This window comes from Danio rerio, chromosome 6 (genome assembly GCF_052040795.2).
Source record: "Danio rerio strain M-AB ecotype USA chromosome 6, GRCz13ab, whole genome shotgun sequence".
In the NCBI taxonomy this organism is placed as follows: Eukaryota; Metazoa; Chordata; class Actinopteri; order Cypriniformes; family Danionidae; genus Danio; species Danio rerio.
The window spans coordinates 14,275,909-14,397,804 of record NC_141026.1 but is presented as its reverse complement, the minus strand read 5'-3'; the positions used below and the strand labels follow the sequence as shown (position 1 = coordinate 14,397,804).

The following is a 121,896-nucleotide window of genomic DNA, read 5'->3' as shown; positions in this document are numbered from 1 at the left end:
ATGACATCACATCCAATCTCATTATTATGATTATTCCTAAGACCTCTGTGATTGGATTTATACATAAAGTCAATGTAAGGATGCACATTTGGCTGTTTCAAAGTAGCAGCAATGGAAATTCCCCTCACAATTTCACCTCTTGTTGAAGCAAAACAGCACAGGAAGCTATTTTATCTAGAAGACATTCCCATGTTGTGTCCATCTTACACACACACACAAGACGAGTAGAAGAGTAACAGAGAGGTTCGTAGCCATATAAGGCTGCCCGTGTAACGTTATAATATAAACTGTTGGAGACATGCAACTCAACTCTGATTGGTGAAGTGCATCTTCACAATTGCCCAATGAAAAGCCCTCAGGGGTCAAAAAGTTACACACTCAAAGAAACACCCACACAATAAACCAGAATGCTTTATTTCTGCTTTCTTTCCAAAGACCAAAGCAACAGTGTCTTCTTTTATTGTTAAACATTCAATAAGAAAAGGTTCTTGCTGTTTTTCCAGTCAGGCTCAAGATCTTTATCTGTGTTTGTATCAAGAATGGATCAGATTCTGATGCTATCTGTTCATCTGTTTACCTCCGAGCTCTGCTCCCCTTTGTCAATGCCCATGCACTGGAAGTGCTGCCCTAATAAGGTAATGGGACCCCCCCCCACACACACACACACAACCACCCCTTTGTTGCCACACAGATATGAAATGTGTCCGTGTCTCCAATTAACCTATTATAGAATGGAGTCTAAGCTTTTAAACAATCCCATTCCACTCTCCCCACCCTCTCATATCTCTCTCTATCCTCTATTCTCTCCTCCCTTTTTCATTGTGGTCCAGAGGGGTTGTCCCAGGAGTGCTTTGAGTCCGGGGAGCAGAGAATTGCACAGTGACCGAAAGCCACAGAAAGAGCAGCACCTCCAGGATTCTACAGAAACGTTGCTTCATCTGGACGTCGATATTCATTTACAGCTTGTGGACTTCAAGAAATTCCTGCCAAAAGGAGTTCTTTTTTTTGTATGTTTGTTTTTATTTTCTAGAAGTTAGCAAAGGAAGACAGATGACAGACTTTAGGGCAGCTCTAAAACCCAGCTCTGGGCCTAAGCCGGGTTCTGAGATCAAAACTAGCACACCTGCAAAGGTTGACTTTAGATCATTGCTCAATAAAAAAGATGGTTCTTCCAAAGCACCCGTGGCCACAACACCCCCAAGCCGCGGACCTTCAGACTTCAGGTCTGTCCTGAGCAAGAAACAAGCAGCAGAATCCGTGAAGACGGAGGAAAAAGAACAGAACTCCACAAAACCAGCACCAAAGACACCTCAGAAGGAAAAGCAAAGTGGTGTCAATGGAGTCAATGGTGGTGCAGTTGATAAAAAGAGTACTCTAAAGGAAAACACAACAACAACAACAGAGAAAAAAGACAGCAAAACTGATGCAGGCACCATTGAAAAAAAGGAGAAATCCAGCCCGGAGAAGAAGACAAGTGATGGACAGATAACAGAGACTAATGACAAGAAAGTTGTGAATGGAGGAGAGAAGGATGCAGGAAAGCCACCGGTTTTCAAACAGCCTCTCAGTGACATCACTGTGGTGGATGGAGAGAGGCTGAGGTTAGAGTGTCAGGTGACCTCTGACCTCCAAGCTGCCATCACCTGGATACTAGATGGGAAAACGGTGAAGCCATCCAAGTTCATTGTCTTATCACATGAAGGTATGAGTGATACTTTTGACCTCAATTTTTAAAGTCGCAATTCAAAATACTATTAATCTAGCATTTATTTACAGATGTTTTGATTAAAAGAAATTATTTTTGCCTTATGGGTCTGATTTATTTATTGATTTGGGTAACACTTTAGAATAGGGTTGTATAAGTCAGTGGTTCTCAAAGTGGGGGTCAGGACCCCTCGAGGGGTCGCGGGACAATGAAGGGGGATTGCCTGGTGATTTCCGAAAATCTATTTATTTTTATTAAACCATAAGAATTACCATATTTTATCCATAACCTACTGAAGAGAAAATAGTCGTTTATAGTTACTATATACTATATAGTTATTATAGTAGCTTATAGTTACTTGTTCTATTGGACTGCGCCCCCTGGGGTAATTACATTATATTAAAGACACAGCAATAGCGTCAGACGCAGAAGATTGATTTTAAAACACCAGGTTAAACTTCTGGCCTGTTTACAGCGCTCACATACATAAAAAAAAAATTACGAAGAATATACGTGGGTGTGTTGGTGTGTGTGTGCCATTGCATGCAAGGTTTTCGAATTTATAACCACCTCAGAGGATATTGGGGGTTGCGAGTCACTGGCATTGTCATTTTTGCGGTCGCAGGCTGAAGAAAGTTTGGGATCCCCTGGTAAAAGTTAATGTTAGGTAATAGTATGAACAAACAATGAACACTAGATTTATTATTCATCTTTATTAACATTAGTTAATGGAATTAAAGTTGTTTATTGTCTCTTCATGTTAACTCTCTCAGTGCTAATGTTAACAAGCATGAATTTGTGTTGATTTATAAATGATGAACATTTATTGATTATTATTAATTCATGTTAGTCAATACATTAACTAATGAAACCTTATTGTAAAGTGTGACTGTGTTTTTGGAAACTTTTAAATGCTCGCTTCCTAAACTCCCGACTTTAGTTTTCCGAGTTGTGCTGTAAATCACAGGCTGAGAGGTAGGATCTGAAAGCTGAATCTTGGCCAACTGGTGCACTTTCTGAGCTCATTCTCATTGGGTTATTTGATCTGAGGGCTTAGAGTCTTTCTAACCCCTTCAAATGACACGAGAAGGAATGACGAGCTGAGTCACAATTAGAATGTTCTGAAATAGCAATAGAGGATTCCCTCCGAGTCTAAATCAAACAGGGATGTTATGGGTGTCCCCTATGCATAATCCAGCGCTTTAGGCTCTCTGTTGTTCAAATGATTTTTATATAAGGCCTGTATTCTTACAACTCTGTAGATGAAATATCTTATGAAAAGTACACAAAGCAAAATGACATTTGCTGGTTGTTCTAACTACTTCACTGAAAAAAGGGTTGCATGCAGAACTGTTGCAAACTATTTATTTGTGTTGAATTTAAACAATAAAATTAAATTAAATTGAACATTGTTCAACTTAATTTGTTTGTTTAAATTTAACACAATTAAATTGTTTACAACCACTTAACATAAAAAAATTTAGTAAATCCAAGGAATCATCTTTGAATATTTTTTAGTGTATTTAACAACTCCTAAGGATTTGTTTTGGAACAACTTAATTGTTTTATGTTCAATCCACTTTTATTTGTAAAAACTAATAAGGTAACTTAATTACTTCATGTTAATAAATAGATTATGTGGAACCCAGCATTTTTACAGTGTATAATAATGTATAAATGTATAAGAAATACATTATTATGAACAATTTAAGGATATACTTAATATTTACAACAATTAATCCATTAGAAATCTTACCTTTGGGGATTCATTGATTATTTCAGTTAAAATAAATCATCCCTTTACTGAGTTTTAAGAACATTGATTTTGTTTACTGTAAATCATAACTCTTCTTGTAAGGAAAGCTTGTGGTTTTAAATAGTTTCTCACACTCTCAGAAAAAAAGGTACAGGGAGGTACAAATAATCTTTCTTAAGGAACAGTTTTATCCTTTTGTAAAAGTTGTTCCTTATATGGCACAGAAAAGACCTCTTATGATACAGTTTTGTGCCTTTTACGGTACAATTGAAATGAAGTTACACAACTGTTCTCATAAAAAAGGTACATGTGCTGGAAAACTCCTTCTTTATTACAATATATATGAAAATATATATTCCTGGAAAGGCAAAGTGATTTTATGAATAATTTCCATATTAAAACATGAATCAATATTTAAAAGCATTTGTTTAAAGAAACTCATGAACATGAATTATTAAGTTCTAGAAAACAAAACAGCAAGACTATAGGTATTGTAAACTAAATATTTAAGGCATTATAATTATACATTTAGTATGCATTTTCTGATCAATACATTTTCATTATTGATATCTACACCTTTTGGCATTTGCTTTCCACTATTCATGTGAGCTAGCAAAAGTCCTGCATGTGCAAAGTGTTCATGCAGACATTTTACTATTGTAAAACCTATCAAACATTGTGCATACTGTATGTCATTACAATACCTTTGCATAATTATGTTTTTTTATTTTAAAATTAAGTCATTAAATGAACGTTTAAGCGATTTTAAAGCTTTTGTGTGAAAATTGGAGAAAAAAAATATTTTATATTGTGAATGTGTTTCTGTAGCATTTTTGTGAGAAGTTTAGCAAAAAAAATAGATCTTTTGATTTATGTTAAAGTATTTTTTGTTCTTTATTGTAAATGGAAAAGGTGCATTTACACAAAAATAAACTTTCGAGAAAAACACTGTTATTGTTATATTTACTGAAAATAAATGGGAATATTTTGGATAAAGCAAAATGCATTTAAATAGTTCTTGGAGGAACACATTTGACACTGTTAATGTACAAGATGTCTTGTCACTGTAGTGGTCCCTTCAGCAATCAGATTTGTACCTTTGATGAAGGAACAAAATTGTATCTGCAGGTTGTAAAAACCAAAGATACATTTGGGTTTCCTATGGTACAAATCATGTCCTTAAAGGTACAAGCTGCAATGATACAAATTATTTTTTTGTCTCAAGGTACAATTATGTTCCAATAAAAAGATACTGCCCCAGTGACAAGGTTTTGTATCTTCTTTGGTACAACATTAAACCATTTTTTCTGAGAGTGCAGATATAAGTGGTGACATATTTACAGTATATGAAAAGATATAGTCAAAATTATTGGCCTTTCAATGAAATTGTTATTCTTTTTCAAACATTACCAACAACATGTCTACTGTAGACATTTTTCAACACATTTCTTAACATAATAGGTTTTTAAAACTATTTGAAATAACTCATTTGTTTTGTCTTTGCTACTGTATAATGATAAAACATGATATTTGTATTAATCTTAAAGTGCAATTCAAAGGCTTAACTAGATTAATTTGGTTGATTAGCCAAGTTGGATTAATTAGGCAGTCATTGGACAACCCTGCAGAAAAAAATAAAGAATCCAAAAGGGGCTAATAATATTAACCATTAAAAGATTTTTTAGGTCACACTTTATTTTGATGGTCCATTTATTGAATTTAAGTTACATTACATCTACATGCCAACTAATTGTCATTAGATTTTAGGTAGACTGTTGGGTTGGGGTTGGGGTTGGGGTTAGGGTTAGTGTAAGTTGACATGTACTTGCAAAGTTTCTTATAGTCAGTTAAATGTCTTTTTAGCAGCAGTATTTTAGGCAGACAGTCTTCTAATACGCAAATGGACCATCAAAATAATGTGTTACTGTTTTTTTATAACATTTTTAGAAACATTTTAGGGTTTATTCCACCTAAACTGAAAGAAATATGACTAAATAAATAAAATTATTAGAAATACTGTGGAAATTTCCCTTCCATTTTAAACATCATTTGGAAAATGTTTTTGAAGGAATTAAACTTTTAAAAGAGGGCTATTTTTTTTTCTTCCTTAAAATGTGCTAGTCATCTGCATAAAATGTCATATTTATTTATGAGAACAACTTTGAGGCTTGTGAGTAATACATGCATTAGTCTATGCCACGCCATCATTCAGTTTCAGTTTTTACATTTACTCTGCACTGTAAAAAATCCTGGTTGCCTTAAATTTTTAAGCTGATTCAAATTAACCTTATGAGTCCATTGAGCTTAAAATATGTCAAACTGACTTAAAACAGCTTGCGTAACCTATAAAATTAGTTAAAAGTTAAAACTTGATTATCTTAGTTTAAGAAATTACAATTAAGTAAAAACATATGCTGTCATGACTAATTGATCATATAATATTTTATATGAGGAACATGATGAGGAACATGAGGAAACGTATGTATTTTACGTTTTGGCACTTTAGTGGCTATTTGTACGAATTCGAGTTCAGTCGTACGAAAATGTACGATTTTAAAAAAGGAGGCGTGGCACCAAACCTCACCCCTAACCCCAACCATCATTGGGTGATGGGCAAATCGTACTAAATAGTTTGAATTAGATCAAACGATATATGAATATGAATTAGTCACTAAATCAAAAAATTACAAATTACCGTGTAATTGCGTTGAATTTTCCCCAGTGTTGGAAATTAAATCAAGCATCAATAACCTTTTAGGTCATAATACCTAGCTTAATAGATTTAGCCTTTCCAATCTATAAGCCTACCATATAGTAAAATGCATTGTAGACTCAATTGTCTTTTAATGCTATACCTCTCGATTTACATCAGGTGAAAAATGCTCGCTTACAATCGACAAGGCGCTCCCTGAAGACGAAGGACGCTACACATGTAGAGCAGAGAATGCACACGGTAAAGCAGAGTGTTCCTGTGTGGTCACTGTAGATGGTAAGGGCTCCATCTCCCATAATCGTCTCTTTATCCAGAACTGATAATTAGGATTTATTTAATGTAAATATTGTTATATTGGTTTGTTTCCTGTTCCTTTAGATCCTTCAGACCCATCAGCAGATAAAAAGAACAGAAAGAGCTCTTCTGCAACTCCCACTACAGAAAGTGAGTAAGGACACCTGTTGTGGCCTGTTTACTTGAGCTGAAGTTTATTTTCAAATGAGTCAAGTTCTCCCAAAAAAAAGTTGTTTGTCTGTTACTCAAGCTCATGCTGTTTCGAAATTGTATTACTCCATTCTATCTACGAAACATAAAAAAAGAGATTTTTAAAGAATGTTTATAAAATAAACCCTTAAACTCAGAAAGGTTTTGCTAAACATTATTCTGTACAATGCAAAGCTATGAGTTGCTTTACTTTGAAAAGGGTCCGTAAACCTATTGACTTAACTTTCATAACTAAGCACATAGCTTGTTTACTTAATAACTATAAGACACCAATTTTACTCTCTTTTTTAAGTAAAGTCAACTAATCGTTTTTTTTACACTGTACTTTTACACGTTACATTTGTAATTGCTTGCAAAAGCATAAAGCCATCCAGATATTTTCATAAGAGCTACAAATGATACAAATAAAAAGGTTTTCATTTTTTAGCAAGGGATTTTATAATTGCTGTGTTAGTTATAGGGCACTTCCATATACAGCTTTCTGACTTGTATTTACAGTTTTTCTCAGTCGCTTTGGTGCGTTTCTCACAACACCTGTGCATTTCTGCACAACAGTTAACGCATTTCTCAAAACAATTAGTGCAAACTGCAAAACCTAGCTGATAACCTGCAAAAGCGCGTCACATGCTCAAAATGGATAGTTCATTCCTCAAAAGCAAGTATTCATGTCAATCAAAGTGTCAGTGACATCAAAATGAAAAGTTCTGACAGTCAAATGACTTTGTCATGTTTTCATTATAAGTTTACTCTGGACATTTTTTCAATGCAAAAAAATCAGATGTTGGTGACACTTCCTGAAAATGCTCAAGACAGCACTATTTGCACAGCCATTTAAAAACTACAGTAAAGTTGGACATCACTGCATTTAGTGAGGTATCTGAGTACAAGACACTGAATATGTATGTTTCACATTTTTACTCTGCATTTTCTCTTTACAATCCTAGTTTATTCACAGCATTGCAAAAGAATAAACACACCCTTATTTACAACAAACATAAACTCCCTTTGGGTTGAACTGTGCACAACTGTAAACAATATTGCAGTACATATCGGAACTGAACCTGCAACTTACACAGGTCTGTAAATCATTCATCAAATTGTTCAAATTTAAAGACATTTTCAGGAAAATAAAGTAAAAAAAAAATTAATAAAGTTTGTTTGACCGATTTTTACATCAAGTTCAACATTTTTGTATGTAATGATTCAAATAATAAAAATGAGGACTGTTAGTTTTATATGGAATGACTATTCAGCATTTACAAGTTTAGTTCATTTTGACTGACATGGCATAAGCAAATAATAATGTTAAAAATAGCAAAGAGTTGAATGAAAGCAATTGATGCATGTCCGAAAGCATTTGCAATTTGTTTAAAGGAATGAGAACTTGCTACTATGATGTGCACAAATGACTAAGTGTTTTGAGAAATGCATTAACTGTTGTGCAAATGTAAATAGTGTTGTAAGAAATGCACCAAAGCGACTGAGAAAAACTGTATTCGATCATTTTCTTGTAAATATCGTTTCCAAAATTTTCAATACCAATATTTTGATTGCTGACAGCTTACACATCAAAACCACAATCACATGACTGTGACTTATAGGTTTGATTGTATACAGTTTTGCTCTGCGGTATAGATATTGGTTTTGCTTATGTTTTTCATTTTTATTTCTGATATGAGGGCGAGTAACCAATGGCATCTGTGTAAACTATCCATTTTAATGGTAACCCAATAAGGAATATACTTTTATGTTTATGCATAATTTATGTTCATCTACTTGCTCTTAATTTTGATGTTTCGCCAACATTAGACTACTAAGTAAGTCTATAACTTTGCAAGTCATATACTAACCCTGTATTAATCAATAGGTTCATTCTGAAAACGTAGCCCTATAAAGATATTTGCATTTGAAATTTTATAGAAAGAGGTTTGTACGGCTGCATTTCATCTTTAAAATGAACGCTACGGGACTGTATGGCGCTGTTCCATTTCGAGATACCAGCTGACTGCTTACCTTCATATGGGCGATTTTTCCGCTGTTACTAGTTTGACCAGTAGCTTGCCATGTGCGTCGTCAGTTGATCAGTCAGTCAGTCATTCAGTTAGTCAGTCGGTCAGTCAGTCTACAGCAACCTCTGGTGGATTTACGTAAGAAGAGCAGACGCGAATGGCACTTGTGAGAAAAGTTTGAGATCTAAAAAAGCGTACACAGCGGCCTCTGGTGAATTTGCAAAAACAAAAACTGCAACAACAAAAAAACGTACCTCCCGCGACGTATTTGGTGCGCTCCAGAAAGGTTATTAATACTATTCTATCATTACAACGATAGTTGACACAATGTCGCATTAAAGAATTAATCGATCACTAAAAGTCTGTTATATTGAGGTTAGTAGAATACCACGGTGTACTTGAAAGGGTTAGGGTTCTGTCTTTTGTAATTGGTATATGATTGTTTTCGCATGATCTGAACAGTTTCAGAGGAATCTTTCTTTTTATATAAATCTTGTCTATTCTTCTTGGTGTTTAAAGGGATAGTTCACTCAAAACCTTTAATTCTGTCATCATTTACTCATCCTATTACTTGTTTCAAATCTTCATGAGTGTCTTTCTCCTTATGAACACAAATTATATTATTTTGAAAATGCTGAAAACCTGTAACCATTGACGATAAACAATGAATGTCAATGGTTACAGGTTTTCAGCTTTTTTCAAAATAATATAATTTGTGTATGATTTTGCTTTCATCTTTCTCCAAAATACACTTACATTATTAGCTATTCCTTACTAATACCGGGTTTTACCCCCTTTTGCCTTTAGAACTGCCTTTAATCCTTCGAGGCATAGATTCAACAAGGTACTAGAAATATTCCTCAAAGATTTTGGCCTATAATTGACATGACAGCATCATGCAGTTACTGCGGATTTGTCACTGCACATAAACACATTGACGTTAAATTCTGATCCTACCATCTGAATGGCGCAGCAGAAATCGAGACTCATCAGACCAGGCAACGTTTCTCCAATTTTCTATTGTCCAGTTTTGGTGAGCCTGTGCCAATTGTAGCCTCAGTTTCCTGTTATTAGCTCAAAGGAGTGGCACCTGGTGTTGTTTTCTGCTGCTGTAGCCCATTCGCCTCAAGGTTGGACGTGTTGTGCGTTCAGAGATGCTCTTCTGCATACCTCAGTTGTAACGAGTGGTTATTTGAGTTACTGTTGCCTTTCTATCAGCTCGAACCAGTCTGGTTATTCCCCTCTGACCTCTGACATCAACAAGGCATTTGTGTCCACAGATCTGCCGCTCACTGGATATTTTCTCTTTTTCAGACCATTCTCTGTAAACCCTAGAAATGAGTGTGCGTGAAATACTCAAACCAGCTCGTCTGGCACCAACAACCATGCCATGTTCAAAGTCAATTAAGTCCCCTTTCTTCCCCACTCTAATGCTCAGTTTGAACTGCAGCAGATCGTCTTAACCATGTCTACCGTTCTAAATGTGTTGAGTTACTGCTATGTGATTGGCTTATTAGAAATTTGTTAACAAGCAGTTTGACAGGTGTACCTAATAAAGTGGCCGATGATTGTATCTTCTTTAGTGTTCAACAGAATAAAGAAACTCAGAAAAGTATCCTTGAAAGTAAGTAAACAGTGAGTAAATTTTCATTTTTGTGTGAACTATCCCTTTAAGAGCTGAGTTATAGGCAAAATTTCTAGAAAGAAAAAAAAAAACATTTAAAACAAATGCTTCTTATGTTGTCCTTTGTTCTGTGGAATTGTTTTAAGAAGCATGTAACCATAAATTGTTCTACACATTCAAGTAACACTCAGTCACGATTTTACTTTGAAAAATATTTGTCATTTGAGAAGATGACAATGATCACCACGCACGCTCTATACAGGATCCCAAAGAGGATTTCAGTCACGCAGTATCTGATGGCAGATTGTATCTACAGTGCTCAAATGGACTGACTGTTTGTTTTGGTTCTAGCTTTTGGGTCACACTAGATCCTATGTTTTAATCCATGTGATCATAGCAGAGAGAAAATAACCTCAGCCGACAGTCTATTGCAACATCAGGCAACTACATTTGTTCTTCTAGTATTTCATGAGCATAGCAAGCTCTGAGACAGCTAGGTAGCTTGTATTTACATTACAGTTATGCTTGTAACAAACAATGTCAAAGTGATTTACAATTCGCAGCACAAAAAAGTATGTAACAAGCTTCAGAGAGTACATTGTATTCCCTCAGAAACTCAGGTGTGTGAAAATGAAAGATTGGAAAGCAGCAAAAGAAGGCCTAAAATGGTAGACTTCTGTGAGCTGCAACATGTAAAGATGTGCTCTCTGTCTTCTTTCTCCCCCTCTAACGCTCTGTTTGGACTTTGCTGGAGTATTAGTGGGGTTTACATGTTGCATTGTTTCTTGACGGTGATCAAACCTTAAATAAATAGTGGAGGGAGAGAGCCACTGCTTCCTGGATCTTGGAGAGCCTATATTTAGCATGCCCGTATAAGGGGAATTCCAGCAAGACACAGTGTCCATACAGACACTCGCTCCCTGGATGCTGATCAGGAGCGGCATGTTTCCTTAGAACGCCTGACAACTCTCAAACGCACACACAAATCAATACTGACCAGTCGCTTCATTTTACATGGTTTATGACATACAGTGAAAGTCAGAATTATTAGTCCTCCCGAATTATTAGCCCCCAGTTTTGTATTTCCCCCAATTTCTAATTTACAGACAGTTTTTTTCAACACATTTCTAAACATATTAGTTTTAATACCTAATTTCTAATAACTGATTTATTTTACCTTAGCCATGATGACAGAACATGATAGTATTTTTCAAGATTTTCAGTTTAAAGAGCAATTTAAAGGCTAAACTAGGCTAATTAGGCAAGTTAGGGTAGTTAGGCAGTAATTGTATAATGATGGTTTGTTCTGTAGACAATCTAGAAAAAAATTAAGAAAAAAATTAAATTAAATTAAATATTAGGTTAATCATTTTGATCTTAAAATGGTTTTTAAAAAAGTTTAAAATTGCTTTCATTCTAGCCGAAATAAAACAAATAAGACTTTCTGCAGAAGTTAAAATATTATAGGGTATATTGTGAAAATTTCCTTGCTCTGTTAAACATGATTAGGTAATATTTTGAAAAAAATGGCCAAAATGATTATAATGCCTGACAGATCTGAAAATAAATACTTTTAACAATATTTTAAAAATGTGTAATATTCATGAAACATACATTCTGTGAAAGAGCATAATCATGTCACATTGTTGGTGAAATAAGTGAATAGCTGTTTTTGGAATGATAATGACCTACTGTAAATTTCCTTATGATGGCTCCATACCATTGTTTATAAACGTTTCATTCAGTTTTGGGGAGTAGTGTAGGCCAACTTAACAAAAACATCTGAAATCTCTTAAATAGGCCAAGTGTTCGAATAATTTTGGCTACCACTGGTAGCCAAAATTAATCTACCATAAACAAAATAGGCTTCATTAGTGGATTGTTTGACACTGCTGAATTGGTTGTATGTCAGTATATCCATTTTAAGTACTGCTAGGGGATTGTGTTTCTTTACTATAACATGAAAGAAGTACTTTTTTAGTTGAAATCATTGTTTTGGTGGTTGTTAAAATGCAAGTCAATGACTGTCAGTACTTTTGAAAGTCAGAAAAATGCAGCCAAACTTGGTAATGACACTGGAGCATATTGATAAACATCAAATGTGTGGAAATCTTCTCAATGGAGAATATGTTATTTACAATCGGTTCCATATGTCATTTTCCATTGTCATTTGGCTGTCGTGAAACTTTAATATTTATTTATTCACCTTATTCTTTGCGTAGAAGTGGGCGCAGCCATTTGAAGCTCAAGACTTCCAGTCTCATTTACTTCTATTCATTTTTAGACAATAAAAACAGATCCTTATGCTGCTTGAAGTTGCAAACTGATATTTTCTTATTGTGTTATTCTACTTTGTCTGTATAGTCATTCAAACACTTGATTGTAGAACAAGTAGTTTGACCATTTTCTGCCATTTATTAGTTATCTGAATCGGAAGGTCTAAAACAATTGTGAAAAAGGCGCACTTCCGTATAGAATAAGGTCTATCTATCCATCCATCCATCCATCCATCCATCCATCCATCCATCCATCCATCCATCCATCCATCCATCCATCCATCCATCCATTTATTTATTTAGACCAATTGTTTTTTCTTCATAATGCATTGATATACTGTCAAGAGCTACAGGTTTATTTGTTATTTTGTTTTTGTTTTGTTTTTGCTTGTATATTATTTTCTGATTCGCATATAGTTTCAGGAGCACAGTTTTAGTTAAATAATCTTTATTGTTTTGCTGAAAAAACAAAAACGTCACCTAGACATCTTGGCTAGAATAATTTAAAGAATAGCACTTTTAGGTGCAATACCCCTTTATGGAAGCAACAGAAAATGTCATCTTACTGCACCCAGACAGAACAGCTATTGATTAATATGCATATTACGCTGCATTGTCATGAGAATATTTAAATGACAACCTACATCATATAACTATATTCTTAATAAAACACTTTGTGGGTCCATGAAATAATAAGATATATATCTAAGACCTCTAATATATCTAGACCATTAATACCACAAATTCAGTGTTACCTTAGTTTTAATTTCTTGTATGAAAGCTGCTTTTAAAAAGATGCTTTGCAAAGTTTGTAACAATATTATTTTGATATTTAGTTTTTATTTTAATGTTAGTGTTATTGTATTCAATTTCTAATTTGTATTAATACATGCTCTATATCTTTTTCAGATGAAGCCAGAATAAAGAAGAAACCAGCTCCCACCAAACAAGGTAAGGGGACACCTCATTAGCTATATGAGAGAGGCTTTCATTTCTTATAAGCTGTCTTGCAAAAGTCTAATTGTAAACATACTGGACAAATTCCAATATTCCAAATTCACAAGACAGAATTCAATATTCTATGAAAGTGAGTCTATGTTCATCTATGATCCATACAGGTTCTCCACCTCAGTTTCTACATTTCCCTGGAGATCAGAAGATCCGGGCGGGAGAAAAGGTGGAGCTGTTGGGCAACTTTGGAGGATCGCCACCAATAACTTGCACTTGGCTTAAATTCAAAAAGCCGGTAGGAAGAGTTGGAAAAAGAGGGAGAGTTTGAAAGATGACAGGTTTCCAAACCTTTTGAAACAAAATATCACTTTGTAGCATTAAATCATCTCATTCATTCATTCATTTTATTTTCGGCTTAGTCAGAATGAACCGCTAACTTATCCAGCATATGTTTTACGCAGTGCATACCCTTCCAACCGCAACCCAACAGTGGGAAATATCCATACACTCTCATTCACACACATACACAATGGACAATTTAGTTTGTTCAATTCACCTGTACCGCATGAAAACCGAAGCACCCAGAAGAAACCTCCGCAAACATGCATGGAAACATGCAAACTCCACACAGACATGCCAGCTGACCCAGCTGGGGCTTATACCAGAAACCTTCTTGCTGAGAGGCGATCGTTCTACCCATTGCACCACCATGATGCCCAATAAAGCATATATAATACAAAGTCATATGAAAAAAGAAACAGACGAGGGTGCAGTGGGTAGTGATGTCCCCTCACAACAAGAAGGGCAGTGGTTCAAGCCTCAACTGGGTCAGTTGGCATTTCTGTGCAAGGTTTGCATGTTCTCCCCATGTTCGCATGGGTTTCCACCGGGAGCTCCGGTTTCCCCCACAGTCCAAAGAAATGCGCTATAGGTTAATTGGAAAAAAAGAGAGTGTATGGGTTTCCCAGTGATGGGTTGCAGCTGGAAGCTGCACACTGCGCAAACCATATGTTGAAGTTGGCGGTTCGGTCCGCTGTGGAGACCCCTGATTAATATAGGGACTAAGCCGAAAAGAAAACGAATGAATGAATCAATAAAAAAATGAATCACAACACAAACTTTTTTATGGTGTCTTTGCTACACTCTGTCTGTGTAGGCTTCTTACTAGAGTAATAACAACTTATTCCTTATTACATGCAAGTCATAAACCTAACCCTTACTGTGTGCTCACACCGAAGGCGGTGAGAGTGTCAGAGGTGGCTCTGGCCGCCCTGGCGACAATGCTGTCTGCCTTCAGCTCCGGCGTCAAAATTCGCTACTTTGATCTTGTATTTAAAGGGGCCGCTGCAACTTATCATATCAGTTACATTCCAGCATAAAACATGCTTTCTAGCGTGAAAATGTTGTGCACTTTTTAATCAAATTCATCGAAAAAATCATTTAATTCATTATCGTCGATGTCTCCTATTGAAAATGAATGACTTCTGGCTACTTTGACACTCTCGCTGCTTTCAGTGTGATTGTACAGTAATCCTGACCGTAAACATATTGGAGGTGCATGTAGTTGATTAGTATTATGTGTAGTTGCACTGTATCAAGGACCCCATAAACTAAAGCGTAACCCAATAAGGATTTAACCCGCTCAAACCAATCACAATTTTTTTGTCTACTTGATCTGCTGATAAATTTTGGGATTTCATATTAGGAGATATTTGCCAAGGACTACATTGAAATATGTGTGGGGCTACATTTACTTTTTCATGTAAAACGAACGCCATGGGGCAGATTACGCTATTGACAACTTCTATTCATTTCAGGCATGGTCAGTTTGCTTGGTAGCTCGCCTTGTACAGAGTCAGAATTGGATGGGCAGGCTAGGGGAAAAAAAGCATTGTGAAATCATTGTAAAAGCATGCGGCCTGAAAACACTATCGGTTAAATATCAGATGGGTGGGTCAGTCGATAGCCAGCTTCTCACAGACACGCGCTAGAAGAATGTTGAGATTCACAGAAAATACACTGCAACCTCTGGTAGATTTATGAGAAAAATGTGCAAATGGCACGAATTAGAAAATGAGACAGTATTTGAGTGTCACAAATGTCCCACTAGTGGATTTGTAAAAACAAAAACTACAAGCAGACATAGCCCCAGGCACATATTTTGCGGTTCCCAAACATGTATAATGTATCTCCAATGAGCCTGTGTTGTTTAAATTAGGGACGTACACAGGGTTATAGGCTTCAATTGTATAGTTGCAATTGGTGTAAGTTGATGCTTATTTTAAAGAATGCAGATTTCCAAAAAATGAAACTGGAGACATTATTTTAAGGTCCTTACATTTTGTCTTTCTAGTAGTAGCAACAGTCATTGAAGCTTTAATAAACGGAAAAAGCTCTCATGCAAGAGAAGAGCAGAGAAGCATGAGAGAATTGAACAGCTGCTACTGTCTATGCAGGTTGGTCAAAAGTCGTCAAGACTAGACATTCGTATTATACCCCACCTGTTAAATGTAAGTCGCTTCTGATGGATCCTGAGGTGCCGCTGTGTTTACATGAGCTCATCCTATTCACCTCTCATATTGTGAGCAGATTCCACTTCCGTCATCAGCATGTGAGAGGTTTATGTCAGGGGTGCTCAGTCCTTTTTGCCTTTTTAATCAGCTCCAACACACTTTCCATTAGATTAGCTGGTTGAATTAGTGTTATTTGCACTAAACTTCGCAAAATAAGCTGGACACCTTGTATTTATACATCATGTCACTACTATAAGGTTTGGATTACAAACTTATTGCATTGAAGTGATTTGTTCTTAAAATAAAATAGCATCTCTTTGGTTAACTGGCTAACTCTTTTGGTTAGCATCCAAATAACATTCAATACACTAGATAGTCAAAATGTTTGTCAATCACATGCAATTTTTTTAACACAGTCAATCAAATTTTACCGGTTTTTTAACATAAATTGTGAAAATGCTTGTTTGTAAACATAAATATGCATTAACAATAAGACAAGGTGATTTCACTGTTGTGGAGAAAATTAACTGAGAGTAGCAGTCGCAGCATCAGTTGTGCTTTCCCTCTGTTAAGTTATAAGTTTGAAAGCCAAATTTCTGACTTGGAAACTTCTATATCTGATAATTCTGATGGTGGTTTGCATTTTATGAGTGCAGTAGGGTTCGTGGTAAACATATGTTTATACATTTTGCACTACAAGCCTTCTTAAATGAACAAGAGAATCCCTCAGAGAATTTTAAAGGTTATGATGGGAGTTATTTTGGTTTTACTCAATAATACAATAGTCCCTGCAGGTCTCTACTGGACATATCCCCAAAAAACACAGGAGACCAATAAAATGTACTGGAGTGCATTTCTGAAAGCCATTGTTAGGCAAGGTCACAAGTTTCGTCGTTACAAACCAAAGGCCAAGATTGCAGACAAGAAAGTGTTTTTTCTTTTATGAACCTTTAACACATTAATGTTTTGGATACCATGAGCAAACATGTTATTAAAGCTTAGCTTAAATGTGTGATGTTAATGAATAATTATTCAGAAGTGTTTAAGTAAAGCAAATAGAGGTTTGGGCCTAAAAACTATTTGATTGTAGTCTGACCTTTTTCTTCTATTTCAATTCTATTTTTTTTCCTGACTTATAAAAATAAAAAAACACGCCTGTAATTTAGTTACAATAAATCAGCTTGTAAAACTGTAACACAACACATCACATTTACCTCAAAAAGCCAGTATGCAAAATTCTTTAGTTAGAAGTTTTTACAAGCAAAAAGGAAAAAAAAAAAAAGTTTAAATATATAAAATAAAAAAACATAAATAACTTAAAAAAAGGAATAAGAATAAGTGTTATATACCATTTGAATTCATTATGAACTCTTCTCCTTTTTAGATCCAGCCAGGAAATGGAGGCATTTCCATAGAGACCACAGAGAACAGCAGTCAGCTGACCATCGCAGCGAGTGACCAGGATCACTGTGGCTGCTACACTCTTGAACTGCAGAATAAATTTGGCCTCAAGCAGGCCTCGCTGAACCTCACAATCGTAGGTATGGGATTTAACCTAGATAAAAAGTTACATACAATAAGAAGAGGCAATGAGGTAGATAGGATTGGAAGAAACAGTTTTAAATCAGTGTCTATATTTGCATTTTATTCTTTTAACATTGTTTATTAATGGCAAACAGAGTACTATATATAGTATAGTTATTTAAAGTGTTTTTGGGCCATACTATAGTAAAGTGTATTATACTGTGTATTTAAATGAATTTATAAACATTTGTTAATGAATGCTAAAGAATGCAACTAACTGATAAGCTGTAATAAATGCTGCAGTGTACTTTAGTTTTTACTACAGGAAACTGTGATGTAAAATACCCTACAAGGTAAGAAATATCTGTTAATTAACAGTTTTCGTATTTTGCGACTCGCAAGTGTTATTTTGTTTATTTATGGTTGTGAATTGAATTATGGGACCTTGATTTTGGCTCTGGTGACTTCTGATGTTTAAAACTCAAATCTACAGTTTAACAAAGTGACTTTCATTGACATTTTAGTGGTTTGAAGTAATAAGAAATAATATATTGAGAAATAAGTCTTTAAAATAACAGAAAATGTACTGACAGTTTTTACAAGGACACCGACCCAGGCAATATATCACTTTAAACTATTAAAAATATTAATAAAAGTCACTTTTTCTAACTTTTTGAGGTTAAAAGTAGTTGGAAAGAAATATGAAGGTCCCATAATGCAATTCAAAAGCATAAATAAAAGGGGAAAAATAAAAACACACAAAAAAACCCCACAAAATATGGAAAATTGATAATTTACAAGTATTTGTTACACTGCATTGTTGTAGAAAACTTAGTACAGTATTGGGTAATTCTTTTATATTACTGTAATTGTTGCATTACCACAGTAACTATAGAATTACAACAGACTAATTTGAGTACCTGACCTTAGTATTATTAAAAAACCCTATAGTACCATGATATGTTGGGCCACACTTTATTATAATGTATTCAAGCTATTTACCAAACCAATAACTAAGACTTTTAGTTCAATAAACTACTGATTAGCTGCTTATTAATTGTTAGTAAGGTAGTAGTTAGGTTTAAGTATTGGGTAACTTTGGAGATATAAAATAAGATTATACATTCTGGGCACAAATAAACAGTTAAAGTCTTAATAACAAGCACCTAATAAGACATTAGTAATTATCTGAATTGTTAGTTAAACTAGAGTATTAACAACTTTATTATTAAATTAGATTATTCTATTTAATTTTGGGTTTGATCCCTTATTTCTTTCTATACCATTTATTTTTATTTTTTTATTTTTTTTTGTCAGATAAGCCGGACCCTCCAGCTGGTATCCCCGCTGCCTCTGATATCCGCCGATCCTCGCTTACTCTTTCTTGGTATGGGCCCACTTATGATGGTGGCAGCATCGTCCAGTCGTACAACCTGGAGATCTGGAACTCGGTGGACAACACATGGAATGACCTCACATCCTGTAACAGCACATCTTTCCATGTCCAGAACCTCCTCAGTGACCGTCAGTACAAATTCCGGGTTCGAGCTGTGAATGTGTATGGGGTTGGAGAGCCCAGTGCAGAATCTGGACCCATTGAAGTGGGAGCGGAGGAGGTTACAGGTGAGAACGAACATCTGCTTATGAATACTTTTTGTCATTATTGATCGAGAAAGAATCAGTCTGGTCAAAATGTCATGGAAACACCTTCAAGGAAAATTGAAATTGTAGGCAAAATTATTGTCTCAGCAGAAACGTTCATTACTTTTCATGCTTTTCCCATTTAACAGAAAAGGGACTTGTTTTCTGTAGCTTTTCCACAATTCGCGAACTCAATGCTCAGCCTTTGATAATCTGCCTCCAAATTCTTTCATTCATTCATTCATTCATTCATTCATTCATTCATTCATTCATTTTCTTGTCGGCTTAGTCCCTTTATTAATCCGTGGTCGCCACAGCGGAATGAACCGCCAACTTATCCAGAACATTTTTACGCAGCGGATGCCCTTCCAGCCACAACCCATCTCTGGGAAACATCCACACACACTCATTCACACACACACTCATAGACGACGGACAATTTAGCCTACCCAATTCACTTGTACCGCATGTTTTTGGACTGTGGGGGAAACCGGTGCACACTGAGGAAGCCCACACGTGCAAACTCCACAGAGAAACGCCAACTAACCCAGTTGAGGCTCGAACCAGCCTCTAAATTCAGAAATTGCATTTTTAATCCTTCGAATAGCATTCAAGATGCCTTCGAATTAATATGTGAAAAAGTGTTTCAAATCTGTGAGAGCCTTCATCACCTCATTCTCTTCATTGTTCATTGCAGCTTCACCTGTTAACTTGGTGCTAGCTTCATTGACGTCAGGATTTTCCTCAGTTGTATTCAGATTCCTCTTTGTAATACCTTGATTTGGCATGGTGAAGCAATATTCTTTGTGACCATGGTTGAACTCGGGGACTATTTCGTCAGTCACAAATTGTCCTAAAATTTGAAAATTGGAGTATTTAGAATTATATCAAACTATGTATCAAAAAGTTACAAATTGGGGTGAGATAGCTTTGGAAATCTGTGTTGTCCAGTAACCTGCCTAATAAACTTAATTTGCCTTGTTAACCTAATGAACCTATTCATGCAGTGCCATCATGGAAAAGACAAAAGAAATGAGTTATTGCCATGATCACCAGCAGTGTTGCCCTTGCAGATCACTGGAGAACACTCCCTGTCAATCACCTGAACTACAAATCCCATCATGGCCTGCAGTCACACACCAGTTTCAGTTGTGAGTTTCAAAACATGATGGTGTAGTCCAGAGGAATGGCCAATGAGCTGTTCAATGCGTCACCCTAGAGAAAAATTTTGAAAAATAAATACATTTCACAAGAGAGCTTATAACTTTTCCTTCAACAGTATATAAGCATCATAACATGCAATTTTATGAAAAGTTGAGAAATTTTCATGGGAATTTCTGAATTTATTTTGCTTAAATGATGGCAGTTCTCAGCTTACATTATATAGTATGCTGTAAGAATGTGCTAGAAAAGTGTCTTGTCCGCTTCAAAGAAAACAAAACTTATTTAATGATGTATTATTATTTAAATAATATATAGGTCAAAGACAAAGAAGACAAAATGGTATTTGCAAGCATCAAAGAATAAAAGTGGGAAGCAGCTTTACATTTTTATTGTTATTGCTATTTTTTCTGGCGTTGCATCAAAATGTTTCCATTCACCTTGACTTGTTTTATAAAATGTTGGGGTTTTTTCTGTGCAAAAAAAAGGATTATAATATATTTAAATCATGACTTTATCATGCCAACTGACAAGTTAAGCAGTTTACAATAGACAATGGAACATTTCAATGATTTGACATTTTATTTCCAATTTAAAAGATTGACGTAGACATTTTGCTTGCATTTAATAGGTACTCGATATTAAATTCCTCTTGTAAATTTAATTTGATATGAACACCAAAATGGACCATCTCGTTTTTGACCCATAATATTTCATACCATACATTTAAGGTAATATTGACATCATTCACTATCATTAAGATTATTCTCAAATATAATGATTAACTAATACCAAATGAATAATATCAATTTTACATCAGCTGTACCAAATCTATCAATACTATGAAGCACTATAGAATACTTACATATTATACAGAACAATACCAAAATCTAGAAGAAGAAAAAAGAAAAAAACAAATGTAACATATTTTTCTTTGATGGCCCTGTTTCAAAAGCCTAAATGTCTGGTCTTATCTAAAAAAAAATCATATTCAGTCAGCGTGTTGTGGAGTAATGAACCCTGAAGTATGAGTGCGATGAGCTGATGCACTACTTAAAACTAAGCTTTTAAAACATTTATGTTCTTCTCCAGAGAAAAAGGAAGAGGAGGAGGTTGGAGCCGCTGTGTCTGATGATGGTACGAAGTTCAAAGCATTTAGCCCGCTGATCCATTCCTCACAAATCCAGAGTTTACTAACATGACTCCCACATGCTCTGTCTGATACATATCCTGTTAACTTCACAGATGAAGAGAAAGAGCCAGAATATAGAGATGTGGTCATTAAGAAAGACTGCAGCGTCAAGGACTTCTATGATATAGAGGACCGCTTAGGAACGTAAGAGTCTGCTATTTCCATCAATAGTCTGGCTGAATGGTATAAAATAGTACTCTTATAACCAATTTCTCTCTCTTTAGGGGTAAATTTGGTCAAGTCTTCAAACTAGTGGAGAAGTCCAGTAAAAAGGTATGGGCAGGGAAGTTCATCAAGGCATTCTCACAAAAGGAAAAGGAGAACGTGAGGCAGGAGATCGGCATCATGAACAGCCTCCACCACCCCAAACTGGTGCAGTGTATGGACGCCTTCGAGGGAAAATCGGACATGGTCATGGTCATGGAGATGTGAGTCTCTAACTTAATCAAAAATCCGAAAGGCTAATGTGAAGCAGATTGAAGGAATTCAGTTTAGCTCAGTTTATTAGCATAAAACTTTTCACAATACACTTTGTTTCTGCAAGAGATTCGTAATACTGACAAAAATATACAGTTTGAACCAACTTTTTGCCACTAGGGTGTTACCTTTTCAGTACAATTTTATATCCAAAGACTTCACAGTGGGAACTTAAAGGTACACATTAGTAACAGAATATTCAAAAGTTATGTTATTGCACTGTTTAGGTACCAGTGTCAGGGGCGGACTGGCCATCTGATAATTCTGGCAAATGCCAGAAGGGCTGGACCATTTTTAAATGTGGGCCGATTAGTTTTTTATTTTAGTTTATTTTTTTAAATATGTATTGTTTTTACATGCAGTGAGCTTTTATCTCTTGCTAGATGTGATATTATGATGATGATAATTATAGTAATAATAATAATAATAAATGTTAAGCATTTGGCCCAATCACCTATGGCTGCTTGGTTTCGGGCAGCCAGATATTTTACATTAGGTCGTAACTATTAATATTTATTCATTAGGTCACCTATAATTGTTTAATAAGCACATGTTTATTCAAAACAAGAATGAGGCAAAGCCTAGTATAAGCAGTGAAGGATGAGAAGATATAGAATCAGATAGACAATGTGTACAATGTCAACTTAGAAACAAGGAGAAGCCAACATATAGACAGTGGCAATAAAGAACACCACTGCATAAATGACATATATAGTTATTTGTGAATAAAATTATGCTAAAGTGTTGCATGTGCTGCATGTCCATTTGTGTGTAAAGGGGTGTTCACATTCACAGGTTACTCTTATCATAAGTAATTGCAGACAAACGGTTAAAACAGACAGCACATGGACTCTACTAGATTCACAGATTCACAGATGTTATGGGTTGTTTTTGTTTCAGTCACATACATTTAATGTTAAATATCTATTACGTATGGTACTGCTTATCTTATTTCACCATCTGTACACCATATAAGTAGTGAATGTGCAGGTCCATGGGTGGGGCTGTGTCGGTGTGGTAGTGGGCTGGTGTGGCTACATTGCCTGGGCTGAATTTTTGTCCCAGTCCGCCCCCGACCAGTGTAGTCCCTTTACAAAATCTTTTGAATAAATACTGCCTCAGGGACAGCTCTTATACCTTTATTTCTGAGAGTGAATGTTTGATTGTGCATATTATGCAGAAGATGATTTCTTGTCTTATTTTTCAACTTTGGATTTTGAAAAAGTAGTTTTGCTTTTAAAGGAAACAAGTTCTAGTGTTTAGCCACCTAAAATCCGCTTTAAGGGTTTCTAAGAGATCCATTTGTTGGGACAATGTGAACACTCCCTGCAGACACACAACATTATAAGATGTTAATATTAGGTTAGATTTAGGTCGCCAACATCTGAGGACATGTTATTTTGACATCCAATAACGACGTGAAATGACATTGATATTTCGTTGCTTTTAGGTTGTGGTGGAAAGTGACCAAAATCCCATGTTGATCCAACATTTTAAACCAACATCCTATTGACTTCAAATACTGACATTTATTCATCAACTCTGGCAACCAAAATGCAACACTGTTCACACACTGTTCACACTGTTCACTCACTGTTCACACTGGTAACGGCCACACATAGTCAAGCTATAAAATCATTATATGTTGATATTTAGTTGTTTTTAGGCTGCGTTGGAAAGTAACCAAAATGCAACATCTGTCCGACATTGAACATTGACGTCAGCCTGATGTTGGATTCTGATGTCAATCCAATTTTTAACAAAATGCAACGTCAAACAAAGTTGGGGTACAATGTCAATCTGACATCATGTTGATGTCCTGTGCCTGCTGGGCTGTTTTTTTTAATCAGATTCATGCCTGTAGTAAACGATATATAATTGCTTCTGATTTGAACCAATCAGAAGTTGACAAAATTAAAGATTTCTAGCAAAATCAAACAGTAATGTTACAAGACAAATTACCATAAGGACAATTTCGTTCTTCAAGGTGCGGCCTGTTGCAACATAGGCTTATTCTGAAAGCGTAGCCTTATACATTTCTGGAGATCATGAATTATGCAGCCAGAAATACGTACGGCTGCATTTCCTCTTTAAAACAAATGCTACGGGGCGGTATGATGCCGCCATATGGACTGACACAGGCTCATTCTGATCGTACCGATATATCAACACAATCTCACGCCAATTCATACCTTTTTGATTTAGTGGCTAATTTGTATGAATTCGTATGATCTAATTCATTCAATTTAGTTCGAAATGCTCATCCCCCAATGAAAGTTGGGGTTGGGGTGGGGTTAGGTGCCACGCCTTTTTTTTTTTTTTCAATTTTCCAATTTCCTACGACTATTCGGAAACTCGTACAAATTCACTATTATTTAAAATAGCATTTTAAAGAGCAACGATTGACCTGCCCACCCCCTTCCCTAAACCCAACCTCAGTATTTTAAAAAGCAATCCAGAAAAAGAAAAGCCCTTGCCTGACTTTTACCATGTTTTCAGATTCTACCACATTCTCACGCTGTTATTTACTTGATTATTTAATTTTTTTACTTTTGTTTTTGCCTTATCTGCATTCTTTACTTGGACTCAAACCCTGTTGTCACAGTCAACTCCTCTCTGCATCTCAAGTCCGCCGATGTACGTGTAAAGAAATCAACTGATTCCCCCTTTCTTTGGAACCTGTGCTTTACATTGATGACAAATAAATACATATGTTGTTTCTGCTGGTTAATGTGTTGGTGCTTTGGAAACAAAACTAAAAATACTAAATCCATGGAAAAAACAGAAACACGTCCATTCATTTTGCTGTTTGGCACCTGGAAACTGAACTAAACAGTGGGCACTCTGAGGAACTGATGAGCGATCTGTTGTTTGGAACCAAAACAATACTTTAAAAAAATCAATCAAACTAGTGTTCAGAGCAGGTAATTCACACTTGTGTACTAGCAACATTACGTTTGAGAAGCCAGACCTTTAGAATGAGAGCAGTAGAAAGAATTTATATTTATTAAGCAATTTACAATGTATTTGGCAAACACTTTTGTCCAAAGTGAACTACAACCAATCACATTTTAGATAGTGTTAACTCACAGTAGACACTGTAAAATGACAGACTGGTGATCCAGTTTTCATTTTAACAAAGAGCCTTAAGCAAATCTCATAGACATCTGTTAAAGATGATACACTTTTGATATCGTTAAGTTGATCCTGACAGGCTCGTAGCCAGTCTATCAAAAGGGATGGTTCTTTTTTCTCAAAAAGTGGACCTTTTTTGCAGTTATTCAACTCATTTTCTATTTAAATATGAAGTTTTAAATGCTGCATTTTAGTGACAATTTAAGCACATTTTTTGTTGAATTAGCTTGTCAAATGGTCACCCTTTTTGATGTACCAAAAACATATTCTAAAAATTGAGGATGAAGAAATATAAAGAGGCTACTTTATGATACATCACTAGGAGGAAATTAGCAATCTGTTAAAGTTTTTAATGTAAAACTGTGGCCTATTGTCATTTATTATGCAAAATATAAACTGGCCAGCACATTCAGCTCTCCTTAGTCTCAGAATTTGGCCATGTCAATTATAAATAAAATAAACATAATGATAATATAGTAGAGCTTCACAATTTTTCTAGTTTCTCTTGTAAAAAAAGAAAAATAAATAAATAAAAAGTACATTTGAAGATTCATTGATAACAACAATAGCCTAATAAATATTAATATGGGCCGCTTTTGGTGCTTCAAAACTTTTTACTGGTAATTTTTGTCTTTCAAGAATAAGGTCCAAGATTTAGAATAAAAGATACTAATAAAATGTTTTCTCAATAATAACAATACAGTGAAAATTGACTTTACTTGCATCAGATTCCGCTTGGTCTTAAAGTCTTTTTTCGATGGGTTATTTCGATTACTTACACTCTCAGAAATAAAGGTACATGAGCTGTCACTGAGGTGGTACCTTTTAAAAGGTACAAATTTGTACCTAAAAGGCTCATATTAATACCTCAAGGGTACATATTAGTACCTGAAAAGTACCAAAGTGTTCCTATCAATTTTTTTAGGTACTAATATATACTTTTGAGGTACCAATATGGACCTTTTAAGTACAAATGTGTACATTTTGAAAAGGTACCACCCCACTGACAGCTCGCTTACCTTTATTTCTAAGAGTGTATGATTGCATAATGGTCATAACAGGACCAATGACCTAATGTATGGGACAAATACTAGACCTTTTTCAGTGAGGGGTGAGTCTTTCGAACCACCAGAAGGCTACGGACCCCCCTGATAGGCTCTCAGTTTTAAACACCACAACTTTCTTCTTTCCATTTCAAAGCAAATCAGAAACTAGCATAGCTTGCTACAGGCAAAATATGATCATGTGATGATCATACTAACAGATCAAGTTTGTAATGGGCAGTATTATAGGAATCCTTGACTAAGGAAATGTGTTTTATAATCGAATAGAATGTATAGAAACAAAAAGAATCCCATTGGACATGTTCCACACTCAGAAATTTTGATACAAGAGCTGTCACTGGGGCAGTACCTTTTTAAAAGATACATATTTGTACCGAAATAGTCCACAGTGGTACCTAAAAGGTGCATATTAGTACCCAAATGTACCTTAAAAGTATATTAGAGGTACCATTATGGACCATTCCGGTATAAATATGTACCTTTTCAAAAGGTACTGTTCCAGAGACAGCTCCCATACTGTTATTTCTGAGAGTACAGGATGGGACATCAGGTCAATTTGATGAACCTACTCTGCAATTCTTGGTGTTTTTGAACAGGTCGTGATGTTTGTTAGTTGTCTTCCAACACCTTTAAATCATTCCACCAGTTTAGCTATGTATGGTGTGGGTGGAATGCGAAATCCAAGAGTGTGTGATTGGAGATGCGCGTGTCACAAGCCCTTATATAGCTAGATGGAGAAACAAAGAGGTGGGGAGGGAAAAGTATGAATGCTCTCTTTCTCTGTTTGGCAGCCATGACGGAAAATAGCCCAGATTTAAATCTCCCTGACTGTAAGAGAATTGTTTAGCGCTCCAGGCAGAGACACTGTTCGTATGCTTGTTAAATGGAATGTGCATAAACAAGTTTAAAATGTTTCAATTGCAGTCTGACAGTGATTGGTTAGCATCACCAAATGATGATGTCACTGTGATCCCTATTGGCTGCAGGATTTCTGGCGGCGAGCTGTTTGAGCGAATCGTGGATGAAGATTTCGAGCTGACCGAGCGAGAGGTGATTAAGTACATGCTGCAGATCATAGATGGAGTCCAGTTCATCCACAAGCAAGGCATCGTCCACTTAGATCTTAAACCAGAGAACATCATGTGCATAAACAAGACCGGAAGCAAGATCAAGCTCATTGACTTTGGGCTTGCTCGAAGACTAGGTAAAGAAACACGAAAACAAACGTGGTGTCTGGTTTTCTGGCACAGATTTATATGTTTTTATTTTCTGCTTACAGAGGATTCTGGCTCTCTGAAGGTTTTGTTTGGCACTCCTGAGTTTGTTGCTCCTGAGGTGATCAACTATGAGGCTATCAGCTACCCAACAGACATGTGGAGCATTGGCGTCATCTGTTACATTCTGTAAGTGACAAATCGGTACAACTCCTCCAACAGACCCTTAAGATCCGCGGCACGTAAAGACAAAGTAATCAATGCTGCAAACTGCAAACATTTCCTTTTATGGACTTTATAGAGTTTTTAGACAGCTTGCTTTTTCATTTTAGCATATAAACACTATTTTGATCTCTTGGAGGTAGAGCGTAAATATTTAAACTGACTTGCCTCGGCTACTTTTATCTCCAGGTTACATATGAGCTAATGGCCCCCAGCATGTTGTAAAAGCATGTTTTAGTTTTATTTTATTTCTTTTAGTAAACACTAAACAGCAATAAATACACCTTTCCAAACATCTATTTTTGCTGTGAACTTCAAAACTGTCCTGATTCATGAGGGTGCTGCATGTACTTGCAAAAGATTGAATTTTTAAAAATTTAAACAAACCTTTAATTTAGTTTTTCATATTATATGCCAAAAGATGTCAAATAATTCCTGAAGGTGATTAAATCAGTTATTATTCTGTAACTACAGAAAAAGTTGATAGAATACGGCCTTTATACTTTTATTTAAAATTTTATCTTTCAAACTCATTCATTCATTCATTCATTCATTTTCATTTTTCGGAATGAACCGCCAGCCTATCCAGCATATGTTTTATACAGCGGATGCCCTTCCAGCTGCAACCCAGTACTGGGAAACACCCATACACTCTCATTCACACACATACACTGCGGCCAATTAGGTTCAATTCAATTCACCTATAGTGCATGTCTTTGGACTGTGGGGGAAACCGGAGCACCCGGAGGAAGCCCACGCCAACAGGGGGAGTAGATGCAAACTCCACACAGAAATGCCAACTGACCCAGCTGGTAGTCGAATCAGCAACCTTCTTGCTGTGAGGGGACAGTGATCCTGAGTCCTAATGCCCCAGTATAGTGAAAGGGACTCTATACTGCTCAGTGAGCACCATCATTCGGATGGTCGTTAAAAACCCCAGGATGTCCTTTCAAATATCCCCACTGACCTCTGTCCATCATGGCCTTCTAACCATCCCCATATTATAAATGGCTTTATAACTCTGTCTCCTCTCCACCAATCAGCTGGTGTGTGGTGTGCGGTCTGGTGCAGTATGGCTGCTGTCGTATCATCCATGTGGATGCTGTACACTGGTGGTGGATGAGGGGATTCCCCTCAATATGTAGATCACTTTATGTGTCCAAAAAAACGCTTTATACATGTAAGGAATTATTATTATTACTACTATTTTTATAGTAATAAATTATTTATATATATTATATATTTTATAATATGTATAATATATATATATATATATATATATATATATATATATATATATATATATATATATATATATATATATATATATATATATATATATATATATATTATAAATTATCTGACACTTAGCCTGTTTTTTAAGACAGCACAGTCATAGAACACAATGCACAGTCAAATAACAGGAATATTAACATTTACGATCAAAGTCGTGATGTTGGGAAGATTATTTAAATGATATTCAAAGAATCCTCTTATGCTCACCTAGGCTGCTGTTATGTGATGAATCCACTTCGGACGTTTTGTTAACTATGAATATCAACACTATTAATGATTTTTGTAAATTGCACAGTATTCAACTGTAATATGTATTTTCCTGTAGAACAGTTATGCAGTATGTTACTATATCTTAAAGTTGCATTGTGAAAATGACTGTATATTTCACAGTGAAGATATACAATACTGTAAATACATATAGAGCTGAATAAATGGTGCTGTAAATGTAAATACAGTATTCTTGCTGTAATTGATTTACAGTTTGTTACTGTAGTTTGCCAGTAATTTACTGTAGAGTCTACAGACTATTGTTAACAGTGTACTATAATACTATAATAATTACATCACTAACTCTCATTGACAGTCATTTGTGTATACTGTCAATAGAATGTCAGTTGACAAACTATCAAAATAAAGTTTCAAATTTTCAGCTTTTGCCATAGAAAAGATGTTTTAGACAAACTCAAGTAATGAAAAATGTGTATCAAATGTCATTTGTGCCAACTGCCATTCGAATTTTAAATACTGGGATTTGAGTAAGAGTCTGGTTAATTGTGTAATGTTTTTAAAATGATACATATTTACGGGACATAAGTGATGATGTTGAATGTAATTATGTAGCGAAGCCAAAGACAAATTTCCTCTTGTGGATAATTTAAAAAAGGTCAAAGTGTTGGCAGATGTTAAGCAAAAAAACTATTAACAATCTAATGACTGCCATGTTAATTCCTTCAGAATGTCTAAATGTTTAGAATGTCTAAATGCGGCCAACACTAAAGTTGTAGCCACACATTTTGGTTGAATATGTAGTAACAGAATCAAAAATAACTGTCAAACACCCTTACTCTTGTTTACCTTCAGTGTCAGTGGTCTATCGCCATTCATGGGAGACAACGACAACGAAACCCTCGCCAACGTCACCTCAGCCACCTGGGATTTTGAGGATGAGGCATTTGATGAGATTTCAGATCAAGCCAAAGACTTCATCAGCAGGCTTCTGAAAAAAGACATGAGGTAAGATGAAAGCTCTTTTATAAAAACTTCTTCATCAATCAGAAATATGACCACACCAACATTATTCCAAGTACTTATTTGCTCATTTTGTTCCAGGTTAAAGTTTGTGTAAATTTAAAATGTACAATGTTTATTTTGCTAGCCCACATCCTTTATGTGAACAATTAATCCATGCAAGTAAATCCACTAAAAAAATGTGCTTTGGTAATCTTTAATCAAATTCTGACCGTTTTCTTCTGCGTTTGGGGTGGTGGTCATTCTTTGTTAATGACAGTTTGACTGCTTTAGGCACAATTAATCCTCTACTGCACTGTTTCACCATATTTCAACATGATGTTTATGTTTATTTCCCTGCCACTGTGTCTTAAAGACTAACATATTTTTTTGTTATTATTATAATACTTACTCTAAGACCTTAGAGTAGCCAATGATGTGCTTTGGTTAAACCACAAGACATGCAGTGTTTTTCTGTAGCGCGATTTCTGACAGACTGTCGTTTATTGTGAGTAGTTGCTAAATGCAAATGTAAATGTCAATAAAAACAAAGGATCAAATTATGTCAGATCCACAAAAAAATCTGAGACCTCCAGTAAGTTATGATGACATATTCACAATTTTTACATTTTTTTTAGCAAATTAGTTTTTTGTAAATCGATCAAATGTATGTGTTGCCAAATGGTGCAATAGTGGAACGTGCAAAATTTAAATGGGTTAGCTTGCTAGCAAGGTCAGCTGTGAACTTTTATGTTGTAACAATAACAACATGAAAGCTAGTAATATAATGTTGATTAGTTGTATGTTAATGACATTTGCATTATGGACAAAATCTAGTTTTTATGGCAATGCTACTTTTGAATAGATATTATTACAGGGAACAGTGTATTAGCGAGCACCACCATGTTCTATGGTAAGTGAAAGAAGAAAAGGACAGAACTGGCTCTTCCTGCAGATGAAAGTGAGGGTGGGATGGGTTTTAGTGACCATGAGAATAATGCAGACTGGACATTTGATAGAGACAGTTCAGGTAAGTTAGCTTAGAGGCAGATAAGACAGGCGTAGAATGGTATATTATATACATAAACATTGTTAGCTAGTAGCTACATTATTCTGATGCATCTGGATATACTAGACTTGTTATTTATTTGTTATAATATTTACTGGAGGAAATATTTATATTTACTGTATGTTGTATACATGATAATACAGTATTATGATTGTTTTTAATAACATTCAGCTAAAAAGAATGGAATAAATGAAAGCTGTTGAAATATGAGTTGTTGAAAAGTGTGTATAAGGTGTCATTTATAAGTTCTGTATTTAAGCTTATGATACTGCAACACCAATAAAAAATCATTTCAAACAACAAAATTATTAATTATAAGAAAAGTTTTAAATTTAAAATGTCTAAGTTAGATCTACTGTTGGACGTTGTTGCCATATTGCAACATTTCATAAAGTACCTTAAAAAATATTTTTTTCCAAATTTTTTTTACAGCACTTCAAGTTAAGCCATTTTAAGAAAAGAAAAACAGTCAAATATTTATTTTAATAGATTTATCATAATGCGTGCAGTAGAGGGTTAACCACACCCTTTTTATTGTTATTTTGCTATGAGGGAATGATGTGCAGCCCCGTCCCTACTCAGTGTCAACTTTCATAGACTTTATTCTTTTTAGAGACCCTATAGATACACATGAAGCATTTTTGTTGGATAGCACAGATTGAGCTCTAGGCAATTAAAGATATAATGTGGTAAAAAAAAAAAAATAGTTTTAGGGTTAGGGTTAGGCTTATTTATTGCAATATTTCAGTGATTTATCCATGCAGTCATCATTTTTTCTAAAATTCATAGAGTATATGCTTATTATCTTTAATAAAAATAACTTTACCTTACTTTAAAGTCAGTGTAAAATCAAAATGTATATTGTTTATTTTGCTAGCACAAATTATTATTCTTTAGGTGATCTGACCATTTCTTTCTGCTTTGGAGTGGTGGTCCTATTTTGACATCAGTTTGATGGCTTTAGCCACAATATACTTTAAAAGCGCCCTTCTTTCCATTAGTTTGCTATGAGGGAATGATGTGCAAATATAAAGCCCCGCCCCCCACTCAATATTCTGTTTCAGTTGAAAGTACATCAACGTACTAAAATAAATCTTTAGGTTCATGCAGACTTTAATGATGTGTTTCAAGAGTTCACACTAAGCTCATGATTGATTATAAAGCTGGTTTGGAATGCTGTCCTGGGAGAGAACCCTGAGCTCAAAAGATCCTTGAGCCCGGGGCTCCCTCCTGTTTGCAAGGCGAGAGGGGAGTTTGAGCTTAGGTAGATCTAGAGAATCCCGATTTGGATTATTCAACTAACTTAAGTTGCATGTTTTTGGACGGTGGGAGGGAACCAGGGAACCCGGGGGGAAACCCACGTGAGCACGGGGAGAGCGTGTACATTTACATTTACATTTAGTCATTTAGCAGACGCTTTTATCCAAAGCGACTTACAAATGAGGACAAGGAAGCAATTTACACAACTAAGAGCAACAATGAATAAGTACTAAAGGCAAGTTTCAGGTCTGTAAAGTCTAAGAAGGGAAGTGTTAGTAGTTTTTTTTTTTTTTTTTTTTTTTTGTACAATTAGTGTGATATTCAAAGAGGCAATTGCAGATTAGGAAGTGAAGTGGAGACTAAATAGTTGAGTTTTTAGTCGTTTCTTGAAAATAGCGAGTGACTCTGCTGTTCTGATGCAGTTAGGGAGTTCATTCCACCAACTGGGCAGATTGAGCGTGAGCGTTCGCGAAAGTGATTTTTTCCCTCTTTGGGATGGAACCACGAGGCGACGTTCATTCACAGAACGCAAGTTTCTGGAGGGCACATAGATCTGCAGAAGTGAGTGCAGATAAGAAGGTGCTAGGCCAGAAGTCACTTTGTAGGCAAACATCAGAGTTTTGAATTTGATGCGAGCAGCAACTGGCAGCCAGTGCAAACGTACTAGCAGCGGAGTGACATGTGCTCGTTTAGGTTCATTGAAGACAACCCGTGCTGCTGCATTCTGGAGCAGTTGAAGAGGCTTGATAGAGTTAGCTGGAAGCCCAGCTAGTAGAGAGTTGCAGTAATCCAGTTTGGAGAGAACAAGAGCTTGAACAAGGAGTTGAGCTGCATGTTCAGATAAGAAGGGTCGGATCTTTCTGATGTTATAGAGTGCAAATCTGCACGATCGAGCAGTTCTAGAAATGTGGTCAGAGAAGTTTAGTTGGTCATCAATCGTTACTCCAAGGCTTTTCACCATTTTGGATGCAGTAATGGTTGCCCCATCCATCTGGATTGAAAAGTTATGGTGTAGAGTCGGGTTGGCAGAAACTACAAGCATTTCCGTTTTTGCGAGGTTCAGCTGAAGATGATGATCTTTCATCCAGTGTGAAATATCCAACAGGAAGGCTGAGATACGAGCTGGAACGGAGGGATCATCAGGATGAAAAGAGAGGTATAGCTGGGTGTCATCAGCATAGCAATGGTAGGAGAATCCATGTCTCTGGATGACTGGTCCTAGAGATTATGTGTAGATGGAGAAGAGAAGTGGCCCAAGAACAGAGCCTTGAGGTACCCCAGTGTTTAGATGCTGTAGGTTGGACACCTCTCCCCTCCAAGACACCCTGAATGACCTGTCAGAGAGGTAAGATCTGAACCATTGTATAACAGTGCCCGCAACGCCCAGTGACTCGAGCGTAGATAGCAGGATCTGGTGGTTGACAGTGTCAAAAGCAGCTGACAAGTCCAGCAAAATAAGGACTGATGATTTAGAGTCTGCTTTAGCCAGTCTGAGATCCTCCACGACCGAGAGCAGGGCAGTCTCAGTTGAGTGGCCTTTCTTAAAGCCGGATTGCTTGTTGTCCATGAGATTGTTTTGAGTAAGAAAGTCCAGGACTTGATTGAACACTACTTTCTCCAGAATCTTGGCCATGAATGGAAGCAGGGATACTGGTCTGTAGTTTTCAAGTAGCGTATGGTCCAGGTTGGGTTTCTTTAGCAGTGGGGTTACCCTAGCCTGCTTAAATGTAGTGGGGAATAAACCAGAGTCAAGAGATGTGTTAATTATGTGAGTCAGTGTTGGTATGACTGCAGGAGAGATGGCTTGCAAGAGATGAGAGGGAATGGGATCGAGTGGACAGGTGGTTGCATGGCTAGATAGCACAAGTTTGGACACCTCAGACTCAGAGAGCTGAGAAAAAGAGGTGAGTGTGTGTGGTGTTGGTGTTGTATCTTGCGTGTTTGTTGTAGGTGCAGCAAATTGAGCACTGATTTTTGCAGTTTTGGTGCAGAAGAATGTAGCAAAGTCATCAGTAGTAAGTGTGGAGGATGCGGGTGGAGGAGGAGGATAGAGGAGGGAGGAAAATGTTTTAAAAAGTAGGCGAGGATTAGTGACATTGTTGATTTTCAGACGGTAATACGTCTGCTTTGCAGAAGTAACCTCAGCTGAGAAAGAGAACAGAAGAGTTTGGTATGTTAAGAGATGTGCAGGATTTTTAGTTTTCCGCCAAATTCTCTCTGCAGCCCGAAGTTTTGAGCGATGCTCACGGAGAGCATCTGAGAGCCAGGGTGCAGGAGGACTGGCACGGGCTGGCCTGGATGCAAGAGGACATAATCGGTCTAGACATGATGCTAGTGTGGAGCAGAGTGTATTAGTGGCACTGTTCGAATCAAGTGCAGTGAGTTTGCGAGATGGAGGAAGAGAGTCTGAAACAATGGTGGATAGTCTGTTGGGTGAGAGAGATCGTAGGTTTCTGCGAAAGGTAACCAGTGTTGGAGTGTGTGGCGGCTCAGGAGTAATGTGGATGTTGAGAGACAGAAGGAAATGATCAGATATTTGTAGTGGAGTTACTATTGTTTGATCAGTGAAGCAGTGTCGTGTGTAAATAAGGTCTAGCTGATTACCTGATTTGTGGGTAGCAGAAGTAGGTGCTCTTTTTAGGTCAAAAGAGGCAAGCAAAGTCTGAAAGTCTGCAGCTTGCGGTTTGTCAACGTAAATGTTGAAGTCACCTAGCACCAATAAGGGAGTGGCAAAATTAGAAAAAGATGAGAGAAGAACATCCAGTTCATCTAGGAAGTGACCTAATTTACCTGGTGGGCGGTAGATGACAATCACATTTATGTAGAAGGGGTGGATAATGGTGACTGCATGGAATTCAAAGGAGCTGATTGTTGGCAGGGATGGTATCAGAGTAAATTTCCATTCTTTGGAAATTAGTAGTCCAGTCCCACCCCCTCTCCCTGTCTGACGAGGAGTGTGGGAAAAAGAGAAATTAGCAGAAAGAGTAGCATGTGTAGCAGTGTCCTCCGGCCTCAACCAGGTCTCAGTTAGAGCCATGAGATTATAGTCAGAATATGTAGCTATGGAGGTAATAAAATCTGCCTTGTTAACAGCTGATTGACAGTTCCAGAGGCCCACGGAGAGAGAGAGTTGTGAAATAGTAGATACATGTATTGAACGAAGGTTGTGAGGATTACGCCTGCAGCATACCTCCCGTGTTTTGCGAGTGTTAGTAACAACAGGAATTAGAAAACACATAATAAAAGTGCACTGACAACAAAAAATAAGTGTAAAGTAAAACAATACAGTAAAGTACTCAAGTGCTTTGTCGGTGTCTTTGCTCGGTGGAGTCGCGCAGGTAGAGTCGATGGTCTTCACACGAGGCGGTCTTCACACGAGGCGGTCTTCACACGAGGCGGTCTTCACACGAGGCGGTCTTCACACGAGGCTGCCACGACCGCTGCCGCGGTGAACTAGTTGTTTATATAACCCCCAAAGCACTAGCTGATTGAATTCAGCTGGACACGCCTCGAGAGTCAAAACAAGGGCCGAGACTGAGGCGGACGACGCGAAACCACGTCTGCGTTCGCTACACAAGCTCTTATAGTAACCAAGGAAACAGTGGCTAAACAACTTCTAGTAGTATACACAACTGAAAGCAAGTTTAAATGTCCTACAACTTTACACAAACAGCTGGAAACAAGTCCTCAAACCATACACAACAACTGAAACAAATCTTAAATGTACTTACAGGCTGCTGTTCTAGATGCTGCTAAAGTGCTTCTCCTGCCGACTAATGCTACCGTGCTCACTATATAGTGGTTACCTGGCGTTTGGACACGCCTCCCGAGTCAAAACAAGGGCCGAAACTGAGGCGGACGACGCGAAACCGCGTCTGCGTTCGCTACACAAGCTCTTATAGTAACCAAGGAAACAGTGGCTAAACAACTTCTAGTAGTATACACAACTGAAAGCAAGTTTAAATGTCCTACAACTTTACACAAACAGCTGGAAACAAGTCCTCAAACCATACACAACAACTGAAACAAATCTTAAATGTACTTACAGGCTGCTGTTCTAGATGCTGCTAAAGTGCTTCTCCTGCCGACTAATGCTACCGTGCTCACTATATAGTGGTTACCTGGCGTTTGGACACGCCTCCCGAGTCAAAACAAGGGCCGAAACTGAGGCGGACGACGCGAAACCGCGTCTGCGTTCGCTACACAAGCTCTTATAGTAACCAAGGAAACAGTGGCTAAACAACTTCTAGTAGTATACACAACTGAAAGCAAGTTTAAATGTCCTACAACTTTACACAAACAGCTGGAAACAAGTCCTCAAACCATACACAACAACTGAAACAAATCTTAAATGTACTTACAGGCTGCTGTTCTAGATGCTGCTAAAGTGCTAAACTCCACACAGAAACATTGGCTGGCTTTTTAAGGACTAGAACCAGTGACGTTCTTGCTGTGAGGCAACAGTACTAACTACTGGGCCACCGTGCCACCCATCTAGGAAAGGAGGAGGAGTAGGGGTGGAAAGAGGGAGTCTTCAAAATGAACATGGCTTTTAAAAGGAACTTAGGGTATTGAATATAATATAAATTGAAATCATCAAATCAGTTATTGATAAAAGAAATCAAGTCCCATCCTGCACTTTTCCTTGTTCGGGAAGCTTTTTAGCTTAGAAAAATTGCCTCTCTGGATATACCAAATTGCCAAAATTACCAAATTGCCTGTCTCTGGATATACCACTAACTGTACTTAAAATAAAAAAAAATTAAAATTAATTTAAAAAAACACATTACTAAAATTTCACAAAAAAAATTTTTTTTTAATTACTAAATTACTAAAAAATTACTAATACTTTCCTTCTTAGACTTTACAGACCTGAAACTTGCAGCACTTATTCATTGTTGCTCTTATAATTGTGAAAATTGCTTCCTTGTCCTCATTTGCAAGTCGCTTTGGATAAAAGTGTCTGCTAAATGACTAAATGTAAATGTAAATGTAGATATATGCTACAACAGGGGTAAAAAAAAAAAAAAACCACTAACTTCAAGTTTGTGCCAAATTTATCAAATAACTAGTATCCCAGTAAAATCTGTACATGAAGGATAGGCAAAGTAAATGATCAAACTCATCCTTATCAAATCTATTAAGACACTCTCAGAAATAAAGGTATACAGGAGCTGTCACTGGGGCAGTACCTTTTTAAAACATACATATTTGTACCCAAAGAGTCATATTAGTGCATATTAGTGTCCAAATGTACCTAAAAAGTATCTTTGAGGTACCATTATGGACCCTTCAGGTACAAATATACCTTTTAAAAAGGTACTGCCCCAGTGACAGCTCCTGTATACCTTTATTTCTGAGAGTGTAGTAAGCACTAAATATTGAGGTGAATATTTTATTTTCCTGACCCATATTTTAGGGCCAGACTGACCTGCGCTCAGTGTTTCGAGCACTCCTGGCTCAAACAGGACACCAAAAACATGGAAGCTAAACAGCTGTCCAAAGAAAGGATGAAAAAGTACATCCTGAGACGTCGCTGGCAGGTGAGAGCATTTTGATTTATTTGTTACACAGGGAATTACTTTGTAGGGGAAACTGTCTCTTGGTGAAGGGACAGAGCTTAGTCTTCATGTTTGTGAGCGTCTCTGCAGAAAACTGGGAATGCAGTGAGAGCCATTTCCAGATTCAGCTCTATGGGAATGTTAGGAGGCATCGGCCCAAAGAAAAGCTCTCCAACTGAAGGTAATGACCTATAGCAAACTATTTTTACATTGTTGCCACACTGTAAATTACAGGGTTTTTAAAAATCAGTTTGGTATTATTTTCATAACTAATTGAATACATTTCAAATCTCTTAGAACAAAACTTTCAACTACTTACACTTGTAGTTCCATTAGTATTCTTTCAATACCTGATGTCATGGTTAGACATATTTTCATTCTACATAATCATTGTTGCAACAAAATATCTTTGTGATATGTGAAAACATTTGGTTGGGACTGTTTTCAAATTAGTACATTACTTAACTAGTTAATCAGTAGCAGATAATACTAGGTACAGGTTTGTAAAACTATAAACACAGCCATCTGACAAATTGACAATTTAAAAACAAAGTATTTATTGTAGTATTGTTGGATTGTAATGTTGCAACCATTTCTTGACTGAAATCTCTTGCTGCAATTTGTAACTAACAAACTATTAGACAATGAACAGGAAACTTAAAAATCTATGGACATAATAAAATTATTCAGTGATTAAGATCAGTTGAATGAAATGATAGACAGATGTTCTGTATTTGACTGGATGTAAAGAGATGCAAATCAAAAGTTTAATAGTAATAGCTTTATGAAAGGCAGTTGTGAATGAAACATTTATATAGATGAAACTTATTTTGTGTATGAAAAAGGATATTTTGTAATTGTGTATTGAACACAATTGAAAATATGCTGAAATATTTGAAAAGTTTAAAAAAGTGTGCCAAACTAATCTTATAAAACTGTAAATCTCATATTTGTACAAATATTATTTGCATCAACTGTAAACAAAATCCTTAAATTAGCAGTTTCCCAAATTTGTGATTCATATTTTTATTCTTATAATTAGGTTATTGATCTTTCTTCTAACAACTTTTAACAACTGGAAAAAGTGACTTTTATTAACATTTTTATAGTTTAAAGTGATATTTTGTCTAGGCTGGTGTTGTATATTACGCTACATTGTAATAAACAGACACTATTTCAGTTTTTTTTTTTTTGACTTAATTTTCTATAGTTTATTTCTTATGCATTATATAATTAAAATGTTAATAAAATTCTTTGTTAAACTGTAAAGTAGAATTTTCAACATCAAAAGTTGACAAAGCTGAGATAAAACTCCCATAATGCTATATTCAAGCATAAATAAACACAAGCATAAATAAACAGAAAACACTTGTAAATCACAAAATACAAAAACTGTTAATTAACATTTTTTGCAGTATAACGTAAAATATAATATACATGTGTGCGTTTAGAAGAGCCTCCAGCACCATTTCTTGAGAGCGTGGAGGATGAAAACCACACTCCAGCAGCGCCCAGCTTCGCCTCTGTCATTCAGGATGTGGAAGTGGTGGAAGGCAGCGCTGCCCGCTTTGACTGCAAGATTGAAGGTAATGAGCTTCATTTTTAACAGCTTCTACATTTGAATTACTGAGTCATTACTCTGTCGTTAACCCTTAAATATATAGCTGAATTTTTAAAGATTTTCATGTTCACCATTCCTGGTTTAGTTAAAAATGCAGTAAAAAAATCATTGTACAATACTAAAATGTGATATAGTTAACCTAATTAACCCAGTTAAGCCTTTAAATGTCACTTTAAACTGTATAAAAGTGTCATGAAAGTGTCATTAAAAAACTTTTCTGGAGCCATTAGTGTAGTCTGCAGTGTCACATGATCCTTCAGACATCACTCTAAGGTTGGTTTGTTGTAGATAGATTGATTAAGAATTAAACATGTTAAGACTGAAGCATGTTTTTTTATTAAAAGAAAAGAAAAAAAAAACAATCCTAAGTTGAATCAAATTCCAGCAGTGTTGTTGTTTTTAATATTGTAAATCTTCTGAAGACATTAAGAACAACAACATTCATTCATTCATTTTCTTGTCAGCTTAGTCATTTTATTAATCTGTGGTTGCCACAGTGGAATGAACCACCAACTTATCCAGCATATTTTTTACACAGCGGATGCCCTTCCATCCGCAACCCAACAATGGGAAACACACCCTTTCACACACATACTCTATGGCCAGTTTAGCTGATTCAATTCACCTATAGCGCATGTCTTTGGACTGTGGGGGAAACTGGAGCACCCGGAGAAACCCCACACTAACATGAGGAGAACATGCAAACTCCACACATAAATGCTAACTGAGCCAGCCGGGGCTCAAACCAACAACATTCTTGCTGTGAGGCGATCATGCTACCCACCGTGACACCCAGAACAACATTGCTGGAACTTGATTTAATGTAGGATTGTTCTTTTTTTATTATTAAAAAAATGCTGCAGTCATCTATTGTTTCTCTATTTTTAACTCTAGAAAAGCAGAATTCGATAACTACTAAAATGGCCATAGGAGTCATTCTAACATACAGTTGAAGTCAGAATTATTAGACCCCCTTTGATTTTTTTTCTTTTTTAAATATTTCCCAAATGATCTTTAACAGAGCAATGACATTTTTACAGTATGTCTGATAATATTTTTTCTTCTGGAGAAAGTCTTATTTGTTTTATTTTGGCTAGAATAAAAGCAGTTTTTAATTTTTCAAACACCATTTTCCAAATTAATAGCCCCTTTAAGCTGATCTTTTTTTTCTCGATAGTCTCAACAGATGCTAGAGGCCATGGTCTTTAGCCTCCTTGTTAGAGCAACTGACTACCATGCGGAAAGTTGCCAGTTCGATACCAGCTTGGAGCGGGTTGGGAAGTGTAGGACCGGCGGGGTTACATACAGAACAAACCATCGTTATACAATAACTTGCCTAGTTAACCTAATTAACCCAGTTAAGCCTTTAAATGTCACTTTCAACTGTATAAAAGTGTCATGAAAAATATCTAGTAAAACATTATGTAGTGTCATAATGGCAAAGATAAAATAATTCATTAGAAATCAGTTATTAAAACTATTTTGTTTAAAAATGTGTTGAAAAAAAATCTCTCCGTTAAACAGAAATTAAGAAAATAAAATAAACAAGGGGCTAATAATTCTGACCTCAACTGTAAAACTGTGCTGAACTGAATTTTTGTCACATAATATTAACATTTAAAGCTTATATTGAGATTACATTTTAGAATAAATTATTGACTGTCCGCCATCACATATATGAAATCACTACCCAAAAAATATGACTTCTATAGCTTATAACTGTGTACAAGTTATTAGACCTTCCTTGAAGGTGTGTACCTCTCTGTTACGACGGGGAGTGACACCAACAACAGAAGTTAGGATCCAAATGCAGGTTTAATCATAGTCAGGCAAGCAATGGTCAACACAGGTGCAAACAGATCTATACAGGCAGTCCAGAATCGTAGTCAAACAAAGGCGAGAGGTCAGAAGGCAGGCGGCTAAACAGGAGAACTGGATAAACAAGGCTAAGATCAAAACACGGGAAAACAAGGCTAAGATCAAAACACGGGAAAACAAGACCAGGATAACGCGGTGTAATGTCACCTTAAAGATAAACAAGACTCGGCAACATGTGTGTGGAAAAGAGGGGTTTAAATAGTCCAAATAATCATTGGGTGAGTGGCTTCAGCTGTGAGAGTGCAATCAGTGTGGATCTGGAACCGGTTGTGTGTGTGTTGCATGACTGGTTGTTGTAGTCCATAACATGGCAGATATGTAGTTCAATGAGTGTGAATGTTTGTGTTTAAATGTTTACCAGCGACATCTGGTGGTTGTTCGCTGGTGAACACTCTCTTTGACCAGCAAGCCGGAAAGCAAAGTCTTTTTACCACAGTTAGCGTCGAAGTAAATCCACAACCACAGGATGAGAACTGACACAGTAAAACCAACACAATCACTACTATTCACGTCCCTTTATATACAAGTGCTGAATAAGCCTTCAAAGCTAATATTGACCAAAAGAAATGAGCATCTAGTTAAAAAAGCTTTAAAGCTTAGAAAGTTTCTACATACATTTTTATAAAATAAGACCCCTGATCCTTAAATTAACTATTTCAGACACTGTGAGAAAAGATTTAAACTAAGAAAATGAAAGCCTTTAAAGTCTGTGAGAAATCAAAATTTACAATGTTTATTTTGCTAGCTCACATCGTTGCTCTTTAGATGAACAATTAATCCGTGCAAGTTATTCCACTGAAAAAAAACATTGTTTTAATAATCTTCAATTAATGTTTAAAAATTTGCTTGGGCATCTGAAGTAGCGATCCCGTTAATGACATCAGTTTGACAGCTTGAGCCACAATATTCGTAACCACGCCCCTCTTATTGTTAGTTTGCTATGAGGGAATGATTCACAAAAATAAAGCCCCGCCCACTAATCAATGCTCTGTTTCAGTAGGAAGTACATCAACATACTGAAATAAATGTCTCAGCAACTTTCTATTCACACTGACTTCAATGTATGTAAAAGATAGAAAAAATAGAACACTACTGATTTACTTTCTTTTCTGAAAATAAAGGCTACCCAGATCCTGAGGTGGTGTGGTACAAAGATGACCAACCTATTAAGGAGACACGCCACTTCCAGATTGACTATGAGGAGGACGGCCACTGTAGTCTGGTGATCTCAGAAGTTTGCCCTGATGATGACGCCAAGTACACCTGCAAAGCCGTCAACGGCCTGGGAGAAGCATCCTGCACCGCTGAGCTGATGGTGGAGTTTATGCAGGAGGAGGAGGGAGACGCTGAAGGAGAGGAAGAGGACTGAACAATGATGAAGAATGCACTGAATAACCCAGGAACCGAATATCTTAATCATTTACACACCAAGTCAATTCTTCCTCTATTTTACATCGTATTTATGTGTCTTCTTACTGCCTAGAATAGTATGGAGAGAGCAAAACAGTTTTTGAGTACAACTGTTTGCTAAAATCAGAGACATTCCAGCTTGAGCCTTTAATGATCCCTGACTGAATTTCCAAAAGGAACTATCTATGTGACAACCTATGTAGGCAACACAGGCTCATTGAGAAAATGTGCTTGCATGTATAGTTAAAGATAAAATTATTAGCCCTGCTGTGTTTTTTTCTTTTTCAAATATTTCACAATTGATTTTAACAACGCAAAGAATTTTCAAAGTATTTCTAATATTTTTTCTTCTGAAGAAAGTCTTATTTGTTTTATTTTGACTAGAATAAAAGCCGTTCTTAATTTTAAGGTTAAGGTTCAATATTATTCGCCCCATCAAACAATAAAGATTTTTTTGATTGTCTACAGAATAAACCAAGGTCACACTAGAGTTTGAGCATGCAAAATTCTGTTGTATGACGTTGAGAAAATGGGTGGAGTTAAACCAGATGATCAGATGTTTATAAAACAAGCAATTAGTTCATATTTGTAATTTCTGTCCAGAGAGATCACGTTTTGATCTTCTATTGGTACCCCACATTCACATGATTTAGCAGGTCTGAATTCACCAAGCTTGAACTTTGAAACGCAGCAAACTGCGAAACTTGTTGCATGAGCTTGCGTTTTCAGTCTGTTGCATTTACATGCATACGAGGGCCATTCTTCAACTATGGGCATTTTTAGCCTTGTGAAGTTGAGTAAAAAAACTTGTTCAAAATTAACATAACATAGCCTCATAAGTTTCAACAGTCTGTCAAGTTTTAAGATCTGTAAGAGGACAAACTTAGATAAGGAGAGAAACATTTTTACCACTAAACAAATGTCAATTCCACCACATCTCAATAGACAGCTTATTTCAAAATGAAATAAGTTGTGGCAGTCAAACATTGTCTAAGATCATTTGTGTCTCTAGTTTAACCTATCTTTGAACAATATATATATATATATATATAATAAATATACATTTGTCAATGAAATAAATTAGTTGTATGCTGAATTGTACACCTGTAAACCTCTAAAATGTAATATTAATTTGGTTAAGAGCTTATTAGAAAATAAATAAACTGAATTTGTTAATTAAATAGAGCATAAACTTATACATTGTGAATACACTTTTAATGTGTGACGAGAACTTTTTAAATATTTTTTGTGGTGATGGAAATGACAGTGGTGGAAATGACATTTCAACAATTTATTGTGAAAAAATGAAAAATAGCTTCACCGATTAGCTTTGAATTGATACTAGCCTTTTTATGTATACAAAACACTCTTATTCACTTTAATTTTGTTTAATTTTTAAAACTTCTTTGAAGGTGCAACATATTTGGAAATGACGTAGAATAAATGTGTTTCCTTATCAAATCAATTATTACTTTGATTTTTATTCAAGTGTTGTTGATAAAAAAATTTATTCCCTCTATTGAACCACCTAAATAATCTTTCACACAAACTTTTTAAAGCGACATTACAGTGTTGTGGTGGAAATGATCAACTGATACTATAAAATATTTTAATTATTTCACTAGTACTTAATTAGGATACATTAATAGACACCAGATAAATAATATTTTAAAATGTTATTTTCACTGTTGAAGTTGAACTCTGGGTGTGCGACAAGGTGAAAACAGTGATTTTGACACCTAAAAGGAGGTTGAATAATATGAAAAAAAATAATACAAAGGTAGTACATTTTTTAAGTAGGTTTTATTGTTAGTTTGACAAAGAAAGAGAAATTTGAACAAAATTATATATATATATTTTAAGATATATGATCAAAGGACATAAATGTGCCCGTCGTTGAAGAATTACCCATGAGTGGAAATCTAAGGAGCAAAAAGTGCAGTTTGACAGCGACTTTATACAATGAATTGTGAATTACACTAACTTGCCTGATTAACCTAGTTAAGCCTTTAAATGTCACTTGCAAGTATCTTGTAAAATATCTAGTAAAATATGATTTACTGCCATCATGGCAAAGATAAAAGAAATCAATTATTAGAAATTAGTTATTAAAACTGTTAAGTTTAGAAATGTGTTGAAAAAATATCTTCTTTACATTAAACACAAATTGGGGAAAAAATACGCAGCCAGGGCTAATAATTCAGGAGGACTAATAATTCAGGAGGGCTAATAATTCAGTCTTCAACTTAACAAATGGCTGCATTTTGTGCAATTGTTGTTACTTCTGTAAAATGAACGACCTCTGTATGGACGGCGTTTCTAGTGTGACTGGTTCCAGAAACCAGACAAAACGAAACCCAAAAAGCAGTGTGAAGTCATAGTAGAAGCACCTGGCCAGGATTGCTTTTCTTCTGTAGTTTGCTTTTGAAAACACTATCATTCGGGGTGTGTGGGTAAGTCGATATCAAGCTGATATATTATGCTCCACAACAAGCAGACAGGCTTCTCTTAATGCTGTGTTCACGTCGCATGCATGAATGAATCACGCTATTTACACGTGAATAGACGTGTGATTTTTTTTGATTGTACTCGCTTCACTCGTGCATCAAATTCACTTTACAATAGACGCGGATTCGCTTCATGGGCAGGGCTTCTGTCTCTAGCTACGTGGCTAAATGGCTAACATGGATTTTATTAAGAGAGTAGCTGTGCTTTATGTGCTTTAGGAATGCTGAAAAACAGCGTAGATTAGTTCGCCGTCGTGTCCACTATAGATCCTTTCAGAAGTGCACCCAGCCCTGTGAGTTCTTCAACTCCTACAGAGACTTAACCTGGATGATGGAGCCTTTCAGCAGTGCTTCAGACTTGAGCCCAGTTTGATGAAATGGTGTCGCGATATCTGCGTGAAGCACGTCAAACATGCAAAACGCTCAACTTGCACAGCTTTATTCAGGTGAATTGCGTCATTCGAGCTGCCTCATTTGCATGAATCGTGCCGCGGGATGTCTATTCACATCTTTGCATTGACTTAACATGTAAATCACTTGCTCTTGACACCTCATCCACGTCTGGTGTGAACGCAGCATAAGAAAGTGCTCATAAAGGATGTTAAGATAAACAGAAATGTATACAGCGGCCTCTGGTGGGTTTACGAGAATTAGCATGTATGAGAAAAAGTGTCTTGGTAACGAATTAAAGATTGATTGAAATGCACATGGATTTGTGAAAACATAAACTAAAGACGTAGTCCAGGGTATATTTCTGTCGGTTCTCAAATATATGAATTTCCAATGAGCCTGGGTTGCATATAGCAACATTCTGAAGTTGGGATAATTGGACAACAAAACACAGAAAACACTTAGGTAGCACTTTATAATAACTGCACTCTATTAATCATTTATTAAGCACCAGTTAAGTCATTACCTCTACATTAATAGAGATTAGTTAGCAGTTTAAATACAGCTACACATGCTTTATTCTTGACTTACACACACTTATATAATGGACTTAATGATTTATTATCATACTTAGTTGATGTTCATTTTTCGCTACTAAATTAAGTATTAAATTATTCACAAATTATTTTTTTAAGAGTAGTTGGTGGTTTTAAATATCATTTAGAATAAGGAAGTAAATGATTAACAAACTCTTCAAACGAGCATTTATACATCTTAATTAGGTATATAGTAGTAGTTACTCTATATGTTTAATGCATGCTTTATTAACTCACATTTCTAGTTTTGTGAGCTCATCTAATGGCTATTAACCCCTTATAAATGGAAAGTAAAGGCTCAGTTATATTCTAAGACAAGTTAAATAAATGACAGAGTCATACTAAAATATTTATTTTCAAGTTGAGAAATAAAATACTGTATCAAATGAAAAATAAATCTTTGCAATCTTATCTAAAATCAACATATTTGTACCATTTAAAAATTGCCTGAGAAACAATAATGTCCAAATACAACAATTTTTGTACATACAATAAATTTGTTAAAACAACAACATAATAATATAGCAATATAAGAACATGATAAAACATTTCAATGTTAATCAGTTGGGTTTAAACTGTAACATTTTTAGATATGATTGCAGTGCAATTTAGGGTTTTATATTTCATTTTTTTGCATTTTATTTAGCATTTTGGTGTACGGTTATACAGTTTTGTATCTTAAAATTAATGTGTTTTTTTTCTAAATCACTAGTTTATTAAACATTTACTTACTCACTTTGAATGATTTTAAAACCACCAACAACTATTAAATAACTGGTTTGTGAATAATTTAATACTTATATAACAGTAATAGCAAATGAATTATAGTACGTATAACAACAAATAACGAGACTGAAAATAATAACAAGGTATGAAACTGCAATCATTAAGACCATGTGTCCTTATAAATCAAGAGTACATCACTTATAGCTGTATTTATAGACTGTTAATTTTAATTAATGTTGAATTAAAGGGAACCTATTAAGCAAAATTAGTTTTATAAGGGGTTTACATACTTTTGTGCAGCAACAGTCAGTAAATATAACCAGCTTCAAATGGTAAAAATGTATTCATTAGATTTTTTATAGCCACACTTGATAAAAACAGTCTGCAGAAACACTTTGATTGACATTCTCCCTTTGTACATGTCATCAGAGGGGGTAAGCTCCGCCTATTGGTAACAATGTCTCCCTCATTAGCATAGGATGGTAGTCTTGTTTTTGAATCCGCCACTATGCTGGCGCATTTGTAGCCCCGCCCTATTTTGGCTCATCTCATTTGAGTTTAAAGCAAAATTCACTCATTTGGATCAAAGCATAAAAATAGGAGTTTCGAAGAGTTATAAAACATTATTTGTGTGGTATTTAGAGCTCAATATTGAGATCAGAGACTTACTTCACATCTTAAATAGGCATAATAGGTCCCTTTTAATGCTTAATAAATGATTAACAGTGTGCTGTTATTATAAAGTGTAACCAACACGGGTTTTATTAATTACATGTCATTAACTTTTTGAGTCAGTATACTTTAGTGCACTCATTTTACATGAAATCTGTGCTGCAGTGAAATCTAGTAATAAAAACACAGCTCATCTTGCCACATTCATACTGTTGGAGACCTTACTGTATCAAGATATTACCTTTATTAGTTCTTTTTGCATTTTTTATTTTAGTCTAATGATTATATATTACTGATTTATTTAATAGTTATAATAATTATAATTTCTAAAAGTGGCCAATGGGGTCATTTAGAAACTGTGGATGACCACCATAGACTCCTGAAATAGAAAAGAAATGTCTGTGCTGTTTCCACTTTGAGTTCACTTTACCTTTTTTTAGTTAATTCACTTGCATGACAGAGCAATGAGGTGAATTTGTGCAGCAACCTGCAGTACAACCCTTCATATCATATTTATGACCGCATACAGGCTTCAGCTGCCTTTGAGTGTCTGCACTATTCTCTGAGAATGAATTAGTCATTAAATTAAGACTCAAACCGACCTTTTTACTTATCTTTGGGTACTTTGTTTATCATACAATAAACTGTTAAAAGCTATTAGTTTTACTTTACTTAAAAAAGTGAATAAATCCATTGCTTTTACAACGATAAGTAGACTTTACTTTAAAAAGTGAGTAAGGCTATGGCCTTAAAACTATTGATTAATTGAGTTATGTGCATAATTATAATGCAAGTCAACTTAACCATTCATACAACAGATTTACTCACTATTTAAAGTAAAGTCAACTCATTTCTTTTAAGGCAACTGGCTTACTCACTTTTCTAAAGTAACTATTTGCTTTTTAAAGTGTGCTTTAAATTTGTCTTCACATGAAATATTATAAATAGATCAGCAAAATCAGCAAGTCTGGCCATGTATGTTAATTGAGGTTTATTTGATTGAACTGGCAGTGATTATTTAATCACCCATTTAAATAAAGTGTTTCCCTTATGTGCTTTGTGACATTTATGTTTTTTGTTTTACTTAAAAAAATTTTTTTTGCTGCTTAAAACTTTACTTATTAAGTCTCATTCTGAAAATGTAGCCCTATATACATTTCTGGAGATCACAAGTTATGTATCCAGAGCTATGTATGGCTGAATTTCATCTTTATAACGAATGCTACAGGGCGGTATGAAGCTGTTCCTTTTTCGTGTTTACCAGCTGACCGCTTACCTCCATATGAACTGCTTACTTGCTGTTGCCGGTTTGTCCAGTTAGCTCGCCATGTACGTTTGCGGACTTGAGATGCAGAGAGGAGTTGACCACGACAACAAGGTTCAAGTTGAAAATGAAATGAACAAGTAAATAACAGGCGGAGAATGTGGTAAAATCTGAAAACGTGCATGGTAAAAATCAGGCGAGGGTTTTTTTTTTCCATATTGCTTTTTAAAACTGTTGGTTGGGTTGAGGGAAGTGGGTGAGCGAGTCAATCAATGCTTTTGAAAACACTATTGGTTGGGTTTAGGCAAGGAGGAGGGTGTATCAGTCGATTAGTCAGCCGGTTAGACATTCAGTCAGTTAACATCGGCCTCTGGTGTATTTACGCGAGAACAGTGGGCGCAAATGGTACTCGCTATAGAAATTTGAGATCTGAAAAAGCGTACACAGTGGCCTCCAGTGGAAACAAAAACAAAAACTGCACAAAAAATTTTTTTATTTAAAATAACTATTGTAATGAAGTTCACGGCCCCTTTGGCCGCCGGGAAGAAGGAGGCGGAGAACCGACGCAGGTTCAAAATATTTATTAATAACAGTGACGGCAGCTCCTCACGGAGACTGCAGTCTAAACCAAAACAAACGGACGGCAGCTCCTCACGGAGACTGCCGTCAAACTGAAAGCAAAATTAAAATATGTCCGGGCCTGGTCCTCTCTCAGCTTCCTCTGCCATCGTTCCTCCTTTTATCATCCAGAGCTCCTTCCGTGGGATCCGAAGCAGGTGCGCACCGCAGGTGTATCCACTTACGCGGTGGCCTCACTCCGTTCCCACGGCTCTCGGCCACGCCCCCTCGCCACAACTACTTATTAAATATGAGCCGAATCAACAAATTTTCTGAGGTTTATTTTGGACAACTTAATTGTTTCATGCTCAATCCACTTAAATTTTATACAAAATAATTATTCATTTACTCATTCATTCATTTTCTTGTCGGCTTATTCCCTTTATTATTCCAGGGTCGCCACAGCGGAATGAACCGCCAACTTATCCAGCAAGTTTTTACGTAGCGGATGCCCTTCCAGCCCCAACCCATCTTTGGGAAACATCCACACACATACTCATACACTACGGACAATTTAGCCTACCCAATTTACCTGTACCGCATGTCTTTGGACTGTGGGGAAACCGGACCACCCGGAGGAAAGCCACGCGAAGGCAGGGAGAACATGCAAACTCCACACAGAAACGCTAACTGAGACAAGGTTCGAACCAGCGACCTTCTTGGTGTGAGGCGACAGCACTACCTACTGCGCCACTGCCTCGCCTAAAAATAATTAAGTTAGCTTAATTGATTTGTGTTGGAACAACATAAAGGAATAATGTGGAACCCAGCATTTTTACAGTGAATTGTTTGTCAAAATTAATGTTATTAAGGCAGTGTATTATTTTGAAGTATTTATTAATTCATTTTCATTTACTAGCATTTGTTTTACACAGCGGATGCCCTTCCAGCTGCAACCCAGTATGGGATAAATTTGAAGTATATTAGTTACTTAATTTAATAATTTAATATTTACTTAACTTACTTATTCTACTCTGACATTTAGTGAATTTAAGTATTTTAAAAAAGGAATCAGAATTCTTTAAGGACTTGAGTAAAAAATATAACAAAAAGGTAAGTTTGCAAACTTTATACATACAGTAAGCCTAATTTCTAATACTAGTACACTAATAAAATGCAATTTTAATCACACATGTAAAACAGGACACAATTTATTGATGAAATTAAATAAAAACAATACAATTAAAATAATCCAGTAAACATTACATAGCATAAAGTTTTAAACATACGACTGATAATAGATTGAAATATAAAGCATCTTTAATTAACATTTAAACAAATAAAGATGACAATTTACTTTTATCACAGAGAAACATGTATGTTTTGTTAACAGTGTAAAGTATACAATCCATTTTTTTCTGTAATAAAATTTTTAAACTTTAGTCTAACACAATGTGGCAATTATTATGGAGTGAAAAATAAATGTTTGCATTTCGGGAGCAATTTATTCGTAGCTTGAAACATAAATTGCGCTGTTTAGATTTAACCAAATCATTTAACTTAAGTATCTTCCATTTAAAAAATAAAGGATTTGTATGCTCCAAATACCCCACATCAGTCTAATTACTTTTTTCTGCATTATACATAAGGATCGTTAAATTTATCTGTATTTCCCCCATATTTCAACACAATAACTTATATATGGCAACATAAGTGTGTTATACCAGGGGTTCCCAAACTTTTCAGCCCGCGACCCCCAAAATAACAATGCCAGTGACTCGCGACCCCCAATATCCTCTGAGGTGACTATAAATACAGAAACCTTGCATGCAATGACGCAGACACACCAATTAAATTTGTGTCAGTGCTTTAAATGTGCCAGAAAGTATAACCTGATGTTATAAAATCAAAATGCATCTGACGCTATTGCTGCCTTTAATATAATGTAATTACCCCAGGGGTCGCAATCCAATAGAACTAGTAACTATAAGCTACTATAGTAACTATACACTATATAGTAACTATAAACAACTATTTTTTTTCAGTATAGTTATGGATAAAATATGTTGATTCTTTAAAATATGTTAATTGTTTAATAAAAATAAATAGATTTTTGGAAATCACCAGGCGACCCCCCTTCATTGCCCCGCGACCCCTCGGGGGGTCCCGACCCCCACTTTGAGAACCACTGTGTTATACAATACATACATTGATTTATTGTCCAGAATAAATATTGCATTATACACTATTGCTACGGATTTTATCAATTTTGATATCACATTATTTATTTGTGGTTTCCAACTAATTTTATGATCCAATACAACAACAATAAATTGTTGCATGTTATTGCATGTACTCTTTCTATACCTTCATTATCAGTTTTTTTTTATCTATATTATGACTACTTTTTAATTTCCCAAATAACATAACCTTTGTTTTATCAATATATTATGACAATTTGTTTATTTCAAACTACTACTACCTTAGTAACTATTAATAAGCAGCTTAGTAGTACTGAAATAAAAGTCTTAGTTAAGGGTTTGTTAACAGTCAATGGTTTGTTAATAGTGTAAATTGTACATTAAAATATGCTGCAATAATAATAATATTAATATTAATAATAATAATATTAATAAGACATAGTTAAACAGTATTTTTAAACTTATGGTTTTGCAAAAAACTAATAAAGTGCTAAATATAGGCTATTGATAGTAATACACTCAAACATTACTTTTGTTGCTTGTTCAAACAACTTATTTAAAATGAATCGAAAAAACACACTTCTTAGGTTTTTTGGGGAACAACTTAATTGTTTTAATTTATGTTCAATCTACTTAAACTTGTAAAAACGATTCATCAATTTTTGTTAGGACAACATGATGGAGCCTAGCATATTTTACAACATAATAACAATAAGACTCAGCCTATAATCCGCATTTTTACTACTATTTAACAAAAAATACTGCACAACAAATGAACACACAGACAAAAAACTATAAATGAATATAGTTACACCGTCGCAGCTCTTAAAAAAAGTAAATTTACACGCTGTTCATCCAAAACTACAAATACCGGCATGCAACAGAACAAAACATTGCCTCCCCCTCGACTCCTCAGCATGGCTTTTTGGCACTCCCCAGCGGGGGATTGGTGCTGAAAGGCTTCATTGTGTCGGGGATTGAATGGGGGAGTTTGCGTTTTGTCGAAGTCCGTCTGTTATCATCAACACAGCGCGGATTAACTGGCCTGCCCGAGTCCGAGCCATGCGCGTTATCATGCCGCAACCCTCCAGCGGTGCGTTCATTGTGCGTTATACTGATAAATGCGCCCTGCTTCCGAGCCGCTGCCGCTGACTGAACGATGCTCAACAGCTCCGAGAAATGAACGGAGGGCCCGACAGATACGGATTAACAATGTAGGGATGCTATTGTCGAAGTCTCGCATCTGATACTGAGCTCTGCGGGTTTGCATCGATGGAGAGGGCGTCTAGACACCTATAAAAGCCTGCGTTATCTTTGTTTGCTTGCTTTGCTGCTTCTTGATTACATTTTGGAGCGGAATACGTTTTTTCGAAAGGATTTAGCGTCGCCGGGCATCAGACAAAAAAAAAAAACATGGGGAACGCAGAAAGTATGGATGCTCAGCTCACAGATTTCAGGGCGAGGGGCAGCAAACCCCCTAAACTGCCCATGCCGGACCCTGCCGAACTGGAGGAGAGATTTGCAATCGCACTGGTAATTTATGACTAATATCCTGAAATTCCGGGTGGAGCGTACCGATGTAATTGGTATCATGTGCACAACTAGTATGGAAGCTGGCAGCCCACGCCAGCACACACGCCTCTATTGTGTGCGCTTGGCAGTGTGCAGTGCTTTGATGCTGTTTGCGCGTGCATGATAGCTACTAATTGCAGGCGCGCGGCCCCTTTATTGAGAATTCCATTTTTGCCTCATCATATTGTAAGCTTGCACATTATTGCGGTAGTTATGCATCTGTGTATGCTTTTTCTAATATAATTCCCTAGTCATGGCAGCGTGCAGTGTAGGCCACCGCATCCCCTGCATTTGCTTTTAAATAGGATTGTTTTTGTGCTGGATTTAACGGAATTCTTGTAGCTTGAAAAGTACATGTAGCCTACTTAATAATATCCCGACTGAGTAACGGTGTATAATAGGTATTGCTGGTTGATATTTGAGCCACTGGCACAGCCTGTCTGGTTGTTGTCTGTGATGGGGTCTGAAAAGCATCAGTGTGTCTTGATGAAGGGCTCTTAAGAATAATGTCTCGAGGGATATACGTAATATCTGTGCTGCGATCTAATTCACAATACATCTTGCAGTCTATTAAAATGACATTTGGAGTGGTACAAATATCTCCTCGGAGACTTGAAATTTCCCCTCAGCGATCAATAAATATAGGATCTGCGTTTTACCTGTGACTTCGAAGAGATAGTTCATGCGAAAATACGAACTTAATGTTAATTTACCTCAGACTCTTCAAACTTTTTGTCATTCAGCAGAACATTAAAGAAGATATTTAGCTGATAACATGGTGCTCAGCGACTAATAAAATGAAAGTCAACAGCTGCCTGCACTTTGAAAGTCAGAAACGCACATACAGGCAAAACTGAAGTAAAAAACAGGGCCCCTGATAACACATTAAGGTCATCACATTAAAATTAAAGCAAGAAATTACATTTATTTTACAAAATAATTACCTTTTACCTGTTGCATAATAATAACGCGTGAATAAACTCACACATGAGCTGACATGGTTTGTTTACCTGTGCATATATAGTATTGTGTTGTTTACCAAAATGGTGCTTGCTTGTGTGTCTATATAAACAGAAAATTTATGTTAAATCTCAACAAAAAGATCTTAATCATAGATTCCTAAAGTTTGATACACTATATTAAGTGAATAAAGGTTCTGCTATAGACTGAATGTATTAATGTTGTGAAAAATGTTCAGTCTCTTAGACAGGCCAACTATTTTAATATTTATTATCTTAAAACCTCAATGTAGACTGGGAAAATGTGCAACCATATAACCGTTTTTAAGGTATATCACGGTTTGGAAAAGTCAAGGTATTAAAACCACCAAACATTTCTGCAATACTGTTCCTATGATATATGTAAGATTTTTTGTTATTGTTTTTTTTAGGATATCCTAAGATGCTGTTTTAAATTGTAAAGAAATCAATGTTTCTGAAACAAAGATAGCAAAAGCCAATAATTCATTTGTAATTATTTAGCCTGGAATGTTTACTGCTCCAAAATATTTTAAATGTTACTCAAAATAAAATATATTCTGATTAAAAGGAGGGGAAAAATATTTTACCAAGACATTTAAAAATAATATATTTTAGAGCAATAATCACAATACAGTCATACTATGAAACCATGATATTTTTATCCAAGGTTATCATACTGTCAGAATCTCATACTAGCCCATGCCTAATTGTCATCTAAGGTTATAAAAAAATAACAAATGTATTTAGTGTTTCTACATTAATCCATATTTTTTTTGTGTGTGGATGAATATTTTGAATTTAGAGTAAAATAAATGTTATAGTTTGAACCAAAGCTAAACTATACAGTGAGATTAGGGTTAAACATTTTGAGAGGTGAGATTAAGTTAAACATTTTTTAAGAAGAAACAAATTACAGAATTTTTTTAAAGGTGATTAAAATTGAAATTTTATTCTGAGTATTGTCAGGAATCATGGGTACTATATTTGCTTTGCCTTTATATGTTATGAACAACAAGGACCTCTGTTTCAACTTTAAAAAGTTGTCTTTAATATTCACCAACATTGTAAATCCCAATATTTTAAGGTAACTTAAACCATTTAAGGAAACCAGTTGCAACAAACTATTTAAGTTCAACAACTAATCTTAATGAGTACTGTGAACTTAATCCATTTGAGTAAACAAAAGCAATTTGAGCACAGTAAATGAAGAGAACTCAAAACTGTAAAGTACTGTAAAACCCAATAAGTTAAGGCAACTCAAACTGTTTAAGGAAACCAGTTGCTACAAGCCTTTTGAGTTAAAAAAAACTAATTTATATGAGTACTGTGAACTTACTACATTTTAGTTGAAGTAACAAGGTATTTAATTAACTCATTACCTTCAACACTGAGTTCAAAACTCTTTTTAGATGAGTAGAATTAACTTTCAGGAAATTAGATTGTATTACTGTACTATTTTTGATAGAGCTTTGATTATCGTGACTGCATTATGTTTTGACAAGGTTTACATGTAAAGTTCTCAAGGGTCTTTAATTAATTCACTTAGAGTGGGTCATCTGTTACTTATCACCTTGATTTAATTTTCAGAGCGTCCCCCAAACAGACACATGTCATGTGCTTACATTAGAGACCTGCCCTTAGATCAGTCGAGATCTAATCAGTGCATTGAGTATCCCAGTTAAAAGTCTGCAAATCAGCATAACGGCTCCATGCCATGTGCGCATCATGCATGTGTGTGGGCAAGTCTGTTTGTGTCTGTATAAAGGGAGATGGAACGGGGGGAGTGAATGCAAATTGGCTAATGTTGCCTCGTTTTCTCCGATTTGCATCACAAATTCTGTCCCAGTAGTGTTGGCTTTTGCAGCCCAAGTCTCTTCAGTTCACCCTTTTCCAAGTGTTGGGCCCTTCTCCTGTGCTTTCATTTCAACCACCCAGACTGTTTGATTTCAGAGCCTTTCTCTCATTAATCATTCAGTCAAGCTTATTATCCCCAAAATGAGAGAACAAAAAGTGTAGCAGGAAAAAACACACACAAAGAATTGACAGAATGTTTCAGTTAGCTATCTCTGAAGGTTTGAATTAATTTGAATATAGTTTACTGTAAGTGTGTTTACTGCTTAATACATTCCATTTTTTGGTGTCTGATAAAAAATAAATTGGAAAAAAGTGTATTCACATAGTAAGTAAATGTGAGTTAAGTATATATAATGTATAAAAATGTGAAAATAATCGGTCAGAATATGAGGGGAATATGTTCAACATTCTGCATAACAAATATGTTTATGTATAAGGGAACAAACCTACTAACATTCTTATTAAATCTATTAGGGGTGCACAATAGCGTTTCAGCATCGATATCACTATTTGCAATAGTTACATTATGCAGTGTTGAGTCTGAAATCTGCAGTTGAAGTCAGAATTATTACCTCCTCTCCCTGTTTATTTTTTTCCCCAATTTCCGTTTAATGGAGAGAAGATTTTTTCAACATATTTCTAAACGTAATATTTTTAATGATTTATGTCTAATAACTGATTTATTTTATCTTTGCCATGATGACAGTAAATATTGTTTGACTAGATATTATTCAAGACACTTCTATACAGCTTAAAGTGATATTTAAAGGCTTAAATAGGTTAACTAGGCAGGTTAGGGTAATTAGGAAAGTTATTGTATAATGATGGTTTGTTCTGTAGACTATCGAAAAAGAAAATTGCTTAAAGGGGCTAATAATTTTGACCTTAAAATGGATTTAAAAAAATATAAATCTACTTTTATCCTAGCAAAAATAAATAAATAAATAAGACTTTCTCTAGAAAAAAAAATATAATATCAGACATACTGTGAACATTTTTTTGCTCTGTTAAACATAATTTGGGAAATATTTAAAAAAGAATAAAAAAATCAAAGTGGGCTGATAATTCTGACTTCAACTGTAGATAAATGCAGAACACATGTAATTTGTAGTCACTGCTAAGTTTAACCATGGTTTATAATTTGCATGTCATTTTTGTAAAACCTGTGAAATTTCAAATGTTTTTAAAATATTTGGCCACAAATAAATGATTATGTTTGGAGGTGTAACAGATTAATTTTACTCATTATTTATACAGAATTGATACAATTTATGCATTTATGCTTTAGAGTTTTTGACTTGTTTCAAGTTCAAATATCTACACTTCAAAGCAAAAATAAGATAATTTCACTTGTCACATTGGCAGATAATTTTGCTTGTTTGAATGAAAAACTATTCATTTTGATTTATTTCTTCTGAAGGTGTAAACAAAACCGTATTTTTACGTGATCTAAGAATTTTTGATATTTGGACTAGACACAAAACAAGGCAAAAGAAGAGAAGCATTTTTTGCATTGTGATTATTACATTTTAGACTCCCTCACATAGAGCTTTTCAAACCATCTTGTGAAAATGTAATCATATCACTCACAATATTTATTACAAAAAAATTAAATATTGCAATATCAGATTTTCCAATATTGTACAGCCCTTAAATTATAGAAGTGATCATACAAAGTTTTTAGCCATGTCCTGTTTGGCCATAAAGTGTACATTCTTCTCATTTAAAGATTAATTGATTAAATAAATTAGACATTATATTTGTAAGTGCATAAAATAGTTGAAGAAACATTGTTTCCTTGTCTTCTAAAAAATCTCTCACCTAAATTTTTACAATTTTCAACTGCCAAGAGATCATGAATGTAAGTGAAAAAATTGAAGTGTCATTGTAGTCTTTCCCTTTAGATGCCACAAACTTTATGTGTCTTTAAATAGTAAAAACGTCTTGCTGACAAATGGGTAAAATCCAATAGATTGATGGATATGATTCTTGTTCAGTATATTTGTTTGAATTTTTTTGATATATCTGAAGTTGTAACACTGCATGGTATTTTAGTGTGTAAAAAAGAAAGGGCTGAATGTGTGTATTTGCAATAGTCACATCACATCGCAGCATTTGATTATTTATTAAAGATTAAAGGATGAAAACATTATTAAATATTATTTTATATTTGTGTATAAAATTGTTTCTACAATGAGAACCATGTTATTTATGTTTAATTGCTATATTTCAATACTGTTAGACTCCCCCAAAAACCATAAAGCACTATGTATTTAACTTTTTTTTTTTGCTCTGTTGTTTTTGTATATGCATGTCATTTATTGTATCTTTTGCAGATGCAAAGAAGGGCTTGATCACCCCAGTTGATCTATTTAAAAAAAAAAATTTAATCCTCTGGTGACATTTTATTCGTATTTAAATATATACAACATCAAAACAGAATATTGCAATATAAAATTTCCAATATTGTGCAGCCCTTAAATATATAGAAGTGATCATACAAAGTTTAATTGTATTTTTTTAATTGTACTAACATCTTGTTGACAAATGGGTATAATTTGTTGGATTGACAGATATGATTCTTGTTCTGTATATTTATTAAAAAATGTTGATATGTCAAAAATTGTTACATCGAATAGTAATTTAGTGGGTAAAAAATAAATGCTAGTCATTAGTGATGAACAATATAAAAATTTGGCATCGATATGGCAATGTATGTATTCTCAATGGTCACATCGCAGGATTTGATTATTTATTAAAGATTAAAGGATGAAGATATTATTAAAAATTATTTTATATTTGTGTATAAAATTGTTTCTACAATGAGAACCATGTTATTTATGTTTGATATGCTATATTTCAATACTGTTAAACTCCCTAGAAAACCATAAAGCACTGTTTGTTTAAGTTTTTTTATATATGCTTGTAAATTATTATATTTTATGTAGATGCTCTGCATAGAAAAAAAGTCTTAATGAATGAAATCTTTCCAAATAGAGCTCTTCAAATCATCTGGTGACATTATATTCATATAGTCATACACAGCAAAACAAAAAATTGCAATGTTAGATTTTTCCAAAATCGTGCAGCCCCATTAGCTATTTTTTTGCTTAGAATTTTTTTTATTTTTTGTTAAAACTCACATTTGAATATTTGGAGGAACATTTTAGGTCTGAAGTCTCTTGCAATCTTGAAGCATAATGATTAAGTGTGTAATATACAAGTAATAACAGCTATGGAGATATTTTCCTCTAAATATCATAAATGATAGAAGAAATAGTTTAAACTGGGCTTCCTTCACTAAATCGACATGTCTTAATGAGGCACTGTAATTCAAATTTCATTAGAGTAATACTTCTTTTTTTATTCTGATGATATTCTGTTTGCAGATATTGATATTCTGTGTGAACCATGACAAAAAGAGTGTTTCTGTGCTGAAGTTAAGGCTGTTGTTCAGACTGAAATGTTATGTTATGTTATTCACCTCTGCTTTTGACTTTTTGTTGTCCTAAAGAATCATCTTTGGTGTCTCAGGAATTTACAAAATACTAGCTTTTCATCACTTTTTCGTTCACTGTGTTTTTGATAAACATGGTATGTGCAGTAGCATTTCCCATGCATGAGAAAGAACAACGCTCAATCTCTCTCTCTTCTTTCTCAGAACACTATGAACCTTCCTCCGGATAAAGTGAGGATCCTGAGACAGTATGACAATGAAAAGAAATGGGAGCTGATATGCGATCAGGTAAGAGAGTCTGTTTACAAGCAGCCTGCATTTTGAGTCTCTGAAAATAAAAGCCATAATTTATATAACCACTATTAACCCTATAACCACTAATTCATGTGATCTTTAAAGGGCCATGCCCCCCCCCCCCCCATTTCAGTTCAAGTCTACCTCAGAATTTTTTCAAAAAATGTTTCATAATGGGCGTGCAGGGAGGAGTGGGCTTGGTCGGCAGAGCAGAGGAGAATGAGGGGAGCAAACAACTGTTGTTGTTTCACAAAATAAGACACAAACTGTGAAAAGACCAACCCGGGCTCATTGTGGAAACGTAGCCCCGCGGAATCTGCGGACCGCGAAATACGTCCCGGGAGGTACGTATTCGAGCAGTTTTTGTATTCGCGGATCCGTGAGAGGCCGCTGTGCGTGCTTTTTCACGTCTTCCCTAAACCCAAACGACAGTTTGCAAAAGCCGTCCAGGAAAAAAAAAAAGCAAAAGCCTTCGTCTTTGATTTCGACCCCGTTTTCGAATCCCGCCGCGTTCTCGCCCTTATTTTTTGGATTCTGTTTTTCATCTTACCTGATTTCTGGAACCGCTCTTCCCCGGACCCGATCCCGGTCGTCCCCGCGGCCGGCTCCTCCTCCGTGCCTCCGCTCCGCCGAAGTAACGCTGCGAGCTAAGCGGACAAACTGGTAGCAGCGGGAAAGCCCTCCACTCGGAGGCGAGCCGTCGGCCGGCGAGCGCGAAGAGGAGTAGTGGAGCGGCGCCACACCGCCCCGCAGCATTCACTCGAGAAAAACTAAACGCAGCCGTACATACCTCCGGCCACGTGAATCGCAGTCTCCAGAAACGTTCGCGGGGCTACGTTTCCAGAATGAGCTTGGGTTGGAAAAGACCTATGATTTTATAGTTTACAAAGTTTAAATGCAAACAAATAAACAGCAATTTAATGTCCCACTACATTTGTTATTTGTATTTTCATACACACATAACCACAATTTGTTATATCATGATAAAGATAATCATGTTTATATAAACAATATAAATGAGGACCTCTCTCCTCCTGAATCCCCGGGTCTGAATGCAGACACAGTGGATAGCAGTGCAGCAGGTCTCTTGCCATTTCTATATCAACCAATAGCCCTGCTGGTAATCCGGAGGATTTTAAACATAGGTGAACACAGCAGCACGGATATAGGCGATGTGTCTGAATGGTAACTCAACTGATAAAAGACAAAGTTCGTCATTCCTCTATTTTCATACAGCTTTCCCGACATAAATGCATGCTGCAAACCAACAGCTTTGCTGTATCTGCCGTGACAGAATCGCAGGTAAAAACATACAACAAACCCTGTGGATCATGAAAAAAAACACATACGACCCATGCCATACACGGACACAGTCTCACCCAGTCATTGGGTCTCACAGCTTAGCAGTTCTGCCTTGCGTACGGAAAGCATGTGCAGGGTCTTCTTATAGGATAAGACAACTCTGCTATTAATAATGATGAGAAACCAACACGTCATCACTCCACTAGCAGACTTGCTCTATGTCACTAACTGCGTTTACATGGACACCAATAATTAGATTTTTAATATGATTAAGACAATATTCTGATTAAGAGTCTACCATGTAAACAGCGGTTTTCGATGAATTAAATCAGATTAAGGCCATAATCGAACTAAAGAGATATCGAATTAAGACATGTGGAGTACGCCGATATTAGCCGCACTCACCCACACACACACGTTTGACACTCTTTGCACCTACCGAGTCAGTTCAGACCATAGACCCCTGCATCGTGAAATGTTCTTCTATTAAGCATGCGGTATGAACTTCCATTAAAACAACTCTTCCAGCAGTTTAGTTGCATCCAATATCTCGTTTGTCACGGGGGCATGCCTGAATGAAAGTGAAAGTGCCAAACTGCAGTTAAAGTCGACAAATTAATAATGAAACACCCGAAATTACATGAAACTCCGGAGGAAACACGGATAGCGCGGTGACGCAATTACGTTTATCTAAGTATCTGCTATAACATGTAAAACAGGATCATGAAAGAAACATTCAAAAAGCAACTCATGTAAAAACCTTAATCTTATTATTGTCTTAATTAGATTAAGGCAAATAATTAGATTACTGATGTTTATGTAAACGTCACTGATTTTGATGCCTCCCAAAAAATTATTTTAATCTCAGAAATTAGCTGACAAAAGCTCAAAATGATCGAGTTTTCACCACAATTAAAGCTGAGAGTTGCTAATGTTGTCTTAACTGATGCTCAACACACACAAATCTTTTAAAAAATTGTAAAAAAAGTATTTGTCTTGAGGGTGTCTTGAACTTTTAAATGGCATGTTTAAAACAATGCTGACAAACCTGTTGTACACAATCTGCTTAGCTACTATGTGTCCTCTTTTATGTTGTTAATATATACATAAATGTTTGTTGTTAGTAATACAATTAAAATTAAAAATGAACTAGGCTGATTTAGATTTACTTGATTACCCATACTGAAAAGTTTAAGCATCCCTCAATTATCGAGTAATATTTTTCTCATCACAATGAAAAAGTGAACTTCAAAGCATTAGTTTTTCTCAAAGTAATATTTTTACTTTAAACCAGGGGTTCTCAATCTCGGGCCTCGAGGTCCGGTGACCTGCAGATTTTAGCTCCAAACCCAATCAGACATACCTGTGCTAGCTAATAAAGCTCTTTCTAGAAACACCCATGAAGGTATGTTGGGGCAAGTTTGAACTAAAATCTGCTGGACACCGAATCTCAAGGACCAAGTTTGAGAACCCCTGCTTTAAACCATCAGTTTTCATTTCACGTGACCACAGGAAAAACAGGTTCATTCAGTCTTTATGTATGTCCAGTGTGAATTTGATGATCTTGTCTGACATTTCTATCCATACTGAAAGCACCAGATAGTTTACCTATTTACCTATATCTGATGTTTTATGTATTTACTTTTAGTTTAGTCTAAAGTAAAACTTTACATGGATTTTAATTTAAAGTTGAACCAAAATAATTAAGTTAGTTCACTGTCTATAAAGCAATGCTTTACTTTTGAGTCAATGCTTTTTTTTTTCCTGGGTAAAATAAATATTTGGATTTTATTAAAATACATTTTTCATTTTTAACCAAGTCAAAACTATAATTTGAGTTTAATTTATAAGTTTAGATGTAACAAGTGGGATTATATTTTAATGTATTTAATGTTAAAAAAGACTCAAGTAAAAAATATATTTATTGTCAACAATAGTTTTACTTTGTGTGAATGTAATTTTTTTTCTTGACCACAATAGATATTTTTGATTTAGATGAAATAAAATTTTATTGTTTGAACCAAAGAAAAACTATACTTTAAGATGCAATAAAACACTTTTGTCAAATATGATGCTCCATGAAAACGCACATACTTTTGCTAAACTAAATACTTGGTCTATGTATTGTTTGGGGGCCAATTCTTACTATTAACTAACTGATATCTGACTTTTGTTTTAAACCTTTGTGTTATTATTTTTTGCTCGTTGATAGGAAGGAAATTTTCAATAATAAGGTAGTTTAGTTTAGGTATTGAGAATAATTAAGGCATCTAAATATGATCCTGCAGATTTTAGTTCGTTTTTTAATTGTATTATTATGTATTTTAGGATTAATACAAACCAATATACTAGTAATATGCATGTTAATAATCAGTACTAACTAGTGGGATTGGGTTTCAAAACTAAATTGCTTTTGAAAAGCCACCTTGGATCTAAAAAGCCAAAAAATGAAATTGTTTTTATTTGCTAAATATTGCTTTCTTAAGATCTTTAAGGTTACACATTTTAGTAACACTTTAAACTACTAATACACAATGTTAACTACTGACTTATTAAGATGTTGGCTGTTTATTAAAGTATGATTATTTTCTACATCCATAATAAGCAGCTAATTAATAGTTTATTGAGCAAAAAGTTTTAGTTGTTAATAGTGAGAATTATACCTTAAAATAAAGTGTGACTGAGATGTGATTATCTTTATTATGGTGTGAATAATAATAACACATTAAACAATTATTAACAACATAGATATGTTATTAATTAAATCGATAACTCTTTCACATGTTTATTTTTTAATTTTAGGAGGAGTAAAATTAGCTTTTCACCACCAGATGATTCAGATTAGTCTAGTGTCATCCCAAAGTAGTTTGAGGGATTGGATTTGTACCAGCTTCAAATCCGTTTCGGACAGCATGTACACCTGCCCATCTCACAATCTGGTCAGAAAGAATGCATGAGGTGGCCAGGTATAAGCAATCCCTAATGCCCCATTTCCACTGAGTGGTACAGTACGGTATGGGTTGGTTCGGGTCACCTTTCTGAGGCTTGCGTTTCCACTGTCAAAAGGGTACCAATGGAGGTCATGGTGTACGACAGAAAATTGAAGTCATTCTCGCTTGAGGAAATGTCAAAGTAAAGCTGGAGGCGTCTTTCATGTATCATATGAGAAGCACTTCTCACAAAACAGATGCTTTATACATATAAATACCTGTGTATAAATGTTCATGACTAACCTTTCCATGAACAGAATTTAATTATAACTGTAGATCAATGATAAAAACAGCCTACTGTAATGTCTGCAATTATAAATTACAATTAACGTTATAAATGCAGCATATATGAACACATACAGCCCCTTAGAGTCTCTGATATGTTAGCAATTAATGTAAAACTACACTCAGCATACATTTAGTCTTTATTTAGCTTTAAAAACACGCAACGTATAGCTCACAGTCATTGCAAACCTCTCATCTGTATCTTTAATCTTCACCAGCTCATGTAACCTGTTGTTAAAGTAATTTCATCATTCCGAGTTCATAATAGTCTAAAAGATTATGATAAAAGTTAAACCTGGCAGTTTGTTAATGTTTTAGGCTGCTGAAAGAATCATGTGCTCCTTTGATTTTTCACGCTTCGCTCTCTAGTTTGTCCATTTCTGAAAGGATTGGATGTCAGAGTCACTTCAATAAGAACGTGCACATTATTATCATCAGCTCAAGAAGTTTGTTATATCAAATATAGACGCGATCGCGAGCTCTCTGAAGAAAGCGAAAACTGCGCGCACTTTTACAAAACAACAACAGGGCACGGCAGATTTTGTTCTTCTTGGCTTTGTGTCTGTGCATCAAGGCAATGACAAGGTTTGTTTGAGGTCGGGGCATCCATGGCTCGTTATTATATGCATATAGTATTATGGTGTAATGTCTTAGCTGTCTATTTAAAACATGGCGGTTTATTGTTTTCATTCTGGCTAACTCCACACTAGCTCGTGACATATATCTGTAACCAATCAGCGTTCAACTAAAGGCTGATTTATACTTCTGCGTCAAACTCCGACGTATGCTACGGCGGTGACGCATAGCCCTTCGCCGTGGCTGTCGGCGTCACTGACGTGCACCTCTCAAAAAATGTAACTACACATCGCAACAACGCGTAGCGCAAGCTCTGTGATTGGTCGGCTTGGTATCGCTGACGAGTCTGGGCGGGACCGAGAGCCGCACAAATGGCGCAAGCGATTGTTTACAAGTGTGGAGTCCCGTGAAGGAGCTCCGGATGGAAAGTTTTGTTTTGTGTTTACCTCATAGTTAAAGTCGTTGCATGTCCGCCGTTTCCTGCCTCAAAATGAGCGAGTTTGAGTTACTTGTACTACCAGGAAGTGTTCAGGAAACGCAAAACAGAAGCGAAGAAACTCGACACAGAGGAACATTTACACCTCACTGCCAACTAGCGTTTCGGAAGTGTGAATGCAGACCAACAGAGACAGCGCGCAGAAGTATAAATGCACAGCTGCGCGCATTGCACGCGCCGTGAGTTACGCCGGTCACTTGACGCAGAAGTATAAACCAGGCTTAAGCGTGTAGCTCCACCTTTTGGTACTCTTTCTCGTGTTTTGGTTCCCTTTTGAAAGGGTGCCAAAAAAGTGGTACGGTTCGGTTCCGTACCGTACCTTACCACTCAGTGTAAAAAGGGTATCAAGGGTACCAAAAGGCGGAGCTAGACATGCAGCTGAACGCTATTGGTATACAGAGATACGTCATTCGCTCACGCACCAAGCCAGAATAAAAACAAAAGAATTGCTATGTTTTAAATACACAGCCAAAAGATTACACTGTAATATTTTAAAAGGAAAGGAACAAACGCGAGAGTAAAGTGCGAAAAAAACAAAGGTGAAGCCGGAAAAAACGGCAAATGATGCGCCTGCAACCTAAAACAGGAACGAACTGCCATGTTCAACTATTATCATCACTTTTTGGACTATTATGAACTCAGTATGATGAAATTACTGTCTAACAAGAGGCTATACATGCTGCTGAGGATTAAAGACACATATGAGAGGTATGCACTGACGGTGGGCTATATTTTGTGCTGTTCAATTCAATTCAATTCAGCTTTATTTGTATAGCGCTTTTACAATGTAGATTGTGTCAACGCAGCTTCACATAAATGGTCATAGTAACTGGAACAGTGTAGTTCAGGTTTTAGTGTTTAAGTTCAGTTCAGATCAGTTTAGCTCAGTTCAGTGTGATTTAAACATTAGCATTAGAGCAAATTCATCGATGCGTAGCTCTACCAATCCTGAACCATGCGAGGCAGTGGCGACAGCGGAGAGGGAAAAAAAACTTCACCTGATGGGAGTGAAGAAAAAAAACCTTGAGGGAACCAGACTCAGTTGGGCACGACCATTTTAATTTCTCCACTGGCCAAAAGTCTTGTGCAGAGCTTCATTCGCCGTGGTTTAGGCTGGAAGATGGCCTCAGCGAAGACTCGTCTGTCCCTGGAGCGTCGCTGGAATCAGACTCATGTTCTCCACTCCCCATGACCATCAGCACAGCAGCAGCTCAGGATATGGCCTGGTCCCGGATATGGAATCCTTGGGATCATCACGTCGCCGGTCTTGGATGCAATCAGTGACTCCGCATAATCTGAGGACCTCGGGATGAGTATCCCAAGGTGAAAATAGAGAATAAAGAGAATAATTAGCGTAGCTGCTGTTCATAGTGTATATAAGCAAGATGCAGAAGCCAGTGTGGAACCCGCTAGGTGATGCATTGAGTGTATGCTTTACTAAACAGATAGGTCTTTAATCTAGTTTTGAACTGGGAGAGTGTGTCTGAGCCTCGGACGTTATCAGGAAGGCTATTCCAGAGTGTAGGAGCCATGAAAGAGAAGGCTCGACCTCCTTTACTTGATTTTGCTATTCTAGGTACTACTGTTTTTGAATCTAAATAAGGACTAAATGTATGATGTGTGTAGTTTTTCTGTAATTGGTTACATATCGGAGACTGTAAGGGGCTGTATGTGTTCATATATGTTGCATTTATTTTTATTTCATATAATTGCAGATGTTACGGTAGGCTATTTCTCACTGTCATTGATCTGCAGTTACAATCAAATTATGCTCATAGAAAATTTAGTAATAAACATTTAGTTATCAACATTAAGTATTTGTGTATAAAGGATCTGTTTAGTGAGAAGTGCTTCTCATGTGAAATGTGAATGACCCGTACAGCTTTACTGTAGATGTTTCCTCGAGTAAAAATGACGTCGTCTGAAACTTTCTGTCGTACACCACACCCACCAAAAGAGTACCATTGGTACCCTTTTAACAGTGGAAATGCAAGCCTAATAAAGGTGACCCATACCGACCTGTACCGTACCTTGCTGTACCACTTTAGACACGCCCTCTGTCATGCGTTGATCCTGAAGTCATATGTGAATCGTGCGTAGTCCAACATTCTATTGTGGATCTTAGATTTTTATCCAACTGAGAAAAGACAATAAATACTGTATGATCTTGGATGGGCTAGATCTGATTTCTCCCATATCCTCACTAATTATATTTCTAAACAAGAACGTTTAAACTGCCTTTTCTAATTCAGATCATGATCCTTCTCTGTCAAAGGCCAAATGTCAAAGCTAACATAAAGCACATTTATTTCTCTGTCAGTGTTTTTGACGTGAAAGATGTTATAATACCTATAAGCCTGCATAACCTCAAATTATAATTGAGCGCAGATATATAATCACCCTGAAGTGTATATACACAGAGGCAAGTTGCTTTATGATAATAGAAACACCATGTAGACAGATTCTTTATTATTACATTCTCTACATCCACCCTAACATGTCACCATGACTACACTGACGTAAGAGAAGGAGAGCATGGCTGACTGTGGAAATGTTTGTTGAGGTGAAAGCGTGTGAAATGTCTGCTGTCTAAATAATGAATGATTATATCTCAGTGATCATTTGAAGACCAAAATGTGGTTCAGACGTTACCGGGGGGGAAAAAACTAGGTTTTATGAGGAGTTTAATGATTGTGATTTAGATCAGAGGATAGCTGAGCAGAAAAGGAGGTTTGCTTAGTTAATGTTTTATGTTGGGGAGGGGATTGAACTTGTTTCAAGAGGGTATTAAATATAAATAATTGAAATGTAACATATTTTGTCTTTCTAACAGGAACGGTTCCAAGTGAAGAATCCTCCCCATACATATATCCAGAAACTTAGAAGCTTTCTGGACCCTGCTGTCACCAGAAAGGTGAGTTTCTTTGTTTATGCTCATTTTGTCTGCTATATTAATGAGCTAATATTTAAAGTACCAGAAAAGCTCTTGCTTTTCTGCAAGGTATAAATATATTAACCTTTAATTGGGTGAATAACCATATATGGTATATTTTTAAATCATCAAAGTTCAGAAGTCTTTTAAAAACCCCCAGTGAAGCTCCAGAATTTTCCAATTAGTGCCCTTTGCTAAAGTGATACTGCTATTATTGATAATAATAATAATTATAATAATAATATATTTTATTTATAACGTGCTTTTCTAAAACCCAAAGCGCTTACAAAAAAGTAAATACAGCAAAGCACAGTAAACAATAAGATGCAATAAAAAACACTGTAAGAATAAAACATATCACAAATTAAAAACAGACCTAAAAAGATGAGTTTTAAGTTTTTTTAAAAGTGTCCAATGAACCGGCATTCCTAATGTTAGTGGGAAGAGCATTCCACAGTTAGGGAGCACGGAAAGAGAATGCCCTACCTCCCATGGTGCTGAGTTTGCAGCGAGGCTGAAGCAACGTAGGACCCAAGGCAGAGCGTCGCAAATGTAATGTGGAGCAGAACCATGAACCGCTTTATATGTTAAAATCGATGTCTTAAAATCAATAAGAGACTTGACGGCGAGCCAGTGAAGCTGTTGGAGTATAGGAGTGATGTGCGACCGAGACGATGTATGTGTCAACACACGTCCAGCAGAGTTTTGGATGTATTGCAAAATTTTGAGAGAATTTGCTGGTAACCCTCCGAACAGAGAATTGCAAAAATCCAAGCGAGATGTGATAAAAGCATGGACGAGTCATTCAGCATCAGGCCTTGAGAGGAAAGGATGTAAGCGGGCTATATTACGAAGATGATAAAAGGCCGTTTTAGTTACATGTTTAAAATGAGGCTTCAGACTGAAGCTGGAATTATACTCGCGCATGACGCCGCATCGCGTACCTCCGCTGACTGCGCGCGCCCCTCGCAAAACTGCAGAAGCTTTTATACTCGCCGCGTTCGCCGTTGTGAAATTCTTTAAAACAACAGGGGGCGGTCAAAAGAAACCCACCTTAAAATCAGACAGATAAACAGAGAAGTAGAAACTTTCCGGAAGTACGTCATATCATAATGTCGTTCAATATTTTCAAACTAATTATTTGTATTGTTTTTATAAATTATTTTAATGATTATAAGCATTTTTATAACCTTTAAGATTTTTTAAAATCAAACTTTGATGCATCACTTGCTTTTGTCCATATCTCTGACAGTTTTACCTTTTAAAGTTTATTACAATATTAATCACAAGAAAACATGAGTTGCTCTACAAATATATTTTTATTATGGCAGGGATTAAAGCAAAAAATAAAAAGTACACTTACTAAAAAACTACAGATGTATTACAAATACGATCCAATAACATACGTTAGTGTAAAAGCTATGACTGGTGGAAAAACATATTCTGTAATTGTGTACCCGGGTCTCCACTTTTGCTATGATTTCTTTAGGCTTAAACAAACTTATCTCTCAGTTGTTGTTTTTTTTCAATTTTTTTAACATAAACTTTCCTCCTTTCCCACTGCTGTTTTTATTTCTAGCAAATAATTATTGGTCATAGCTTGCTTTTGTTTATATCTCAGACAGTTAACCTATTACAATTTATTAAAGTATTAATGACAACAGAACATGAGTTGCTCTACAAATAAATGTTTTATTATCGCAAAAATAAAAGCAAAAAAAAAAAACACACTTACTAAAAAATACAGATTATTTTAGAATTAGCCCGCTCCACAATTCACACATTACTGTCTGGCTAGCTTCTGTCCTATTCTTATGCTAAAAAGGCAGTTATGGTCCAACATTCCTGACCATTATCAACAATAAAGCCCAGAGAAACAGGGCATCAGTATATCTGTTCCTTTCCAGTTATCAAAAATAATTTTGTGACTTCATTATAGTTTTGTAACTATTAAATTGTTTTTAATACAAAATTAAACAAAATACATCAGTGCAAAACCTATGACTGGTGGAAAATTATATTCTGTAATTGTGTACATTTTGCCATGGCTTCTTTTGATTTTAATAAACTTATTCTTCAGGTTTTTCCAAACTTTTTAACAAAAACTTTCTCCTTTCCCATGGCTGTTGAAATTTCTGGCCAAGAATTATTGATTATCTGGTTATCTCTCTGATCACGAGTCATAAGATGTGTGTTCAATCCTACTGTTTCGCATAAAATCTCTTCAAAGTGTTTCATATTCAACTCAAATCAGTTGCAGCGCCGCGCGCACTCTGTGCTCGAGTCTCAAAAAATGCCCGACACACCACCAGCCGAAATCATGCCGCGCGCACCCAAAGCGAACCTCCACAAAATCCGCAATGACGTCACATTCGCCGCGAACTCAAGCGAACAAGCGGACACGTCGAGTATAAACAAGGCTTAAGCTGAGAGTCCAGGAGAACACCGAGATTACGCACCTGCAGAGATGGTGATAAGATAGACCCATCAACCAAATTCACTACACCTCTTGACGTTAGAAGGAGTGCCAACCAATAAAATCTCTGTTTTAGAACTATTCAGTTTAAGATAATTATGTTGCATCCAAGCTTTAATTTCAGTTAAGCAAGCGTTAAGCGATGACATTGATGCTGATGAATTGGGAGAAGTGACAATGATTACAATGATATCTAATCCCAAATTTAAGAGGTGTTGTCACGTTTTTCTCAAGCGAAAATGAAGTTGACTGAAACTTTCTGTCGTACACCACGCCCACCAAAAGAGCACCATTGGTACCATTTTAGCAATTTAAACGCAAGCCTGATAAAGGTGACCCGTACAGTACCGTACTGTACCAGTCAGTGGAAACGGGCTATATGACCTGACCAGTTACAGCAGAGTAGTCTTTCTGAAAGGTAGCGTTTGTAGAGTCTGAATTAATAAGATGCTGCTGCAGTGTACATTATATTATAAATGTGTTTATATAATACAAATATACAAGTATTTTTTTATCTTGGATAAATACGAACCAATTGTAGGATCCTCCTATACAAAATTATAAACTTTTCAGTAGCTTAATAATTACGAGCACTTCTGGAAAGACACTTGAGACTTTGACATATAGTATGTATGACACGTATATGTAAAAGACATCCTAATGAATTATGTATGCAAAGAAATCTGACTATGCATGGCACTTAGCATGCAGAATGGCAATTGCAACAAAGAAATGTCTCCTGCATATTTTACAACTCCTTCTAAGTAATCAAAAAAACACCAGCCTCTTAAATTTAATGTCCCATCCAGAAGAACTTATTTAATTTAAAACTGCATTTGTATTGTGCTTGCATAATACTATCAAAATAAAACTAATTAATGTAGATGTTTTCAAATTGGGGTTGCAGAGGGTGCCAAGAGGGTGCTAGTAGGAGGTCGCAGCATTTAAGAAGAAGGAATGAGGGTTGGGCGAACCAATTTGGCATTGTTCGATGTCTAATGTAATACATTGCGATGGACGATGTAATCGTTAAACACAAGTGTCGATGTAGATAGTTTTCATTCTAAAATGGCATTTTAAAACCAAGATGTATTAGTGTAAATAGGACTTAAGTTTGTATTTTTCGCAAGCAGGTTGCTTTTGCGATGGGGTGGGGTGGAGGATCACGATGCCGGCTCAGCATCGTGATGTCTATCGTCTATCGACCCAACCCTAGAAGGAATAGTGTTAGTGCTGATTTAATGAACGAAATAAAATGTAGGCTTAAAGTTTTCTAGAAGTTGGACATGTTGGACTTCAGGTTTTTTAAATTAATGGGATTGTTTATCCAAAAATGAAATGCATCAACTTACTGTTTATTAACCTTTCAGTGGTTCCAAACTTTGAGTATCTTTTTTTTTCTGTTGGACATAAATATTTATTTTGAATTATGTTGGAAACTGGTAGGAATTGATATCCATAGTATGAAAATACTATAGAAGTCAATATCAAGCAATTTTCAGTATTCTTTAAATATTTTCTTCTGTGTTCAATTGAAGAAAGAACTAAAGAATGCGACAAGTGTATGATGAATAATTGATAAAAGACATTTATTTTTGGGTACAGGATCGCTACTTGCGTTACAGTACTGCAGTAGCATTTCAAAAATGTATCATTTACACACATTTATCATTTAACAAAGTACTAAAGAAATTATTTCTGAAGTTTTATTAATGAGTCATAATGCAGTAATGTACTTAAAACAAATCTGAGGAACACGCTGGTTAGTCAATTTGAATACAAGCCAATGTAAATTTGATTTCATTTTTTTGGTTTTTGGACTTGTCTAAGCAACGTTTATGGAAAACTGCAACAACCACACTTTTGCTTTTCATATTTAATGCTGTATATCTGCTTGCTTCAATGTTTTTATTTTAAATTCATAAGAATAAAAAGATGCTGTTGTGAGCATATTAGGGCCTTTTATTTATATAAAGAGTCCAGCTTGTATTTTTAAGGCTTGGTTGTGTTTATGGGGTGCAAAGCAATGTGTGCTCATGCTTCATTTGTAGAAAATCACATTATTTTTTCCTACACCTTTTTCACTGATTATATACTGCACTCAGCTAGCATAAAAACGACCGCCATATTTCCTAGTTCCTCTGAAGGCTCGCCCTCAAGAGGCTTTGATTGGTCAGCTAAAATAATGTGCTGTCATTTACAGTTCATCTCCATGTCACCGGGTAAAGCGGCATGCCTCTACTACCACGCGATGTGCCTCTGCTATGTAAATACTGTCAATCGGTGTAACTGTTAGCCGTATTAGTTTGAGCCTGAATCAGACAGAAAACGAAAAGGACACTAAATCATATGCCTGCTCTTTAAAATAAAATCTGACAAGTCTCTTTCATATATATCCGGAATAAGCATTTGTAAGTAATTTGAAATGGTCACATATCTTTTGCGAGTTTGTTATTTGAGATGTAAAATGCAGAAAAAAGTGCCGAATACAGTAACACTGCAGCACTGGTGACGATTGTAGGTGTTCACAGCAGTTCGATGGATAAAAATTAATTAGAAGCTAAATTGTTAGCCGTGCCAAACAGCATTTTTGTTGTTTACATCCTTGTTTACGTCGTTGCTACAACATAGAGTTAACACTAAACACTTTAGATCAATTTTAACAACAAAAAAACACATGTTGTGCCTCACAATCCACAGCTTCATCTATTATGGTTGGAGCTGCTCCATCTTTGAGGAGTTTTTAGCCGATTCCAGCACTGAACTGAGAGAGATTCTGGAAGCTGTCCTCTGTCAAATACTAGAGCTTTATCTTTTTTTTTATTCTCTGGAACATAATTAAAATTAAATTACAAGCACTTCTCTCTTTGTGTCGTGTCATTTGGAAGCCCAAATACAGAAACAGAAGAAGCTCTGTGGAAATAGCAGTGTTTGGGCACCTATAAAGCTTTCTCTGATATAACATTACAGCGCATCTGCCCACGCCCCTTTGCTGCTCAGGGTGTATGCAGTAACCTGAAGGGTTTATAATCTTATTAACCTGGATGCATTTTTTGCAGTCCCCAAACTTTGTTTGCTGTAGGCTTTGCTAAGCTAACTCTGTAAAAGCCAATGTCTACATTTGCATTGAACTTTGAGCGTATTACATTCAGAGATGTTGTTTATGTTCACACAGCTACATTACACATCAACTAAAGTTTAAAATATGATATCGTAGTGGACCACCCTTTTAAATTTACAATGGGGTTCCATCAAAAGAGATTAATCAAATTCATGCCATACAATTGTTTGAAAATCCAGGGTCACATGTAGCCTTATACATTTGGTGAACCCAGCTATTGCTATTTTGCCCCAGTGAAGTTCATGTTTGCTCAAATATAAACATTACTTTATCTTTTTTACACAGAAATTTAGGAGACGAGTTCAGGAGTCAACTCAGGTCCTCAGAGAGCTGGAGATATCTCTTAGGACTAATCACATCGGGTGAGCCAACATACTCATCACACAGAACTGTGAAAGGTTTCTTTTGAATTACTCAAATCAGGAAAACTATTAAATGCTTTGTTTTACATTTAGGTGGGTGAGAGAGTTTCTCAATGAGGAGAACAAAGGGCTCGATGTGCTGGTGGAGTACCTGTCGTTTGCCCAGTATGCTGTCACGTGAGTAGCTCCTTTTCTTGTCAGTCTTAATTTTTGTCATACCTGCTCTCTCTTTGTTTTCGCTTGCCATCTCTGAACACATTGAAATCTGTAGGGGTTGTCACAACAGTTGACTTATGTTGCTAAAATATTGTCAACCCTGCTTGCTTGTGTTGTTTCTGACTAATAAAGAGGAGTGATGAGTTATGTTTGCCTCATTTAGCTCTGACGGAGGGTTTGGTGGGTGGGAATGTGAAAGGTGTATTTTAAGTGCATTGCGCAGACAAGATGGAAAACAGTGATGTATGAAACTCTTGTAATGTGATTATTTAGTTTGATTGCATTCGTTGTGTCTGAAATAGTACTTAAAACATATTAAAGGGTCACGAAACACCAAAACACATTTTTTGAGCTGTTGACAGTCGTATATGTGTCCCACACTGCTAAAAACTTTTAGGACACCTATATTTCACTAAAAAGTGTAAATTGGTTGTTTTTGCATTATTTCAAGCAAATTCGTAATTCCGGTTTGAAACTAATTTTTGAAGCTGCGTCACGGCCATGACATAATAGCATTGTATTCCAGCGTGCAGACTGGACGTCTGTGCCAGAGTGAGTCTTATTACGTCTTACAGTGTGATGCATTAATGCATGAGTAAGGCTTGGTTCAAACCAATCAGCGCGCTCTATTGTGCAACTTTATTAATATTCATTACTGTCACCGTGTTTACACGACAGAGACGCCATGTTGTGTTGGCAAAACAAGCGTGAAGTGTTGCTTTTATAGTTTGCTGCAGTTAAGTTTTGTTTTCATTTTCTCTCTGTGAGAGCTCACCTGGAGTCACGCGTGGATTAACAGTGTGCGCGACGCTCGACAACAATAACTTACGTGTCTAAGGTGGATTATTGTTTACCTGAGACCTGTTCTCATCTGCAAACGCAGAGATCCGGATTCGCTTGTAGTCTTCTCTTAATAAAGACGCGGCTCTAGTTGCTGGTGATTGTCCTGTCTCTACAGATTTGGTAAGTGAGCGACCAGTGCTCTTTGTTTAATCAGTTTGTTCGTATCGAACTAAGTTAACTATTGCACCGAGTGTAAACATGTTAGCACCACAACCAAACTTTAACCTCGTGTAGGGTTTATACCGCATTTTGTGACCGGAATAAACACACGCGGCTTTCTGACGCTACCTGCCGTGTGCATCTAAGTTTCCGGGAAATGCAGAGTTTTTTTTTCTCTCATTCGCCGTGCGGTCTCAAACATTGCATGAAAAATACACGCTTAGAGCAGTTCCTCTAATCAAATATCTTGTTTGTCGCGAAAGGCATGAATGAATTCCCTGAATTAAAGAGCCAAACTGCTGTTAAAGTCCAACATTTAATAATTTGGCAAATAATTCGACTGTCCATGTAGGTTAAACACCATCACTTTCTCCTGTGTGTTTATTTTGACTCTGAAACTCACGCGTGCCCAAATAGACACTCCCACACCCTCCCACTTTAGTTCCTCCGACACTCCCCCTAAACAGAGCTGGACACGCCCACTTTTTTGACTTTATCCAAAGTAGAGGTGTGAAAACACCCTGCTGAAACGAGGGGGTTTCATGGCCCTTTAAAACATATACATTTTTACAGATTCTGAAAATCTTTGCTTAAAGGGCACCTATGATAAAAATCTACTTTTGGAAGCTGTTTGAACAGAACTGTGTTGTCGGTATAGTGTGTCCATAGTCATATTGTGTTGATATAAAGACAATAAGTCTCTTTTTTTTCAATTTCCTGATGTTGAAATAGGATCCAAATCCCTCACATTTTGAGGCTCACCACAACGAGATGTAGGAGTGTGGTTTCCCCGCCCACCGAATTTATTGACAGACGTGTATTAACATGTCTGCGTAGAAACCCGTATAATCATATCAACAAGACAGGACATGCACAAAGCAACAGGGATTAAAAGATCTGTTCAGCTCTCTGTGATCATCAATCATCATCAAATGTGGTCAAGAATGAGTTTTACAAGTTTAAAGGGTCACGAAACCCCCCTGTCTCAGCAGGGTGTTTTTACACCCCTAGTTGGGAAAAAGTCAGGAAAGTGAGTGTGTCCAGCTAGGTTTAGGTGGGAGTGTCGGGGGAGGGAAAGAGGGAAGATTTTGCATCAAAATGGGATTTTCCATTGGGGCATGTGCTGATTTTCAGAGAGGCAAAACAAACACATAGATGCCAGGGAGAAAGACAGAGACTGTGTTTACATGGACATCAGTAATCAAATTATTTGCCAAATTCTTAATTTGTCGAATTTAACTGACGTTTGGCACTTTCACTTTCATTCAGTAACATTTCACGCTTGCCCCTCCGTGAAAAATTAGATATTGGATGCGAGGATGAACTGCTGGAAGGGTGTAGTTTTAATGGAATGTTTAATACTGCACAGCAAATGGGAGAAAAAAACCTCAGCATTTCTCGGTAACTTAGATGCACTTGGTATGTAACATATCGTCAGAAAGACGTGTGTGTGTGTGTGTGTATAGACCAGGGATGGGCAAACTCGGTCCTGGAGGGCCGGTGTCCTGCACAGTTTAGCTCCAACACTAATCAAACACACCTGAACAAGCTGATCAGTGTCTTCAAGATCACTAGAAATCTACAAGCAGGTGTGTTTGATTAGAGTTGGAACAAAACTCTGCAGGGACACCGGCCCTTGAGGATCAAGTTTGCCCATCCCTGGTATAGACTATCCTGTCACAAAATGCAGCAAAAATCCTACACGAAGGTAATAGTTTGATTAAGGTGTTTACATGTTTACATTCAGAGAGCAGCATTTACAGCGGATCTTTCAGCCTATAATATTGGACTGTAATATTGCAGTGATATTAACATACTGTAATCTTAGTAACTAAATCATTTTGACTAAGGTATGTAAAACTGAAAGAGTACTGCTGACGATACGAACTTTTTGCCATCTGAATGCACAAACAAAGGGCACTGATCACACACACTTACCAAATCCTGCAAAAACCGAATCTTTTTTAAAAGGAGACGAGTGACAAATCTGGATTTCACCATTTACAGATGCCAAAAGCTCTCGGGTAAAAATGTGTCTTACAAACGCATTTCTGTCACACGTTGCATGCACTGTAATCCACATGTGAGTTCAGCTGCACTCTCATAGCGGGGGAATGAAAACAAAATCTTCGCTACAGCACTTTAATAAACGCAACACTGGCGACCCATGTCTCCAAATTCTCGTTCTTCCACTTGTTTTGGCAACACACCCCGGCGTCTCTCTGCCATCTAAACACTGGAACAGGTAAATACAGTCTTCGAAGCAATCATGCGTATTAATGAAGTTGCACTGCATACACAATAGAGCTTGCTGATTGAACCAAGTCTTTCTCATGAATTAATGCAGCACATTTATTGACGTCATGATGCATTCGCAGGTACAGACATCCAGTATCTAATCGCCGTGATGCAGCTTAAAAAATTTGTTTCAAACTGGAAGAACGAATTTGCTCAAAACAACACAAAAACAACCAATTTTCACTTTTTAGTGAAATATATGTGTCCTAATAGCGTTTTTAGCAGCGTAGGACACAAATATGACTGTCGATATCTGTTTTGGTGTTTCGTGACCATTTAAAACGTTTTAAAACAGTGGATGTTTGTAATAAGTACAGTAAAATCACTATGTAATTCTTCATCACAGCCTCATAGTGTCAGTACAATTATAAAAAAAAAGTAGCTTCAGTCCCGGTTTGTGGACTTCATGTGTGTGTTTGTGTACGCACTTGAACTTTATAACGACTTTGTGTGTGATTCATCGTTGCAGAAAGGCTTGAATTAACTCCACAACAAAGATATCAAATAGCAGTTGGGAAAGTTCCTACTGTAGTAAGGGAAATCTGCTTCATTTTTATCTGTCATTGCGCTGTTTATGTACATAAAGGACGCACGTGGGAATGGTGGGCGGGGAGAACTAGCTCATTTGCATTAAAGGGTCAGGCAACAAAAACAGCTACAATGTGATAACTTAAAAAGGTATAATAAATAATCTGATGGGTATTTTGAACTGAAGTTTTACACACACATTCTGGAGACATAAAAGTCTTATCTTAAATCTTGAAAAAGGGGTAAAATAGGTGCCCTGTAATAATAACTAGTAAACTGTTGAATCTGAGCAAGGGCTGGAACTGTGCATGATAGAGTTTAGTGAAACTAAGGTGTTAGCAAAAGAAATCTAAGTAATGTTAGAGGTTCTAATAAAGAAAGAATCAATAGTTCTCCCGCTACAGAATAAATAGCAGAATTAGAAGCAGACTATAGGGAATTTACTAATATACCTAGCTAAATGGATAAGTCTTAAATTTAGAGTTTAAGTTGTGGACATGGTTATAAATGCTATTGCAAAGCTTAGGTAGAAACACTCATTACTACATCGATCTTTTCCCAAACATGCATCATACTTTGATAGTTTAACCGCGAGTCACATCGTTGGTTGTTGCGTCAACACACCCCAGAACAGTGGTTTTATAGTATCAAAAGACATCCTTGTAGCATTAGCAGTCAAATGAATTCAGAGGACAAGTGTAATTTGTTACATTGACAGGTAACAAATAACTCTATTAACTGTGATGGAGCCTAAAATGTGATTGAAGCACACTTTCTCATCATGATTGAGTTGGGAGGATTCAGTGTTTCACATACTAAAAATAATTTTCACATAAACAGACAGAATATAATGATGCTGTTGTGAATTTCTTATAAACTTTTAAACACTTTTATTTTGCCCCAGGTTTGATGGAGATGTAGCAGAGAGCGCCACAGGTGAGATTTCTGTAGAGACTCCCTGGAGCAGGTCTATAGAAGATCTGCATGGCGACAGTAATCTACCATCACCAGTCAGCGGCAGCAGCATACCACGATCCACACGGCACTCCTTAAGGTATACACACACACAAAAGCAAGGAGATTTTTGTTTACAGGGAAAACTGGAAAAGATTTTTACAAGACAGCCCATAATATTATATTTTGTTCTTAGGTCCAATACTTTGCCCAGTCGCAGAACTCTAAAGAATTCCCGCTTGGTGTGTAAGAAAGATGACGTTCACGTCTGCATCATGTGTCTTAGAGCTATTATGAACTACCAGGTAAACAGAATATGATTTTTTTTTATATTGTGTTTTTTTATTTCAAACTTATTTTAATCTTCTTTTGTATTTTCTTGTCTGTCACACTCTGAAGTATGGCTTCAACATGGTCATGTCCCATCCGCATGCTGTCAATGAAATTGCTCTAAGCCTTAACAACAAAAATCCCAGGTAATCACAAACACACACACACAGACACACACCAGTATATGTGGTCCGGATAAGGGAACCTTTAATCTCCATATTTGTCAGTCTGATGGTCATTATTTATTTATGGGTTTTATGAACATTTAACCACTTAACCCTAGAACTACAGAGGCAGTCATTTTTAATTTTTGCAATTTATAACTTTCTTGAAATAAAACACACATAAGTGTGGCACGGTGGCTCAGTTAACAATGTCGTCTTACAGAAAGAAGGTTGTTGGTTTGAGTCCTGGCTGAACCAGTAGGAGTTTCTGTGTCAAGTTTGCATGTTGCGAAGACATGCGCTATTCTCGAATTGGGGAAACAAGAGTGGTCATAGTGTGAGAGTGTTTGTAAATGTGAGAGCGTATGGGTGTTTCCCAGTACTGTGGTGTAGCTGGAATGGCATCCGCTGACACTGTGTAAAACATATGCCGGAATAGTTGGCAGTTTATTCCACTGTGGTGACCCCTGATAAATAAGGGATTAAGTCAAAGGAAAATGAATGAATGAAAATACATATATCTTTAAGTTCATGACTTTTACTACATAACTGTATATTTCCTTCTGACATTTTTATTTTATTAAAATTACAAAACGCAAAAGACTTCTGATTATTTCTACCTAGAACTACTATAGTGGTCAAAATGGCCACGTTCATTTCACTATCTGCTACTTTTCTGCATGACTTTAAATAAGCATGCCTCTGTTGCCTAGCAACTTCCTACTATATATGCTGTTTCTTAATACCAAGTATGCAAAGTTCGGACTTGTGTCCTTGGAAGTTCAGACTTGCTAAGTTTACACTTGGAAGAATGAACTACCGAGGACACAAAGACACAAGTCGGGTACTTCTTCAAATGGAACAGCTGTGTACTTTATAATGTCATTTACCTCACCATGGATTCATCTGTTTCACTGTACAATAACAATAAAATAATTTAATTATATAAAGCACAGCTCTATAATTAATAATTGATTTAGGAAAATATAAAAGTAAATAATCATAAATGTGAAGTGAAATGGGTTATTATACACAGACTCGTGTCTTTGATTATCAGATTTAATAAACTATACTTGACATTATACAAGTATAAAGAACAAGATGTGAGTAATAGGAAATAAAGATAACGACAAGCAATTTGGTAGACAAAGACAAACAGCGTACAACACAGTAACATATTTAAAGACAATTATACAAGGCAGCAAAATAACACTGCCAATATATTACACCTGAGTACAAATAATAGATTTAAAAGACCAAAAACTGTTCGGTAGATATGCACAAGATGTATTAAACATCATGTTTTAACTACAATGAAGAGATGAGATCCAACAGTACATCCGAAATTGACTGGCCAAAGTAAAGCTAGGGCAGGCTAGGAGTCAGAGTCAGCATAAGCTGAGGCACATCGCCAAAGACGCGCTATCTTTGTGAATAAACTGAGTTCGAGTTTAAAACAACTACATTATCGCCTGAAAAACTGTTCAAACTTTATTTTGTGACACAGTAAAGGAGTATTTTTAAAACCGTTCAGTTTTCCTCCTCCACCATTAGCTTTCGCTGGTTACGCGGCAATGCATTCTGGGATACCTGAGCTTCGTAAGTTCGCACAAGTCCCCTCTCGATACATCCTTGGCCAAAGGGGCAGAGCAAGTAAACATCCGGGAATTTTATCTGTACTTGGCAAAATGTGAACTTTGATCTGGAACTGTAATTCGGCGACAGTTGATGACTGGGCAGGCTGTTTGACTGGGCAGGCTGTTTGGGATCAGGGCTGGACAGGACAAAACACGACTGGATAATGAAGTGTGACAAACTGGCACAGAACAGTAGACGAGAAGACTATAAAGAGAAACATTAACAAACAAACAGGTGAACTGAATAAACTAAAATTGGTTAACAAGGAGGATGGGACTAAACAATAGCCAGAAGAGCACATGACACAAAGAACCAACACAAGACTTGCTTTCGCAAAACGGGACTAGAACACTCATTAACTGCGTGTTCACATGAAACAACACTAAAGCTCGCGCCGCATGTACACATGAACCACATGCTAAACACAACACCAACAGAAGACTGAACGCAAGGTACAAGTGCACGATAAATCAAAACTCACTGTGCACTCACAAATACAAGGTGCATGTTCCATCCCAGCGCCAATCGAAACTGAAACCAAATAGACTGAGATGCTGAGAATGAAACAGCATGCTGCAGACAGAACAAACACTAGGATGAGAGCGCGCATCCCGAGCATGCCGAGCCCCTACATGTCCTTGTCAAGCAGGAGCGCACGCTCAACCTGAGAATACTCGAGCTGAGCACAGCTTACTAGACAAGACAGGACTACAGTGTCTGGACTCTACCACCAAAACAAGAATTAACAAGTATGAAGTGGCAGAATCCTAACAAATACTTTCAAAACACATTTAAAACTTATTTTTGATACCTCTATTGAACATGTGAAAATAAATATGACGTCTTATATGAGAATGGTCAGAATGACCGATATGGTAATTGTAGTAGTTATAGAACTAATATATATATATATATATATATATATATATATATATATATATATATATATATATATATATATATATATATATATATAACAGCTGCTCAATTAATCGAAAAAAGAATATTCAATTCGACCCCCTTGACAATCTTAATCCAGCATTTCTACGATTCTGCCAATCATATTTTTAAGTTCAGGAGGCGGCTGCACGAGTCTTTTCATTATTTCACACACGTAGCTCAGCGATATGGACACCTCCAAATGATGTTGAAAATAAATAAATCAAATACTGTTTTTACAAGGTATAATTCACCCAAAATGTTCATTTTTGTCTTCATATAATGATGTATTCGCTAAATGATAGACGCGCGTGCATCTACTTTATTAAACAGAACCTGCATATGCTGTGAGTAACTGGTAATAAAATTGTAAATAATATTCAGTTTGTGGCACAGAGTAATCGTTTGAGAGCCGTGCGCGAAGTATGAACAGCACTTAGCAGTTAGAAATGAAACCGAAAGCGTGCACATCATTTAAATAATCATATCTCATTTCAGAGTTATGACTGCGACAAGCATTTGATATGTTTTTTCTTTCATAGCGAACACACAGTTGTGCATGAAAATAAATGTTTACAGTGTCAGTATAACTACTCTAGCCTATATAATGTTGATTTTACCAGTGAATTAAATGGTCTAATAATGTTCTCAATGACAGATTGCAAGCATAGGCCTATATCTCAAACATAACTCAACATCAGAATTATTATAAGTAGAATATAATTATTTATAGAAACCAGTAGACCCACACATAATATTAATGCTGTTGTTTTGCCATATGTTTGAGAAAAAACTATAATCTCATATTAAGCTTTATTTTACATCTAAAGAATCGTGAGAGAATCGTGATCTTTATATTAATCCAAAAAAACGCGGTTCTCATTTTAGCCAGAATCATGCAGCTCTAATATATATATATATATATATATATATATATATATATATATATATATATATATATATATATATATATATATATATATGCATGTGTGTGCATGCATGTGTGTAATATTATACTTTTAAAAATGTTTAAATCAATTTTAAACAAAAAATAAGTAGCCATTTATTCACAATATGAGGAATAATTATACCTGAAGCCATCTGTTTTCTGATTTAAAGAAAATACCTTGCACTTAAAGGTTGCACGTATTAGAATTTTACAGTCAAGACTACATCTGTGAAAATGACCTACTGTCCTATTTCAAAGGATTAATTATGACTTTAAGCTCACTACACTTGAAATCTTAAGTTTATGCATTTTCATGGTACGTAAGTTAAATTAACTCATTTTTTTAAGTGATAGGACCAAAATGCTAAATTTTAAGTTATGTTCAGTCATTCATTCATTCATTCATTTTCTTGTCGGCTGAGTCCCTTTATTAATCCAGGGTCGCCACAGCGTAATGAACCGCCAACTTATCCAGCAAGTTTTTTCGCAGCGGATGCCCTTCCAGCCGCAACCCATCTCTGGGAAACATCCATACACACATTTACACACACACACTCATACACTACGGACAATTTAGCCTACCCAATTCACCTGTACCGCATGTCTTTGGCTCGAACCAGCAACCTTCTTGCTGTGAGGCAACAGCACTACCTACTGCGCCTCTGCTTCGCCCTATGTTCAATTAACTTTACTTGATTGTTTAAGTAAAGACAACATTAGGGTTTACAGTGTATATAGTAGGAAAGTGTTCTACTTTGAATGCAGTTCAGCTAGCATTTGCTGGCTAGTCATTGCCAGAACGGTCTTGTGTAGCCATTGGAAAGCACTTTAACTTTACGTTAATGAAAAAGTTATGATGCACTTACTGCGTCAAATGCAGCTGTTCTAATCATGGACAAACTGCATAAGGCTGAGCACATCTTCCAGCTTTAATTTGGCAAATTGCTAATAATATACAGACAAATTTATACGTCTGAACATATATAAAACCACACTAAGAGTTCAAAACAGTTTTCTTTTCTGAAGAGTGGCCGATTTTCACATACAAGGTTTCAGTCCACATAATTTATCCTAATCATTGTAAATGTGAAAAATGAAACCACGGGTTTCAAACAATTCTTCGATTTCTGTGTTTAAAGCTCTCGAATGGTTGATGAGAACTCCTCTTATCTGTCAAGGCTTTCATCCAAACCCTAAAGCCATTACGTTTGATCAAACCGCTTTTTTTGGAAGGGCTGTTCTTTGGAAACTTTAGCTATAAATAGATGAATTGTCTGTCGGTTGTGCTGATTAAGGTCAACAGGAGAGAAGGGTTTGTAACTGAGACGCTCCCCAAGACTGTGATACAAAAGCTTTCAAAGCCGTTAAACAGAACTTTTATGAATAGCTCCTTGTTCAGGGGGATAACTCTTCGGTAATTTGTCAACCATAATAACGGTAGGACCATTTGACCTGGCCTTTGGAGATTACATGATGGGTTATATCATGGTTCTTTAATTTTTGATTGGAATGTTTTATCAATCACTAAGTGTTTTGTGCAGGTTTGGTTTCTTGATATAAGTGTTCTTTTGTGCAGGACCAAAGCTTTGGTTCTGGAGCTGCTGGCCGCTGTGTGTTTGGTCAGAGGAGGACACGAGATCATCCTTGCTGCTTTTGACCATTTCAAAGAGGTAAGAATAGATATTCTGTCTTCTACATTCACTTTATTTAACTCTGATGTGAATGCAAACTGTATTTTATGCATAGATATTTAATAAAATTATGTTTTATGGGTAGTGAAACAGATTTTTGACCTCAAAATGTAGTATATATATATATATATATATATATATATATATATATATATATATATATATATATATATATATATATATATATATATATATATATATATATATATAATATTACAATTATGACCAAAATAATCGTGATTATGATTTTTCCCAAAATCCAGCAGCCCTAATATATATATATATATTAGGGCTGCTGGATTTTGGGAAAAATCATAATCACGATTATTTTGGTCATAATTGTAATCACGATTATTCCAAACGATTATTAGTTTTAATAATAATATATTTAGATTATTAGTCAAAATTATTAGCACTCCTGAGAATTTTTTTAAATAAATATTTCCCAAATGGTGTTTATCAGAGCAAGGAATTTTAACAGTATTTCCTCTAATATTTTTCTTCTGGAGAAAGGCTTATTTGTTTTGTTTTGGCTAGAATAAAAGCAGATTTAAATATTTTGAAACCTCTTTTAAGGTCAATATTATTAGCCCCTTTAGGCAATATATATTTTTGATTGTCTGCAGAAGAAACTGCTGTTATATAATGACTTGCCTAATAACCCTAATTAAGCATTTGACTCACACTTTGAATTTGAATGTTTGTATTTAAAAAAATATCTACTAAAATATTATGAGCTGTCATCATTGCAAAGATAAAATTAATCGGTTATTAGAAATGAATGATTAAAACTGTTGTGTTCAGAAATCTTCTTTCCATTAAACAGAAATTGGGGGAAAAAGGTTGCTAATATTCAGGAGAGCTAATAATTCTGACTTCAACTGCATATATTATTTTCCTCCCTGCAAAGGAAAGAGAAATAAATACAATAGAATAAAAATATTAAACAAACTGTGTTTTTAGCATCTTCACCGTAAGAAAAACACTAGCTACAAAAGTGTTCAGTCAAGAGCAAAGAGGGATTTTCTCGTTGTTTTATTAATCATGATAAAACAGCTGTTCTCTGTCACTTTAATGGTTTCGCTTTCACGTGTCTTTTGATTCTCAACTTGTTTGTTTATTACAAACTGAGGGTTAATATGAATAATCACTAAACACGTTTTGACACCTATTTGAACATTAAAGCGCTCACGTTTATGACTTTAGATGTGTGTGCTCTCTGCTCGTCACAATGTGCGAATGAGACCAAGTGCAGACTGCATGCTTCTGACTGTCTGCGCGCCGCACACACACGCACATAAGCATGCGGTCTTTCGCGCTTTTTAGAGCAACAAGTGAGGACAACTGGACAGGGGGCGGTAAATAATGGAACAATTGTTCATCTCGATTAATGGTTTTTCATAATCGTTAAAAGACATAATCGAAATCGGATTTTCGATTAATTGCACAGCCCTAATATACATATATATATATATATATATATATATATATATATATATATATATATATATATATATATATATATATATATATACACTGACTTTAATAACTGTAATCAAATGATGCAAATTTAAAATGTAATTCGTTACATTACTGCGCTCCTCAAAAATGTAATTATAATACAGCAACGCATTACTGTGGAACACGTTACAGCCTACTATGCCTGTAATATATTAAAAGATCAGTGGAAATTTGATTTTCTTTTCCAATTTGACTGTCTTTTGTGTTCCTCAGGTCTGCTCAGAAACCCAGCGGTTTGAGAAACTGATGGAACACTTCAAAAACGAAGACAACAACATTGATTTCATGGTGGGTCTATTTTCCCTTCCCGTCTCTTCTGAAGTGCCTATTTTAAAATGAAAAGCTCTCTCCGCTAGTAATGTCAGATCTCATCATCATCCTCTGTTGGTGACTCAGGTGGCGTGCATGCAGTTCATCAATATTGTGGTGCACTCAGTAGAGGACATGAATTTCAGAGTTCACCTCCAGTATGACTTCACCAAACTCTCTCTGGACGACTATTTGGAGGTATTAACTTTTTCAAAGTATCTTGCATTCACGCTCCCTCAGAAACTCACTTCCCTGGGGTTTGTGTTTTGTCCGCAGAGGCTGAAGCATACGGAGAGCGATAAACTCAAAGTGCAGATCCAGGCTTATTTGGATAACCTGTTTGACGTGGGGACGCTTCTAGAGGACGCAGAGACCAAAAACGCTGCCCTGGAACGTGTGGAGGAACTGGAGGAAAATCTATCACATGTTAGCAAAAGATTTTTTTTTTAATCCACATATTTAGAGTCACAAGTCCATTGTATCCTAATCCAAGAATCTCTTTCTTATGCTGGCAGATGAGCGATAAACTCTTAGAAACGGAGAACGAGGCCATGTCTAAAATTGTGGAGCTTGAGAAACAGTTGATGCAGAAGAACAAAGAGTTGGACACCGTCCGGGTCAGTATTACACCCTCTAAACTACAGTCCTGATTCTCATATCGCAAATGTCAACATGATGTTACACTTTACAGTTACTGAATTTCAGACATATGGATTCAAGGCCTGGAAAGTATTCCAAAGTACTTTGTAAACACACATAGGTCCTTGAAAGTGCTTGAATTCAATTTAAAATGAAATCTGTTTATGGGGTTATTTTAGCAATTGTACTGTACTGCTGTCAAAAACAGAACTAAAAAAGGAACATTCTTAATTTAAAAAATCTTCCATTTTACTCTTGTAAAAGAAAAATGAAAAATAATGCACATTTCTCCATAATTCAGAAACCAATTAATTAATTAAAAAATGTTCCATTAAATCTTGAAAAATAAAATGGAAAAATAATGCACAATTTATCCATAATTCAGAAACCATGTTTGGATATTTCTAGTATTGAGTACTAATTTTACTAAAGTTCTTTTGAACTTTTTCTTATAACGACACATTTAAAACAGCATGACTACGCTGATATTTTAATGTAAATATTAAGTGTAAGTGAAATGTTAAGTTCAATAAGGACTTTAATGGCTCTACTACTCCTGGGGGAACTGAAATAGTGCTTGATTTGAATTTATTGGTGCTCTTAAAAGCCTTTGAAAGTCCTTGAATCTACTGCTCATGAAAGAATAGGAACCTTGTTTACATATTTAGAGAATTAGCAATACATGAAACTGTTAGGAGTGTAGCAATGTGCAACAGTTTGAATGTCATGGTTCCTGTAATATTACACCAACAATTGATACAAAATGGGCAAAAATAGCTAGCCTTAATATTTTAAACCTAGTCTAATCTACATTCAAGGGATCCTAAATATAAAAAAGATTATAAGTCAACACTGAGCACACTTTTCAGTTCTGTAAAGGCAAGGCACACAGCACTGCCTTTTTGTTGACTTTAGGAAAGAGCAGTGCGCTGGGCTTTTTTATGTTGCTAGGTAACCACCATATCAACAGTCTGGTTCTGGAGAGCTTGACGGCAAAGTCCCTTTACAGCAAGTCATTTTACTCGGCCACCATCTTTGAAACGCTTCTGTCTGAATATGGAAATATCACATTCTCCAAAAATGTTTGCCAAACTTACGATTACATTACATATTTGGAATCATCAATAAAATTAAACAACAACGGTCTCATAAGTTTAGTTTCTAAATGTTTCAATTAAACAAAATCATCATTTTTTCTAGTTGTCCAAGCTAATGCGCATGTGCACTCGAAAGGAAAGTGTTCACAAGACCACCCTCATTTATGACCTTTCTACACATTATCATCCTCTAGATAATGATCGTCGGATCACGCTGGTCTTCTGAAGTAATGCAGAACTTGGTCTTGATGGCGAATTTATTCCAGAAATGACAGAAATGTTTGAGGGCGTTTGAGTAATTGCTGTCATGTGATGTGCATTTGACAGGACAGACTGTACCTACATTTAACAGCAGAGATTTCCAGCTTTATTTGGATATATTTCTTTTGTCAGTAAAGCAAGTATTCACTTTGATTCCAGTGCGTTTGTTGACCACCAAACTGTTGTAAAAGCACATTTCTGGTCCGAGCTTATCTCCCCAGAGAAACATCAGTCTATAGCAATCAATGATTGGCTCCTGTGCTAGTACACGGGGCTTCATTCACCATTTTGACCATTACACTTTTCACCATTAAACAAATGTACGAGTGACATGTCTTGTATATTCTATAGTCTTTGTTGAAGGCCAATTTTTTTCCCACAGAGTTGTTGTTGTTTTTTTTACTGCAGGTGCACAGAGCACTCCAACAAAAACGGGAAATGCAGCAGGCACACAAAACACTCACTGCCAGCAAAAACAAACAACACGTTCAGAGTGATCAGGGCCATACTGTGTTTTTTTTTGCTGTTGTTGTTTTTTGTCTTGTATTTAAGACATAACCAGGGCTTAATTTGTGCCAGAACACGCCAGATCCGGCACCTCTGAAATCTGATCCGGCACCTCATTTTATCGACCCCCCTCCTCAACCGCCCTTCTCTCCCTTCCACTGTTCACTTTCACTTTCTTCCGCGACTCCCCAACCCTCTCCATCCTCGGATAACATGCAGGATCTGTTCCGGGACCTCACAATTCACAAATTAAGCACTGGACATAACCAACTGTATTTGAAAGAATTCTTTTGTGTCTGTTTTTTAGTATTATGTCTATTATAACAGGATTCTTTGTTTTAGTAATTTTGGTCATTTTCAGCTAATTACATTTTAGCAACATTTCTGTATTCAGAAAGTTTTTTCTCAGGTTTTTAAAGATGACAAAATTACCATTTTACACAAGTTCATTTGATTCTTTTCTTTAGTTTTTATTTGGCAGTGGGTGTTTTGTGTGCCTGCTGCATCTCCCATTTTTGCACTATGTGTGGCTTCAGTTAAAAAAACAACAGCTCTGTGCTGAGGCACTCCAGAACCAAGACTGTTGATACAGTGGGTTATCTAGCAGCATAAAAAGCACAGTGCACTGCTCTTTCCTAAAGTGCTGTGTGCCTCGCTTTTTCAGAACTGTAAAGCATGTTCAATGTCGTCTTATAATTTTGTTATATTTAGGACCCTTGTGAAAATTAGATGGTGCAACTAGGTTAGGCTAGATTTATTATAATTAGGACAGTTGTCTACAACTTACTTGGATATATTAAACAATGGTAGTGTAAATAAATACCCTTTTTACCCTGTCTAAATCACCTAGTTTTAGAATTGTCGCTTCTAAAACTGTAATTCTATATAAGAACACCTTACATTCAAATGCAGAGCAGGCTTCACGCAAGGAACATTTGAAAAAAAATATTAGATTCGAGGTTAAAACATTCCAGCATTAGTAATTTATTGTAAAATATGGAATAAAATGATTTAAATGCTAAACGACCTCTACATAAACAGGCGGTGTACCGGGACGCCAGCTCGCAAGTTCACACTCTGCGGCGGATAGTTCGGGAAAAGGATGAGACCATTCAGAAGCAATCCACACTGGAGAAGAAGATTCATGAGCTGGAACGCAGAGGCAGTCTGCAAATCCAGGTGAGGGGAGAGGGAGACGGGGAGGGAGATGTGTCTCCGCTGCCTTCGCCTCCTCAACCCATGGCTCTGTCCCCCTGTCCCGATGCCATGGCTCTGGCTGGAGCCTGTGCTGGAGCATCATACAGCTCTGCTAGCTCTTCTCAGACTGGCACGCTTCGAGCAATGGTTACTCCGCCACCTCCTCCACCTCCACCACCTCCAATGACAGATTCTTCTGGTAAGTTGTGCCGTCAACAAAAATTAAGATTCTGTTAAGTCATTGAAATGCTAACTAAATAAATGAATAAACTCTTAAACTGATGCAAGTTAGCAAACACTTGTTGCATGTCTGATCAAATGGAAAAATAGCAATTGCTTTGTTTTCTTCAGAATTATCAGAATAATTATTAGAATATCACATAAAACATTTGCATATAAAGCACATGAAGAGAATGACACTAGTTACACTAGTTACTATAGAAACTAGTGTAAAATATCAGTAATAAAAATGTAAACTGCTGCAAAATGGTGCAATTATAAATGTGTTGTGCCTTTTTAAAGACAACAGGCTTTAAAAAAACAGCTGTTTTAGATGATTTGATGGAGATTTATTTAACTAATAAAAAAAACAGTCACAATAAAGCACACACATTTTTATTGATTCACTTCTCTCTTCTTGCCATTTCCCTCCAGCAGTTATGCATAATTCAAAAGTGTGCAAAAAATAGATGGATGAAAACTAGAGGTCAATCAATATGGATTTTCTTTGGTTGGTGGAAATATTTTAAAAATCTGAGCAGCCAGTGGCCAATCTGTGATCCTAACTTTTTTTTCCTTGAAATTATTTTCTTTTTTCCCCTTGTCTAAGAAAATTTATCAGGTAAATAATGCTTAAAGGGCTTCTAATTTTACCCATTTTAGAAGTCTTTGAGTCTTTGTTATCTGCAAAATGTCTCTCAAATTTGTCAGCTCAAAATACTCATTATGTTGTTTATTAAACAATGTACAATATGCCCATTTTAAGCTCAAAGCAAAGTGTAGCTGTTTTTCTAGCATGTGCTTTTAATGGCCCGTTTCCTCTAAGTGGTACGGTATGGTTCGGTACGCTTTTATGGCCGTTTCCACTATCAAGGGGTACCTAAAAGGGAACCGTACCGTACCACTTTTTCGGCACCCTTTGCAAAGTTTACCAAGAGTACTAAAAGGCGTAGCTAGACGCGCAGCTGAACGCTATTGGTTTACAGAGATACGTCATTTGCTCATACAACAAGCCAGAATGAAAACAAAGGAACCGCCATGTTTTAAATACACAGCCAAGAGATTACAGCATAATTATATATAGAAATAATTACGAGCCATGGGCGACCTGAGCTCAAACAAACCTTGTCGTCATCTTGATGAACAGTCACAAAGCCATGAAGAAGAGCAGATTTACGCTGTGCCCCGTAGTTTTTTACGAGCCCATCTGAAGCGAAAGCAGTTTTGCTTTCTTGCTTGCACTCGCGTGCTAAAGAAACTTACAAGCGCGAGAGTGACACGCGAAAAAACAAAGGAGAAACTGGAAAAAAGGAGCACATTATTTTTTCAGCAACCGCGAACAAACCGCCATGTTTAACTATTATTATATAGGAACGCTGTGATTCCCAACCTACTTATATAACTACTTATATAATAGCAATAACTAAAGAAGTAAAGTTCGTAGACAAACTACGGTGGCTTGAGAAAGCCTCGCCTGAAAGTTTGTAGTAGTATTAAAGTTTAAATAATTGAGCTAGTTTTTAAGAAGTTCGAAATAGTTGGCATAGATAGATAACTACATATATTTTAGCATGTTTGTTTTATGGATCGACATAGATATTTACTATTATGCTTGTGAGTATGTTTCTAGTAGGGGTTTGTATATTGTAAGTATGCATTGGTATATTGGTAGTATGATTAGTATGTTTGTTTTGTGGTATGGATTGGTGTGTTTCTAGTATGGATTGGTATGTCATTAGTGTGTTTCTAGTATGGATTAGTATGTTTAAAGTATGGATTGGTATGTTGTTAGTATGTCCAATGTAAAGTCAATGGCAGCTTTTTACAATAGAAGTGTATGGGACAGTTGCTAGGGTGCCATATGTGGTTGCTAGGGTGTGGCTAGTAAGATGAAATGTCATCAGTGATTGGAAGATTGGTGGAGTTAAATGAGCCCAACCGTAAGTCTGTATGACAGTCTGGCGTAGTTATGAGGTCACAAAGTTTGCTCCAATGTTAAGTCAATGGGACTTTTCTGAATTTTCCTGGACAGTTTTTGAAAAACCTTAATTCGGATCAGTTGGAAAAGATACAGCAACTTAATTCATTATAGTTTGGAGGTTTGGAGTTAGTTTGGTGGTTGTAGTATGAATGCTCTAGGAGGAGATGTGTTCTTTAAATAGTCTATGAACAAGATGGAAGAAGATGAATAAGTTTATGTAGTATAACAGTTTGTTGGCTCTCAACCCACCTTAATAAAACTACTTATAGAATATAATACCAGTAATATATTCCTCCTAAATAAAAAAATAAAATAAAAGTATTATTTGTTTTAAATTTAGTCTCACTGCAGTCAAAAAACTAATATTACTATTTTTCTAAACCTATAGATTACACCACATATGCTAACTACATCCCCAACTTATTTTACCATGTTTTTATAGCCACTGAACTAAGATAATTATGCCAACATTCATTCTTACCACAAATGAATGCTATTTGCGGCTGTTGACACATTGAGTAGCAAAGTGTAAACATTCAAACCTAATTAGACCTTTTTCGTCATTACGTGTTTAAGTGGATCCAGATGTGCTCAAGCCTGTTGTCATCAGTCAGCACTGTCTCTTTATTTCCTCCAGTTCCCAATGGGCCATCAGCAGCTCTGCCTCCACCTCCGCCTCCTCCACCTCCTCCACCGCCTCCTCCTCCTCCACCACCTCCACCTCCCGGTCATTCAATTGAGATCTCTGCTCCTTTACCTCCGCCTCCACCTCCATGTGCTCCTCCTCTGCCCGGCAGCGGCACACCAACCGTCATATTCAACTCTGGCTTGACAGGTATGTATATGCAAGTGTGGGTCTGTGATTGCAGATTTGCTTCTTAATACTCTGTTTTGATTCTTTATTTTGTTTAGCTTAACTGCATTACCGGGCAAAAGTTTGGAATAATAAATTGAAAGATTTTTTTAAAATATATTTTTTTCTTAAAAAAAAAAAACATCAAAACTTCTTTATATCCAAGCTTTCGCCTAGCTTTGTATTTGTAAAATCTTCTTGTTCCGCATTTCTTGGCACTTACAAACATTTTCTGCTTTCTCTTCCTTGACCTTTGTGCTTTATAACTCTCTAAACATTTGTTTTTATCTACTCTCTTTTTCTCCTGCCCTCAAAGATGGACCAATCAAGCTCTTCTGTAGGTTTCCATGTGTTTGTCATGGCTTCCATTTACTGTCATGATATAATTTTGTGCCTTTCTGATTAACACACACAAATATTCTTGTAATTGCATTAATTTTGATGTAATGTTTTTGTAGTCACAGTCCCTTTTTTTATTTTCATTGGCAGCTGTGAAAATTAAAAAGCCAATCAAAACGAAGTTCCGCATGCCTGTGTTCAATTGGGTGGCTCTGAAACCAAATCAGATCAACGGCACCGTCTTCAATGAAATCGATGACGAAAGGATCCTAGAGGTATGCGTGAAATGTGTGATCTTTGCCAACTCATGCTTGTATTACACCACTTCTACTTCATTATTACATTCTGGGTCACTGATTCATATATATTATGATGATGCCAGATGGTGTTTATTGTCGAGTTTAGTGTCAGCACATTTAAAAGTCATTCTGCAACTGTTGTCATTCAGTATCAGTGACAAAAAGTAAAACATAAAAAGCCTATCATGGCTGAATGTACTTCAATAGTCTGATGTGTTTCGAGGTGGAACGGGTTGTTAAATGAGGAAATATTTAGGGTGGGATTCCATTTTGTGCCTCTGTAATTGATTATATAATGAAAATGGGCAACATAGGCTCATTCTAAAAACGTAACCCTATTTGCATTTCTGGAAATCGTGAATTGTGTAGTGTTACAACCCCTGGGGATTCTAGGGGAGTGGGGTTGCACACTTAAACAATTATCTTGTTCAAACAAACTCTCAAAGAGGATTGTACTAATTAACAACCACAAACAAGAAATGCTGTACAAATAATGTGATTATTACAGGTGGTGACTAGTGAAGCAGTGAGTTTTTTCAGAAACTGCCGACTGACTGAAATTTGGATGAGATCATCCTTTTGGCATTTATCAAACTGCTTGGATGAAGGATTACTAAGAAAAGCTTCCAGATTAGACAATGCCATTTTCGAATTACAAGCTAGTCAGAAGCAAATAGACAAATCAGTAACTCACTCCTTTAACCCCTTCAGACCCTGCGTCCAATACAATGGACATCACGACATCCCATTTTTCTGAAATTTAGAACATAATTTAGGTCTGAAGGGGTTAATACTACCTCTTGTATAACCCACAAAATAATTTGGGCACAAAAAGAATTGAGTATCATTAGAACCAAAATCCTCAGAAATAACTGTTGGGATGTTAATTATCCCGGACGAGCCCCCATGTGCTGTAGTGCTGTCCCAATTCTTAGGGGTAAATTTTGAGGCCCTTCCCCTTCACACTCAGTTTTAAGGGGCAAGAGGAAGGGGGAAGGGGTACAAAAATAGAATTGGGATTGGGCCGTCTTACTAAATTACACTAACTATCCACTTAACCAAAAATACACAGTGTCAGCATTGGTTGTACCAAGTGTAAGTGAACCAGCTAGTCAGGAACAGCAGTAGACAAAAACAAGGAAGTGAACTGGGGTGATAGAAAGAAAAACATAATGAGACACTAATACAAACATTAAAAAAACAATACGTGCTAGTACGTAACGTGTAGTTAGAAGTATGCATGGTCGCATTTCGTCTTTAAAACAAATGCTATGGGGCGGTATGATGCCATTCCTTTTCGTGCGTTGATGGACTTGACAGAGAGGACTTGACCACAACGACGGGATTCAAGTCTGACAAAGAACGTTTCTAGAAAGTGGGTAAGACAAAAACAGAAGCCAAAAAATAAAATAAACAAGTAAAACAACAGGGTGAGAATGTGGTAAAATCTAAAAACATGGTAAAAATCAGGCGAGGGCTTTTCTTTTTCTGGATTGCTTTTTTAAAAATGTTGGTACGGTTTAGGTAAATGGATGAGTGGGTCAATTGGTTTTGAAACGGGTTTAGGGAAGGAGGTTGGTGGGTCAGACGATCACTCAGTCAGTCATTCAGTCAGTCGACAGCAGCCTCTGGTGGATTCACGCGAGAACAGCACGGGTGAATGGCACTCGCAGAGAAATTTGAGATCTCAAAAAGCATATACAGCGATCTCTGGTGGATTCGCGAAAACAAAAACTGCAAAAGAACTTACCTCCTGGGACGTATTTGGCACTCTCCAGAAATGTGTATAGCGGTACATTTTCAGAATGAGCCTGGGTTGTCTTAAAAGTATAGTTCATCCAAAAAGCTTTCTTTCTTTCTTGATATCTTGATATTAGGTTTGCAGTGACTTTGTGCACATTTTTGAACACCAAAATATTTTGTTTAATGATTTCTGTGGATAGAAGCTTAACAGATCTCTTTGGTTTTTAGGATTTGAATGTCGATGAGTTTGAGGAAATGTTTAAGACCAAAGCCCAGGGCCCCGCCGTCGACATGACATTGCAAAAACAAAAGGCTCCTCAAAAAGGCCCCAATAAAGTATCACTGCTGGAGGCCAACAGAGCCAAAAACCTTGCTATCACGCTCCGCAAAGCAGGCAAGAGCCCTGAGGAGATCTGCAAAGCAATTCAGACGTGAGTTCCCCATTAGCCTTTAAAAGCAAATAGCTTCAGGTTTTGGTTTGGTTTTGGGGTTGGCTTATTGAGTAGCGATATCACCGGTTTCTTTCATTTCCCTCAGGTTTGACCTGCGTACGGTGCCAGTGGATTTCGTAGAGTGTTTGATGCGGTTTATGCCCACTGAGAGTGAGGTGAAGGTGCTCCGTCAGTATGAGCGGGAACGACGGCCAATGGATGGACTCACCGATGAGGACCGCTTCATGATGCTCTTCAGCAAGATTGAAAGACTGCCACAGCGCATGACCATCATGGCCTTCATGGGCAACTTTACTGATAGCCTGCAAATGCTCACACCGGTAAGATGGACAGAGAAGTTAAGCGATTGAGTAATGTGTGTGTACATTGTATTCCTCGTTTTGTGGGGATCAAATGTCCCCACAAGTATAGCAATACCAGTCACTTTTTTGGTCTCAATACAAAAAACAGGTCTGAAATCACACAGAAAAGAGTATTTTGAAAGTGTGTACGTGGACACATAATTATAAAATGACATGGGTATAACCAAAATCGCTTTAAGGCAAGTCATTTCCAGATGTTTGAATCACACAAAATATACAGAAACTCTCATCTGGTCCCTCTGAGTATGAGTCCCTCTCCCAGAGAATCCTCAGTCCATAATGATCAATGATTGGCTCCTGTACTGGAAGGCGGGGCTTTATTCGCCATATTGATCGTTACACTTTCCCTCATTCAAAACTATAAGTCTATTGTCTTTTGTGTTTTACAGTCTTTGGTATAACCCAGTTGTACTCTTTAAAGGTGGTTTATAAGGACATTCCTTAATTAAGAATGCTTAAAAATCATACATAACAGGGTTTTTTGACATTCAAAATTTGCCACAGGTTTCGTGTGAGGGTTTAGGGATAGGGTAGGGCCAAATAATAAGCGTTTTTTACAGTATAAAAAACATTATGCCTATGGAGAGTCCTTGTAAACCTTATGTACAAGTGAGCATGTGTGTACAGGTTTATGTAGTTTACAGGGACATAAAGCTGTATAATGGCATGGGTATGACTGTGGTAATGATATGGATATGGGTGTTGTACTTTCCATTAAGGTGGTTTATGGAAAATCATACATAATGAGGGCGTTTGACATTCAAAATTTGCCACAGGCTTCCTATGAGGGTTGGCTTATGGGTTGGGCCAAATAGTAAGCAGTTTTTACAGTACAAAATACATTTCATGAAGTGTCCCTGTAAACCATGTATACAAGAGTGTGAGTCTGTGTGTGTTATTTTATTTATGCATTTATTTACTTTTTCTACAGCAACTTCATGCTATCATAGCTGCATCTGTATCAATCAAATCATCACAGAAGTTAAAGAAAATCCTTGAGGTAAGTCACGTTTATAGAACACTGCAACCAGGACTATTGCCATTTTACATGTCTTTCTAATAATAAGTCTGTATGTTCCTGTAATCTCAGATCATTTTGGCCTTGGGAAACTACATGAACAGCAGTAAGAGAGGAGCTGTTTACGGCTTCAAACTTCAGAGCTTGGATCTGGTAACTACTGGAACTCATTCCATGCACTGCCTTTTTTCTGAAATATTATTGTCTAATTATAACCCTGTATTGTGTCTTGCCTGTAGCTGTTGGAGACCAAGTCAACAGACAGAAAACAGACCCTTTTGCACTACATAGCCAATGTGGTGAAGGAGAAATATCCCATTGTGAGCATTTTCTACAATGAGCTGCACTACATCGAGAAAGCTGCTGCGGGTGAGTGTCCACGCAGCCTCAGAATCTTTATTTTTAAATATAATTAATTTCAAATTAGGGTGGCAGGGCGCACTCTTATGGATAGGGTGAGGAGCTCTGACACTCGGGAGGGGCTTGGAGTAGAGCCGCTGCTCTTTCACATCGAGAGAAGTCAGCTGGGGTGGCTCAGACATCTGTTTCGGGTGCCTCCTGGACGCCTACCTAGGGAGGTGTTCCAGGCATGTCCCACCGGGAGGAGGCCTTGGGGAAGACCCAGGACACGCTAGAGGGACTATGTCTCTCGGCTAGCATAGGAACGCCTCGGAATCCCCGGGGAAGTCTGAGAGAGGGAAGTCTGGGGTTCTCTCCTAAGACTGCTGCCCCAGCGACCAGGCCCTGGAAAAGTGGCAGAAAATGAATTAATGAATTAATGAATTAATTTCAAATACTTTAATCGGAAAAGGTTTATTGTACTTATCAATCATTATTACTGTTAAATAAAACTATTAATAACAAAAACATTCATTAAATAGATTTAAATTACATTGATAACTAATTTAAATGAAATAAATACAAAAATGACTAACACTAGCCAAAATAAAAATATAGGCTACGTAAACAAAGACTCATTTACTAAAATCGTTAATATTAACATTTGTGTATCATTAGGGACATTTTTGTCTCATTCGTTTTTGCTTTTGTGATGATTATTGCCTGTGTTTTAACAAACAGCATACATTTGCCTACAATCAAGAAAAGATTTTTGCTGCTTGTTCAAACTACTTATTAAAAATCAACCCAATTCTCAATTTTTTTAAAAACTTAATTGTTTTATGTTTAACTCACATTTGTAAAAATAATTAAGTTGTCTGTGTGGAGTTTGCATGTTCTCCTCATGTTCGCGTGGGATAGTCCAAAGATATCCAAAGTCCAAAGATATGTGGTATAGCTGAATTGAGTAAACTAAATTGGCCGTAATGTTTGTGAATGAGAGTGTATGGATGTTTCCCAGTACTAGGTTGCAGCTGGAATAACTTGCCGGTTCATTCCGCTGTGGTAACCCCCTAAGAATAAAGGGACTAAGCTAAAGGAAAATGAATGAATGAACCAATTAATGAACAAACGAACGAATGAATGAATGAATGAATGAATGAATAACCAAATAAATGAATAATCAATTTGTGTTGGGAGAATATGAAGGAATTATGTGAATGCTGGTATTTTTTACAGTATAAGTGGTGTATTTTGAAATTTTATTGGTACATTAAATAGTTCCTCTCAAAAACTTCTAAACAAAAAACTGCCCATATTGAAACCCCTTAAAACTGCAATATTTCATCCATGTGCCATTTAAGCAAAAAAGTCATACATTATTAAACAGCTTCCATTTTGTCTGCAATGCTTTTTTTTAATGTAAAAATATTTTGGCACATGCATTCAGGTCCTGGAGGGCCGGGGTCCTGCATAGTTTAGCTCCAACTTTCTCCAACACACCTGCCTGGACGTCTAGTATACCTAGAAAGAGCTTGATTAGCTGGTTCAGGTGTGTTTAACTAGGGTTGGAACTAAAAAATGCAGGACACCGGGTCTCCAGGACCGAATTTGGACACCACTGCTGTAGAGCAAATATTACTGTTGTTTTTTTCTTGTAATTATAATTATGTATGTTGTTATGCATATCACAGTTTTTTTCCGTTTATAGATTTAGTATATAATAAAACATTATAATAAAAGTGGCATTATGTAAACAAACTGTAATTTAAATGTCCTTAAAATCAATCAAATAAAATTTGCGGTTAACATCAGGGCTAATGCTTGTAAAGAAATGTATGAAATCAGTGAACACTCAAAGTAGGTTTACTGTTTGTTAAAACAACTTATTTAAAATAAGCTGAAACAACACAATTATTTAGTTGTTTTTTGACCATTTATTTGTTTTATGTTCAAATATTCCATCCAATTAAATTTGTAAAAACTAATACGTTAACTCAATTCTTTCTATATGTCCAAACACAAATCAATTGTGTGGAACTTGGAGAATGAAAAAAAGCATGTTATTTTTTAATCTTTTTAACATAGAATTTTTCGTCCTCAATGGATCTATGTAAAAAAAACTAAGTGATATAAAAGTAATAAAATACATTTTAAATTAATAACAAATACACTGCACAAAACGCATTTTTTACTTAGAATTTTTGTCTTTTTTCTAGTCCAAATATCTAAAAATTATTATATCAAGAAGCATTTTCTAGGCAAGCAAAACATTGTCTTGTTTTCAGAAATAATATGCCAAAATTAGGTGAGTTTTTCCTTAAAACAAGCAAAATAATCTGCCAATGGGGTAAGCAAAATAATCTTATGTCAAAAGGAATAACAGAATTATTTTGCTCATCTCATATTCTTGTAAATGAGCATTTTCTTTCAGGCTCACTTGATTTTGGCATATTATTTTTGAAAACAAGACAATATGTTTTTCTTGCCTAGAAAATGCTTCTTGATTTAAGAATTTTTAGGTATTTGGACTAGAAATAAGACAAAAAATCTAAGTAAGAAAATATTTTTTTGCAATGTACTTCAAATAAACCATAACAGGTATACGTGATTGAGTATTTAAAAACATTAAAACAACACTGTTTTTAATGCGTGCAGGAAGAAATATGAAGATTGATTGTACTGTATTACGCTACAGAATGTCAGTTTTTGATGGTGGATCTCATTAACCTCATGTTGCAGTCTCTCTGGAGAACGTTCTCCTGGATGTGCGAGAGCTACAGAGAGGTATGGATCTGACTAAAAGAGAGTACAGCATGCACGGCCACAACTCTCTGCTCAAAGACTTCATCCATCACAACGAGGCCAGGCTGAAGAAGCTCTTGGATGATGCTAGAATTGCACAGGTAGCGAAAATAAATCTTTTCTATACGTATTTATGATTGAATATATTCGCTGGTAGGACCAGCATGATACACGTGGCTTGCCTGTGATTTCAGGATGCCTTTGACGAAGCTGTTAAGTTTTTCGGGGAGAGCGCCAAGACCATGCCACCCTCTGTGTTCTTCCCTGTGTTTGTTCGCTTTATCAAGTCCTATAGGGTGAGTCTGGGAAATACCAGTATTCAAGACTTTCTAGTTTATACAGGGACAAGATCTAATATGTGTGATTGTTGTTTTTAGCAAGCGGATGAAGAGAATGAGCAGAGGAAGAGGCAGGAGCAGCTGATGATGGAGAAACTTATGGAACAGGAGGCCATGATGGAGGAGCAAGAAAGTCAACAGGTAAGATTAGAACTAAAAACCTGAATTGATCAAACTGAGAATCAATCCAAATGTGAAACTGATACAGTTGAAGTCAGAATTATTAGCCCCCCTAACTTGTTGGCCCCCTGTATATTTTTCCAGAATTCTGTTTACATTTCTAAACATAATAGTTTTAATAACTGATTTATTTTATCTTTGCCATGATGACAGTAAATAATATTTTACTAGATGTTTTTCAAGATACTAGTATTCAGTTTAAAGTGCAATTTAAAGGTTTAACTAGATAAATTAGTTTAACTAGGCAAGTTACGGTAATTGGCCAAGTCATTATATTACAATGGTTTTCTTTTGCAAAAAACAAGGTTATTATAGATAACGAAAATGAGTCTAGGCAATAGCATAGTGGTTAGCACGCTGACATATGGTGCAGTAGCACTTCATGGCATCCTGAGTTCGAATCCCAGCTCGACGACCCTACCCCCTCTCTCTCTCTCCAACTTTGTTTCCTGTCTAAAATACTGTCCTATCCTGTCAAAAAATGCCAAAAAGAAATCTTTAAAAAAATAGATAACTAAAAGATAACGAAAACGAACGAAAAAACGAAAACTAAAATGTAAAATAATTGTCGTTAACTGACATAACTAAATAAAAACTAGTTTTTTTTTTAAACTAGAACTAACTGAAACTGTATTGTGTACATGCAAAACTATCTGAAACTAACTAAAAATATAGCAAAAACCTCCTTCGTTTTCGTCTTTGTAAATGTATTTAGTACATAATCTTACTGTAAGCCTTTTAGAAGTTAATATAATTCACGCTGCAGGTGTTTGACCCGTACAGCATTTCAGAGTCTGTAGTCCTGCTGCCATTGGCCAGATCAATCCGGTTCTCCTCCTGTCATCCTCGCTGTTGCTCCCGCAACAAAAAAACAACGAGTGGACATGACAGCAGCATGTTATCAGCATTAAATACAGACACTTAAAACTATTACTTTAACACATTTGTGACCAATAATGGGTTTTCCCTGCTGAAAAATCCAGCTTAAACCAGCCTAGGATGGTTGGCTGGTTTTAGCTGGTCGACCAGCCTGGTTTTAGAGGGGTTTTGACCACTTCCAAGCTGGTTTCCAGACATTTCCAGCCTGGTCTTAGCTGGTCAGGCTGGAAAGTGACCAGCTAAAACCATCTAAAACTTGACCAGCCTGGTTTAAGCTGGACATAGCTGGTTTTGGCTGGGCTCTTAGCCTGGCTAGGCTGGTCAAGCTGGTTTTAGCTGGTCATGTCCCAGCCTGTCCAGCTAAAAAACAGGCTGGAAATGGCTGGAAACCAGCCTGGAAGTGGTCAAAACCCCTCTAAAACCTTAAGCTGGATTTTTCAGCAGGGTTATTTCTGTATCGCAAACAAATCTTTTTAACCGGATCTTCTAAGTGAACTGGTTGAACTGGTTCACCAAATCAAACTGAATCATTTGAAACGATACATATCTCCAGAAAGCACTAATCCACAAACTACTTACTTTTTAACAAGCCTAATACCCCCTCTAACTCTAAACAATTCAATATATACTCTTATTCAGTTATTAGAACAGTAATGTTACAATGAGATTAAATTTAAGAAGCGGTTAACCGATAACGCATGTGTGATTCAGGGCCTACTCACACTATGCCATCCGTACCGTGCCCAGGCCCGTTTCCCGGATCGTTTGAGAAGTGTGAGTGCGCTGAATCAGGCTCAAGCACGGTTCACTTGGCCGGCCCTGGCCCGGTTGGAAGAGGTGTGCCTGAGCGCGGATCACTTGGGCTTTGGCGCGGTACGCTTGTGTGTGAGTGCAAAACGCGCCAAAGTCCGAAACCGAAAGCGAGACGTGACTTTTAAGGGACTGTTTGATATGGATTTATTAATCATTCTTACAGTTCAGTGATCGCAAACTGCTGTAGTTTATTAAAGACGCAAACCTCTCACTGCACGACAGCTGTGCACCTTCAGCAGACCTCCTCATTCCTGCAGCACGAGGGCTTAATGATTGTTTATGAGCGCCAAAAGTGGCGGATCTGTTCGGCGAAATATCTGACTGCGTGTCCCCGCATCCCTAAGGACTGTTTGGCGAAATATTTGACGGCATATCAAACGACTGAAACGATATAACTAGAGAAATCTCAACTGTGCTACTGAGTGAGAGCGTATGGCAAGCCGTTTTAGCATTTAAACCTTGTTCTGACTATCCATAAATATATTTAGAGATATCTCTAATTATATTTTGACTAGTCATAATTATAATTCGACTAGTCAGAATGACAATTAGAGATATCTGCAATTACAATTGTACTAGTACGAAATCAGATTGGAGATATCTGCAAATATATTATGACTAGTCATATTCCTCCATTGACTTCCATTGAAAAATATTTGCAGATATCTCTAACTGAGTTTTGACTCGTCAAAAATCCAATTCAAGATATCTACAACTGTAATTCGACTATTAGTAAATTAATTAGAGATATCTTCAAATATATTTGTAAATATCTCTAAATATGACGAATTAAAGACATCTCCAAATGTATTATGACTAGTAAAAACTCAGTTAGAGATATATATTTAATTACAATTGTGACTAGTCAAAACTCATTTAGAGATATCTGGAAATATTTTTCAATGGAAGTCAATGGAGGAATATGACTAGTCATAATATATTTGCAGATATCTCCTATCTGATTTCGTACTAGTACAATTGCAATTGCAGATATCTCTAACTGTCATTCTGACTAGTCGAATTATAATTATGACTAGTCAAAATATAATTAGAGATATCTCTAAATATATTTATGGAGTCAGAACAAAGATTTAAATGCTAAAAAGGCTTGCCATAGAGAGCGCTTCTGAACAGCGCAGCAGCGATGACGTAAGCGTGCCGAGGCCCGATATGGTGTGAGCGTGGGCCGTCGGGGGAGACGGGAGGGGGGACAAGCATGCTTTAGCCCGGTTCGAGGCAACTGTACCTAGTGTGAGTACGGCCTCAGTGAACCAAACACAAAAAGGTACATGACAACCTGCTGTGACTGAACTAAACTTAAACAACTGCAGCGCGGGTAAACCGAGGGCTTAAATGAGAGAATCTGTTGAAAAACGTAAGTTGATTTCATAACAGAAAATCGTAACGGAAGTTAAATAAGTGAATCATGCTTCAGTTGGGTTGCAAAACTTTACTGTAAGACATTTTTTAGATCACGGTGATGTTTTAACTGACTGAAATTACTATCGCTGACTACATAATGTTGAGTCATCCGCGTTAAAGATCTGAACTTCCCATCACTACTGTGTATCTAACCCCAGAAGCAGCCTTGCACACATATTGTACTTATCCTTTGGGCTGTTGTATTTGAATTTGAGGATGGGTAGATGATAGTGGTAGATGATAGTGTTTATGTGTCCTCTGAATACATGTTTCAAAAAATGTATAGCTGAGTTTTTATTATACAATATTTATTCTGTTAATTCTTGCACCTAACAAATCCTTATTTAGAACAAAAAACTCAAACTAATACTGAAACTAAAAAAACTAGTAAATCTGTATCTAAAAACTAATTAAAACTAACTAAATTTGAAAACAAAAAGCCAAATCCAAATAGAAACTAAAACAAATAAAAAAATACAAAACTATTATAACCTTGGCAGACAATTGAAAAAATATTGCTTGAGGGGGCTAATAATATTGACCTTTAAATTTTAATTTTTAAGAAGTAAAAACTTTTAGTGTTTTTCTGCTGTTATTCTAGCCAAAATAAAACAAATAGGACTTTCACCAAAGAAAAAAATATTAAAGGAAATACTGTGAAAAATGTCTTGCTCAGTTAAACATCCAATTTGGATTCTGAAACGTAGCCCTATATAAATTTATGGAGATCGCAAATTATGTAGCCAGAAGTATGTATTTCGTCTTTAAAACGAACACTATAGGGCCGTATGACACCGTTCCGTTCCACTTACCTCAGTATCAACGCAGCTTTCCCGCTGTTACCAGTTTGTTCAGTGGCTCGTCATGTACGTTGGCGGACTCGAGACGCAGAGAGCAGTTGACCGTGATGATGAGGCACCAGCAAAGAACGGTTCCAGAAAACTACTAAGACAAAAACAGAAGCCAAGAAATAAGTTAATCAAGTAAACATTGAGAGGGGGACACGATGGCGCAGTATGTACCTCTGTCACCTCACCTCATAAGCTAAAATAGCCGTAGTGTATGAGTGGGATTGCAAGAGTGTATGGGTCTTTCCCAGTGCTAGGTTGTGGCTGGAAGGGCATCTGCTGCATAAAACATCCGGAATAAGTTGGTGGTTCATTCTGCTGTGGTGACCCCTGATTAATAAAGGTACTAAGGCCGAAAAGAAAATGAATTAAAGTAAACAACAGGGTGAGAATGTGATAAAATCTGAAAATGTAGCAAAAATCAGGCAAGGGCTTTTCTTTTTCTGGATTGCTTTTGAAAACACTGTCGGTTGTGTTTAGGGAAGTGGGTGGGTGGGTCAATTAGTGCTTTTAAAAATACTATTGGTTGGGTTTAGGGTAAGTAGAGGGTGGGTCAGTTAATCAGTCAGTCATTTAGTCAGTCGACAGCGGTCTCTGGTGGATATACGGGGGAACCGCAGGCACGAATAGCACTTCCGAAAGAAATTTGAGATCTCAAAAAGCATTCACAGTGCCCTCTAGTGGATTCGCAAAAACAAAAACTACAAAAAAACGTACCTCCTGGGACATATTTGTCGATCTCCAGAAATGTATGTAGCGGCTACACTTTTAGAATGAGCCTGGGTTGTAAATATCATTTGGGAAATATTTTAAAAAGAAGAAAAATTAAAATAATTTTAAAAAGAAGGACGAATAATTTTGACTTCAACTATACATACACAAATCAAGATAAATGAATATCATTAACAAGATTTTGAATTGAATCAAATGTTATAATATTTGTGTTAATAGCCTACTCTAGAGAGCACTATAATGTACATTAAAGAAATATTGGTAAGTGTGAAGATTACAGAAAAGCTTTGTGCATTAACTGAATGTTCTTTCCACTTGTATCATGCCCAAACACCAGTCGCCGTCTCACAAGGGTAAGCGGCAGCAGCAAGAGCTTATTCACGAGCTAAGAAAGAGACAAGGCAAAGACAGCCGCCTTGTTTATGAAGGCAAAGATGGAGCCATCGAGGACATCATTACGGGTAAGAGCCAAAGCCAATTTCATCTTGATGTACATACGACGATTGAATCTGTTTTCCTAAGTGTATATCATTCTTGTTATTTTGATAGTACACGTAGAGTAGCAGTAGATGCTATGCTGCTTAGCCTTACTAGAGTTTAGAGGCTTGAAGTTTGTGTCTAATTCTGAACCTTTTTTCCAAAGCTTGTAGCTTTTGGTGTTTCTGTGTTGTGATTGGCTATTGTTTTGCTGCAGTGCTGAAGACCGCCCCTTTTACCGCTCGATCAGCCAAACGCGGCTCGCGGTTCTTCTGTGATCCCGCTCTCTCCGAGGACTTCCATTACTAAACTAAACTCTGTCCCCTCAGAAAGGTGCTTTTATGTCCGTCTGTTCTTCGCTCGTCTTCTAGTCATTCCCTCCATTCCTTCATCTATATCTGTTTCTTCTTTATGTATTATTCACATTGGTAAGGGTGAATTTTCTACATGAAAATGCTTGCATCTCATTTTTCCATTTCACATTTCACAAGTCTAGTCACTGATTCCAAAAAAAAAATAATTCTCCCATTAAGAAGTTCTAATATGATTTCAAGCGAAATGTGTGTCTTGATAACCACCTTCGGTATAATGTGACTTATAAGGATGCACCAATCAAATTATGACTCATATGATAACAGATTAATAAGCAATATCAAAACTATTTCATATTTTCGAAATAAATGTAATGTAAAATGTCAAAAATTAAAAGCAAAAATTCAACTATTCCATTTTTTCTAAATAAATGTAATGCCTGTAACCCGGGGTGTGACACTGACAACCGAGGTGAGGATCCACATGCAGGTTTATTAGAATCGTCAGGCAAGCAGTGGTCAAAACTGGGGTAAACAGATGTACGAGGGCAATCCAGAGTCAAAGTCAAATTAACAGGCAATAGGTCACAGGGGCAGGTAGCAAACAGGAGGAAACAAATAAACGCGGCAAAGGATCAAAACATGGCAAAGACAGACAAAGGAAACGCGTTTTAGTGTCACTGTAGCAGATAACAAGACTCAGCCATGGGAATGAGTGAGTGTGCTGTTTAAATAGTGTGTCTAATCAGTCTTTGACAATCCTCAGCTGTGCGAGTGTAATCAGTCAGAATCTATAACATGTGTGAACAGAGTGCATGTATGAAGTTGTAGTCCATGAACTGGCTGATTTGTAGTTTGTATGAATGTGAATGTTTTCCAGCGACCTCTGGTGGTTAGAGATCGCTGGTGATCATGACAATGCCTCAACCTAATTTAGATTCTGCTATATGAATAATGGGTCACACTTTACAACTAGGTTTCATTAGTTTATGTATTTACTAAACTGAACTAATCATAAACGATACTTGTACAGCATTTATTAATCATAGTTCAACATTTATTAATGCATTATTAACATCCAAATTCATGCTTGCGTTAACATTAGTTAATGCATCGTGAGTTAAAAGTGCAGTAGGTGCTAACCGCTTAGCATATTAGCTTTGGACGGCGGAGAGGTACTGTGATTCAAAGCCACGCCTCCTGAAATCACGAACGCCCCCACCGCGTCACTACAGCAGACAACCCACTAGTTCATGTCATTCGCCATTAGTTAGAGTTTGGCTAACGGCGTGCAGGAATTACATTTATTACTAAGCCATACTTACATGCTATTTCAGAGCGAATATTCAGAGTAGCATGGTAAACAGTAAAGGAAGGCTGTCATTAAAACGAACCAATGTGAATATAAAGGCAACTTCTGCTTAATAAAGCAGCGGAATAGTGCTATTTACTGATGTTTTGTTGTTAAACTAAATAAAAATCTACATTATCAATGCTGTCAAGGGTCCCTTATAAAACTAAAAATAGTCACATCAATCTTTTGCTAGGAGATTTTACTGGCTGAACACGTCTGTGTATATACGCCATTCATAACACAACACACTCTAACGTAAGCTTAGCCTGACAATAATAGTGTTAAAACAGAACATTACCTGTCTAACAGTAATACTTCAGCTATGGTGTCGTCCTTAATCCAGCGTGCAAATGTAACTCCAATTTTGATTCAGGATTTTCAAAAGTTTCAATTCAGTATTTGATTTCACGGGGTCTGTGATTGTTTCATAAACGCACGGTGCTCATGCAGGCGGGCACTGCGTGAACAGACGCACAGAAGTCCGAATCTACATTTGCTGACAGACAGTTTGAACTACTTATCGGAATTATGGGAGATGTCGGTTTGTTGATACCGTGAATACCGGAGATGTCAATATTTAATTAGATGAACTTTTTTTTTTTATGCCTTACCCCGAATATAAAAATACATATAAACACATTTAGATCATTTACTTTAATCATTACTATTGGACTGTGAAGAGACTTTCAACCAGCACAACAAAAAATGTTTCTTAAGACAATCACCTACTTTAACGTACTAACAACCTTATTTTCATTAATTTGTAATAAATGTATTGTTCATTGTTTGTTCATGTTAGTAAATGCATTACTTAGCATTAACTAATACAGCCTCATTGTTACCGAAAAACAAATACAACATTTTAATTTGCTAAACATTACATTTCATAACACGTCAAATCAGCGTTCTCGCCGCACCATGCCCCCTCACCTCTGGTAAGCACTGCGTCCCCTAATATGATTTTAGCCACAAGGATTCAACACCACTGTGCCCCCATGCTGCTTAAACTTAAATTAAACAGATTTTTTTTTAAAACTATTTTGTAAATGAAATTATGTTTTGATTATTCTAATTGGGCTATAAATTAGTAAAGTTATCAAAATTGTATGTGCTCATTAGCATTGGAGATGATTGTACAAATAATTTAGCAATCTTTTCCTAAAAATAGGCTTAGTAAAGCATGCAAAACGACATGTTCAAATTATTTTTATATTAATGTCTTTTAATTCTAGTGTAAGCTATTTCAATTGTTTTAGAAAAGTTTCTTTTTTTTCTTTTTCCTTTTTATTTTACAAAACTTCAGACAAAATATGTTTTCCTTCCTAGTTTTCATTACGTTTTTAAAAACTGTTAACTTTCATGGAGTGCTCAGGTTTGCATCTTTTAACAGTATCTAATTTGTTTCAAATGTAAAGTAGAAATCAACAATCTCAGCCATAGTTCACATGCAGAAGCCTCCTTTTTCTTACAAACAATGGTAATAACTTCTTGATTGTAGTAAAGATTGCAATATTAAATAAATGTGTTATGAAAGATAACCGTAATGCAAAGTAGGCAAATCGTGTTTGCACAATTTAAACTAATAAATTAATTGTTTGATAAAAAAATAAACATTTTGTTGTTGTTTTGCTTTAGATTGCAATTAGCATGTAATGATTGTTAAACAATACATTAACAATTACCATAAAAATTTATGTTTACGTTTCCAATTTCAACCATCATATACAATCAACACAGGCTCATTGTGAAAACGTAGCCTTATATTCGGTCGGTTGGTCAGTCAGTAAGTCAGTCAGTCGACACCTGACTCTGGTGGGTTTACTTGAGAATATCAGGCGTGAATGGCACTCGGGACAGATCTGAAAAAGCGTACACAACAGTCTCTGGTGGATTCGCAAAAACTGCAACAAAAAAAAAGTAGCTCCTGGGATCTCTTTTGCTTTCTCCAGAAATATATATAGGTGTACATAATCAGAATGAGCCTGGGTTGCATGTTCAGTTGAAGTCAGAATTATTAGCCCCCCTCTGCATTTTTTTTATTATTTTTTAAATATTTCTTAAATTATGTTTAACAGAGCAAGGATATTTTCACAGAATGTCTAATAATATTTTTTCTTCTGGTAAAAGTCTTATTTGATTTATTTCGACTAAAATAAAAGCAGTTTTTAATTTTTTAAAAGCCAATTTAAGGACAAAATTATTAGCCCCTTAAAGAAAATTTTTTTTTCCTATAGAACAAACCATCATTATACAATGAAATGCCTAAATACCCTAACCTGCCTAGTTAACCTAATTAACCTAGTTAAGCCTTTAAATATCACTTGTATATGTAGTCAAATATTATTTACTGTCATCATGGCAAAGATAAAATAAATCAGTTATTAGAAATGAGTTATTAAAACTATTATGTTTAGAAATGTGTTCCTCCGAACAATCTGAAAATTCTTCTTTCCATTAAACAGAAATTGGGGGGAAAAAAAAACAGGGGGGCTAATAATTCAGGAAGGCTAATAATCCTGACTTGAACTGTGTATGGAGCTGTAATATTGTGCATCCCTACAAAACTGATCTAAAACTAACCCAACATCACACATTTGCCTGCTTCAGCCTCGCCTCATCATCATAATATCCGCAAGCCGACCCTTAAGTTGTTTTTCCACCAATAACAGTTGACCTGTTTTTCTCAGACCTGCGCAACCAACCCTTCAGACGGGCTGATGCCCTCAGGAGGAGCGGGAGAAGAAACTTAGAGGTGCAGCACCTTCAGCTACGGAGCGTGGAGATCAGCACATGCTAGCCACCATTGTTCAGCTTTTGAATCTACTGAAAACAACACAAACACACACACAAAAGCACACTTCAGACCAAGGATAGATGGAGAAATGTGACACGAACACTTCTGCTTACCTGGGATCTGGAATCTCGATTTAATGGACTGTTTTATGTTGGAGAGAACAATGAATATTGTGAATCCTACAAATGGACGATGAGCTAGCAAATGATTTAAGACATTTGGGTTTTATTTCCACGAAAGAGCAGAATGAGGTCTTGGATTTTGGCCTACTTGTGTCGTTTTACCTCTGTTTTAAAGCTGCGGGTTTTTCTGAGGGGAAGATTTACAAGATGCACTTTTATTTTTTATCTTTAAACATAGAACTCGGATCATCTCAACTGGACTTGTTTTCGTTTTTTTTTTAAATGTGGATGAAGCTGGACTTGGTACTGTAATGCTATTGAGGTGCTTCTTTGCAGATTTAAACATGTTTACTACCAAGCATTCACTACCAGTGTGACATTGTACACATCTCATTTTAATAATCACAGACTTGCTCTCCTACCGGTTTTATCTCATGTGACGTTTGTGAGCTGTGAAAAAGAGTTTGCTGTTTTTTTTAAAAACAAAAATCAAAGACATTTCATTGGACAAAAAAAAAGGCTTTTTTTTAAATGTACAGATATTTTGCTACGAAATCGAGCCTCTTATTTTTTACATTGTTCATCCATTGTGGTGCTGTACATATTGTTGAAACGAACCGACCTGTCCTGCAATATCACTGGAATGTTATTGACTTTTTATGTTGTGTAGTTTGACAGTATTATTTAATTGGATGGTGAAGACGCTGAATCAACTTTCTCTGTGACCTGAATTGCTCTCTCTCATCACTGTTGTTGCATAATGGTAAATGTCTGTGGTTGCACGTAACACTTGAAAGCTTGAGCAGACACTAGTGGCACATTTAACGTTTTTCTACTTTGATCTCTTTAACTGGAATCAGTGGTTGTGTGCAAATAAAGCAATGACACCAGCACCGTTAAAAAAATGTTAAGCCGTTTCTTTGTGCAGTCAATGTGAATTTCATATTTAGTGATTTAATTTGGGTCACAATTCACGGTATCAACAAACCATTAACTAACAATACTACATTAATAAACTACTAATTTCTTGTTTGTTAATAGTAAGGAAGCAGTTGGGTTTAGGTATTGGTCATATTTGGTAGTAACCCAGTAGTTAATCCAAGAATTGTGACGTAAACTAAAATGTAACCTAAACCACTATTTTACTGCAATTGGCATTAGATTTATAGCAACAAGACTACATTTACATAGACATCAGGTATCAAATTATTTGCCTTAATCTGAATAAGACAATAATATAATTAAGGTGTGATTAACGTCATTGCGTCATCGCGCTATCCACATTTCTGCCAAAGTTTCATGTAATTTCGGCTGTTTTATTTTTCATTTGTCTACTTTAACTGCAGTTTGGCACTTTACCTTTCATTCAGGAACATTTCATTCATGCCCCCGTGACAAACAAGATATTGGATGCGAGTATGAACTGCTTGAAGACTGTTGTTTTAATGGAATTTGATACTGCACGTCATATTGGGAAACAAACAGCATAGTCTCATTCTGAAAACGTAGCCCTATATACGTTTCTCAAGAGTTATGTAGCCAGAGGTATGTATGGCTGCATTTCATTTTTACATTTTTTTTTCAAGCTTACCAGCTGACCACTTACCTGCGTATGGACTGATTTCCCACTGTTACCAGTTTGTCTGGAAGCTCTCCATGTACGTTGGTGAACTTGAGATGCAGAGAGAAGTTGAGCACGACGACGGGGTTCAAATCCAGAAAAGAACGTTTCCAGAAAGCAGGTAAGACAAAAACCAACTCATGCTTATTCTGAAAACGTAGTACCGTGGATGTTTCTGGAGAGCGCGAAATATGTCCTGGGAGGTACGTATGGCTGCATTTCATTTTTTTAAACAAACTCTATGGGGCGGCATGACGCCGTTCCCTTTCGCGCTTACCGGGTGACCGCTTACCTCCATGTGGAGGGCTTTCCTGCTGCAACCAGTTTGTCCAGTCAGCTCATCGTGTACGTCAGCAGACTTTGAGACGCAGAGAGGAGTCGACCACGACGACCGGGTTCGACTCCGGGGAAGAGCGGTTCCAGAAATCAGGCAAGACAAAAACACAATCCAAAAAATAAAGCGAACGAATTCATAAGAGGGTGAGAATGTGGTGAAGTACGAAAACGTGGTAAAAAAAATCGACGAGGGCTTTTCTTTTTCTGGACAGCTTTTGTAAATTGTTGGTTGGGTTTAGGGAAGTGAGCGGGCGGGTGGGTCAATCAGTAAAATTGGTTGGGTTTGGGAAGGGTGGAGAAGGGGAGGGGGGGTGGTCAGCTGATTGGCCGGTCGCACAGTCAATCATTCAGCTCTCGCAAGAGACATTTGAGATACGAAAAAGCGCACACAGCGGCCTCTCGTGGGTTTGCGAAAACAAAAACTGCAAAAAACACGTACCTCCCGGGACAGATTTGGCGGTCTCCAGAAACGTCCACTGGACTACGTTTTCAGAATGAGCCTGGGTTGACAAAAACAGAAGTCACAAAATAAAACAAACAAGTAAATAACAGGGTGAGAAGGTGGTAAAATCTGAAAACGTGGTAAAAATCAGACAAGGGCTTTTGTTTTTTCTGAAACAAAAGTTAAAACTGTTGGTTGGGTTTAAGGAAGTGGGTGGTCAGGTCAGGCGGTCGACAGCAGCCTCTGATAGAGAACAGCAGGCGCGAATGGTACTCGCAAGAGAAATTTGAGATCTGAAAAAGCGTACACAGCGGCCTCTAGTGGATTCGTGAAAGCAAAAACTGGGACGTATCTCCTGGGACGTATTTGACATTCTCCAGAAATGTATATATCGATACGTTTTCAGAATGAGTTTGAGTTGCAATTAACAGTTAGTAAGGTAAAAGTTTGTTTTAGGTTTTTGGGTAGGATTAGGGATGCAGAATAATGTCATACTTTATAACTACTAAAGAACAATTAATATCTTAATGATAGGCAGGTAATAAGCCAGTAGTTAATTGCATGAATTGTGACCTAAAAGTGTTGTCAAAACATTAACTTTACTGCAATTGGAATTGTTTTTTAGTGAGAATTTTGATTCTAGATACCATACTAGGGCTGCACGATATTGGAAAAATCTGACATTGCGATATTTTGTTTTTCTGTGTTATATATCGTATGTTGTAACCCAGGCTCATTCTGAAAAAGTAGTCCCGTGGACGTTTTCTGGAGACTGCGAAATACATCCTGGGAGTATGTATTTTTGCAGGTTTTGTTTTCGCGAATCAGCGAGAGGCCGCTGTGTACGTTTTTTCGTATCTCAAATGTCTCTCGCGAGTGCCATTCGCCCCCGCGCTGTTCTCGTTTAAACCCACCAGAAGCTGCTGTCGAATGACTGAATGATTGACTGGGCGACCGGGCAATCGACTGACCCACTCTCTTCCTTCCCTAAACCCAACTAATTTTACCGATTGATCCGCCCACCCACTTACTTCCCTAAACCCAACCAACGGTTTACAAAAGCCGTCCAGAAAAAGAAAAGCCCTCGTCTAATTTTTACCACGTTTTCAGATTTTATCACATTCTCACCTTGTTATTTACTCGTTACTGAGCAATCTGTGCATAGACATGGAGAGAAGTTTGATTGTTTTAACTGTGCGCTTGCTGTTTAAGCTGAAAAAAAGGAGAGAACTTCCTGCAATATCCAAAAAAAACTAATTTAATTTAACCACTTTTTTCTCTATGATTTGTTCCCACCATCTGAGGGCCCTGGCTGGACCCAGACATCAGTGTCCATCAAACCAACATCTGCGCCAGAGACCAGGCTACAGTTTGCTTGCCATGGCTTTTTGATGTACAATTGAAGTCAGAATTATTAGCCCCCCTGAATTATTAAACCCCCCTGTTTATTATTAGTAGATTTTTCAACACATTTCTAAACATAATAGTTTTAATGTCATCTCTAATAACTGATTTATTTTATCTTTGCCATGATGACAGTAAATAATATTTGACTAGATATTTTTCAAGATACTTCTATACAGCTTAAAGTGACATTAAAAGGCTTAACTAGGTTAATTAGGTTAACTATGCAGGTTAGGGTAATTAGGCTAGTTATTGTATAACGATGGTTTGTTCTGTAGACTATTGAAAAAAAATATATAGCTTAAAGGAGCTAATAATTGTGTTCTTAAAATGGTGTTTAAAAATGAATAACTGCTTTTATTCTAGCTGAAATAAAACAAATTAGACTTTCTCCAGAAGAAAAAATATTATCAGACATACTGTGAAAGTTTCTTTCCATTGATAAAAATCATTTGGGAAATATTTTAAAAAGTTAAAATTCAAAGGGGGGCTAATATTTCTGACTTCAACTGTACATGGGACAGCAATACCAAGTACAAAAAAAAGTCGCAGTATTTGAGCTTTTCTGGAGGTTTCCACATTTGAATTCAATCAGCTTGACCTCCAAGATTTCAGTGTTCTTGATATCCCGATGTAGAACACCCCAGGAACAGCAGATGGTAGCAGCTTTAATCCCCATGAAATGACGAGCCATCTCCGCACTCAAATTGCTGTCGTAATGCAGCCAAAAATGGAAGATGTTCATGCAGGGCGAGGGCTGCTCTATGACCATGACAGTCCCCCCCCGTCTCAGCAGATGTGATGCACTAGCCCCTGCTGACAGACGGACTGGACTGTCTTGATCTACTGGCTGGACGACCTCCACTTGCTGGCCTTCGCAGTGGGGGGTTCAGGATAGATGAAAGGAGGCTCCTGATGGCAGTTGTCCTCTACAATGCAGATGCAGAAACGTCTGATCTAAAGAATATCAACTAAAAGCTTGTTTTCATCAAAGAATACCTGTAAAACTTTTTACAATCATTCAATTAATGGGTTAGTTCACCCAAAACATGAAAATTCTGTTAATAATTTCTCATCCTCATGTTGGTCTAAGACCTTCAATAATCTTCGGCAATACAAATTAAGACATTATAGATAAATTATAAATTATTTAGACTATTTTTGGTGCAGATCAGAGAGCTCTCTCATCCAGTGCTTTCTGCATCTGGTACATGTGTCTCTAAACCTCCTAGGGGGAGAGGGTAACCTACGCGCTGAAAAGTGTGGCACATCCTAACCCTTTTTTTTGGATCATATTTTTTTCTTTATTTTTAGAAAAAACTTCAGTGGCGTAGTAGGTAGTGCTGCTGCCTCACAGCAAGAAGGTCACTGGTTCGAGCCTCGGCTGGGTCAGTTGGTGTTTCTGTGTGGAGTTTGCATTACTGGTGAATTTGGTAGTCTAAATTGTCTGGAGTATGAATGAGTGTGGATGTTTCCCAGAGATGGGTTGCAGCTGGAAAGGCATCCGCTGTGTAAAACATATGCTGGATAAGTTGGATAAGTCATTCCGCTGTGGCGACCCCTGATTAATAAAGGGACTAAGTTGAAAAGAAATAAATAAATGAATGTTCTCTGATGAGTCCACCCTTACAGTCTTTCCCACATCCGGACAAGTTACGGTATGGAGAACCCCCAAAGAAATGTACCACCCAGACTGTTGCATGCCCAAAGTGAAGCATGGGGATGGATCAGTCATGATTTGGGCTGCAATATAATGTCATTCCCAACAGGCCCAATTCTTGTGCTAGATGTGCTCTTCACTGCCAAGGACTACTGAACAATTCTGGAGGACCCTGTGTACCCAGCGGTTCAAACATTGTATCCTAAAGGTGGTGTCGTGTATCAGGATGATAATACACTAATACAGTGGTTCTCTAACTGTGGTATTCAGCCTTCCTTCTAGTGGTACATGGAGGAATTAAATATGTCATATATACATGCTACATATATTTTAAAATCTATTGAAAGTTATTTTATATATGAATATGATGACATATAGCCTATATTTATGAGGTCCAGGCAACATTTGCAAGTGTTGATATATGTAGGCTACATCAGGGGTCACCAACCCTGTTCCTGGAGAGCTACCTTCCTGCAGAATTCAGTCCCAACCCTGATCAAACACACCTGAACCAATTAATAGTACCTAAAGCAGCACTTGATAATTACAAACAGGTGTGTTTGGTCAGGGTTGCAACTGAAATGTGCAGGAAGGTAGCTCTCCAGTAACAGGGTTGGTGACCCCTGGGCTACATGTTAATACTTTAATACTACATGAATAGTATTAAATATAATATTAATACTACATGAATAGGCTACATGTTAATACTTTACATTTAAGTACTGAATTTTTTTTAGCTGTTAAAAACAGTAATCTATCATTTCTAATGTTTAAAAGCACATTTTAATTTAAATGTTGACGTTTTAGTTTGTTTTCGTTATTTTTAGTTACTTATGTTTTAAATACAGTGTTAATATTCAAACTTTTTATAACGTTTAAAGTGGCTGACAAAAATAAATAGGAATTAAAACAATAAAATAGTAGGAATTAACCTGCCTCGTTTTGGTAATGTACAGAGCTGTAGATGCTTTACTGGGCCCACTACGCTACTCTCTTTCAATACTGCTCATTATGGTGGTACTTGGAGAGACAATTTTTTTCCGAGGTGGTACTTGATGAAAAGAGTTTGAGAACTACTGCACTAATACATACAGCAAGACTGCTGTCAGAGAGGTTTGATGAACATGAAAGTGAACATTTCTCATGGCCTGCACAGTCGCAAGATCTAAATATTATTGAGACACTGTGGAGTGTTTTGGAGGAGCGAGTCAGGAAACATTTTCCTCCACCAGCTTCACATAGTGACCTGGCCTCTATTCTGCTCGAAAAAGCTTTTTTTTGGTGGCTGAAAATTGGTTACATGCCATCATATCTATAAACGTGTATTGTTCTCTGATGAATTCACCTTCACAGTCTAACCCAAATCTGGGAACGTTGCGGTGTGCAAAAGCCCCAAAGAAATTTACCACCCAGACTGTTGCATGCCCAAAGTGAAGCATGGGGGTGGATAAGTCATGACTTGGGCTGCAATATCATGGCATTCCTTAAGCCCAATACTTGTGCTAGATATGTGCGTCTCTGCCAAGGACTACCCAACCATTCTGGAGGACCATGTGTACCCAGGAGTTCAAACATCCTGACAACTGTGATGTCTGTTGGGAAGATAATACACTAATTCACACAGCAAGACTATTGACAGAGGTTTGATGAACATGAAAGTGAATATTTCTCATGGCCTGCACAGTCACAAGACCGAAATATTATTGAGCCACTTTGGGGTGTCTTTGGTAAAGCGAGTCATATTTCAAAGCAAGGGTTTAAAAAAAAATAGCATCAGCAGCTGAAATAAATTCAGATATTTTTAATTAGTTTAGTTTTTAGGGGGAAAAAAAGTCTGTGGTAACATCTTACAGATACGCATGACATTTGAAACTTTTAAAATATTCAGGAAATCAACTTCTTTCATATATTAAAATGTTCATCACATATTTACACTAGTGGCAGTAAATAAATTGGAAAATAACTCAGAATGTATTGAATCTTCTTTTTTAGGTTTTCCTCTTAAAAAAAAAAAAAAAAAAGTCAGCCTTAATCAGTTAGACCAAACACTGGCCGTGTCACACCCCATATCCTCATCATATCATAACAGTTAATCCAGTGATTGTTAATTGTGGAAGTCTAATCAATTATTTTAAAACGAAAAAAAAAAACTTTGGGCGTGTTATGACGTTGCTGTTTGCATGTTTTCATGGTAAAATGTTTACGCAATGTAGGAGTTTACACACCACATTAAAATTTCCATTGACTTCTTATTTCAGTACACAACAACATTTAAAAACAAGTTTAAAACTAGTTAAATCAAGCACAATTTATGTACTTATATATTGTTCGTATAGTACTTCAGATTACATTTGAATTGTGTTCGCCATTTCTAAGGTTACTCATAGCAATAAGGTAAAAGTCCACAAGGTGGTGGTGTTGTATTCTGTGACGGTAATGTGCTGTTTTAAGTGCTGAGAGATATAGTGCACTTAATAGCTCTATTAAAATGATTCCAAAGATACAATAGACATGAGACTTGCACAAATCAAAAAGTTAATTAAATTCTATAAATGTAGTGTCCTTACTGATTTAGTGTTCATTTGCCAGTGAAGGCTATAATGCAGTTTATTCCACAAGATCTCAACACTATCCTACATTATATAAAACAAAATTTCTCTGCACACATTGCATGTGTAATTGTTACATGTACCTCAATGAATGTAAAACTGGCCGCTGGACACAAAAAGAAGATATGCAACTCTGGTGTACAAAACATGAAGTCTTCAATCTGTAAATAGTCAAAAATACATTGTGTGAGTCTTTTACACCAAAATGTATTAGAATATTAAGTAAAGATTAATTAGTTTTTAATTAATTAACACTTTTTTATTAGTAATGTTAATAGCTGTGATTTTTTTATTTATCTTTCTTTTATATATACTGTTCAAAAAAATAAAGGGAACACTTGGAGTTACATTGTGTTGTTTAAGAGTTCCCTTATTTTTTTTGAGCAGTAATATTTATTTATTTATTTATTTGACTCTCTGATTCTAGATTTCAAATAGTTGTATCTTGGATAAATATTGTCTTATCCAATTAAAGCTTTCAGATTTTTTCAGAAGACTTATTTTGAAGAATGTTAGTAACCCAGTATGAAACCTGCAAAAACTATAAATAAATAAATGAGTAAATAAATTAATAAATTCCTGCATAAATAAAACAGTAAATAAATAAAATATATAAATAAATGAATAAATAAAGCCATAAATCCCTCCACAAATAAAATAATAAATAAATAGGCAAATATATAAATAAATGAGTAAATAAAAACGTAAATCCCTGCATAAATAAAATCATTACAAAAAAAGTATGCAAATATTTAAATAAATGAGTAAATAAAAACCGTAAATCCCTGCATAAATAAAATAATAAATAAATAAAATATGCAAATATATAAATAAATGAATAAATAAAGCCATTAATCCATGCACAAATAATAAATAAATAAATATGCAAATATATAAATAAAGGAATAAATAAAAACCGTAAACCCCAGCATAAATAAAACAATAAAAAATAAATATGCAAATATTTGAATAAATAATTAAATAAAGTCATAAATTCCTGCATAACTAAAAAATTAAACAAATAAATATGCAAATATATAAATAAATGAGTAAATAATAATCGTAAATCCCTGCATAAATAAAATAATAAATAAATAAATTCATTTATTTTCTTGTCGGCTTAGTCCCTTTATTAATCTGGGGTCACCACAGCGGAATGAACCGCCAACTTATCCAGCAAGTTTTTACGCAGCGGATGCCCTTCCAGCTGCACCCCTCTCTGGGAAACATCCACACACACATTCATACACTATGGACAATTTAGCCTACCCAGTTCACCTGTACCGCATGTCTTTGGACTGTGGGGGAAACCGGAGCACCCGGAGGAAACCCACGCGAAGGCAGGGAGAACATGCAAACTCCACATAAAAACGCCAACTGAGCCGAGGTTCGAACCAGTGACCCAGCGACCTTCTTGCTGTGAGGCGACAGCACTACCTACTGCGCCACTGCCTTGCCCTAAATAAACAAATATGCAAATATATAAATAAATGAGTAAATAAAGACGTAAACTCCTGTATAAATAAAATAATAAATAAATAAATAGGCAAATATATAAATAAATGAGTAAATAAAGTCGTAAATTCCTGGAAAAATAAAATAATAAATAAATAGGCAAATATATAAATAAATGTGTAAATAAAGGTGTAAATTCCTGCATAAATAAAATAATTAATAAATAGGCAAATATATAAATAAATGAGTAAATAAAGGCGTTAATTCCTGCATAAACAAAATAATAAATAAATAAATATGCAAATATATAAATAAATGAGTAAATAAATCTGTAAATTCCTGCATAAATAAAATAATTATAAAAAAAAATAAATGTGCAAATATATAAATTAATTATTAAAAATTATTAACTATTTTTGACTGGCCTCTGATGACTAACAAACATGTTGACACAAGAAAAATTAAATATGTTCAAGAAGGATTAAACTTTTGGGGGGGACTTTCAGTTTAGAATTTTCTTATTTATTTAACCGCCCATTATTTATGCAAGCATTTATGGATTTATTTCCAAATGTATTTATGTATTTGCATATTTATTTATTGTTTTATTTATTGAGGAATTTATGAATTTATTTACTCATTTATTTATTTGCGTATTTATTTATAGTTTTTGCAAGTTTTGTCCTCCATGACCCAGCAGTTTAAGTTCTTATTGACTTCCATTGTAATTTCAGTCCATACAAAGCGAGCAAGCAAGATGCAAAACATTTTACCTAAAAAAGTGAATCATCTCATTTTAGTTCACTTTGGTTGAACATTTTGTACAGGTCACAGT

General features: G+C 36.2%; 2 protein-coding genes across 10 annotated transcripts; both read left to right on the top strand.

Annotated features, from left to right (window-relative positions):
• Positions 1–876: 876 nt before the first annotated feature.
• Positions 877–104,738, top strand: mylkb (myosin light chain kinase b). 2 transcript variants are annotated; one of them, XR_015493234.1, is made up of 19 exons: positions 877–1,702; positions 6,334–6,450; positions 6,553–6,618; positions 13,497–13,538; positions 13,706–13,833; positions 17,436–17,592; positions 18,893–19,198; positions 21,470–21,514; positions 21,623–21,713; positions 21,794–21,997; positions 27,232–27,449; positions 27,525–27,648; positions 30,058–30,210; positions 37,953–38,076; positions 38,185–38,275; positions 39,546–39,680; positions 42,715–43,190; positions 103,373–103,673; positions 103,738–104,738. XR_015493234.1 is itself a non-coding variant. In XM_087256743.1 (17 exons), the coding sequence occupies exons 1-17, from the start codon at positions 1,051–1,053 to the stop codon at positions 42,960–42,962; spliced, it is 2,901 nt and encodes a 966-aa protein (XP_087112869.1). In that variant the 5' UTR covers positions 877–1,050; the 3' UTR covers positions 42,963–44,464. The 2 variants fall into 2 exon arrangements, 1 of the variants encoding a protein (XP_087112869.1); XM_087256743.1 differs by lacking the exons at positions 103,373–103,673; positions 103,738–104,738 and having other exon boundaries at positions 42,715–44,464.
• On the top strand, positions 52,882–112,439 carry fmnl2b (formin-like 2b). Of its 8 annotated transcripts, none has more exons than XM_087256739.1 (28): positions 52,882–53,450; positions 59,985–60,068; positions 68,557–68,637; positions 74,538–74,614; positions 74,708–74,791; positions 79,563–79,712; positions 79,809–79,917; positions 80,012–80,088; positions 85,209–85,302; positions 87,058–87,132; positions 87,241–87,351; positions 87,430–87,579; positions 87,669–87,770; positions 90,699–91,053; positions 93,692–93,889; positions 94,224–94,244; positions 94,397–94,521; positions 96,517–96,719; positions 96,826–97,060; positions 98,034–98,102; positions 98,193–98,273; positions 98,360–98,489; positions 101,202–101,365; positions 101,459–101,560; positions 101,642–101,743; positions 106,814–106,937; positions 107,171–107,286; positions 111,306–112,439. In XM_087256739.1, the coding sequence occupies exons 1-27, from the start codon at positions 53,331–53,333 to the stop codon at positions 107,260–107,262; spliced, it is 3,315 nt and encodes a 1,104-aa protein (XP_087112865.1). In that variant the 5' UTR covers positions 52,882–53,330; the 3' UTR covers positions 107,263–107,286; positions 111,306–112,439. The 8 variants fall into 8 exon arrangements, 7 of the variants coding, with proteins under 7 accessions (XP_087112865.1, XP_087112867.1, XP_087112863.1 ...); XM_087256742.1 differs by lacking the exon at positions 107,171–107,286 and having other exon boundaries at positions 52,924–53,158; positions 53,280–53,450; XR_015493233.1 differs by lacking the exon at positions 94,224–94,244 and having other exon boundaries at positions 107,171–109,020; positions 109,110–112,439.
• Positions 112,440–121,896: the final 9,457 nt, after the last annotated feature.

What these genes read in the sequence shown, in the direction of transcription:
- fmnl2b (XM_087256742.1), top strand. Translation starts at nt 53,039, where the DNA reads ATGCGCCCTGCTTCCGAGCCGCTGCCGCTGACTGAACGATGCTCAACA. An exon ending in AGAGATTTGCAATCGCACTG is followed by an intron (nt 53,451 to 59,984) that starts GTAATTTATGAC and finishes CTTCTTTCTCAG; the next exon opens with AACACTATGAACCTTCCTCC. An exon ending in ACAACAACATTGATTTCATG is followed by an intron (nt 87,133 to 87,240) that starts GTGGGTCTATTT and finishes TTGGTGACTCAG; the next exon opens with GTGGCGTGCATGCAGTTCAT.
- mylkb (XM_087256743.1), top strand. Translation starts at nt 1,051, where the DNA reads ATGACAGACTTTAGGGCAGCTCTAAAACCCAGCTCTGGGCCTAAGCCG. An exon ending in CATTGTCTTATCACATGAAG is followed by an intron (nt 1,703 to 6,333) that starts GTATGAGTGATA and finishes GATTTACATCAG; the next exon opens with GTGAAAAATGCTCGCTTACA. An exon ending in TGCAACTCCCACTACAGAAA is followed by an intron (nt 6,619 to 13,496) that starts GTGAGTAAGGAC and finishes TATCTTTTTCAG; the next exon opens with ATGAAGCCAGAATAAAGAAG.